At 37.3% G+C, this 128,894-nt stretch overlaps 1 protein-coding gene and 1 long non-coding RNA gene across 3 annotated transcripts; both read right to left on the reverse strand.

Moving 5' to 3' along the window:
- Nucleotides 1-43,359: 43,359 nt before the first annotated feature.
- gabra2b (gamma-aminobutyric acid type A receptor subunit alpha2b) lies at nt 43,360-109,815 on the reverse strand. 2 transcript variants are annotated; one of them, XM_084134088.1, is made up of 10 exons: nt 109,494-109,815; nt 109,024-109,100; nt 104,851-104,966; nt 91,988-92,055; nt 76,845-77,065; nt 74,107-74,189; nt 73,838-73,981; nt 63,987-64,139; nt 55,421-55,623; nt 43,360-46,148 (listed from the first exon to the last, which is right to left on the reverse strand). In XM_084134088.1, the coding sequence occupies exons 2-10, from the start codon at nt 109,083-109,085 to the stop codon at nt 45,843-45,845; spliced, it is 1,356 nt and encodes a 451-aa protein (XP_083990214.1). In that variant the 5' UTR covers nt 109,086-109,100; nt 109,494-109,815; the 3' UTR covers nt 43,360-45,842. The 2 variants fall into 2 exon arrangements, with proteins under 2 accessions (XP_083990214.1, XP_083990215.1); XM_084134089.1 differs by having other exon boundaries at nt 109,328-109,510.
- Nucleotides 109,816-112,514: 2,699 nt separating this feature from the next.
- On the reverse strand, nt 112,515-117,101 carry LOC311095422. The gene is made up of 3 exons (XR_014608829.1): nt 116,926-117,101; nt 116,196-116,352; nt 112,515-112,663 (listed from the first exon to the last, which is right to left on the reverse strand). It is a non-coding gene; the product is annotated as an uncharacterized lncRNA (long non-coding RNA).
- Between the last annotated feature and the right edge of the window lie 11,793 nt (nt 117,102-128,894).

Below are 128,894 nucleotides of genomic sequence, written 5' to 3' on the forward strand. Positions count from 1 at the left end.
TGTTTTTTTTTATCACTGAATATTTTATTTAAAAATAAACATATATTTATTTAAAAACACTGTATATATATTTTTTAAATCACTGTGTATTTTAAATCATTGCCTTCCTGTAGCTCAAACAGTAAAGCGTTGGCGCTTGCAACGCCAAGGTCATGAGTTTGATTTTAAGGGTTTGAATTTTTTTCAAGGCAACAGGTTTCCTCAATTTAAACGTACAGTATGGGATTTTTTCTCCACTAGGGGTCGCTAACCTATTTACAATAACAATATACAGTGAATATACAGTAAAGTGTAATTTATTCCTGTGATCAAAGCTGAATTTTCAGCATCATTACTCCAGTCTTCAGTGTCACATGATCCTTCAGAAATCACTCTAATATGATGATTTGATGATCAAAAACATTCATTATTATTATCAATGTTGAAAAAAGTTGTGTACAAATTATTTTCAAAATTCTTTGATGAATAGAAAGTTCAAAAGAACAGCATTTATCTGAAATCTAAAGCTTTTGTAACATTAAGCACTACCGTTCAAAAGTTTGGGGTCAGTAATAATTTTAATTTTATTTTTGGATATTTATTGATAAATCAATACTTTTATTCATCAATGATGAGTTAAACTGATCAAAAGTTACAGTAAAGACATTTATAATGTTAGAAAATATTCTATTTTAAATAAATGCTGTTCTTTTGAACTTTCTATTCATTTATTTTATAATTTTGAAAATTTGTATACAACTGTTTTCAACATTGATAATAATAATGAATGTTTCTTGAGCATCAAATCATAATATAAAAATGATTTCTGAAGGATCATGTGACACTGAAGACTGGAGTAATGATGCTGAAAATTCAGCTTTGATCACAGGAATAAATTAATAATAATAATAATAATAATAATAATTTATATTTATATAGCGCCTTTCACGGGACCCAAGGACACTTTACACATAACTGCAGAGACAAATAAAAGTCATTCAAGGTTAAACGCCTGGGTTTAGGTGGGTTTTTAGAAGTTTTTTGAAAGTGTCCAGCGAAGGGGCATTTCGGATGTCTGAGGGGATGGAATTCCAGAGGGTGGGGGCTGCGACGCTGAATGCTCTGTCCCCAAAAGCCCGCAGTCTGGTGTGGGGGACAGAGAGCAGGCCCTTGTCAATGGACCGTAGATTCCGTGAGGGGATGTAGGGATGGAGAAGGTCCAGAAGGTACTGGGGGGCAGTGGCATGGAGAGATTTATAGGTGAAGATTAAAAATTACAGTTTAAAATATATTAAAATAGAAAACAGTCATTTTAAATTGTCATAATATTTCACAATATTACTGTTTTTTTAAATAATTTTTTTATCAAATAAATGCAGCCTTGGTGAGCAGAAGATACTTCTTTTAAAAACATTAAAAATCTTACTGACCCCAAACTTTTGAACGGAAGTGTATACATATAATATAATATAATATATATATATATATATATATATATATATATATATATATATATATATATATATATATATATATTACAAACAGACTTCCAGCATTTCTTTTCTTTTATTCCATAGCTGGTGTGTGCAGTTTATTTAGCTTGCTTAAAAAAGTTTTCTCTTGTTTAGTAAACATTTTTTTGATTGCAGTCTTTTTCTGATTCCATTGTTTTCCTTGGATCTGCTTCTCAGTTCCATGCAATTTTAGCTTTTCTTGGTTCATTCCATGTTTTATAGGCAACCTCTGTCATGCTAATTCAGATTAGCACGGTTGGTTTTAAATTAATCTGGTTTATTTTAGTTCAGGACTCCATAGTCCAGGTGTAACTAATCCGTACTTAATCTGTATTACAGAAAGCCATTTTTTAAGGCACGATTAACTATTCTAGATTAAGGCCTACTCCTGGCTTAATTTAAACCCTGTCCGGGAAACCGCCCCTAAAGGTATAGCGGAGGATTTTTTACTTCCAGGGTGGATCACCTATACTATTGGTCCTCCTAATTGTCAATCATTCTGGTGAATCAATCAAACTTATTCAAAAAGTGGAGAGGGTGGGTCTTATCTAAAATTCGGAAAGATCTTCCACTATACCTTTAAGTTCGTTTACTTAATAATTTTAAGGCAACATGTTTCTTCACTTTTTTCAAGTTAAGTCAACTGATTACTATTTACAGTGCAGTCTACCCTCCAAATGACAAAACGCTTAACCTGAAAAATGCTTAGCATGATTAATGTAGCAAGACAGTGTTGCTAAAAGACTAAATTCAGTATAAAACTTATTTTCTAATAGTTGTTGATTGAAGGTAGATCCTCTTGTTTCCCACAAGGTGTCACTCTAAACACAATCTATTAAGTAGCGGGAATAAGTGGGAAGAAAATCATTACCATGGCAACATAACAGCCCACTCATAGTGAGTAGGTCCCTCTGAATATTGCTTCAGTAAGAAATCAAATGAGAGACGCTTTCCTGGTTCTGATGGCTGACGGCCGCCGGTTGAGATTCATCATTGTCAGGCCTCTCTGCGGCTTTGTGTTTGCACCTGTCAGTTTCACAACATCAATGCTGCGGATGAAAGTCTTATTTTATTTCATGATCTGATGCCTTTACATATGATATTTATAGAACACTACTCATGTTATGTTATGAAAAGTGTTTGCAGCTGTGAGAGTGGTTATGTGAAATTGCAGTGTGAAGTGTTTAAGTACGTATGCATGTATGAATTAGCCTAATCATGAAGTGTTTAATGTATCTATATATGATTTTATAATTATGTGTTTATTGTGGATGACTGTGTAAACGTCTGATATGCTATAAATTAATCTGCATTTTAGATGTACTCTAAAACACTGCTTGATAAAGACGTCTCGTCTTTGTTGAGTTAATAAAATGAGGCTTGCAACATTTCAGCACTGAATTGAAGCAGAGAAACGGTGAGGCCATTTATTTTCCTGATATCTGAGCACTGTATTCATCATGTTTGATTTATTTCTCTTCAGATGTAAAGGTACAAAAGAAAAAGCTGGAAGCAAACGGGATGTGATGGAACCGCGGTACAGGTTTAGTCACCATCATTAGCATGTTTCCTCTTCCCATTGACCTCTCACACTGCCTGATGGATGTTTGCTGTAGGCCTCAGCCCCATAATAATGATGTACGACTGTGTTCAACATCACTTTGATAGCCTGTGATAATCTGTCCCTTCTATAATGGCAGTTAGTAAAGTGTCGCTCATTAAATCCGTGCTCCTCTGCCGTGCTGATCAGATCCTGAAATAAGCCCTGGACCCACGCATTCTCCTTAGTATGATTGTGCCACCCACATCCAGCCCAGCGTTCGCTCCTTTCTCAGAGAAATCAGTGTGTTCTGCTGAGGCTGGTCCACTGAGAGCTGAGCATTTAAATATCACACAACATTTGACTCAAACATCAAACAGCAGGGTCACTTATCTACATGTCACATGACGGTCACCAAGCACAAATTTCAGATGAAAACAATATGCCACGACTTCAAAGTGCACCATTAAAATCAATGCACGAAAACAAAGTTTCACATCATATACGGCAAGCCAAATCTGGTGTTAAATTAGTGAATGAGCTCTGAGATTTCTTTTTCAACACTTTAATCTAGATTTTGATCTGTGTCTGAGACACTGATTTAACAGAATAATAGTAAGTCTAAAACATAGACATGCTTTGACAAGTATACAGTAATTAGGTTATAAGCCCAGGCTTCGCACAGTCAATGGCCCTAAAATTAGATGGGTGAATCACTGGCTGTACACCAATTTGCAAATTCTACTAAATATTAAAAGCATGGACATCATTGGCGATAGTACACACTTGTGAGTTTGTATTAAGACATGTGAATATTAAGACACAGTCCCAGTGTTTGTTATTGTTAACTAAAATAAAAATAAATGTTTTCAGAGTAATTGAAATAATGCTAAAATATATCTGAATTAGATGAAAGCCGTAAAGGGGTCCTATTGTGTTTTTTTACACATTCAACTTTTAGTGTGTTGCTGTTTCAGCATGAAAAAGGTCTGCAAAGTTACAAAGCACAAAGTCACTCCAGCGGGAGTTTTTCTCTAAATCAGTGTCACTGTTTCTGAACTCCCTGAAACGCCTCTATTGAGTTTTCTTCCATGAACGAACACGTCACAGTATTCCTCATTTAAATAATTCCCGCTCAAGGCATACGCAAAATAAAGGGACGGGGCCTGATTGAGTTAGCAGTGTGTTGAAAGTCATGGGGTGCTTCTCATTTCTTATTTGTGCATCCTCGTTTCCTTTCCTGGCGTCTCAGCTCCACCCCTGTAGGATACGAGGGAAGGACGCAAGGAAAGAAAAGGAGGACGGAGGAGTCGAATGAAAGCTTTTTTATACATTGGAATACTTGATCACTCGAGCGTCACTTCACAGCGTCATCAGCAGCGCTCAAATGATCTGCCCTTATGTTGTATTAGTTTGGTTATTTAAGAAATTCATAATAAATAATAATAAAGCAAGATACCCTGTTGAAATATGTGAGATGTGTGGTTTATTTACACTGCAAAGGTAAAGTATAAATTAAAATGATTGTGACAGATGTGAAGGGGGAGGAGAATTTATACATGCGTCTCACGTTTAGTCGATAAAACACTTCTGCAAAGGAGACACCTGTGTATCCTCGCTCATGACTCCTCTGGAAGCTGCTCACTCCTCGATCCTCAATGTCCTTCAAGATGGCTGAGCTCGATCGGTTTCCAGGTCATAGGTATGGTGACCTACCTTTGCGTTGTACTGCACAGTATTTTCACCCCTTGTCCCGCACGTCGCATATTGAGAAAATGTCCCGCATTTTCTTCAGTCTGTTGGTTTTTAATTATCATATTAAGAAAACATGCATGCGTTCTTTTGCCTTTGTAAGAAAGCATTTTATTTATTCTTTTTGCGGCGTAGTTTTTCATCTTTAACAGCGCTTCGTCAGAAGTACAAATACAGCAGCCGTTTTTAAATCCTATCCAATGGTTGAAAAGAAAGGAGTAAACACCGTCACTAGTAGGTTGTGATGGCTGTCAATCAAAATTTGAAGCGGTGATTCGTTCCATGTGTTCCCTGTCAGAAAACAAATGGATAATTTGGCAAATTAAAATTTTTCAAGGTGGCATAATGGCAACAAAAAAGAGAAAATGTTCCAAAATAGTTATCTGCATGATGCCTGCTGCCTTTGGGCTCAGTGATGGTGAATTTAAATGACATGTAAAATAAAGACATGTTATGTTACATTGTGACGTAATGGTGTTTTCTGAAAGGGACTAAAGAACAAAGTGTTTTTATCAGCTGAAAGGCAGAATACAAATGTTTTTATCAAGTTAGATAGACATTATATAACAGTTTCAGGTTATGTTTTAGTGTTGGTAACATGTCCCACATTGTCCCACACAAACGTAGTAATCATCCCACATTTGGTTTGTTTGATGGTGGTCACCCTAGTCATTGGATGGAGGAGCGAGGAAATGAGTAGGGGTATTGAGAAGCACCCATGGTTATAGTAAGGGGCGGGACAATTCCCGGTCGACCAATCACAACGCACTGGTCCAGTCAACCAATCAGAGCACATTGCACTTTTCAGAAGGAGGGGCTTCATAGAGACAGGAACTAATCAGGGGTGCGTTTCCCGAAAGCATCGTTAGCCAACTATGGTCGCAAGTTCCCTCGTTACCAATAGAGTTCAATGGACATTGCGATGAACTTGCGACCATAGTTGGCCAACGATGCTTTCAGGAAACGCACCCCAGAGCGTTACTGACAGACTGGAAAGAAATGGAGAATATGTACAAAGTAATGCTTTTTTTGCATATTCAAACATGAAAACCTAGAGCCCCTAAAAATGATGTAATTAATAATACTCATGCATAGGAAAATATGCACATTATGATGCAGTGGACATCTGTACTCATCTGGAGCGGTAGTGATCAGGGAATCAATGAGAGAAATCATAATAATCATTGTGCTAATCTAAATAAGTATTGCACTTAGCAGTGTTTCAATATATCCATGCAGAAATATATACAGTAATACCTGCAGTAGTTCACATATAATAAAAGAAAGTCTATGTCAAAGTCGAGATTGTTTTGGGATCATAATGTCAGGCTATGAAACATAGGGGCAGTCAAGGACTAGTGGTTAGGGAGTTGGACTGGTAACCCAAAGGTTGCTGGTTCGATTCCAGAACCGGTGGGAAATGACTGAGGTGCCCTTGAGCAAGGCACCTAACCCCTAATCGCTCCCCGGGCGCCACACAAAGGCTGCCCGCTGCTCTGGGTGTGTGTATCCACGTTTGCAGTGTGTGTGTGTTAACTACTCGCTACTCTGCTCCTAATGTGTGTGCATTAACTTGGATGGGTTAAATGCAGAGGTCAAATTCCAAGTATGGGTTACCATACTTGGCCGTCACGTGTCACTTTCACTTTTCACTTTTTTTTTTTATAAGCTAAGAAAGAAACCTTTCTAGTCAATTTCACAGGAGAAAACAATTTGTCTTCCGAGGGTCCAAACACTCCCCAAAAGCATGTATTTTATATTCTGTGCTATTTCAAGTCATTTCGTTGCAATTGTTTTTCTCAGGATGCCAAATGGCCTCATTTGAAATCAACTCCTTGTTTCAATATCACTTCATTTCTGCAGCCTCTGAATACAGACCAGCTTCAGTTTCCATCTGACCGTGCCACACAAAGGTTAAAGAGGAAAAGTGGGATTGTGGTGGTGGCGAGTCATTGTGAAGAAAAAGAGGTCCTGACAATCCTCTCCTCGGCACCGGCACGGAGCCTGGGGAACGACTGAAAGGAACGAGTGGGTGGACAGGAGGCAAAAGCTTTGAAATTACACCACATTTGGCTTCTGTAGAGACAAACATATAGCTGAACGCCCTGCACCCAATTATGTCATTGTTTTGTAGAGCCAAATGAAATCATAACACATTTTGTTTGTGACGTGATCATTGGAGAACACTAAATGCATCAGCCAATGAGTGACTTTACATGCTATTCACAGTATAAACAGCCTCTTCTTTAAGCCTATATAAAAATGATTTAATTAAAATGGTAAACAAATTATTAAACTGTTAACGTCGGGATGAAATGGAAGTTGCAATAGTCTTTTCTTCCCTATTGTGACGTATATCTTCACAAGATGAAGTGAAGCTTCTTCTCTCAGAACAAATGTAGGGTGGGACTTGATTTTGTCTGTGGGGAATTGATTGGATGGTGGTGGTTTGCTATTGGTGGATCTCATGTGAGTGACAGGTTGCTCCGCCCTCACGCCAGTAAACACATCATCAGAGAAGAGAAGAGATGTTGCAGCAAGAGGGAGGGGAAGTTGTTTTGATTACGGATAAATAAATCATTTATGATAAATATTGCAATTTTCCATAACGAACAAGAATTGTCAATTTTGATTTAAACGGCATTGAAATATTATTTTATTAAACAAATTCATTATAAATCCTTCCACTAGAAGAAAATAGTTCCTGAAATGTAAGCTAAGTTAATTGTTGTCTTTCATGAGGCCTTGTTGACAATAGCTGGTAAGCAGCTGTTTGTCCGTTACTATTTCAGGAGTTTACATGCACATATAATCAGTAGGCATATTTGGCCCGATGATTGGCTGGATTATCTGAACATGCTCCTCCCAAACTTGTTAAATAAACTTCATACTGTGCATTTTGGCACAGCTGGAATGCTGTATTAGTACGGCACACTAATCCAAACTGAAATCAAAATCTAGTCACACACTCAGTGGGCATGTAAATGGCCCTTTAGACCATTTGCGAAAACATTGCAAACACCAATTAAAGCAGAAATGTGTGATGAGCAACATCCTTGTGTATGAATCACTAACCACTAATCAGCAAACACATATTTTCTATTTATATGGAGACATCTATATATCAGAAGTTTCAAAAACTTTATTTGCAGCAAAATTGCATTTTAATTTGTGGCAATGTTTGGCAAGAATTTGCTGATACACTATCCTTGTGTAAGGGCTGCATTGGCACCATCCTCGCAAGAACTATTACTTTGTGGAAAACATGCAATTCATCTGTGACAGTGTTTGCCAAGAGTTTGCTGTAATACTGGATTCTTGTATAGGTTGGGTTAGGTAGTGAATACCAAACTCCTGTGGCAAACTACTGGCTACACTCTTAAAAGAAAAGGTTCCATGTAGAACCTTATAGGTTCTATATACTGTAGGTTCCATAGAGGTTCTGTCAGGCGCATCATAAATAGAACCTTTTAGAGGTTCCATTATGGGATAATTTTATGGATTAAGTTTTATTTAATTCATTTAGTTTTAATTTTTAATTCAGTTTTACCAATTAAAAAGCTTGTAAACATACTCCCTATATATAAACTTTTTGGCATAAAGGGTTCTTTAAAATTCAGTCAAGAACCCTAGAGTTCTATAGATCTTTTGTAGTGCCGTTCCTTTTCAGCGCTGCACTTATTGTGTTCTGTCTTCCAGTTTGTACTTCCACAGCATGAAGGTAAGATCTTACGGATTTATGAAGAAACCGCTCGTTTTAAAATCTTTTTAACACATTTGTTAATGACATCCGCTTCAAACATTACAGTGCTCATGATAACTTTCGTTAACTCTACAATAAGTAAATCCACTTCACCAGATAATTACTCTTCGACAGCACTGCCATATAAATATACAAAGCTACCACAAAAAACGGAAGTTCAAACACAAAATTCTAAAGATTGCTGAGCGGGTGGTTGCAGGAAGGCAGGTGAAGATGAAGAATAAAGTGCCAATGCGAAGTTTAATGAGGATAATACTGGAAATACATAGGACAGGAAGGGCAACACACTAAGGCCACATTTACATATAGCCGGGTATTTAGAGAAACGAATATTTCCCTCTCTCCGTTTTCAATAATAACATCATGCACAACATCGTTTTCAAAAAAGTTGTTATTTAACCCGCATAAATATGCCGTCGAGCGCCATCATAACTATGCCAAACCTATGGGCGGCAGTGTAGGGAGAAGGATAAAGCCATGCAAGCCAATCAGAATACAACGAATAACACGAGCGACTTCCTAGGGCGCTCACATGACGTTAAGCATTTTTTGGCGAATAATGCGACGTTTGAGAACCTAAAATCACGTTTCTCCCAGTTGACACGGCAACACATAACCGGTGTTATCAGAAATCTCCACTTTGGCCGGAGTTTTCGGTGATAAAAACGGGGTTTTCATGTAAATGAGAGGCCAAACCGCAGGGAATTATCTGCGTCTTCCCTTCATGTAAACGGGGCCTAAATGCAACGTAGCTCAAATCAGGGCTGCGTTCAGCCCCGACAAAACGTTGCACAACGTTTTTTAAACAGAAACGGTGATGCGTTGAACACACTGTTCTGATGACGCAAGAGTTGCAACTATGGAAGCTGAGAAGGCCATTCTTTGTGTTCTTTGTGAATAATTTTCTGAGCCTGACGAAGTCGGTATAAATATGTGTTTAATACTACAAAATATGCCCAATGTTACAGTTACTGCACTTGCCGCCCAGAACAAAAGAGAACAGCCCAATCGAGATTGCTGAAACTGAAATGGAAATCTTACCTAATTCATACTAAAACACATCTATTTAGCCTCACATACTGACTTTATTTGTAGTTCATACTGTTTTAATACCCTGTATTTTCTTTCTCATTTTTAGGAAAATCACTTAATTACCATTGTTTATTTCTATACCAAATGTCATACACTTGCAATGAAGCTAAAAATATAAACAACTACATCATTATGTTTATATCCTATATTTTTACAATAAAACTTACGACAAACATGTCTTCTAATATCCTCAGTTATTGTGTACCGAGCTGCATCGAACTAAATTAAATGTAAATTACTTTCCTTGAACCCATTGTGCGAGTTCACTTTAATACCGCGTGCTTTATATACATGTTGCTGCTGATTGGACTGCAGTTCTGACACACCCACCAAACAAGAGAAAACGTATCTCAAACCCCGTTGCACACCGGTGCACGCCGTTTCCAGGAAACATGACGTTCAACCCGGAAACCGTAGCAAAACGTTGTGCATCGTTTTGAACTTGAACGTGCCCCAGGAGTGCAGGAGAAGGAAAAACTTAACTAGTGAACACAAATGAGGATGATTAATTACACACAGCTGACACCTATGAACTAATAATGACAGTGACTGAGGAGACAGATGAGTGAATCTGAACAAGGAAACACATGACAATGAACAAACTGAAAGTCCATGATGAAGTCCATAAACATAATGGTGACAGGCGCATAATGTCTGAACCTTTTTTTTCTATTCCTTTTAATGATTTTGGTTCCTTAGCAGTCTCATTAACAACATTTGTTAGAACATTAAAGAAAAATTCAATCAATTGGCAAAGTTTTTTTAATAATAAACAAATTCTCAAAAAAGTGTTATCAAAAAACTTCAGTCTTTTTTGGCTTGCTTTTAAATAAATAATAAAAAAAAACTATAATTGGCATTATCTGTGAAACAATGCTACAAAGACAACAGTTCATTCATTAATTTTTTATAAAGTCTACATACTGACAAAATGCATGATATCTTTAACTACATGTTGTCATATGAAAAAGCAGTCTACTCTACTCCACTGATGCGAGTCTAATTAGTTGAAAGCTGTACATCTTTGATTCGCTAATAATTACCGGCTCATTAGAGTCATTTGTTTGTGAGCCTTACATCACTGGTTGAGCTGTAGATTTTTGATTTATTTAAAAAAATAAAAAGAACCTGAATAAGAACTGGCTCTCAGTTTCTAATCGACTGCCATTTCCACAATTTTAGCAGCAAGGTTCACCTGACTCTACACAGGAGAATGGAAGGGTTTGTAGAAACTGTTTTCTGCTTGATTTGAAACTTTATCCACCATGCTTAGAGGATTTTAACGATCTAATCGATTTATCTTGTAATTGGTTTTGTAAATAAATGCATCTGCCAAGAGTTTAATTGCAAACGTACATTAATTTACCATGATAAAGCAACTCTCTTGCACAACCTTTGCCAACTAATTATCAAAAAGCATTTGACAGTTCGTCTTTTTCTACTTTTCACAATGTGCTTCCTTACCGGCATGATGTGTTTCCTGCCAATATGCATCTTATGCCTAGTTTATTTTGGAAAGTAAAGGTAAAGGTTGGTTCTTTTCTGTTGCCTCTTGTCCCTCTTTCTGGAGCAGTTCCCTGGGGCAATTACAAAAGAAGCCAGCAGAGGGGCTTTGTCATATTGAATTTGCAATGAAATCAGTCAATTTAAAAAGGTGCCTGTTGTCTTAAAAAGGCTTTGCTCTTTTCTCTGCTTTTACTCCCAATTACCTGAGCAGCATTCCACAGCATGAGTAATGGGATGCAAAGTGGTCCGTCTGCCTCGGACACACACACACACACACGGACACACACACACACACACACACGCACACACACACAAACCCATTCATGCCTGAAAAAACAAACAAATAAATACACAGTGCATCATGTATTCCTCTCTTGCTTTTTTAAAAGTGAATTTCCATGTCTTGATGTAATCAGCCGATGTTGCACAAACACTGCCAAAGCTCTTTGATTACTGCAGTACATTTTGTTTTAGCTGACTGATTAAATGCCCGTATATCCTGACTTTGCTCCACAGCCTCTGGGAGTTTTTCAGGATTAACAGGGTCATTCCTTTTATGCAGCACCTTCAGAACTTTGTAAATAAAAATGCTTGTGTTGTTTTTTACGGATGTATAGTATCTGGTCAAGCTCAGACACTTGAACTTTATCAATCAGAACTTGATTTATCATACATCAGCAATCATGTTTTCGAATGTTTATCTCCTCTAATGACTATTCCCTATACTGCCAGATGGAAACCTCAGGAAGTAGACACGGATACGGATACGGATACGGATGTGACCCCCTGGGTCGGTCTTATATCAGACGCACGGAGGTCATTCATCACACCTTGCTCCTCATCATAACGCTTATCAGCCGATGCCACCCGCAATGCAATATCCTGCTCTGCTGATATTATCCAGCTCAGTGCTGCATACGTGTATTCATTTCAAGAGAGTTATGCTGTCTTTATGACGGGAACAAGCCATGTGGAGTTTTAATAACAGGCAAGTATGCACATATGCACTCATTACTACTTTTTTCTTTGAATAAAATTTCCATTTCTTCATCTTGGGCAGAAATTAAACTGTTTTCTTTTGTTCTTTTTTCAAAGATCACGTTGCCATTGACTGTCTTTCTACACAGTGCATGGATATAAATAGACTCTGTAAATGAGGATTGTTTCATAAATTGTTCATGCTTTCCCAGATTCATGTTGGTTCTCCAGTCATTTGGTCCACCAGCTGATTGTCTCCATGTCTCAGATCTTACCTGCTATAATTAGAACAATGCCAGAATGCTTGAATCAACATCTGGCCACAGCTGTCACTGATCTCAGATCAGAGGAACTTCAGACTTTGTGAAATGCTAACTAAACGGAGTCCTGCTAAAGCCTGCAGTAATTTGGCTCCGTGCCTGTGTGTGAAGGATCTATAGCTGCTTTCTGCTGCTCTCTTCTGTCTGGACACAAAGCACAAATTATACACATGTATTCACTATTCACTTATCTTGCAATGTGGAAGTAGACTAAGCTATTTTCTGTAAATGTGCAAAACTTCCGATTCATTAGCTGTTATATAGATAAATACTATAGAAAAAAACTATTTGTGCTACAACCACATTTGCACATTCAAGTTACAAATCCCCCTTTCCTGCTTTTATGTTGCAAATAAGGTGGATAGCATAGGCCTATTTTTCACAATTATGGCCATAACACGCTCCTTTTAGCACTGATCTATAGAAATCTAATTTATTAATATGATCAGTGCTTTTTAGTGTGATGTTGCTTTTATACAGAAGCTCAATTGATAAGTAGGCTATGTAAAAAAGCCAATGATTTTTTTCAAAAGACTTCTGTGCATGGAAGAATACTTTCTTATGGTACAGCAGTGCATGTACCGCTATTCTGCTCATTTTGAGGACGAAATCCAGTCGTTTCAATGGGAATCCATGGAAATGGGGATTTGGCATTGGGTTCAGTTGGTCATGTGAAAACGCCATCATCTAGATCACCAACAGAAAGCTGCTTTGTTTGAAAGTGACCGTTAGCTGTACTTCATACATTGCAAAACTAAGACAATTTAGCTTTTTTGCCCGTGAACTTTCAGTAATGAGACCGCATCTTTACGCAGCGGATTCATGATTTAGGATATAAAATTGTGCGATAGGCCTATTGCTTTTAAGTTTAACACTAGGTGACTAAGGTTATTGCAAGTTACTTCGTTTTGCTCCGTTAACGAAAGTAGTCACAAACAAAACCACAGCAGAACCATGCAGTTGTTTTTCCGTCCTGAAAGATTGTTGTTTGAGTGAATAATTCATTCATTAATACAGTAACTTGTTTTCTTGCTGAATGAATCCTTGTTTTTGAACGAATCGGTTGAGTGAATGATTAAATGACTCACTCATAAAAGACAGTCGCCTGTTTCGTTCCTGAATGAATCCTCGTTTTTTAAAGAATCGTTTGAATGAATGATTAATAATTGAGTCATAAAAGCGTTCATTTGCCGCAACATACTGGTGTGAGGTTGTAAAAAGCCTCAGTGCTGATGAACTGTTATATAAGCACTTTGAACATTGGTTAACCTGCAAGGAAATAATTACAAATTATATTTAAAGAAAACAATTTTAAGACCATTAAGAATTTTGCATTGTGATATTATTTATGAAAGTTAACTGACATCATAATTTTATCCCAACTAGTTTTAATACACATACGGTAAACAAAATATATTTTCATTGCCACAACATGAAAAAACAAATTTTCATCCGCCCATCTGTTCTTCCCAAATACTTATCTCCCATTTAATGATGTATGACAGAAATGTTGCCATATTGCACTACATGAACCATGAAATATCCCATTAGGTCAGTGTTTTGTAAACTAAAACTGGATTTATTAAATCCTTCATGAATTGTTCTCTAATGACCACAGCAGTGTGATTATCTTCTGGTCTGAAAGGCCACAGGAAGACTAAATGTCCTACTCACCTGCTTGGCTCTCTAAAAGCTGCATGTGGGTTCGATTTGATTCCTGCCAACTGAACCATGAACTAATCTAACCCTTCCTGACAGGTTCAGTATGGGCAAACACAATCTCATTGGTTAGTAAAGTGTGTGTGCGTGTATTTTTGTGCTTTCACACATGAATGCTTGCATGCATGAATATTTCCAGGGGTGTTCGTCTATGTTTGTCAATTATCTCTAGTTGAATTTTGTTACCCTTTCATTGCTCAGTAGATGACTTTGTCTCGGATGATTCTACAATTTCTTAAGTGAAAAAGGCAACTGAGACAACTGTTGACATACAGTAAGATTAAATGTAGAACTATAAAATTTATGTGTAAACACTATAAAAAATAAATGTTCTTTTTTAGCATTGATGGTTCCATAAAAAAAAGAAATAAAAAAAAAAAGAATATATATATATATATATATATATATATATTAAAGGGGTGGTTGATTATGATTTCACTTTTCAAACTTTAGTTGGTGTGTAATGTTGCTGTTTGAGCATAAACAACATCTGCAAAGTTACAATGCTCAAAGTTCAAAGCAAAGGGAGAAATTTGCTTTTAAAGAAATTGCTTTTTAAGGACTACAACAAACGGCTGGTAGGGACATCACCAACCCTAAAATTTACATAAACCCCGCCCCCGGAACACGAATTATAGATGATCAAGATAGAATATGCTAATCAATGACTAGAAGATAACTACACGTAAGCTACATAAATTCATCAACTAAACATTCAGAAATGTTGTCTACATGTTGTCACTTCTTTTTGAGTTTCTCCATCATTCTGACTCATGTTTGAACATAAAAGGCTAAACGTTTTTTTAATTTTCAATGCATGTCTGTGTGAGTGCAAGCTGTTGTAGCTCCGCCCTCTGTGACGGGAACAGCAGTTCATTTGCATTTAAAGGGACAGACACAAAAACGGTGCGTTTTTGCTCACCCTCAAAAATTGACAACTTTAACATGCAATATAAAAATATCTGTGGGGTATTTTGAGCTAAAACTTCACATACACACTCTGGGGACATCAGAGATTTATTTTACATCTTGTGAAAAGGGCATTATACCACCCCTGAAAGATTAAATGGAAAATGGTTCTGAGGCATCACTATGAAAACCCCCTTTTGGACCCTTTATTTTTTCATTGTGAACTTTTTATTTATTTTTTAAATGGGCTCACAATCGCAGACACAGAAACAGGGAAATATTTCTGTCAGGTACGAGCTGTCTACACGTCTGTGTATCGGTGGTTAATCAGTTTCGGCATGAGAGCAGCAAACAGCGGTTGGTCCCCACGTTTATTTTGACTCAATCAAAACTAATCAGCTTTCATGCTATCTCCTCCAGTTTCATATTCCTCTGCTTTGACAGTTAGGTGATAACTTCCCAATAGTTTATGCTGGTGTGTGGGTGTGTTAATCTATTTTTGTTTATTTGGATTCCCCAACAGCTGTCAGAGCTGTGGACGCTTGACTTCTTGCTGTGTGTGTGTGTGTGTGTCCCTGTCTGTTTTCATTTTGTATTTTTGCTCATGGGATTCCTTCGGCCATCTTGTCTGGCTCTCGCTGACAGTTCTAAAAAGAGGGAGGCAGGAATCCCTCATCCATGATTTTAACATCTGTTCCTGATTCTGTGCCACCCTGCACAGGTTACACACAAATCTGCTTTCCAGGCTGCAAGGCTTCTCCAACTCCTTGTCAGTTTTACAGCTGACTGTCTCATTAAACATAAAAAAAATTTTTGGTTTGAGGATTTGGTTATTAATTATTTTAATTTGGAATAGTAACTAAAGCTGCAATCCACACGAGGCAACGAGTCTCGGTGACTTCACTATGGTTGAAATCCAAATTGGTTGCATTTACTTTCTTCAAGCATGTTCTTGTGCATGATTAATCAGTGCACATTATTCAAAATAATTAAAATGCGTGTTTGTAATCTTTCATCAAAATGTAGTAATTAGCTTTGCCTCTGAAATGATTTACCTTTTGGCTGTCATCACAACATGCCTTTTTTAATTCCACCCTTCGAGTAAATGAAACACTCGCTTTTCACAATACAATCATTACAATACAAATTATTATATTTATAAATGTATTAATATAATAATTTATGCAAGTACAGCTTGTTAAAGACCCCCTGTGGTGAAAATCAAGTTTTTAATGTTGTATTTGCTTTTTTTTTTTTTTTTTTTAAGACAAAACATGTGCAACATGTATATTATGATAAATGCTTTGATTGTTACATATACATGCAACATTTCAGACATTAATTATAAATGTTAGCTAGATTATGTTCAGTAGGCCTACCTGTCTAACAATTTATGTTTATGCTGAAATATAATTAAATAACGTTTTGTTTTTGTTTTTTTCAAAACATCTAATCGCGTGTTATGATGTGTATTGAGCTGGCTCACATGATTTATGTTTCATGTTTCAGAACTTCCGTTGAGGGAACATTGTGAGCATCATTGTTGCCTGGTTTTCACAGTGCAGTCTGGGACTTTCAGTTCACTTGAAGGCTGCGTGTACTTACATGTACTTCCCTAAGGACTTCCCCTAAGGGGAACCATCACCGCCATTTTGAAGTGCATTCGACTTCATTAAGTGGGCAAGGGAAACTTTATTTGGACAGACCCTCGACCCCTTGATTCTGACAGAGGGAGCGAGTCTACTCATTATGTACACTTTGGCAGATCCATAGACCACAATGCAACATGACTGTGATGTCACAGCAGATCAAGCTCAATTTACCCCCCCACACACAACTTTATAAGAACAAATAATAAATCAGCTCCAATGTGTTCCGCTGGTAGTGGACACTCGTGCAGCGTAAGCAATGACGTACATCTGAGTGCACGTGACGGAGGGAAGTTAGCGAGGGTAGGGCATAAAAAATACTTAAACGCAGCCGAAGGATTTTGCGATTAAGACAGCCCAACCTGATCTTACGGCAATTTGTATGTATTTTACGAGGTGGCTAATCCGTATGAATTTGTATGACCTCACTTGATTGAGCAAAAATCGTATGTATTTTATGAGTTGCCCAATTCGTACAAATTGGTCGTGAGATTGATCGTGTTGGACTGTCCTTAAAATGGCTGATTCCCTTATCAGTGCTCTACTGAACTAGGGAGGTGATTGAGAAAATGTAACCAATTTCCATTTCTGTGTAATGTTTACTAAAGTTGACCAAGTGGATCAGGTAGTGGTGTGAGTGTATGTGAGTAGAGGCGGGGACTAATTTGCATATTCAGAACTCATTTGCATTCTTCAGCATATATTAAATGAAACAAGAGTAGAGAGTAACATTCAAGCTATTTTAAGGCATGAAGAAATTATTTCCACAGGAAAAATATATATTTAGTTTTATATTTTATACTAAAATATTATTTTAGTTTTAAGGGATACAATTAAGACTCTTAAAGGACAAGTTCGGTATTTTACACTTAAAGCCCTGTTTACAGATCGTTGCCCTGTACAAAGACGTGAAACTCACCGAGTGGTCAGGGGTGTTCACTGATATGATCACACAAAAATCGCTGCAAAAGATGCTTTCTAACAGGATTTATCGTAGTTTTTGTCCAACTCCATTGACTTGTTTTGGATGTGCTGTGAGGTACGGTATTACTCCGCCGCCGGAAACTGGACTGGAGTGTCTATTATTCAAGCTCTCAACGGAAGAATGTACGGGTGTGAGGCGTTTGGAAAAATAGGTCCACAGTTTTACAACGAATGGTAAAACACCTGTTGAAAAGCATATTTTGCAGCGATTTTTGTGTGAGCATATCAGTGAACACCCCTGACCACTCGGTGAGTTTCACGTCTTTGTAAACGAAAGTTTAATGCGTTTTAGGAAGGATTGTTCCAGTGCCCATAGGCAGCCATTCTGTAGGTGGGGGGGGAAAGCGAAAGAAACCTAAAATTCTCGGGACAGCAGCATGTGTCCAAATTTAAATCTTAACCATTCTATTTCATCAGAAACGATCTGTAAACAAGGCTTTAAGTGTAAAATACCGAACTTGTCCTTTAAGGTTATAGGATGGATTCGATTGTTGTAATTTTATTTCCAGTTTGAAATATGTAAATTGTGCTTCTTTAAACTAACTAACAAAAAAATAATAATTAACAAGTAACTCAATAAAACAAACCAACCAACCAACAAACAAATAAATAAATATCATGTCATTATACTTTGTATTATTGCATAAAGTTATAGGAATTTGAACAATGCTACGTATGAGCAGTAATAATAGGTATGCATGCCTTAACAAGTCACCTCTAAACCACTCTTCTACCAAATAATACAGATCATTATTCCAACAATAGACTGTGTTTACATGCAGTTGCCAGGCAACATAGTCACATGTCTTTACATGTTGGTTATCACTTGGCTTGTGCATTCAGATGTTGTTTTATAAATATACTTTCTATGTTTAGAACAATAAATATAGAAACCATATGGCTGGATGCAATTACACTTCATTAATTATATTTACAGATTATATTGGTGAAAAGCCACTGCACTCACTGACCCCGTCACGTTCCTCTCAGATCTGCTGTCTTCCCGCATTGAGATGTGGGCACTTTAGCTCTGGTGTTGGCATGGCAACTGCTTGGCTTGTCAGAATGATAAGCTTTTTATAACCACAAGTTTACCAACTACTGCTCTTTTATCTCTCGAGACCATCGTGAAGAGAATACTTACACACTGGGAAAACAATTCAAGCTCATGTCGAACCTTGAGTGCTTTTCATGCGAATAGGAGCATCCTTCAAGTTTTAGAGCAACAAGTTAAGAAATAAACAATAACTGAAGTGGCAAGTCTAACTTAAAAAAGTTTAATTTATTTATTTAAAAAAAAATTATTTTAGAGTTTGGTGGTGCATGCTGAGGCATATACATCTTTAGCCCTATTCGCACGGGATTAGTATTACCTAGGGACCTCCGGTAATTTGTAATAATCGCAGAGGTCGTCTGTGATTTTTATCCCGTGCGAATCTGCCATGTCTGTAAAAATGTCTGTAAAATTTCCCCCAAAAATTACCTACCGTATTTCGGCCAACACAGGGGTCCTCTGATAATACCAGTCCCGTGCGAATCCCCATGTCTGTGATTTGGGCTGTTTTTCTGTGAGCCTATCGTTTTCTAAAGAACGTAATAACCATTATGGGCCGTTTAACAGTCCATTTTACGTCTGTATTAAAACTATATTAACAATAAAATCTCTCGATATGCTCTACTCCAATCCGATTATAGTTTTTCTCCAATAAAAACTATGAAGTGCTGCAAAAGAGAAAACAAACTACTACTACGGACGTGATCCGGAAGCTCAACTCGGACCGTTGTCATGGAAACGTCAAATTAGGTATTTTGGCGCAACATGGAAGCTCTTTTGGAAAGTTTGGACGTTTTTTGTGGTAGTGTAACTTCTGTATCGTGGAGCATTTCTTTGTCTCACACGGCCTCTAAAGACGTCCATCCTGTAAGTATCTCAAGAAATCAAAGTGTGAAAGAGTAAAAATGATATAAAATGAAATAAACCAAATAAAATGAATAGAAAAACAAGCCTATCGCGACGTTTCGGTATTCATAATACCTTCTTCAGGCAGGCTTGTTGTAAATATGGACAAAGAATAAAAGAAAAAGAAGATATATATTTATACAATAATATGATATTCTATAATATATATATAATATATTTCTCTAATAAATTGGTTTTAAATAAGTTATTTTTTTGAATTGCAATACTGCAGCGCGATCTTCGTTTCAGCACGTTCAGCTAGTGAAGTGTGAATGGGTGGGCGCACGCTGTAAAGTCCGTAAACTCGAGGGAATTACGAACATTTATTTGCTCGTGTGAATGAGCCACCAAAAACACAGACGTCAGGGGGTAATTTCTTAATTACAGAGGTCCAGGGGTAATACTAATCCCGTGCGAATAGGGCTTTTAATACCTTTTCTCATTCTGTACATATACCTCATGCAGCCTGCCAAGAAAAGGTTAAAAGTGCAGTAAGCGATCTCTGAGAACACTGTTGATATTTGACATCAACCCAAACAAACACGCCCCTCCCTTCATTGCTCCGCCCCAAAAGTACATGAACATGCAACGCAAGAGTAGATGTCTCTTTATCATAGCTGAAGCAAAGCAATATAACACTTCACAAAAAAATAAAGTGGAGATGAGCAACTGACAGTGAAAACCAAAAATGAACATACAGTACACAAGCGTATACAAGCGAGAGTTGGCAGCACACCATATTCCTCTGACCTTTTTTATTTTGTAATGTCTCTCAGCCATCCCTCTTTCTACAGTCTTCAAATCTCCCTATTGCTCACTCACTCTCTCTCCTCCCCCATCATGAGTGGACACGCCCCTTACTGCTGATTGGCACCTTTAAAGGTGCTGTATGTAAGAATGACACCTAGTGGTAGAAATAGGTACTGCAGTCCAAATTCAAAATATCAGAGACCGTTTCACCCCCTCCTCCTCCTCTTCCTCCTCATCCTCCTCCTCCTCAGACTCGACGTTCACATGGGTTGCCAGTTTGAGGACATGCAACAGGAGCGAGCGCAATTGACAACGAAAACCGAGGAGACAGACTGTAAGTTAATAAGTTGATTTATCTGCGTTGTAATATGCTCTCGTTCATAGAGATTTTTAGATGGGTACCGATGCTTTTTAGGTTGTGTGGAATCTGCAATCTCTGACCAGTTTGTTTGCTCGTTTCCATGGCTGCAAAACACTGTGTTTCCTGCCAACTGGCATCCCAGGGTGTCGAAATACTATTGGGTGAACTGGCAGTGGGCAAGATCACACAGACCAAAACAAAACCCGACTGACAACACGGAACGTGTAAAATACTAAGTAAAATAACTGGCTGTAGAAATGTTTTTCAGAGAAACGAGTATGTGAACTTAGTATTTTTATGCTTTAGTAGAGTAAAAAAGTTACGTACAGCACCTTTAAGTGATCAAAATGATCGAATTTTCTTTCTTCTGAATATATTCATTATACTGAATATAAAAGTTATTAAATTGATGTCCATTTTAAATGATATATTGGCATGACATTGAGACTCAAACACTTTTATTCCTTGTTTTGCGGTGTGTACTTTGACCTTAACACCTTTAACCTTATTATTTCTTATTAGGTTCTAATCTTCTTGATTGACGTAAGAGTTGTAACTTTCCCAAGATCCTTCTCAAGGCCTTAGGTGCATGCTGTACGCCAAGCTGTCCTTAAACTCCAGCAAACTCAACCATGACACACACACATTTCTGTGTACTGGAAGTACAGTTTCGCTCTAATGGGTAGGGACACACACATACTATACATAATTAACTACTGTACATCTCTGCCCACACAGTATAAGGCATTTCTTAGAAACAAACAATAAACAACAACATTGTAAGCAATGTATTATATTCAATACAGGGTAGTTGCTGTTTCTTGATATTATACAACAACATATAGCATCCTTAAATGTTTCCAGCCTGAAGTGCTCTTTAAAGCTCACAAAAAGCCTTTATACATCATCTTTCAACAGTGGCATATTTTCTGTGTATGGAGAATGCTGTATGGACACAGAAGCTGGGGGCGTCTGTCCTGCCAGGCCCCGTGATACAGCTCCATATGCCACTGCGCCAGATGCCAAGAACAAAGTCATGGCAGCCCGAGCGCGCTCTAATGCTCTTGTCTGAGGCGGCCTGGTGCCAGAGAGAGGACGAGACAGCTAGAACTAATGAAAAACTAACAAGGACTGAGACTAAACCGTCTAACCGAGAAGCTGAGCTCTGCATGTGTCCTGGAGTCACGTTCTAAAACCGACAACTCACCCCAGTTTCAGCAGAACGTCACAAACAAGACAATAATCTTTCCCTGCATGTGTAAAAAAGCGAAATAAATAAATAAATAAAAATGAAAAATTGTTTACATTTGAAGTTGAGATGTAAATCAAACCAAATTCATGACTTCATAATTGTTCATAATTGTTAATTGCTGTTATTAATAATATCGTTTCCCAGCGCCTCCAAATCCGAGGCCATGGTTCTCAGTCGGAAAAGGGTGGTTTGCCCACTTCAGGTTGGTGGAGAGTTCCTGCCTCAAGTGGAGGAGTTCAAGTATCTCGAGGTCTTGTTCACGAGTGAGGGAAGGATGGAACGGGAGATTGACGGATCGGTGCAGCTTCTGCAGTAATGCGGTCGATGTACCGGTTGTGATGGTGAAGAAGGAGCTGAGCCGTAAGGCGGAGCTCTCGATTTACCGGTCGATCTACGTTCCTACTCTCACCTATGGTCATGAGCTGTGGGCCGAAAGGACAAGATCCCGGATACAGGCGACCGAAAGGACAAGATCCCGGATACAGGCGGCCGAAATGAGCTTTCTCCACAGGGTGGCTGGGCGATCCCTTAGAGATAGGGTGAGAAGCTCGGTCACTCGGGAGGAGCTCAGAGAAGAGCCGCTGCTCCTCCACATCGAGAGGGGTCAGCTGAGGTGGCTCGGGCATCTGTTCCGGATGCCTCCTGGACGCCTTCCCGGGGAGGTGTTCCGGGCGCGTCCCATCGGGAGGAGACCCCGGGGAAGACCTAGGACACGCTGGAGGGATTATGTGTCCCGGCTGGCCTGGGAATGCCTCGGTATCCTCCTGGAAGAGCTAGAGGAAGTGTCTAGGGAGAGGGAAGTCTGGCCTTCTCTGCTTAGACTGCTGCCCCCACGACCCGGCCCCGGATAAGCGGAAGATGATGATGATGATGATGCTATTAATAATAATAAAGCAACAATAATTAAATAAACAATTAGTTATTATTATTAAAAACAACACAGCAACAACATATTTTCGGTTATCTTTGAATTTATTTATTTGAACATAATTGTATTAATTTTAACTTATTTGACTTGCTATACTATAATGATATATGTGTGAGAGAAAATAATCTGAATAAACAGCTGAATGGCTGGCAAAGGAGAAAGATGCTTTTTAGGATTATTTTCTTTTTATGATTTATAATTGGCTTAATAATAATAATAATAATAATAATAATAATAATAATTATAATTATTATTATTAAATGTATTTTGAATTGTCAGAATATATGGGTATTTTTGAAAGGCCGGTGAAAGAGAAATATGCTTTAAGTCAGAAGGTGTAGTTACATCATCTGGCAGGATTGCCTATTTGAACAGTGCAAGATGGTGACTGAAGTATAGTGCTGGAAACCTGTTTGGAAACAATCATTAATTCGGTCACACTTTAGGGGCTAATACTTACTTACTTACTTACTTACTAACAACTAACAACTAACAACTACAACTTTTGCCTCAAACTCCTAGTTACTGCTTATAATAGTTAGTAAGGTAATTGTTAAGTTTAGGTATTGGGTGGATTAAGGGGTGTAGAATATGGTCATGCAGAATAAGCCATTAATATGTGCTTTTATAATTACTAATAAACAGCCAAACTCTTAGTGATATGCATGCTAATAAGGAACTAGTTAATAGTGAGAATTGGGCCCTAAACTAAAGTGTTACCATTAATTCTATTTATTGCCACCAGCCACATCATCACTTAGTAAATCAAACACTGTCAGCATCTTCTCTGACTCTCCAGCATCGTACGTGCTTATTCAAGCATTGCTCCCATTGAAAGTGACGCCAATGCACAACCAAAAATAAGACATGACTGAGCCACTTGAACACACCAGGTTTCCTAGCAACAGCAATTAAAGTAGTGCCATTATGTCCGTGGCTTTTTAACTTGCTTTTAAAATACCAGCGTTTGCCAAGACTCCCACCGAAATATCAGCCTCACCGTGGTAGATGACGATATGACCCCTGAAGGATAAAAGCAGCACTTAGAAGCGGGTGGCCTTAAAAGCAATGCCCCACTCATGTTGTTGTCTTTCTTCACTTTGCTCCTGTCACGGGAAGCTTAGCTGCACAAACCAGAAAATCCCCTCTTTCTACCGTTACCAAGGAAACTATTTACTGAGACCCCCCAACCCCCCCACCCACAGTATTCATTCTCGGTTTCCGAATCAAGAAAAGTACTTACGTTTCGGCTTCTACTCTGCGCATAATAAGTCTATTACAAGCACAATGTGTTATCTTTCCTGAAATGCCATGGGGATCGCAGGCCTGTGAGGACTTACCACAAACTGACGCTTTCTTATTGTGTTCCCCGTCCAACTCTCAATTGATTGTAATTGCTGATGTCTAGGATGTGTATTAGCAAAGTCTGTCATGGTTTGAAAAGGTTTAAAGGATTATTGTGAAAAAGCAGCATGAGCTCTAAATGACTGCATTTATTATTTCACCAACAATGAAGCCGTATAATAGTAGTGAATCAACATTTATGAGTACACGCGACTTGTGAATCTATCTGGGTCAGTGCTCAAATCAAGGAAAATGGGTCAAGAGACATCAGAGAGACACACATAGTATATTTATTTGTGCCATGTCCATCATCAGAATGGTGATAACAATAAGAACTGAAAACACACATACTAAATACTAAACACAGACAGAATTAAAGTGTAAAAATGACATAATGATTTAATCTAATCTTATCTCAATAGGATATTTTTGTTAAATACCATAACTAAAGCTTCTGTTCTGATTGTGCTGCGTTCATACCGGATGTAGGCTATGGGTATTTCTGGTTAAAATAACAATTAGTGCTGGAATTCATCTGATGTAAAAAGAAATTAAAAACAACATCGAGGAGTCCGATCTCAGAAACCACTCAGAGTGACCTTTGATATTATATAAATATCAACAAATATTAAATCACAGATGGAACCCATCGTGGAGGACAGAAAAAAAAATCAAACATGCTGCATCCGAAATCGCATACTTCCCCACTAAAATCTTACAAACCCCAAACTTTAGAAGCACAGTGTGTGTGTTGTGTGTAATATACAGTATATATGTATTTAAAGATTTACTCTAAAGGTTAATTCATGACACATATATTTTGAATAGGCATGAAGTGAGAGCTCTACACCAGAAGAATAAAGTGTGCCCACATTTGTCTATGCTCTGCTTTGCTGTCCATAAATAATGTTTTAAATGTGTGCATTCACTCAAGCACCCGCTCGCCTGTGTGTTTGTGTGCAATCTTGCATGATGAGCTGATGTGTATGTGTGACTGTAAGCATGCATGTGCTCACTGCTGCTGCTGTGTGTGTGTTTTATAAATGTATGTGAGGTCAGTGTTATGCACCGAAACTAGACAAGGACACAGGAATCCCATGATCCCCTGCAGGGCCCTTGTCACGCTTGGCTAATGCCTGCAATCGACTGAGCAACCTCCAAACAGCATCTAAGCAACATCTGAACAATGTCCCAGCTGATCTCTCCTCAGGGGCTGAAGTCTGTGCTCACCTCTCCTGTCACTCTGTTTCACTAAGACAATAAACACACCTCGCACAGTATGCTGAACACAACCAAAGGCAAGAGGAAACGTTTCTGCCTCTCAGAAACAAGGGACACAATGAGACATCTGCCTGATGGAAGAGGCTGATGAACTTGAGAAAAACTTTATGAATTATGCATTTACTTCTTGTACTGCACGTGGATGTGTTGTAATTTTTCTTCTGCATGCTGGAAGCTTGTTCCCCACCTTTAGGTAACTGAATTTATATCTCAATATTTCTTACTTTAAACATTCACAATTTATTTATTTTTTTGCTCTAAGGTGTAAACATGCTGGAGAAAAACTTCTTAAAGGTGTCATAAAGACAACACTTATTAAAGATCCTAAATAGAGGCTCAGAATAATGTAAAAAAATACAACTCCAACTTAGGCTACAAGCTTTTATAAGACCAACACACATGACCACTAGACAATTGAACTAAATGCAATACTACACTGATCACTGAATACAGATAATGTACAGCTATACCAGTGAGGCAGATGAACAACTTAATGTAGAAAGTTCCAACTGTAAAAAGACTTTAATCCTAGAATAAATTCAACATATTGACATGACAGCATCACACAGTTGTGAATCTCCCGTTCCACCACATCCTAAAGATGCTCTACTGGACTGAGATCTGGAGACTGTGGAGGCCATTTGAGTGTAGTGAACTCACTGTCATGTTCAAGAAACCAGTTTGAGATGATTTGAGCTTTGCGACATGGTGCATTATCCTGCTGGAAGAAACCATCATAAGATGGGTACACTGTGGTCATAAAGGGATGGATATGGTCAGCAACAATACTCAGGTCGGCTGTGGCGTTTAAACAATGATCAATTGGTCCTAAGAGGCTCAAAGTGTGCCAAGAAAATATCTCCACACCATTACACTACCAGCAGCCTGACCCACTGATACAAGGCAGGATCCATGATTTAGTGTTGTTTATGCCAAATTCTGACCCGACCATCTGAATGCTGAAGCAGAGATGGAGACTCATCAGACCAGGCAACGCTTTTCCAATCTTCTATTGTCTAATGTTGGTGAGCCCGTGTGAATCGCAGCCTCAGTTTGCTGTAGCTCTTCTGCTTCAAGCTTCAACATGTTGTGTGTTCAGAGATGCTCTTCTGCAGACTTCGGTTGTAGCGCGTGGTTTTTTGAGTCACTGTTGCCTTTATCAGCTGAACCAGTCTGATCATTCTCCTCTGACCTTAACAAGTCATTTTCACACAGAACTGCCGCTCACTGGATATTTTCTGTTTTTCTGGCCATTTTCTGTAAACCCTAGAAATGATTGTGTGTGAAAATCTCAGTAGATCAGCAGTTTCTGAATCACTCAGACCAGCCCGTCTGGCGCCAACAACCATGTCATGTTCAAAGTCACTTAAATCAACTTTCTTCCCCATTCTGATGCTCAGTTTGAACTTCAGCAGATCATCTTGATCATGTCTATATGCATGAGTGCACTGAGTTGCTGCAATGTGATTGGTTGATTAGATTTTTGCATTAATGAGCAATTGAACAAGGTGTACCTAATAAACTGGCCATATTACAAGATGCATATTTATGGACAAAATGGGAGAAAAAACGGTGTAAAATGTAAGTTACTTAATATTACTTAATATTATTATGCCACTCATGATCATGCTTCTGTTCTGAATATGAGTCAGGCTTGTGTGAGAGTCCTACTTTATAAAGTTGCTGAGAGCACAAATGCACTAACGTGGCTTTCACTTGTATCAATGCTTCCTTGAAAAAACCCAATCACTGCTTCACCTCCACAGTAATGGCAAACAGACAAGTTCTTTAATGTTACCTCTCATCAACTGAGGCTCATTTCTGACCGTCTGACCTCTGGTCTCCTCCTGCACTCCTCTCTGATGAAACCTGTTATGATGTGCAGAGAGATTACAGTTCTCAGTCTCCAGTCAATAAATGAGTCTCTGTTGCTTATAATGTGATGTGATGATTCATTATTGTTCCCTAAGCTCATCTGGAAGATGCATCTTCAGATATCAGTTCTAATGATATTGAGAACAGCGCTTTCTTGCTGCCATGAGGGGTCACTAATAAAAGCAGCAATGCAAATGAACCAGACGTGGTCCTGACCATCAGCATGATGGCGATAACACAAAAGATTGAAACAAAGAATATGGGTGTTTTCTTGATGCGTGGATGTTTTCTCATTACCGCAAATTTAGACAAACTAGCTCATTTAAGAGTTTTAGTATTTCAGCAGAAATAATCTTGTTTCTTAACCGAAAATATGGTTGGTTTAACTTAAAACAGTAAGTTACTTGAAATTAAAAAAATGTGTTAATACAATGAAGGAGATTGGTTTAATCAACAGAAGCTCAAAATATTATGTTATCTGAACCACATAAATTATCTAAGTTGACTTGACAAAAGAAAACATGTGATAACAAATCATTAATATATATATATATATATATATTTTTTTTTTTACAGTGAGAAAGCAGAGAATCATACAAAAAAATGTTTCACACAGATTATATGTCTGGTTTTACTTTGACCCCAGTGATACTAGTGTTTCTCTTGCCAAATATGACAGGGAATTGTAAGAGACTTGAATTAAAACTACTCAGTTTGTAGATAGATTTTTAAAGTGTCTCACAGTACTATAAAATAGAAATACACTTCCTATAGAAACAGACCTTCTGAAGCAACTTGATTTAATAACATTGTAATTTTTTCACTTATTATTTTATATGAATATAAATTTGCTTGGTCATTCAACCACTTGAAGACCTCAATAAACGATTATAAAGTTCACCACAGCTCTTTAGAGAATCAGGCAACTTCAAATCCAACAACTCCTCTAAAGTCAGTCAGGTCCTACAACCTACAGTGACTAACGACCAAAGATCGCTCAATAAATCTACCTGTGACGTTAATGTCTTTTCTCCTCATGACTTCTCGCAGAAGATACTTCATCATTGCACTGTAACAGTCTCCCATATGCACTCTGAGCCGTTATAATTGTGAAATTAGCTCTGTGATTATGCCTCAGGTGCACCCGAGGCATGTCGTGGGTTCTGTCGGGAATGTATTACTCCCATAGTGCTCTCAGCTATATGGAAGTTTGAAGGTGAAAGTTTTATTTCAGATTGCATTATAGCTTATAATGACAAGTGGATTCTAGGGGGATAGGAAGTTTAGGAGAACTTTAAAAAAAAATTTGATGCACTGAAAATTGTCTTCGCAGGTATTAATACGCTATTTTATTACTAAAAACCAGTGGGCTTAGAGCCCAGATTTTACACTGGACACCAAAGTTGCAATTAAATAGTACCAAAATTGTTTATCAAGATAAGTCTCACCAAGCCTGCATTTATTTAATCAAAAACACAGTAAAAACAGTACAAATTATTACAATTTAAAAGATTTGTTTTCTATTTGAATATATTTTACATTTATTCCTGTGATCAAAGCTGAATTGTCAGCATCATCACTCCAGTCTTCAGTCACATGATCCTTCAGAAATCATTGTAATATGATGATTTGCTGCTCAAGAAACATTTCTGATTATTATCAATGCTGAAAACAGTTGTGCTGCTGTGGTTTTGCTGAAACCGCAATACATTTGTTTCAGGCTTCTTTAATGAATAGCAAGTTGAAATGAACAGTATTTATTTGAAATATAAATCTTTAGTAAAAATTGTAATGTCTTTACTGTCCTTTTTGATCAATTGAATGTGCCCTTGCTGAATAAAATCATTCATTTTTACTGACCATAAACTTCTGAATGGTATATGTTAATGGTATTGAATGGTATATTTCAAAAAAATTATTTTATATTTTAAAATGTGTTTGTGGGGGAACAAATGTAATGTTTTCAGGAACCATATTTGTGGTTATGGCTAAAATCAATTTCTGTCAGCATTTTTTGGCCATCTTTTTGCAGAATATGTATTATATATCAGAAGCTTTCCCAAGGTAAACTAAAACAAAACAATGACCCGACCTCCAGAAAGTCAGTTTTCAGTTTCTGTGTGCAGAACACCCGATCTGTGCCGTCAACGAACATCACGGACTCTGTTTCCTCATAATAGTCAGGCCACTGCCCCAGCAGAAGAGCTCTCAGAAACGCGTATCTGGTGAGACATCAAGACATTATTTTATGGCTGTCTTGAGGTATGTCACAGGTTGTGGTATGAGCGAGGAGCTGGCATGTTTGCAGTAGAAGGATTAGTACTATCAAGACAAGTGCAGCACCTACACACACAAACACATGACACACACACACGAGACCGCAGCTGTACATGTCACACCGCAGAATTATGTCACACCAGTGCTGCAGATGAGATGGATAGAATCATTTATCTGTCAAATGAGAAGAGGCAGACGGGGAGGAGAGAGAGGCCAGAGAAAAGACAGATGTCAGATGTGTGTGTGTGTGTAAAAGAGAAAATAATATATAGAGTGCAGCAGTGGTTCGGTGACACTGAGGTACATTTTCTGTCAGTTATGGAGAGCTGTGGAGTCTGGTGTCTCGTCTTCTTTTCATGATGTGTTTGGAGTCCATCAGATCCGATCTGAGCGCTGACAGATTCCTTACAGCCGGTGAACACTGACTATACAAACTTTCTATTCATTCTGAAGAGGGCTATCTTGGTCTGTCAGGGGCCTCCAAAACCACACGTCCAGGGGTCTGATCCCATACAAATGATGGATTTAACAGGGTGCTAACCTTAGTTACATTTATACTAGCACTGTTTAGAATGTTAAAATAAAACTAACTTTAATTTTAAAAGCTTGTTTTCTATCCAAATTTCTTCATTTACTTGGCATTTCATCTTTCTGACATCATATTTAAGAAAAAGACATCATACGACATATTTTTGACCATGTGGTTCACTGTTATGGGAACAAACATATTATATATGGTCAATATGGTCAATGTTTTATATTAAAACATAAATATTCATTTTCTGTTATAAATTTGAAAGTGGAAAATATTATTGTTATATTATCATACTGATCATGTTTTTACAGAAAATATGAATTTTCTTTTTAAAATATGAAAATCCCCTAAAGGGACATGGTGATGGAAAAATGAATGTCAATGCATGCCAATTATATGTCAATTATTTTGTGTTCTCTCGCAAAATGTTTGCTTTCTCCAGAACCTTGTGAGTTTTGCAAGCAAACGCAAAGTTTCTCGGAGGAATGCAAACATTTTTGTTAGTGAACGCAAAGTTTATCAGGAGAACGCAAAAACATTGGCATTTTTTTCCTCCCATTTTTTCCACCATCATCATATGCCTTTGGGGGCTGAAATTGGGAAAATGTTATTGTTAAATTATCAGCAGTAATTCTTCAAATAAAAAAATAAAGTTAAAACATTTTATTTATTTAGCAAAAATTGCACCATTACCTGAAAATGACCCACTTACTTTACCCAGAATGCTGCACTCAGCTGTGTTTCTAATGGACAAGTGCAGTAATTTATGTTGCACATCATCTCCATTATCAAACCGCATTATAAACCACACACACACACATTGTGTTCTGGCCTTCAGTCAGCGCTGAAGGATTAGTTTCCTCTCCAAGCGCTGATTGATTTGTCGAAGCTCAAACAAAACTCTTTTTTTCTGCTATTATGGTAACAGAAACAATTTAGCAACCCAACAATCTTAGAGGCAACTGCAGCCTCAATCTGTTGGGGTGTGTTTTTTGAAGAGCGCGTTTCAATCATAGCAAAGCACACAACAATATGGTTTTCTCTACAGTGTCACTGGGTTCATGTTTTATATTCCTTACAAATTAACCTTTTGCTACACCGGCCAACTGGCGAGTAACTTTGTTTTATTTACTCACAGGTTTTTGTTCCGTGGTGAAAGTAATTTTGGACTAGGCATTATCCAGAGAATCTTCGAAAAAGACATTCATGCAGTTGAGTTTAAAGGCCTCTCGTTCTCTGAGATGTTAAAGGTAAAGAATATGTGGAGTGTTTCCCTGTCTTGCATAGGTTTCTGGACCGATCAGAACTGAATTATATTGATTTAAAGGGGTGGTATAATGCCCTTTTCACAAGATGTAAAATAAATCTCTGATGCCCCAGAGTGTGAAGATTTAGTTCAAAATACCCCACATATATTTTTATATAGCATGGTAAAATTGTCAATTTTTGAGGGTGAGCAAAAATGCACCATTTTGTGTCTGTTCCTTTAAATGCAAGTGAGCTGCTGCTCTCGGCACAGAGGGCGGAGCTTCAACAGCTTGCGTCCTTTTACCTCACACAGACATGCACTGAAAATTTCAAAAACGTTTAGCCTTTTATGTTCAAACTAGAGTCAGACAATGATGGAGAGACTCAAGAAGAAGTGACAACATGTAGAATGCAACAGGACGTTTCTGAATGGTTAGTTGATGAATTTATGTAGCTATTTATGTAGCTTATGTGTAGTTATCTTCTAGTCATTGATTACCATATTCTGTCTTGATAATCTATAAATCGTGTTCCGGGGGCAGGGTTTATGTAAATTTCAGGGTTGGTGATGTCACTAACCCTGGAGGAATGTAGAGGTAGTCCCTACCAGCCGTTTGTTGTAGTCCTTAAAAAGCAATTTATTTAAAAGAAAATATCTCCCTTTGCTTTGAACTTTGAGCACTGTAACTTTGCAGATGTTGTTTATGCTCAAACAGCAACATTACACACTAACTAAAGTTAAAAAAGTGAAATCATAATCGGCCACCCCTTTAAATTTGGCAGCACATTCAAATCCATCATCCCCTGACAAGTTAAATCCAATTTTCAGCCTCTCCATGTCTGTCACTATTGCTTTCTGTGAAGTTGGACATATAAACACTGATAGGTTCTCTACTCACCGGAGAGCTTGTAGTTTCAGCAACAGTGTAAAATAGTTACTGGACTGCTGGGCCACACTTTGTCAAATCACTTTGAGTGATTGTAAAGACCCTTTTAAAGGGGTCATGAAATGGACTTGTACACGATGGAAAATGGACACATGGGTTACTCTACAACAGTGGTGTAAAGTACTTGAGTAAATGTATCTTTTTGCCTACTTTGTAGTTTTACTGAGTATCAAAGATATATAAGCAACTTTTACTCTCTACTTGGCTACAAAATAAACATGTGATGGCTCTCCTCATAAATCAAGTGTTTCTTGTTTTTCACTGGCACGTCTCTTAGGTGTTGAGGACAAGTGCATCTTTGAGCCTACATTCAGTATGAGTAAAATACTTAAGTACTGTTAAAATCAGATACTTTTACTCAAGTCGCATTGGAATTGGTGACTTGCAACTTGTAATGGAGTCATTTTTGCTGAAAGGTATCTACACTCACCTAAAGGATTATTAGGAACACCATACTAATACTGTGTTTGACCCCGTTTCGCCTTCAGAACTGCCTTAATTCTACGTGGCATTGATTCAACAAGGTGCTGAAAGCATTCTTTAGAAATGTTGGCCAATATTGATAGGATAGCATCTTGCAGTTGATGGAGATTTGTGGGATGCACATCCAGGGCACGAAGCTCCCGTTTCACCACATCCCAAAGATGCTCTATTGGGTTGAGATCTGGTGACTGTGGGGGCCATTTTAGTACAGTGAACTCATTGTCATGTTCAAGAAACCAATTTGAAATGATTCGAGCTTTGTGACATGGTGCATTATCCTGCTGGAAGTAGCCATCAGAGGATGGGTACATGGTGGTCATAAAGGGATGGACATGGTCAGAAACAATGCTCAGGTAGGCCGTGGCATTTAAACGATGCCCATTTGGCACTAAGGGGCCTAAAGAGTGCCAAGAAAACATCCCCCACACCATTACACCACCACCACCACCAGCCTGCACAGTGGTAACAAGGCATAATGGATCCATGTTCTCATTCTGTTTACGCCAAATTCTGACTCTACCATCTGAATGTCTCAACAGAAATCGAGACTCATCAGACCAGGCAACATTTTTCCAGTCTTCAACTGTCCAATTTTGGTGAGCTTGTGCAAATTGTAGCCTCTTTTTCCTATTTGTAGTGGAGATGAGTGGTACCCGGTGGGGTCTTCTGCTGTTGTAGCCCATCCGCCTCAAGGTTGTGCGTGTTGTGGCTTCACAAATGCTTTGCTGCATACCTCGGTTGTAACGAGTGGTTATTTCAGTCAAAGTTGCTCTTCTATCAGCTTGAATCAGTCGGCCCATTCTCCTCTGACCTCTAGCATCAACAAGGCATTTTCGCCCACAGGACTGCCGCATACTGGATGTTTTTCCCTTTTCACACCATTCTTTGTAAACCCTAGAAATGGTTGTGCGTGAAAATCCCAGTAACTGAGCAGACTGTGAAATACTCAGACCGGCCCGTCTGGCACCAACAACCATGCCACGCTCAAAATTGCTTAAATCACCTTTCTTTCCCATTCTGACATTCAGTTTGGAGTTCAGGAGATTGTCTTGACCAGGACCACACCCCTAAATGCATTGAAGCAACTGCCATGTGATTGGTTGATTAGATAATTGCATTAATGAGAAATTGAACAGGTGTTCCTAATAATCCTTTAGGTGAGTGTATATGGTTTTCAGGTACTCTTTAAACATATGAACACATATGAACAAACATATAGCAAGTTTCATACCTTAAAGCTAACTCCCTAGTTTAAAAAATGACTTTTTTTGTTTTCTATCAATCATAAACGGCAGGATTTGAAATCAACCCTTTTGTGATATCACAATTTTCCTCTACATGCCTCTGAAAGAAAGTCACCATGAAATCAATTTTTTTTAATGATATCTTGCAGTACTTATTATAAATTATTTATTTGTGAACATTATTATTCTGTGCACATCATTTACCTCATAATCTTTAATCAAAATATCTTCCTCTCCCTCTTGCAGCTCATCTCTTCTCTTCTCTGATGATGTGTTTACTGGTGTGAGGGCGGGGCAACCTGTCACTCACATGAGATCCACCAATAGCAAACCACAACCATCCAATCAATTTTGTATTATTCAAAAAGCTGTTTCACTCGAATAAACGTCACAATAGGGAAGAAAAGACTATAGGTGTGTTCGACATTATTCCATCCATCCATCCATCCATCCATCCATCCATCCATCCATCCATCCATCCATCCATCCGCAATCACTGGCAGTTATTGTGCAGTTAACAAATAACCTCATTAGATATTATCAATTGTATATTCCATTAGTGAGATCTGCATCAGAATCATTCAGAGCAAAAATATCAGTAAAACTTGCTATTCTGCATCTATGAAAAGCAAAGTTTAACAACACTGGAGTTGCATCCGTCTACGTGCATTTCTCCAACAATGCAGATAAAAGAGTAATTCATGAGTCAGGCCTTCAAAGTCTGTTGGTTTGAAAGGAGATACGCAAACACACACTCTGAAGACGTGACCATGGAGTGTGTGTGTTCTCGCTTCACAGATGTTGTTCTATTCACTTTCACTCTTCATGGCTGAGCAAATAATTAACGAGAAACAGGATGAGTTTTGCTTTTCGTGACGCGCACAAACACATTCAACTCCTCCTCTCCTAACACGACCTAGATTTGAAGAGCTCATCTGGACAATTTGCATGCAAATGACGCGTCATTTTTCTTTTGATATTTATCACTTACAGTGTCTCTGCATTTGCAAGTCTGTATTAAAAATCTCAGTGTGGAGCAAACAATTATGTGAGGCGAAGCAGGAATGATTATTCTGAGATGCTGTGAAACGGCGTTGTTATTATGTGTGTTCATAGACCTTTTCTCTTTACTGATGAGGATTTCGCATAATGCCTGATTGGAAGAGTTGGGAAGCTAAGATGCTGGATAACTTGAGACTTCATAAATCACTACATGGTTTTGCTGGGCTGAACCATTCACTATGGAATCGGGCCTGTTTTCACAAAGTAGCCTAACCACAACTAACTAATAAATCCTCATTTAACTGCAACATGGTAATTTTGCCTCGTTAGCAGATAGTGCATTAATCCTAATTTACTTATAATTTATAACTAGATACAACCGCGCTTACAACTGACCTTTACATTTCATTGTTAAAGATGTTGCTTGCTTATATTTGAATATTTAATCAGATCTCTCAGGTATAAAAATAGACCACCGGTCACATTGGCAATTAAACTGATACTTGAGCTAATCAGCCTAGCCGACACTACTGGAAAAGCTCAGTTAATTGAGCTTGGGAAATTCTAATCATAGTTTCATTCTAGTGGCGTTAACGCCAAGTAAACTGCCACACATTAATTTGGCTTTATTTTCATTAGCTTGCTTGATAGCGGAGCAGAAACAGTAGCCTTTCCATTTCACTTAGCTTTCCATTAAATCAACAAATTAAAATGGCAGGGTGATGATCAGTCAAGCTGTTGGTTTAGCTGCATAGCTGGTTAAATGGAACTTTAATGTGGTCTTTTAAACAAGCAAAACCATTGTAGCACTGATTTGCTCACTGCTAATTGACAAAAAAAACATTCTGTTGATCGGTCATGGAGATCCATCTCACAGTCCCTCAATCCCCAAAAGCATTCGATAACAAATCTAACCAAGCCAAAGGAAAAAAGAAACAAGAAAAGCAATCATTTATTTGAAGCGCAGTGCATTCGCCAAAAAGGCCACAGAGCAGCAGATAGCGTCGACAGCAACACAAAAACATTTGAGCGCCTTTTTAAAGGCAGACGTGTGGATCTGTTATACTGCTGACATCTTAACCGTCAGGCATCCATCACATCCGTGGAAATGGCTCTCCTATTTGCAAGCACCAGCTGACGCACAAAGACAACAATCTGTTTAGTGCGGCTCTCGCGGGGTGTGTGGCGGGTCGCTGCTTTGTCATAGTGACAGTGGTGGATGAAGTACACAAATTGAGCACTTGAGTAAAAGTACAGATACTAGAGCTATGCGATTAATCGTATTTCGATTTTTGGCTTCCACATTACGTCTAGCGCACTTTCCTTCCTTCACGGCACTTTCGTTCCTCCCTAAGCCAAACTTAACATCCAATTCAGCTGAATAAGTGAGTGATGTAGGCTAAAATACATTCTACTGTTGCTAAACTGCGGATCGTGCCTGATATTAAACAGTGTTATTGAAAGCGCATTAAGCCGCGAAAGAGATACTGTTCCCTAGGCGGCCTCCTGTGCACATGCCGGGAGAAACGCACATACATTTCATAACAGTCAGTTGTGTCTTAAGTGAATGTAAACATTTGAGAAAGTGTGTTTAAAATGCGTGTCACAATATATTGAATCCGTGCAGCTGAAAAAAAGCGCATCACCGTTTCCACAAAAATTTGAAGCAGAACAACTGTTTTCAACATTGATAATTGATCTTAAACAGCAAATCAGCATATTTAAATGATTTCTGAAGGATCATGTGACACTGAAGACTGGAGTAATGATGCTGAAAATTCAGCTTTGCATCACTGGAATAAACTACATTTTAAAATATACTCTAATAAAAAGCAGATATTTTAAATAGTTACAATTTTTCACAATATTACTGTTTCAAATAAAACCCATTGTGCCTGAAAAATGACAAAGAGCTTAACTTGGCGTAACTTGACAAATTATGATTTATGAGCTTTAAGTCCGTAAATTTGGATTTGTGGAGTCTGAAATCTCATCTTTAACTCCCTCTTCGTGGTGACATTTTCAAAAATGTCACAAGTGAGAATCATATGAAGTCCCTAATGTGAGCAAACCAAAGCCACACTGCAATAACAACAGCAGCTTCTGTTCCATCTCAAGGGTGAGGAAAATCTCCACAAGCACAGTTACATAATTGCTTTTTTGGACCTATTTGACCCACTGAAATTCAGGACAATCACATATTTCTGTAAAGGAGGACAGAAAATCTCCCCAAAACTCTCTTTAAATTCTTAATGCCAGCAGCACTTTTGCTGGTAAGAGTTGTTTCTTATACAGTATGTATTCCATTCCTCACAGGCTTCTAACACATCAGTCTCAGTCAACAAGTTCAAATGCTAGTTTAGCTTTGGCAAGATATTAAGATTCGGTGTCTGGGATTTTTGTAGATGATGGGACTTTTAAAGATTTAACCAGCCATTGGCAGATCTAGCAGCACTGTACATGTGGCCTTTGGCATGAATAATTCACAAGGTGTCCTGATGAACTTCATGCTGAAATGTATTTAGTTTAGGCTTAAATAACCTGCTAAAATTTTAAAAGTGTGCAGCTAGACAAAGTCAAAACATAAATTCTCTCTATCCTGTCTCTTTCTTGAAATGTCATTCTGTAACGTCAGGCAATTTTGACTTATATGCTGTTGAATGATTGATGCTCACGTTTGCTTACTTGTGCGTACAAAACTTCTATCCGCTCCTTTTCAATTTGCATTGTTGAAAATACTAAAACTTGCTAAAACATATAATACTTCAAACTTGAATACATTAACTCATCCATGAAAAGGATTTTTTTTTTGCCCGAGTCCTGTCGGATTGCTTTCCATCGGCTTTGGAGGTGAAGACGACAACTCCTATAATTCCACGCTCATTCACGACGTCATCAAGCTTTGTTGTTGTTTTGAATAAGCGCCATCTAGCGGCGAAACTTACATACTGTGCCTTTAAATAAAAATGTCTTAGTGTGAAGAACATTTAAAACAAATCTAAATATTCTTTGCAAATGTTACATGGATGTTAAAGGTTTTTCATAGAACCATAAATGCCAATAAAGAACCTTTATTTTTAAGAGTCTACCCTAAATGAAGTGCCATAATCCTTGGTATTGTTAGACAGGAGCCATCATTCACGGTCGTCGGCCCTTCCTCTGCTGACTGATGAAGGATAACGACCTCTTCCTCTTCGCCCATTTTTAGAACTCCATTTAAGGGTTATTCTTTCATCAGTCAGAATGAACCGTCTGGTGCTGTGCGGGAAACCAGCAGCCCTGTCAGAAACGAGACCTCATCTGGATTCCCCTGCCCTCAATTTCATGTGTGACGCAAGGTCACGTATGAAAAAGCCAGGATGCCTTGTTCCACAATCTAGTTTGACAAACAATACAACAGGTTGTGCTTTGAAAATACTTGTTTTAAAATCCCATAAAAGGGATAAGCAAAGGCAGAACAAAAGATTAATAAAATTTCATCCCAAAATCAAAAGGAAAAAATTAAATAAATGGTGCATAAAGAAAATTAAGCCTTTTCTTCATAATTAAGCATATTTCAGATACACAGTTGCATTATATTATAGTAAAAAGCACTTATTTAAGAAATAACTAATACTAGGAGGTGGCAATCAAAAAATATTTAGGCCTAAATTGAAATGGTTATTTTATATTTTAAGATTTATTTATTTGAATTTCATAATAACATTTCCAACCATTTGCATTGCAGTTTTAACGTAAACTAATTTGATGTGATGCATATTTTTCAGTCATACATAATGTCAGCATGGGTTGCAAGCATACAAAAATAAAGAACTGGATCTAAACGCATACAGTGAAAGTTTAATGTTAACGAACTCAAAAATACACTTCTCAGGATAACTGGTACAAAGGCACCATGAACAGAACAACAAGAAACACAAGGCTTAAATAGACAGACAAACCAATCAATGAAAACAATCCACAGGTGAAACCGATAATCAAACATGTTACTAACTGAAAACACAGGAAACAGAATTAAACACCCACCTTAAACAGAAACAAACCAATCCCAGTGGAAACAGATACGATTTTTGTAATAGTACTAATAAACTGACTGTGTTAATAACAAGGTTTATATATTTATCACCAATAAATCCCATTTTTTTCAATCTCGTATTGCTTGTTCCACATTACTTGCAATGCCAAAAAAAGAAAAAAAGATGCATGTTATAAAACAAAATATAATTTCTTAAATCTTTCTTTTAATATGACCCAGGCAATGTTCTTGACAGGTTTGCTGTGCAGTTTGGACAAAGACTGAACACTTTATTAACTGAGGTCAAGGCAAAAGGATTAAATAAACTCAGACTCAAACCACTCTTGACCTAATTGATGCACTGGCTTAGAAATCGTTGGTCATTAACTTCCTGCCCTCAGTGTCTTGCTAATGGAATTGTCTCATGGATCTGACGGTGGATCTCAGAGCTTCGGAGTGTATGAGAGTTAAGCTGTGATATGGAGAGATGCCTCCTCCGCTAAAATCAATCTGAATGTGGAGTATCACATATCACACTCATAGTATTTAATACCTCTGACCCCACTGAAAAGTTTTGGAGGGAAATCCCTGTATCTGATGATGTAATTCCATGAGCTCATTTCCTGAGGAGTATGCTCTTGTTTTACACCGTAATGCTGAATGCATATTGTTAGATTTTTCCTAGAACTTTTTTAAATGCATTTTGAGACTGAAATTCACTGATGTTTTTCTTAGATATTTGGTAGGGTTGAGAGTCAAAAATTGAGGGTGTAAAAAAAAAAAAAAAAACTATGCAAAAAGCAATTCATTAAATAGACCTAACCATATAATAATGCATAGATAGGATAGCAAAATCTTATCAGGTTTTAAAGGGAAGGATACAACAGTACTTACTGCAAATCATTTGTTATTGATGTGTCTAATCAAACTCTATAGTATTTTAAAAGATGTCACAGAATTTGACCAGGATATTATTGTGGTTATAATGCAACTTGGCATGAAATAATGGCAAATTACAGCAAAAGAAATATACAGCAGCATGTGTTTAACAGTACTGAACAATGGAAAACAATATAACGCCCTAAAAATGTATGAATGAATCAGACTCAGAATGAATCATATATTTCTTCTTGTTGTTTATTTAGCAACAAGCTGTTGAAAGAGTAAGTAGAATGATGTTTGAAAGAGTGACCAATATTTCGAAAATGAGTCCCAGTTGTTGAAAGACTAAGTGGTTCAGTTGTTCTGGTCATGTGCCCAAATTCACATTTACATTATAGGAAACAACATACTCATTATATAGAAGGGAAACAGACATTAGTGAGAACTTAGCTGGTCTTGGTGATTAATTTGCAAAGATTTACAACTTGTTGATTCTTCTTCACATTCTCAATTAAAAGGAAAAGTTCATCCAAAATGAAAATACTGCTAATTAAGTTTCATTTACATGACAACGATTTACTAAAAACGGAAAGTTTTTCCTTTGCGGTTTTGAAAAATTTCACATACAGAAGACAATGTTGTCAAAACGGTCGCCATTCACACAGATCCACGAAAACGATTAAAAACGCTGTATTATGCTGCCAGGCCAGTAGTTGGCGATGTCACTTTGTAAAAGAAACACTACACACTAGCCCCATTGACTCCCTGTGCCAATGCATTGATGAAGTCAACAGTTGGATGTGCCAAAACCTTCTTCAGTTAAACAAAGACAAAACTTAAGTCATTGCATTTGAAAACAAAGATGAAATTCTCCAGGTGAATACATACCTTGACGCTAGGGGTCCAAAACAAAAAATCAAGTAAGGAATCTTGGTGTGATTGTAGGAGTCTGACCTTAGTTTTAGTAGTCATGTAGATCAAGTCAGTTAGAAATACCAAGGGTTCACTCACACTCACACTCAAGGGTTTTCACACTCCATTAAGGGGTGAAGAGATGCTGGAACTGGTCAAAGACAGACAGTGTAAAGTTTACACATTCCATTAAGGGGTGAAGAGACGCTGGAACTGGTCAAAGACAGACAGTGTAAAGTTTACACACTGCATTAGGGGTGAAGAGACGCTGGAACTGGTCAAAGACAGACAGTGTAAAGTTTACACACTGCATTAGGGGTGAAGAGACGCTGGAACTGGTCAAAGACAGACAGTGTAAAGTTTACACACTGCATTAGGGGTGAAGAGACGCTGGAACTGGTCAAAGACAGACAGTGTAAAGTTTACACACTGCATTAGGGGTGAAGAGACGCTGGAACTGGTCAAAGACAGACATTGTAAAGTTTAAACACACCATTAGGGGTGAAGAGATGCTGGAACTGGTCAAAGACAGACAGTGTAAAGTTTACACACTGCATTAGGGGTGAAGAGACGCTGGAACTGGTCAAAGACAGACAGTGTAAAGTTTACACACTGCATTAGGGGTGAAGAGACGCTGGAACTGGTCAAAGACAGACAGTGTAAAGTTTACACACTGCATTAGGGGTGAAGAGACGCTGGAACTGGTCAAAGACAGACAGTGTAAAGTTTACACACTGCATTAGGGGTGAAGAGACGATTTCCATTGTGTGAAGAGTGAATTTCCATTGTGTATGAAATGTTCTATTTAAATAAACTTGCCTTGCCACACCTATAGACTGAATATGACATGCACATGACGTCACCATTTTCACAAATTTATGTTTTTGAGCGTTGTTGTGTAAATGAATGGCCACAACGCATAAAAAGTTTTCTGTTTTAAGTTGAAAACAGTGTCATGTACACGCCAGCTTATACTCACCCTCATATTGTTCCAAATGCGTATGCTGGTATTTTTCTGAGAATGTCTGAAAAATCTTCATGCAGCTTCATAGTGACTATGTCTGTAAAGCTAAAAAAAAATAAAAAAAAATAAATAAAAAAATAACAGCATGCGTTTAGAACATCATGTAAGTGGGTTCAATTAGACAGAATTTTCATTTTTGGATGTAACTTTCCTTTAAATAATAATAATATCATTAAAAGCTCAGTCAGTTGTAACACCTAACAAGAAAAAAAAAACAAAAAACAAAAACACATTTATAATATTCAAACATTCTGTTCAGAACATCCCATCTGAGAACATGAACCACTGGGGCATGTTTCATATGGGATGTATGAGAGAGAGTGAGAGAGAGAGAATGAAAGAGAGCAAGAGCTATACATTCTGTGTGTGGAAAGCTCTTTTCCATGCCAGGAAGTTTACATTTCACCTCTTTTTTATTGCTCAAACAGTTTATGCATAACGAAGATGCAACCATCATTCAATACAATCAAAGCAATGTGAAAATTAAAGCAGAGCTCCAAACGATATTATACCACACAGAAAATAGATTTAATATGACAGCATGTCAAATAATACTCAGAAATAAATTAATATGTATATATTTCAATAAATATATAGTTAAATAAATATTTAGAAACATATTGACACTTTGATATGAGCTCTTAAACTTTAGAAAAGTATATTTTTTATAATGAATAAATTAACAATAATAAATAGTGCTAAATAATCATAACAACAATGAATACCATTCCCGAACAATTGTATCATTTTCTATAGAGCCAATGAGGCTGCAGCATGCTTAAATGAACATCATCTTTCCCTTAGAAATAACAGAAAACTGACTGAAAAAAAAAAAACAATCAAATAAGAAACTCTGCAATGCTTATTTTTTTGTGTATAAAACTGTACAAACAGTCAACATAAAACATTACACACACGTGTACAACAACACCAATATGAACAAATATTCCTTACATATATACAAAAAAAAAATGTTGTCAACTCTGTGACAGGCATTTTGGATTTGCAGAATTCAGTCAGTGACATTTCTACGGTTTTACTGCATCATATTTAGTACGCTAACTTTTAGGAATATTCAGCTTCATTTTGGAGGGTAAACAATTGTAGTAAACATGCAATAGTTGAAGCACTTCGGTCTTTTGGTCCAAAAAGAACTTTGTTTGTAAGAGTTCAATAAGAGGAATGCACAGTGGCAAAATGAGGAAATTACTGAACATGAAATCATCATGTTTTTATATATATATATATATATATATATATATATATATAAAAAAACGCATAAAAAAACAAAATAATATACATATGTATATTATGTATATTATTTTATTTTTTTCATGCGTTCACTAATTTCCTTAGATTCAGCACGAAAGATGAAGTGTGCCATTTCTACATCAGCGTCACCAATCAGATTGTTTCCAAACACTCTCCCAGCCTGCCATTGGTTGAAATACAAATAGCCCCGCCCACGGCAGGCTACTTAAAGGGGTCATCGGATGCAAAATTCACTTCTATATGGTGTTTGCACATAAATGTGTCTTTGCAGTGTGTGGACACAACCACCATACAATGAAAAAAAATCCATTCACTTTTTTTTAATCCTCAAAAAGCCTAAACACTCTCAATAATTAAGCTGTTTGGATTTTCTGAGCAATATGATGTCATATTGCTCATGCTCCGCCCACAACCGCTGACGGACTGTCCCGTATTAGCATATTTCCGCCCTCAGCCATTTCTGCCAAGGCAGCACTTTACATGTCTTGTGTCGACACGCCCCACGGAAGAGGGGTGGAGTGAGCAGTTGTTCATTATCTTTTAAAGAGACATGCACCGAAACGGGTCGCTGTGAACAGAGCTGTTTTTGATGAGGTAAAAAGGGTGTTGTTTTAGACAACCATTGAGGAATTTTAACCAAAGTATGTTACAAACTTTACATGACACTTTAGACCCTAAAGAATCATACCAACTTGTGGAAAACGGGCATCCGATGACCCCTTTGAAGTTCTGAAAGTGTCACAAAGCCACAGTGTTCACACTCGTTAAGAAGGCAACCTATAATTATATAGGTTATTAACAAAGTTTTATAATTGTGTCTGCACATTAAACCTGGACAAGGAGAAAGTACTTAAACTTGAGTGAAAAATATGACACACTTCACCTTTGAAGAAAGAGTGTGAGGAAAGCTCAACCTGCTGATATTTATTACCATAGACTGTAAAAAAAAAAAAAAGATGGATGACTGGTCTCCAGATCCTTCCATTGAAGAAAAATGAAGCCAAAATATCCGAGATACGATCATTGCCGATTATGTAATTCGAAGCCTGCGCAGTAGTGATCCTGAGGTGGAGCCGAGGCATCAAGGTCCCACACATACTCCCACAGACTCAATCACAAGCACAGCTGTCAATCATGACGTTACACCCCCATTTGTAGCATCAAATAACTAACTAAAACCAAACTTTCTGAAAAAATGAATACTTGAACATACATTAGCATGATAAGAACTACCAAAAAATGACAGAAACCATCTTTGAAAAAAACTAAAATTTAAATGGAAGTGGATTTTTTTAGTTTGGCTCGAGTCCCATTCGATAACATGAAAAGGGAACTATACTGTAGCCAGCCACCAGGGGGCGATCAAAATACTCTGGCTTCACTTTTCAGGACGTGTGCAGCACACTCGTTTATGCATTTCAAATAATAACTAACAAAACAAAAGTTCATTTTTTAACAATCATGACGCACCAAATCTAGTGGACTGAAAATGGACCCCATTTACTTTTTTAAGACTTATTCCCAATCTTTCACTAAAATATAATAATTTACTTGACTCTGAAACAAATCTCCTTGTTGGCTAAAAACTTGCTTTTAACAATGCAATAAATTCCTGATGGGTAAAATCAAATCCAAGCTTCCATTTTGTTGTTGTTGAGTAGTTTTACTCATAAATAGGGCATAATATGGGATGCAATTGCAGATTCTTGACTTCAAAGTTCAGGTTGCATGAGCTTCCCACACCACCCTGAATTATGCTGCTGCATTAGAGACCTTTATAAAGGGATATAGAATCAAAAAATTACAGTAAACGGATTGAAAACCATGTTGACATCATCCAAAATACTGTTAATAGAACATTCCTGGTTTAACAGAAGAAAATAAAATCACATACGGTAAAGATACAGCAATGTGTGTAAACGTTTTTTTTTGTGTATGGGCCCAGCACAAAATATCAGACCATAAGCACTAACGTGCATGGTCTTATAGATAAAAAAGGCTAGTCAAAAACAAGCACCATCACGAAAAATCATAACATTTACACCAAATAAATAAATAAATAAATAAATAAATAAATGGTAGCACTTTATTTTGATGGTTCCCTTAAGACATTGTTAACTACCAGTAATGTTGCACCTACATGTCAACTGACTTACAGTTAGTAGAATGTCAACAGTGGACTATCAAAATAAAGTGAAACCAAATAAATAAATAAATCACTATAATTTGCTAATCTATATCACAGAGAGAGGTCCAAAGTCAGATTCTCACAGAGCAAAACACGTCAAACCAAACGTAACATCATTTTCACTACGTACATATGTACAAAGGCAAATGTCATTTCAAAAGCACTGCTGAAAAAGCTGTAGAAAAGAGCGGCGAGAGATAGAGAGAGATAGAAAGGCATCTTGCAACAATCCACGACACGTCTGTCTGGAGCAGATGGGAAAGAGCTTCGGAGCGTGATTATATTCAGAGTCCCTGGGTGGTATTGGCCTAGTCTTTGGTCCTGCTTAGTGGAACCCGTCGCAGCCCTGGACGCCGTCTAATAAGAGGGCACCATGTCTTTGATCACGGGTTCTCTGTTCAAATACGTCGCCCAGTAAACCAGGTTGAATGTCCCGAAGAGAACTGGGAACATGATACGGGATATGCGGTCGATTTTACTCACGCTGTTGAAGGTTTTCTTCGCCTCGGCTGGTTTTCCGTCGGCTTTGGTCTTTCCCGGTTCGGCTACGTTCCCCTTGGCGATGGTGGGGAGGACCGTGTCCTTGGTGATGTTGGGGGCGTAGTTCGCCACAGCGACGGCGTAGGCGTTGTTCTTCTTGATGACTGAAGCTTTCTCCTTTTTCTGTGGGAAATTGAGAGTTTGCCATTTGTTAGAAGTAATTACTTTGGAATATGCTTGTCAGTCCTGTTTGGAGAGCTAATTGTAATTCTGGTTGGATAGTTTGGTCATGAAAGCGATTAAGAACAATATTTTATGACCGAAGCTAATGTATCAAAATTATTATTATTTTTTTGTTGCTAAAAAATTACAAAAGCATCTAACAAAATTACAAAAAAAACTTATTCTAAAATTAAAATAAAAAAATGTCTAGTTCAGTCATGAAACTAGAGGTTGCAGACTGATATGTCCTCTAAATGCAATCTGCAAACGATCACTTCATTACTGCATGGTAGAAGCTGATTGGCCTCTGCTGATCATGCAGCCAATGAGATTGCTTGCTCAACATTTAAATAGTCTGGTTGATTGTTTGCTGTAAGCTAGTCCTGCAGAGCGCTATCAGAGTTCCTCTGATACCCCTCCACCTCCCCAGCTCCACCTGCCCAGATCTGCTACGGGATTTATACATGTCTATTCATGAAGCAGCATATTCAATTACATGCTAAAACTATTCCAAGAGTTGTCATGATTGAACTGGAAAAATGAAATAAAGGCACAGCTGTGACTCAACTTCCAATGCCAAATCTATTTATACAATTTATACAGATAGTTAACATAAGATGATTGGCCAGTGTCCACACTGACAGTATTCAATCTGCTCCAGTTTCCAGGACAATTTGAGGATGTCAATCCCAAACATCATGGGAATGCAGCCTTTGTGTGTTATACATCATCCACTTGCCGGATAAAACTGCACTAGTTGTAAAACATGAGTGGTATTATGATGAGGAGTTGATGGGACAGCTGGAGGTGTCAAGGATGAGCAGACTCATGATGAAGAACAGGGAGGAAGATTCATGATTCAATAAGTTCTTGTCATAACAGCAGTGGAAAAATTCCGCTGTGCCGGCACCGCTTGAACACAGAAAAATAACAAGATCCCACACATGACAAACACTCATTAATAACAACTTTCTCTCTCCCTTGGCATGCCCACACACACAAATATCAAGATACACATGCAATTCACACATACAGTGGGGAGAACAAGTATTTGATACACTGCCGATTTTGGAGGTTTTCCTACATACAAAGCATGTAGAGGTCTTTAATTTTTATCATTGGTACACTTCAACTGTGAGTGACGGAATCTAGAAAATCACATTGTATGATTTTTAAATAATTAATTTGCATTTTATTGCATGACGTAAGTATTTGATCACCTACCAACCAGTAAGAATTCCGGCTCTCACAGACCTGTTAGTTTTTCTTTAAGAAGCCCTCCTGTTCTCCACTCATTACCTGCATTAATTGCACCTGTTTGAACTTGTGACCTGTATAAAAGACACCTGTCCACACACTCAATCAAACAGACTCCAACCTCTCCACAATTGCCAAGACCAGAGAGCTGTGTAAGCACATCAGGGATAAAATTGTAGACCTGCACAAGGCTGGGATGGGCTACAGGACAATAGGCAAGCTTGGTGAGAAGGCAACAACTGTTGGCGCAATTATTAGAACATGGAAGAAGTTCAAGATGACGGTCAATCTCCCTCAGTCTGGGGCACCATGCAAGATCTCACCTCGTGGGGCATCAATGATCATGAGGAAGGTGAGGGATCAGCCCAGAACTACACGGCAGGACCTGGTCAATGACCTGAAGAGAGCTGGGACCACAGTCTCAAAGAAAACCATTAGTAACACACTACGCCGTCATGGATTAAAATCCTGCAGCGTACGCAAGGTCCCCCTGCTCAAGCCAGCGCATGTCCAGGCCCGTCTGAAGTTTGCTAATGACCATCTGGATGATCCAGAGGAGGAATGGGAGAAGGTCATGTGGTCTGATGAGACAAAAATAGAGCTTTTTGGTCTAAACTCCACTCGCCGTGTTTGGAGGAAGAAGGATGAGTACAACCCCAAGAACACCATCCCAACCGTGAAGCATGGAGGTGGAAACATCATTCTTTGGGGATGCTTTTCTGCAAAGGGGACAGGACGACTGCACCGTATTGAGGGGAGGATGGATGGGGCCATGTATCGAGAGATCTTGGCCAACAACCTCCTTCCCTCAGTAAGAGCACTGAAGATGGGGGGTGGCTGGGTCTTCCAGCATGACAATGACCCGAAACACACAGCCAGGGCAACTAAGGAGTGGCTCCGTAAGAAGCATCTCAAGGTCCTGGAGTGGCCTAGCCAGTCTCCAGACCTGAACCCAATAGAAAATCTTTGGAGGGAGCTGAAAGTCCGTATTGCCCAGCGACAGCCCTGAGACCTGAAGGATCTGGAGAAGGTCTGTATGGAGGAGTGGGTCAAAATCCCTGCTGCAGTGTGTGCAAACCTGGTACAAAACTACAGGAAACGTATGATCTCAATTGCAAACAAAGGTTTCTGTACCAAATATTAAGTTCTGCTTTTCTGATGTATCAAATATTTATGTCATGCAATAAAATGCAAATTAATTACTTAAAAATCATACAACGTGATTTTCTGGATTTTTGTTTTAGATTCCGTCACTCACAGTTGAAGAGTACCTATGATAAAAATTACAGACCTCTACATGCTTTGTAAGTAGGAAAACCTGCAAAATCGGCAGTGTATCAAATACTTGTTCTCCCCACTGTATGGGCCTGGATAATATAGTTAAAAATGATGTGTGTTTGTGTGTATGTACATATTGTCGCTGTTGGGCAGAAACCTCATATCTTCAATATGTAATCATTTAATTTTTTTTTTTTTGTAAATCATTACTATTGGTCACCCTTTACGTATATGTCTGTGAGTTTTGCAAATATTTAACCAATGAAAAGTATTAAAAAGAGCTTGTGACTAAACCTCGTAACTCCACCCGATGGCGATGATATACACAAGACATATACACACAGACACCACCTTATAGACCACTTTTCACAATCCAATTTATTTTTCTCACCAAGCATCCTGTTTCAAATGGAAACACATCACCATGAAAGTAAAATGGGTTGTAAATGCCATTTCATGCTGACTTTGAAGGGAAAGTCCAGCTCTGAGTGATTCAAGATGACTCAGCAGTGAAACAGGACTGACTCGCACAGGTGTTTTGATGGTGAATGCGCCGAGCGTTCAGTCTGTTTCTCCAGCTGGGTTCTCGGCACATGCCCGCAGGCCCTGCTCTCATTCCGGGTGTTTCAAAAGGCCACAGACCTCCACCTCCCCCTCACCCCGAGAGCTGATGAATGCGCCCCGGGAAGCAGCGCTGCGGTAATTAAAGAGAGTGACAGGAACTATAGTAATGCATCAGTATAAACGCAGGATGGTTACTAAGAGAGGCCGTTTGCTACACTGTCAGCTCAAACACCACTGAAATTCAGATGAAGATGAAGAGCAAACCAGGACCGAAACAATGTATGATCACTGGAAATTAGTTTAACTACTTGCTACTCCTTAGAAGTCACTTGGAAGTCTTGAATCAAATCAGTGAAGATCTCCTAAAGGTTCTGAGCATCAGGTCAGAGTGTAATACGAGGTTTGATAGCATCTAAAATCAGCCTGAATACATGCCATGTTTAGCTGTGCATGTTAAAATGAACACTGACAATGTGAGCATATGCTGTCAAACAGCCCTGAGTGAAACAAATGAAATGACAATTTAAAATCCCACAGAGCCTATTTCATGCTTAAATAATTTATTTATATGTTTTTTTTTTTTTTAGAAAATTTATGTGGCAGACTCTAAATAAACAAATGAGACACAGTGCGCACAATGTGTTTTCTGTGCCACTATAAATGAATCTCACACAGTCTAAAAAGAAAATACAAGAAGTCATAAATCACCCCAAAATCAAAGATAAAAATGTTTACGTGTATGTATATATACATACACTATGCACACAATATATAGGCTATATATGCACACAAAATATATACATATGCAAACAATACATTATATATATATATTTTTTTTTTATACAGAAAATTAAGCCTATTTTTTGTTCAATTCAAATATTTTTGCAAGGCAATATTTTATTCACAATTATGCCATTAAATATTAAAAACAAGTCTGTTGGCACTGCAGTAATGAGAGCGAGATTGATTGATTGCATTATGGCAATGTGAATAAGGCTTCACCTTTTTTAATGAAACAAATTTGTTTTTCTTCCTTTTGCTTTTCGGAGTGAAAACATGACTTGGAATTAAGATTCACTGTAGTTGCACCCTATCTTTTAGATTGATTAGATCTATTTCTGGTGCATCAGACTCCTGAAAAACTTTAAACCAAGAAATGTAGGTCTACTTTCTGTGACTGTGACAAAGGAAGAGAGTGCTAAAATCTGCATAAACATACCAATTCTACAGGCTGTCATTTCTGATAGGCTGACTGACCTTTAGTGGGAAGAATGTGATTTGTGGAGAAGATTCGAAGGCTCATGAATAAGCAATGATCTTGTGCTACTGAGTCTAGAGAAGGAAGAGACCCTTATGAAACCGATATTAATCAATCTCAGATAATGAGAATAAGACTCCAGAATTGATTGTGTGGATGTCTGTCAGAGAGACCGGGTGACGGTAAATTTCAGGGTTGACCTCACTGGATTACAATAATTCATTGCACAGTACTAAAATCTCAATAGTCATTAAAATCATTTGACTGGAAAATAGCATATAATGCAGTTTTGCTTGGGCTTAATTTTAACTGACTGTACTGTTATAAGGCTTGTCTGCAAATAAATGTCTCTTGCTGTATATTCTGGTATATAAATCTTGGATCGTCTTTCCATCATTAATGGTTCATACTGTAAATGAGATTAAAAAAAAATCTCTTAGCCCAAGTATTAAACTTTTGAAACCATATTTGCACCATGAATCATATCTAGACTTTCCTCTGTAATAAATCAGTCCATATTGTTTGTATGAATAATCTCTAACTGATCTTTTTTTTTTTTTTTTTTTTTTTTTTTTAAATGCCATGCCAGCTTATCATGTTGTTCATGGTGGAAGCCAGGTAAGGTTATTCAAAAATAAAACCAAATATGTTTAAGATTACACCACCACCACCACCACCACTACCACGCTACACTAGCAAACATTACCGCTTATTCTTATCTTATCTTCCTCTCTGCCGAGAACCGTCTCTTTGGTCTTTTCGCTGGAACATCTGAAGAATGATCCATCGTCGCTTGTTCTTATAGCTAGCCGGCGTGGCTAATCGCATTGAGGGGGGCGTGTGTGTTAATGTCGAATTGCCGTAAAGCAGTTTGTGTTTCTTGCTCGTTCTCGCTTCTCACAAGACTTCCTATTTCCAACTTACCGGGATGTTAGTCCCCATGTTGCAAGGTTGGTTTTCCACCTGGGAATGCCAGGGGAAGCAGGGAATGTCACCATTCTCACCAGAAAAGGTTTTTTAACCATCCAAATGATTTCTAAACGGTTTTATTAAGTTGAAATAATTGCCAAGTTCCTTTATTGCCAAGTTTCCTTTAAGCACTGATCTCATTCCGATTGCCAGTTATTTTTAGTGTATGCATTTAATGTTGGTCTCAGATCTGTGAAAGGTATTTTACTGGTTCTGTAGATAACGTCTGCTTGCTCATTACCAGAGACTCCTGTGTGGCCAGCACAGCAGAAAATAATATTAAAATTGATGACAATTTGATTCAAATCTGCAATTCTTATTTGTGATCGGTTTTTATAGATTCCAATGCTTCAAGACATGATTTTGAACCAGTTATAAAAAAAATCCTGTTGAGAAGATATCTCAATGAACTTCATTGCCAATAGAGCATTTGTCTCTGCAGTGAAAACTAAACTTTGGTCAGGGATGCGTATATCCTGATGCAGTTGATTCGTTGCAAAAGCTACTGCCACTTGATTTCCAGATTAAGATCCATCTGTGTATATTGGGGTATGTTGTGGAAACATTGCTCTCATGTCCAAAAATTGCAGGTGATAATCATTCAGATGAGTTGTAGATTTTTGGTTTCTTGTTAAATCCAGGCTTTTTGCGATGGAGATGGATGAATTCTGCAAAAATGTGTCTGTTTCAAAATGTTTAAATCCACTTTCAGATTCTCCAGATGGGTTTACATGCGTAGACCAAATGGACGGATCTAACTGCTGAATAGGCTGGATTTTCATTATTTGTTTTAAGTTTGATTACATATTTTAAATCCAACTTTATTCGTCTGATTTTCCAAGGACTGTTCACTGGCTTCCACTTATGGACTTTGGATTGATATTTTATATCCAACTTTATTCGTCTGATTTTCCAAGGACTGTTCACTGGCTTCCACTTATGGACTTTGGATTTATATTCTATAAGCTCCCAAAGCCAATCATATGCCTTGGTGGTGTAGAGTATCCAAAAGTCATATAAATGACTTCCTGGCCATAAATTATACTTTCAAAGTGAAGCTTTGAGCAAATCAAAGTTCTGTACAAATTCTTCTGAGTTTAACTGTCTGCTCCCCACATGGTTTAGGATAAAACCTTTAAAATGTTCATGGCTTTAAAACATTTCTTTTTAAGTAATTTAATGTGAGGAATAAAAGATTTCCTGTCAAAGGTGATCCCAAGAAACCTGGTCAACATTAATGGGGACTCCATCCATAAACAACTCTGGGTCATTGTACAATGAATGAACGAAGCTGACAGAAATGCATGAAGACAGTTTTTGTTTGTGAGAACTTGAAACCATTCTGTGTTGACTAAGATTGTATTTTATTAATCTTCTTTCCTTGTGTATTGCAATGATTACTGCCCCACATAAAGCTATGGCTATAAAAATCTCCCATTAGAATAAAGGGAGATGGGAGCTGAGCAACAAGGTTATCCAAGTCCATGTGTGTCAAATTTAAATCAGGAGGAATGTAAATAGAACAGCCTATAATGGTTTTCTGCAGCATCAGTCACCTGTAGATTGCTGATAATATTTATATGACTATGAATCACCTAATTTCTAATTAAAATGGCTGTACCACCAGAATCCCGCTTGTAATTAGGGCAGAATAGTCACATTTTTAAAAGAGAAAGGCCAATCAAATGGTAATTGTATCTCCTGAAGACATACAAAAAGAGGATTAATAACTACAGTTAAATGCAGCAACTCCGTAAAATTACTCCTCACACCACGACAGTTTTCATTGGATGATAACATTTTCCATTACCTATTAGGAAGAATAGGAACCATCCTAATTCTACCTTTAGGAGATGGGCTTCTACTATGGTGTTCACCCTCTTTCATTTCCACATCTTTAATTTGTCTCGTCTTTCAAGTTTCATCTTTTGATTGTGAAGAGCTTGCATTTCTGTTATTTTTATTTGCCTTTCGGTTCTCAGTTGTCGAACTGTGACTGAGATGAATGCCATTTGAAAGAGTTTTGCTCTGAATTCCTGTATTATTCATCCTTGAGAAAAGATTAGTTTAAGATTAGATATAGTTCTAAACAGTTTGAGGTTTCTCTTTATGCATCCAGGTGATACCTGTCTGGCAATCTATTGTTCTCACAGCTTTATTTTGACAGCAGAAGCAAACGTTTAAACAGATGCAGCGGCCACCATTTTCTTTGATTCAGGATAACCAATTGTCTTTGTACATCTGAACTTCTGTTTTTGCTGTTCTTTGATTACATGGAACACTGTTTTGATGCAGCTTAATGATCACCTGTGCAATTACAAAAATAAGATGTTTTTTTTTCCACAACTCTCCTTGTCATGGCCTTCCTCAACACAATTACAACAGATGTGTTTGTTGTTGCAGCCATTAGACCTGTGTTTGTACTTTTGACAATTGAAGTAATGGAAGCCAGAGCAAACCACATTTCTCAGAGACCAAGATCTCTTCCTCCGCAGACAAGGGTCACAACTCACAGCAAACGAGTCATCCCTTTTTGTTTTGTTTCTCATAACAGTATTGGGATAACAAGGATCTATGGCCATGTTTACACCTGGTATTAAGATAAGTAGACGACACTAACTACAGGCGTAAACGGGGTCTAAAACGTTTGAGCTTGTCCACTTTTAACCACTTTCAGTGGTAGTTGAAAACACATTCGCCCGGATTGATTTCGTACTGTAGACTCTCATGTGTTCGAACAGCCACAAAAGACGCCTACTCTCCGCCTACTGACCTAACGCGTGAACATTATGGGAAGAGCTCTAGCCAGACGGGATTTAAACTGTTGGCTGGAGACCCAAGTTTGGTTTGAAAACGAAAAACGTACCAAGCACAATGTTCTCTCGCCATTCCTGATTTCTAACACACACTCACAGCGTTCGGCTGGTCAGCACAAATGAAAGCTGCTGCTTTACGCGTGTTTTTCTGTTGTCTCCAGTCGCGTTCATATCTAAATTGGGTGAGCTTATTTTGTACATTAAATCGGAAGATCTGAAAAGCCCATACATTTACCCTCCCATAGACCCTTGAAAAATCAGGACAGAAGTGTGTAAACAGGAATGTGTCTCCCTCGTCTACTTGTGACCCGATCCACCGAAACGCATCTTAATACCAGGTGTAAACAGGGCCTATTATACTCTTTTATACTCTCTGAAATATGCAGTGGTCCATGATAAAATCATTATGGATTATTCTGTGGTTATCTCATTCTGACCTGCAGCAGAAATGCAGAGAGGCCCATATATCATAGACTATCAGCAAGGCTTTACAGTCAGGATATCAGTGAACATCAGTTCTTGTTCAGCATTTAAAATGAACGCCTATATATTTTACAGAGGTAAAACGTAATGAGACACATCGCTTTTTCTAAGGTGCACTAAACAGATGGAGAAGCATTGGATGTATACAACAACAAAACATAAAATGTTAAAAGAAAATAATGGATGATTTTATATAATCATTTAAGATGGATTTAACAAGAAATGTTTGAGTTCATATGTTGTGCACATGTGAGATCATTATGGCCTGTTTCTGAGGAGAAACAGGAAATTTCAGTAAAAGTCTCTGCTTAACCCTGTATGACATATGAAATAACTGTCAGCTTTTTCCCTCCGATTTTTTTTTACATGAAACATGGATTTGGCCATTTATATTCAAAATTGTATTCATAGACCCAAACAAAGCAGAAATATGCAATTTTGTGCAGTTACTTCCAGGCTTGAATTTCCTGTCAGTCACTTAATTTGTCACCTGAGACGTCACATTACTCAAAAACTGAACACACTGTCACCAAGTTAATCAATCCGATCCATACACCGCCCCACCCGAACAACACAAAGCATGCTGGGAGATGATTAATGATCATTACCTTGTCATTGACCACGCTCTTGCCATCCCAAGCCCAGCCGCGCTTGGTGAAGTAGTTGACGGTAGCAAACTCTATCAGGGCGGAGAAGACAAAGGCGTAACACACGGCGATGAACCAGTCCATGGCTGTGGCGTAGGCGACTTTCGGCAGGGAGTTACGAGCGCTGATACTCAAAGTGGTCATAGTCAGTACAGTGGTCACACCTGAGAAGAATATAAACAAAAACAATGCAATGCAAATTACTATAATAAACCAATGCAGAGCTCAATTCAAACTTAGAACTTCTTGAAGTTAGTCTTTCAACTTAAACTCATGCTGAAATACAACTCAAAAGTTTTCGCCAAGATGCAGTTGTATGGCATCTCACGAACATGGCAGAAATCAATTCCAACAAACGGTTTAGCAAACGTAGACACACACAAATTTGTTTTGTATTGCACAGCATTATTTATGGAATAAAACATAATTTAAAACACTTAACAACTGAATTAAAAATAAAAAGTTATAAATAAATATTTTTAAACAAACTTCAGCAGGTCAAAATTGTTCCCAAAAACACATCTTCCATTGGTTGGGTAATACAGATAAATAAAAAAAAACAAAAAAAATTAAAAAGTGACAAATACATAAAAAAACAAAAAAAAAAACAATACAACAATAAATAAATAGATAAAACAAATGATCAAAACTGCTCCCAAAAACACTCTATATCTTCCATTGGTTGGACAAGGCAAGGCAAGGCAAGTTTGACGGACAATACTGATAAATAAATAAATAAATAAAACAATAAATAAAAGAATACAACAGTAAATACATATATAAAGTAATGAATAAAAACTGGTCAGAATTGTTCCAAAAAATAAAAATATACATCTTCCATTGGTTGAACGATCCTGATAAAAAAAATACAATGATAAATAAATATATAAAATAATTAATAAAAACTGGTCAAACTGGTCAGAATTGTTCCAAAAAACACTCTACATCTTTCATTGGTTAGACAATACAGAGGATGGATGGATGGATGGATGGATGGATGGATGTCATGGAACATAACCCAAGGTCTTCATGAGCGCAAGAGCTCTTTATACATGTGGAGCAACACACCATCCTTCGTGTCACAGGAGAAAGTATTTTAACATCACAAAAATGACATACTTCACTTCAATGACTAAACCTCTCTAAAGCTTGAGTCTGTAGGGATGTCCCTGTTGTTATATCTTTGGTATGCCACATACTTGCCAGTCTTCGGGCTTCTAATCGACCAAAAACACTTTGGCCTCTAAATGCCTGAATCGCTCTCATTCTTTCGCATTTCTGTCCCTTTCTTAGAACTCTGCTGTGTTTACTGCAAAATGAAAGTATTTTTAGAAAGCGACCTGTGAGTTACAAGGAAGGGCTTGAATAATTCTGTTTTTGAGGGAATAATACAACAAGATGACAGCCTTCTCTGGTCGGGGACCGGAGAGACAATAACCTTAATGAGAATCCTCGGGCACTTTCACGACTTTTAGTGTGCGATGCTCTGAACGCTCCCAGCTGAGACTCAGTGACATCGTAAAGGGATTCTGGAGAGGAACCTGTTCCTGACTCCTGCTTGATCCGGGTCTGCAATGACAGATCCACCTGACAGACGGCAAGCTTGGGGACTCCGACTGTGACCATGCACGTAAACAAATGCCTCCAATTAATTTCCATCGCCGTCAAACTCTTCAGTATTCAGTCCCGGGTGGGATGAGCATGACAGCAGCCAGCGGACGTTGGTTTGAAACGGTTTGACAACCAGAGAGCCACAGACGAGGAGTTTTGGATGGATCACCTTACCTGACTATCAGAAATCTTGAGGCAAAATGCAGATATCCATCCACTGATAAAGCAGTGACAACACATCAGTCATAAAAAAAGACACCACAGTGAAAGCGAAGAGCGAAAGAGGTCAGTAACCACACACAAAGGATGCTTTTTTAAATGGCCATTTTAAATAATATTCCAAATCATAAGAAGTGTATTTGTTCAATATGCAAACCGCATATAGAACAAGTTTACACAGGAACTGGAGATATTTACCCATTAATCTCATTAGGCCTTCAACTCAAAAGTATGGCTAAAATAAGTGGTTACTAGACAAGTGTACTAGTTTAAAGTGCCACAGTGGTTGGTAAATAATAAAATAATATATAATACAAATTGACATATATTATTATATATAACATCACAACAGTCATTAATCATTTAATTTAGGGTTTAAATAAATACAAGTTTAAAGTGCAACACTTATGTGATTATAATTGTAATAAATTAAACAATATTTATATAATAAAATTTGATATTTTTTGTCATTTGTTTATATTAAACATCACAACAGTCATTAATCATTTAATTTAGGGTTTAAATACATAAATAAATAAATAAATAAATAAATAAATACAAGTTTAAAGTGCAACACTTATGTGATTATAATTTTAATAAATAAAACAATGTTTATATAATAGCATTTGACATTTTTGTCATTTGTTTATATTAAACATCACAACAATCACTGATCACTTAATGTATGGTTTCAATAAATAAATACATGTTTACTAGACAAGTGTACTAGTTAAAAGTACAGCAGTTATATGATTATAATTTTAATAAATAATACAATAATATTTATATATTAAAAATGGCAGTAAAAAGACATACCTTTTTATTTTAAACACCACAACAGTCAATAATCATTTAGTTTAGGGTTTAAATAAATAACTAAAAGTGTGCTAGTTATGTGATTTATGTAATTTTAATAAATTAAACACTATTTATATAATACATTTTTTTGTCATTTGTTTATATTAAACATCACAACAGTTATTGATCACTAAATGTAAGGTATAAATAAATAAATAAATAAATGTGTACTCATTTAAAGTAGAATATAAATGAAGACATGGAAGATTAAAATTGATTTAATATTGACTGTATTATACAGCTGTATAGGGAGCAGTAAAGAAGCGTGGAGAGCCTGATCGCCTGGGTAGCAGGTGATTTGCTTTCTGAAGAGTTCAAATGTTTAATCATCTCATTCGTAGAGACGCTGTCAGACACTAGACTGCATGATGGAAAAGGATCAGTTATGGCATGGAGAGAAATGTAATCGAACACACTTGAACACTTCAGGGAAATGAAAGGAGCTCCATACTGCCTGTCTGCCTCCAACGACTTCAAATGCTTCTGTTGTCACTTTAAAGAAAGCAAAACACCATCTGAAAAACCATCATCCTAAATTTAGGTTATAAAATGGAATGGTGAGCACCAGAATTCTATTTAATTATTTTTCAGTTTCCATCAAGTATCATAATCGACTGAGCTGCAAACAAACCTATAGCTGATACCATTCATCACACATGGTGAGACAGTCACTTTCTTCTCCGCTGTCAAGTTAAGATGCTTTCATTTTCTAACAAAAATGAACATTCCATTTCATTCACTTACACTCGCACTCAAAACCGTAATACTTTTTTTTTCTTTTGCGGAGCACAAAATATGTTTTTTCCATCCAACAAAAGTAAATGTGTATGAACGTGCTGTCAATCTAAAAAAAAATCAATAAGAACAAACAATGTACCACTGCATTAATCCACATGACTCATGCACTATATTCCAAGTCCTCTGAAGTCACATGATAGCTTTGAGTGAGGAACAGACTAAAATTTAAGTCATTTATTCACAAAAATAAAAAAAAATCGTGCCATTTTGACACCCATTTATTCAAAATTGCCAATCATTCACAACATGTGAAAAACCAAGGGATTTGGCATCACTGTCATCAAACCTGGTGCAATGCGTTTTTAACACACCATATTTGAGCTGGAGATTTGAGAGTTGTCGCCGATGGCAAGATTTTCCTCAAACTACGTAACTTTGCCGTGTTCCTCACACAAAGCTATTGCATCACATCAGAGGACTAGGGAATATAATGCATGAGTCATACCGACTGCTTTTATGGTGCTTTTTTTGTTATTTTTGGAGCTCAAAAGCCCCAGTCCCCATTTCGAAAAGCACTCTGGGCGTTCGGCAGTGTAACTGCCTTTGTGTTTCACGGAAGAAAGAAACTCTTCTGGGTTTGCAACAACACGAGGGTGAGCAAATGATAGCATTTTCATTTTCGGTTGGACTAATCCTTTATTACTTTAGTAATGCAACACACTGAAGAACACAGTGTACAGCGTACGTACAAGCGTCATAATAAAGTATACATTAGATAACACTCCGTAGCCATTTAGCCCAGAGCAAGTTTTCAATTATGCAGCTCTCGACCGCCGTCATGCACATCTGAGCTCCATTTTAATGCCATTCTCTCTATTTCAACTTTAATATCTTGACACATCATTTAACTATAATAAGCTATACACAACATGCTAACGATTCATGTGATGCTCTACAATTAACGTGAGGCATTAATGTACTGACGTTTTAGCGTTATTGTTTAGCAATACAATATCTCTTTTGGGAACGCTAGCTCTGAACATGTGCCTTATGGAAGGTTGTTTAAAAGGCTGTATAATAGACGGACAGAGCGAGAAAGATAAGAGGCAGAAAGAGGCCGGGACAGCTGAAGAACTGCCAGAAAGACTCCAGGGACAGAGAGAGAAACCGACGGGTAGAATAAAGACAAAGACAAAAAGAGAGACAGACGGTAGAGGCAGAAAGACATCTGAACCTCTGCCAGGAGGGCTCATCTCCTCAACATTACCTGCTTAGCAACACAGAGCTCAGGGAATCTCCACAGTAACCGAATTTTTCCGTACCTGAGCTCCATAAATCCTCACAGAAATGCCCAGAAAGGACCGGCTTCCCCGTTAAAGTCTCTAATCTGGGGCAGAAGACTCTGGAGCCAAAGGCTCCCAGGGCTCCTTGTGAATTTTATGGCTTGAAGGTCAATTCAGCTTCTTCAGCTACAGTAGTGTTTCTCACAGTCCTGATCCTGGAGTACACCGGCAATGCACATTTTTGTATGATTTCAATACTTAAAGTTAGAGTTAACCGGTTTTGCTGATTAATCTGCACAGATTACCGATTACTGGAACATTCTGTTATCGGTAAAAATCCATACCGACTGTTTTACAGGGGTTGCGTTTGTTTGCTGGAGCGGCTGAGAAGGGTCCACTGTCATTAAACAGTACGAGAGCGGCCTCTAGAGGTCAAATAAAACCATCAGTGATGCCTCGTGGAGTTTGTTTTGACACAGAGCGGACACTTCAGATGCAGATTTAAAACAGACAATTAAAACGGTATGTATACAGTACATGTTTTCATATCATTATAAAGTAATTAATTTGTTGACTAGATGCTGTATTAGTGAAGAACAGCAGTATGTTTGCCTGAGTAACCAGAGAGGACGCTAACTAATACCTCAAGCGGTGACAAAAACACGTGCAAGCCGACCCAAATGTTTAATGTCACGCTTGTTACCTTTTATTTGCATTAGTTTGTATCCAGCTGGTCACTTTTATGCATTCGTTAGCCAGCGAAGTTGTATATTTAAAGCTAGTGACATGAGAAAGAAAACTGTATCTTCATGCATACAGCCGATAGAAACGCATTCGATTTCAGTTCTTTTTTCATTGTCACAGTAATACATATTTTGTTATTTTTATTAGATAATCATTAATAGTTTTAAAATAGTAACAAATAAGGTGTGAGAGTATACAAATGTGTGTCTAATTTCAATGCTATGGTGTTTGTGTAGATATTTAAAGATGGCCATCTGCAAGCATGACTGTTTGGGTTTGTATGAAATTGTAACACTTTACAATAAAGTCAATTTGTAACATCAACTAAGGTTAATAAAAGTATTGTTCATTGTTAATTTTGATATTTACTAATACATTTTTACATTTTAAAGTTGTGTCTCTTAACATTAGTAAATGCAATTTGAACTAACACAAATTATCAAGATATAATTAATGTAAGAATATTTTTTAGATTTAAAAAGTTTTCATGGTTCAGTGCTGTTTTTAAATTTTTGTAATATTGTTCAGCAGTATTTTATGTGTCATGCTGGTTTCATTCAGTATCCATTTTAAAAAAACTAACGGTTGATTAATCGGTTATCGGCCAGGGGTGCGTTTCCCAAAAGCATCGTTAGCCAACTATGTTCGCAAGTTCCGTCGTTATCAGCATAGTTCAACGAGTCGGTGTTTCCCGAAACCACTACGACTTTTAGTTTGTCAAGAGATTTAAAGCACCGTTTTTGAAGAGTGCGCATGTGCAAACGTGCTCTACTATGTAAGAACGAGCCTATGATTGAATCTGGAAATAAAGCAAAATAACAAAAAAAAAAGAGAAATAGTCCTCAGATGTCATGTCTGTAATTTATAGCAAAACATCTAGGCTTAATTCGATCTCAAACAGATTCATTAAAAGAAGTTATTACTCCACCACGTGCGTGACGTCATAAACCAACGTGGTTTAACGACCGCTTTGCGACAATACGGTTTAGGGAAACAGTCGTGACTAGCTAGTTGATTTCTTCAACGATGCATCGTACTATGGTAGTTAAGCAGCGAGTTACGTCGTTTTTCGGGAAACGCACCCAAGCGTGGTCCAACCTAGTTATCGCTATCGGTAAAATCCACTATTGGTCGACCTCTACTTAAAATAACCAATTTAGGTCATAGAGGCTCAACTAATTAACTACAATCAGGTGTACTGGTACTGTATATTGGAAAACATGCTCCAGTTTCTAGAATAAAAAAAGTCATACTTTCGTATTTCATGGCCATGGCTGTACCATGGGTGGCTGTACCCACCATTGAGGTCCGGACCCCTGTATTTTTCTGGGGTTGTGAAATAATTGCCTAATATTAACAGTACATTGGTGCTGCAAAGATATTAGACAATGCCAAGATAACGGACTTTCTCATCTGAGCTGATCATACATAAAGTCTGGGATTCAGAGTGTAAAGTCTTTGCTGATTTATTTATTTTTTATTCTAGAAAAGATCTTAGACATCTCTAAGATAGTCAAAAAACTGTTGTAAACTTCACTTTAATTTCCTCCTGAATGGGTAACTATGACAACACATACAGTACGTACATCTATTGTTAGAATTGTAAATCTAGACTCAATCACAGCCATGTCAATTTTAATCTAAAATCAAACCTTCATTCAGCTCAGTGTGACCTTTGTCCTATTAATCTGTCACAGTAAATTAATTTATGCAGATTTTCTCCATCAGTTTGGCTGGAGGACAACAGTGTGTCATAAACCCAGCAGAAGTCAGAATATCAGTTTGACAACAGCGAATGTGTAGAAAGATTTGAAATGTAATCAATCATTTCATTGAAACCTCAACATATTACACGATAAACACATCACTGATCATTACGTTCCATTTATGATATTAACTCTTTCCCCTCCATTGACGAAAATTTCCGTCATTTATGAGACAATGCTTCCCCGCCATTGATGGAAATTCCCGGCGTTCCATGTTTTCACTGTTATTCTGTAGGGGGCGCTATGACACATCTTCTGAAAGAGTACTGAATCTCCAGATCAAAAGACACGTGAAGATGATGCAGAAACAAGCGATAGTGTACATAAGCAGATGAATATGTAAAATAACGCGATCATCAACATTAAACTGCATATAAATCAAAACTGCCTAATGTTACTGAATGAAATGTCGACCCAGGACGAGCTACAGGACTGTGAAGCTTTAGGGGTGTTGAAGGACTCGATCTACTCCATCTGTGTTTTGATCATCATTCTGAATCCCATCCAGACGTAGTCTTTGACAAAATGCAAATGTTGCTTTTTGTGAAACATATTCAAGTGTTGATTAAAAAAAGGAATGCATTAATCTAGAATATTTATTTATTTATTTTTTTTAAAGCAGAGGGTCTGTTCGAGCATTCTTTTGATATATTGCATATTCAGATATTAATACAACGACATATTGTAGGGGGCCATGTAAGTTTTGCGAAAATGATCAAAAATGCTGGCAGTGGCTGAGAGAGTTAAAACACCTCACATTTGAATTGCAAGCAACAATACACCATACAAGTATGCATCAAGAAACCAAAAAGAATGTGTTTGTATTTTCATCCAGATAAAATCAAAGAGGAACTGCATGCTCATTGAGTTCCCTTTCGAGAGCGGTAACTCTACATTGCATATCTACACTGTGGGAACTCCTCCCTTCTCCACTTTTGTTGAAATCTTATGAGCTAATGCCAGCTTGGAACAGCTGGCCAATTTTCGCAAAGTATGCAAATACTGACAGGCTCGCGGGCGGTGTAAAATGCATGGGCGCGACAATTGCGTCAGAATCACAACTGAACGCTTGCACAGCTGATCAAACAACGAACACGGCGGCTGACGCAATGTCTCGTTCCCACCTCTCAGGGTTTTATTTTCCACCTCTCAGGGTCTCTATGAGTTTTATTTTCTTTGCAGTTGTATTATTATAGTGCCATATGTCACGTCTCCGAAGTAGCGTCCAAAGTTTGAAATATTCCCAAAAACCCAGAGCAATCTGAAGTTTGTGAGTAAATTGGAGATTCACTCAGAGATTAAACTCACCAAATACAGTTCGGGCCGGAACAGACTCTCGGTTCAGCCAGAAGGACACCTGGGACAGGATGACGGTCATGATGCACGGCAGGTACGTCTGAATCACAAAATAACCAATCTTCCTCTTCAGGTGGAAGTGGGCCGTCATCACAGTGTACTCACCTGTGGGGGGAAAAGAGAGACTTATGGGAACCAGTCCAAAATAAGATTCAAATTGGCTTTGTTGAGTAAATACAAAAAAACACTGGAGGGTATCAGATTCACAACATAATATATGAATCTTAAATACTAAGAGATGTGAGCGATTAAAATCAGACATACAAGTGGTAACTTGAAAAAAGCTCAGTGACTGTCACATTCAAAATTCATTCATCAAATGTTTATCAGGGAAACCAGAAGTTTTTCTACAAAAATAAACTGGATAAATTTACATGCAGATATTTGTTAAAAAAAATATCGTCCTCTTAAATACTAGATTTATGTAGTCAAAGGATTGGCAATTATTTAACTCCTATACAGTTTCAAAGCTTCGTAAACAAGGATAAAAGGATTTAACAAATATGAAGATCATGATGGATCTCAATTTTAAGTTTCACAGAGAAACTTGCTAATGCATGATACCGCAAAGCGCCAAATATGCAAGGGACAAAAAAAGTTTCATGATCAGTAAGAAATATTTATGGCTGATAAAATTCCCCAATTCAGGTCACCATCAGCAAGTGTTACACAATAATTTGATAGTCCACTTTAGACATTGTATTAACTATAAGTAACTTTGCAACTACATGTCAACTAATTCTCATTAGAGTATTAGACTGTTAGGTTCAGGTTGGTATAAATAGTTGACTTATACAAAGTGACTTATAGTCAGTGTAATGTCTGTTGGGGAGCATCAAAATAAAGAGTTAGCAGATATTAAGCAGACAGTCTACTAATACTCTAATGAGAGTAAGTTGACATGTAGTTGCAAAGTTACTTATAGAATGTCTAAAGAGGACAATCAAAAGAAAGTGTTAGCAAATCTAATTTTGGATCCTGATGGGAAATCATAAGAAAAGATTAAGTAAAAAGGGGCCAGGTGAAGAAGCGGCACTCTGTAAATAGGACATCAAAGAACAAATTATGAAACGCATATTACGATGCATATTATATATTCTGAAAGGGCTGAAGCAGGGCAGGGAAAGATGCATATAATTATAAGCCGGAAGCAATTTGAGGGAAGCCAGAATTACACCTCATTTCATGAAGCTCCGGATCAAACGATCAGGTCAGTGTAAACCGACTCTACGGAGACAGATTGTTACCAAGCAAAATGACATAAAGAAAGAAAATCTCCTCGACATCATCATGAGGTTTTTAACCTCATTATCACAGAGCATTATTCCAACCACTCGCAGAGACACACAGAAACGTGGCAAACCGCCTGGAAACGGAGAATCTCCGCCGGCAAGTGGCCCACGAGACAGAGAGAAAGAGAAAGAGAGGGAAGGCATAACCCAAGGATGGAGGAAGACTTTGGTTGCCCATGGCAACAGAAGAGAGAAATCTATCTGGTGCCTTTGGATGTTGGTGGAGGATGCCGAGCTGGTGCCATTTGGCAGAGGGGGGAGACTCCTTGTCCTTTCTGCAGAGGAAGCACTGACGGATTTGAGCCAGCTCTAATCCTGTAAATCTCATTCTTTCCTTTCCTTTCCTTGTTGAACTGCACACGGCATCCTCTCGGACACGGTTCCTCCTTTCACCAGCACCGGTTATCTCAGCACAGAGCTGCGCTGGGGAAAATAAGCACGGATGAGGATGAGCAGTGTCTGCTTTCATTTAATTAATAGCAGTCCACTAGAAAAAAACAGCAAGAGGAAATGTAAATGTGCACAGTTCAGGCGTGTGTGTGTGTGAGAATGTGTCTCCACTGAATAAAAAGATTTAAAAGGGAAATAAGACTGTGTCTCTACTGTGGAGAAAGACGACAGCTCTCTTTCAAAACCTAGCGTGCTGCCTATACCTTGGCTGGATTATAAAGCAGCATCATGTTTGTTCATTGAAATAAAGCTGAAATAAAATAAAATATAAATATTAGATGGAAAAACTTTTTTAAAGGAAATTATAAATGTTGCCTTGGCAACTAACTGAAATGAGCTTAAGCTGAAGCACTAAAAATGTCGGGAAAATAAATAAAACTGAAAAAAATAATAATAACTGGAAATAAATAAAAACAAAAACTGAACTAAAACTGAAACTAAACCTAAATTAAACCTCTCTCTCTCTCTCTCTCTCTCTATATATATATATATATATAATATACATATACATACATATATATGTATATTTGTCAAACGTTTTTAATTTGCGTTTAACGCTTTTCATCTAATATTTATATATATATTATTAAAATTTTTCATTTTAATTTAATTTTAGCTTTTGGTCATTTTTTTATGTAAAATTTATTTATATATATATATATATATATTTATGATTATGATCTTTTTCAAGATTATGAAAAAATGTGTCAGTCTAATTAAAACTGCACTATTTGTGCTAGGCATTATGCTTATTAGTGTTTGTTGTTAGTTTAGCAACATGCTAATGTCAATATCTATCGGAATTGTGAGTTCAAATAAGTAGCACTATTTGTGTTTAACCAAATCAGTTGTTTATGAAGTTTTATTGTAGTTAGGAATTTGCCTTTAAAGATAGCAGCCTATTTTACAGTAGGCAGTAGTGGACAGCAAGACAGCTCACACTAGGTTTTGGCACAGAGCTAACGTGTGTGTGCGTGTGTGTGTGTTAGTAGCCACTCAGAGCTGCCGCCTGTGCACCGTGAAGATGTTAATTAAAGCGTGAAGATGACGATCAGTCACAGGAGATGCCGTGATTCTCTCTGGAAAGCAGAGATTCCAGAACACACACTGGCTCGATTCCAAACCCCAGTGAGCTGCTGTGCCGTCTACTGTCTACACACACTTTATAAAGCAGCGTCGTAATCGAAATCAAACCCCAAGAGTGGCTGAACTAAACTGCTCTACAAATACAGCAAGTCCATTAATGCTCACACAAATAGAGTGAAGTTGAATAGAATAGAATAGAATAGAATAGAATAGAATAGAATAGAATAGAATAGAATAGAATAGAATAGAACAAAATAGAAGAGTTGGGCATGATGTCTAAAAATGTTGTCTAGGAAGGCAGCTGGAACGGAGCTGATATATATTACAGCAACACTACACTTGACACAGAGATTCTCATTAAGGAGCCTGACCTCATCCTGACCTGAAGACCAATGCAGGTAATAACAGGAGAAAGACTATCGTTTTTTCACACATCATTTAATGAAGGCAAAGAAATAGCCCTCTGAGACACAACTTTATTTCAGGGTCTTCTGAAAAGAGGCATGATGCAGCAATAAAACTTCATTTAAACTGCTGAAACCGGCCTTCAGCCGCGCACAATGCTATCTTCTGAAAAGCCTCTTACACAAACTGCATGTAATGAATAAGACATGCACTGTAAAAAAAATAAATAAAAATAAATAAAAATATTACGACATAGTATTTTTGTCTGCTTTTACAAATTGCATTGAGAAGATTACTTAAGATATTAATGTTTTCTGAAAAAAAAAAAAAAAATCAAACTTAAGTGAGTTTGTGCTTAAGTGAGGTTGGGGTTAGAAAAACAAATCTTATTAGGGCCCGAGCACCGATGGTGAGAGGACCCTATTGTTTTTGCTCCGTTTCTTCTTCTTCTTCTTCTTCTTCTTCTTCTTCTTCTTCTTCTTCTTCTTCTTCTTCTTCTCCAAAGTGAATCGCTTTTTAGAGGGCCTTAACATGCTCGAAAACTCATGAAACTTTGCACACGCTTCAGAAGTGGTGAAAATTTACGTGCGATATGGTCAAATTCGTTAAATTATTGCCCCCACATTTTGCCCTGGCTCTAGGTTTCACGTACAGGTATGAAATTTGGTACATACATGTAATGACCCAATACCTACAAAAAAGTCTCTTGGAGCATAGCCCTAAACACAACAGGAAGTCAGCTATTTTGAACTTCCTCCTAGATTTTGTGCATTTTTCGTAATATCCTGATGTTGTACTTTAACGAACTCCTCCTACAGTTTTGATCTGATCCTCTTCAAATTTGGTGAGTGTAATCTTAAGGCCTTTACTAAAGGCGCTGGGTGGCGGTGGCAGGGGTGTTAGGGCCCTTTTCATCGCTGCTTGCAGCTTTAATTTTATTTGTATTACTTCACTGAGATATATTTTCATGTTTTTAGGCATAAACTCAATTTAGATATTTTTATTTTTCATAGAGCAAGATTGAATGTCTTAAGACATTGTGTTTCTCAAGTAAATCTCGATGTTTTAATGTTTTGATATTTGCACAGCGAAAAACAAGACAAAAATACTGAGATTTACAGTAAACAATTGAAAGCTGAATGAAGACCCGAGTCAATTATTTGCCTGAAAGAATACCGATAATATATGAAGCGCTTGGCAAAAGCATATTGTCATCTATATAGAAGCTCTTCTTCTAAGAGTGTGGAGTCCAGAGGGTTAAAACAAAATGATCTGTGATTGGTCACTTTTACCAAGCAATCTCTTCATGTTTAAGTGTGTGTTTATTGGGCCAGAATAAGCTGCGATGAGGACTAGACTTTATGCTGATAGTCAAATGTCTGGTTACGCCGGTCTACACACACATCCAAGCGCTGCAAACGATGACAGATCTGCACCGCTAATTACCACCAGCGAGTGTGTATCGCCCTCTCCCACTACAAGCGTGACGCTGATCGCCATGGTGATGTTTCAACTTCTACGCATGATGTCACTGACAGAATGCCAGCATCATTTGATCTTTCCTGTTCTCTCTCTCTACATGTCTCTCGTTTTCCATCTTTCGCAGGGGAAACCCGGCCTCTATCGTCAACAAGCATGTTCGCCAGTAATGATCTCACAAAAACAGACAGATCTCAGTGTGTCAACGTCATGACGGACAGAAAAGGGGTGAATAGAACTGAGAGAGGGGTAATTTTGCGATAAAAGCAATAGTTCACCCAAAAATAAGAAGAAAGAAATCTGTCACTTTCTTACCACCATGTCGCTCTAAATCCGTACCACTTTCTGTGGTGCTTGTGTGTCATGTTGTACATTCGTCTACATTTTACCATAAAGATTTTAAAGGACATTAGGCTGAGTAAAGTAATAAAATAATTAGCATTATTGGGTGAACTAGTCCTTTAACAATTGCTGTGTGCAGGTGAATCTAATGAAAAGGTCATGGTCACATTTAAACCCAAAAATACATTTAAATAAACCAATGAATTAATAAATATTTTAATATAAATATATATATATATATATATATATATATATATATATATATATATATATATATATATATATATATATATATATATATATATATATATATATATAAATTCTTTAGTTCTTCTGGGGAACATAAAAGAAAAGTAAAATAAAGTAAATGGGGTCCAAAAGATTTAACCCTATCGACTTTTTAAAAATATATTTTTTGTGTGTATGTGTGTGTGTTCCACAGGAGAACTAAAATCATGCATTTTGACATTATTTTCACGATAATTAAGCACATTTCCCCCTCATTATTCTCATTACTGTAATGCGTCCGCACAATGTGTTGTGTTTGTGTGTGTAATTCTCATTATTCTCAATGGTGCTTCTCATTAGATTCTCATTAATGTAATACACAAAAATCTTAATGGTCCTAAAAATAGGCTTCATGTTCTTTAAGGAAAATACCATTTCAAATTTCTCTTTCTTGTGATTTCTTTGGGGTGATATATGGTCAGGAAAGAAAATTTGCACACTGATGTATTGACTCTGAGTGTGTATCTGTTATCTTAAAGCCATTATCACAGCACTGATAAGCCAGAATAACACATGGGCGTCACGTATCCTGGCATCGTGTTTAAGTGCTCAGCTGACACTGCGCCTCTCAACTACACTTGGTTTTTGTAAACACACCCCTTCATTGCATCATTAATCAATGTAAACACACACACACACACACACACACACACACGCACAGATAGACAAACCTGAAGTGGCTTTACTCTAAGTGGTTTCCGACCCTGTGGCCTCAAGGAAGAAAGGTATTAAAAAAATCCTTCAGATATTGCGAACACTCAAGTGTGCAAAATGTAGTGCGCACTCAAGTGTGGCAGCTGACCCAATTTCCCTCAGACGGCATGTTCACGCTGTTGTAATGAATGATTAATATCACTTTACATGATGCAGACTTACAAGAGCCCCGGGAGAAAAGGTCCAAAGGCTCATGCATGTGAGTTTTAATGCACACGTTTGTGTGTGTTTGTGTGAGTGAGCCGCCGGTACCAGTTTGAGTACACTTAGTATGGGTGATGCAAACAGCACTTAACAAATGGGTCTGAACAGAAGACACGAATCCCGCAGGACATGGCACAGCAAATTGGGAATTCTGTCTTAGGAAATGAAATGGAAACAATTAACAAGTATATTTCAGGCTACTGAATAGAGAATACTCCTCTCATTACCTTCATGTCCTCACAACTTCAGAAAGGGTGATGATTTGATTAAATTAAATTCCGATTTATATGTGCAACCACTTTTACAATGCAATTCATTCTCGAGCAGCTTTACATTGAAGGTCCCGAAATATTCAGTCAAGGCAAAGTTCTTTTTCGTTCTTCGTTCAGGCTTAAAATAAATTCAGAATAGCTTTTGCAGCGATATATTGTGAGCGGATATCCCGACTGCTGAGAGCTGTGTTTAGATGAATATGTAAATATGTGACCCTGGACCACAAAACCAGTCATAAGTCGCACGGGTATATTTGTGGCAATAGCCAACAATACATTGTATGGGTCAAAATTATCGATTTTTCTTTTATGCCAAAAAATTATTAGGATATTAAGTAAAGATCATGTTCCATGAATCTTGTAAGTTTCCTACCTTAAATATATCAAAAATGTATTTTTGTGAGTGAATGCAGCACAATCGCGAACATAAATGGACAACTTTAAAGGAGATTTTCTCAATATTTCGATATTTCGAAACCCTCAGATTCCAGATTTTCTAATCGTTGTATCTCGGCCAAATATTGTCCTTTCCTAACAAACCATACATCAATGGAAAGCTTATTTATTCAGCTTTCAGGTAATGAATACATCTCAATTTTTAAAATTTAAAAATACCCATAAGACTGGTTTTGTGGTCCAGGGTCACATATGTGTTGCGCACTGCGACAGCAGTGAGAAAACTTCAGTTTTTACTCTAAAGCAGCTCTCCAGTGTGTTCAAGTTTTTATCCGCGTCTGACCTCGACGGACTGAACAGAAGAAATGAACCTGAGAAGATTTCCATGTCAAAGGAGCTGAGCCAAAAAAGCTACAACTACTTATTACGTAATTGCCACAGACCAATGGTAGTTCAAATCTGTTTACCAGCCGGAGCGAACTTTTACGGGACTGCAAACAAACCTTGTTTTGCCATGATGTTATCATGATTGGAAATTATGTCACACTAGTTTATTCTTCAATTTCACCTTACATATACCAAGTCTTTTAAAATCTCCAGTGAGATTGCAAGGGAAAAGGACATCTCAGATAATTTGAGATTTACACAAGAAACATACACTTTTTTTTCTACAAATAAAGACGTGAATGCTTTATCAGTAAACTGTAAACAAACCTTAGCAATCAAGTAAGCAATAGTTTCCTTCAAATGTCTGTGATATTACACCAGATATGCTATAATTCAGGTGATTCTAAACATATCAATAGTTGAACTAATTTAACTTGTTCAAGCTTCTCTACAGCTGTATTTTTGATTAAATAAATGCAACCTTAATGAGTAGAAGAGAGTCCTTTCAAAAAATAAGTCTTACTGACCACAAACTTCTGAACAGTAGTGTATTATATACAGTACGTCCCAACTTCCATATTCAGTTATTAGTATCCATATCATCTTTTAATAAGCCTGTATTGGTTGATTGCTACTGTTGTGCATGAATAAAAGTCCAGAATGTCTTTAATTTCTTTGCAAGTTGTGACCATTTGCAAAGATAAGGTACGCAAATATGACAGTTTGTGTGTCTTCTGTGTGTTGTTGTTGTTGTTGTTGTTGTTGTTGTACAGTCCCTCTGGTTTCTCTGTGCTCAACTGAAGTGGAATATCTTGTATGCGCTGTGGCCTCAGTCTCACCCCACGTCAAAAATATGTTCGCTTTACTGAGCTACCAAATGCCAACACGCAAGAAATGTCACAGCAACCCAAAGATTTGCATGAGAGAGAGAGAGAGAGAGAGAGAGAGAGAGAGAAAGAGAAAGAGAGAAAGAGAAAGAGAGAAAGAGAGAGAGACAACCAGAGGAAGAGACAGACAGGGTTTGTTGAGTCTTGCCTAGAGATCGTGTTAAAGCACATAGAAGATGAAGCAGGACAGAACGAATGTGCACTTGGTAAACTATGATAGAATGAAGGAAAAATCTGCCGTGACATCCGACAATCCTTCAAAATCATCTTCATTTATCCAACATGTCGGTTCAGTGTAACTTCTGTCATCATTTACTCACTGTCATGTTGTTTCAAATCCATATTATTGACTTTGGAAGAATTAACCTTATAACAGATAAATCATTGACAGCCCAAATAGCCAATCAAATCGCTGCGCTGAGAAGCCTTGTTGTCATCCGATTCCTTTGACTAGACGCTGTTATGGCACTTGTAATTCCAATACTAGGTATCCAGAGTGGCTATTTAATGGAGTTTTGTTTGTTCTGGTCCCGAATTCAGCCAGTAATCTCGAAAAATGCAAGCCTGGGATAAGACTTGTCATTCTTTATGACACTGAACTTCGTTAATTTTACACTTGCGTGATTCTGTGACGTTTTCTCCATTAAATAGAAAGATTATACAGATGAAGCTTGTGTGTTTGGACAGTTTTCATTAACAAGATCCAATTTGGAGTTTTATATGGCAGTGAGCTTCATCTTCAGAAAAACTGAGCAGTAAATTTGGTCCATTTCCTCCATATATTTATATCTACTGTTAAAAGTGAACATCTGTATTCTGAATGCACATAGCCTTCATTCAAGATAGTTGTGCCTCTGTGGATTTCATCTTATATGTGGATTATTTGGTAAAATTTGAAAAACAGAAGCATGCTGAATGGACTCTGGTGTGACTCTCCGGTTTCAACAGCTCTGAAATGTAATAAATGAGGTGACATGCAGCCCAAATTTAACTACTATTTTAAGAAAAACACACAAAACACATTGCAAATTGTCCGTAACACATTTTTCTTGTGTTAATGTCAATGTTATGACATGTGGACTGTCTGCATTCTTGCACAGATTTTCCCTTGTATTTTACTGTTTCCTCTTCTTCTACTGTAATATTTAGTCTCAACATAACAACCTGATTTTGGGGACGCGATTTATGCATCTTCCGAGTACAGAATCTCTGAATCAAAGCACAGGCAAAAAAGGAGCAGATACAAGCTATAAAATCATTGCTTATGCATGTTGTAGTCTTTGAAAAAAAAGCTTTTTGTTCGAAATGTTGATTTTTTTAATGAAACTTACCCACATTCAAGTGTTGATGAAAAAGAATGCATGAAGCTAGAATAAAATGTTTTTTAAAGGCTCTGTTCTTTTTTTTATATACCGGTATTGCATGTTCAGATATCCATACAGCAAAATATTGTGGGGGCAATGAAAATTGTGTGAAAATTATCAAAAATGCTGGCAACTTTTTTAGAAAGCTCTTCAACTTCTTGAAGAATCTCTGCTTTTTCCCAAATAATGTAACCATATTGTGACTAGTAAATCTTAATGTCTAAGTTTCGGACTCACCAGTGCTGGATCTGATGGTTTCGTTTCCCACAGTTTGTCCCAGTAGGTCATACTGGTTCAGTCTAGAGCTCTCCTCTTCCACCACCACAGAGTTGGACGCGTTCTTCGTCCAAGTGTACGTCACTTCTGTCGTTGTGTAAGCATCTGTAGGAACAATTTCAGTGGGGCCACAATTAAGACTTTGCAGATGACTGTCTGAAATGTTAAATCAGTCAGTACAAGAAAGACACTCGATGATGCTTTGGTAAACAAATCCAGCTGTTACTCACAGCTGCCGAATTTAAGCGGACAGGAGTGGAAGTCCATGGGGAAATCTTCAAGATGCATCGGACACTCAGCATGCACCGTCAATCTGTGACAATGCACAAACACAACAAAAGGAGAAATTTAATACCATTATCGTTACTAGCAGGATTTAGAGGTCTACTTCCAGACCCGATCCCAACGCTACCCGAAGAACTTGCAGGTTTCGACACGGATTCGGGTTAATGTTTTATGAATATCTTCGGGTTCGATTTTGGGTTTGTCATGAAGAAAAAACATAATGCACATAAAATAACATTATAATACCAATTTATAATAGTACATTGAGTTGAATTGATTGACATTGAACTTTTAATGTGTTTAAAATGATAGTTTCATCTTTACGTCAGCGAATAAATATGTTGATATATAATATACAGTATCTCTTATTTAACACAAACGAAAATAAAAAAAGAATACTATGCTAGTCAACTAGAGATGCCTTCTTTAGATACATCCGTGCTGCGAGATTTTTTAAACAATATCGGCCCAGGCAAAAAGTGGTGGTGACGTCCCACCCGCAAATTATACCTATGCTTATCGCTTTCTCACTTCTGAAACTAGTATAATGACAGGCTCTTTAGCAAATTTAATGGCCAAATAAAAATAGCATTGAGACTGTGATATTCAAAATGCTGCTTAATTGTATATTCTCAATATTATTGTGATTATTAAATATGTCAGCCATCCTAATTACTTGTAGTCCTGTAAATGTAAGTTCTGGATATCCATTTTCACATTCATTTCCTCTATTTCACTGCTTCTTTCTCCTTCTCAGTCTCTCTCTCAGTTTGTCTCCTTTTTTCTTCCTGCGCTTCACGGCTGAGTCAGGCTCTCATTGATTTGGCATCAGAGAGGAGCATTTGTGCTCACAAAAAGTGCTGGGAGCGAGAGAGCGATTTAGAAGAGAGAAAAAGCAAGAGAAAATTGAGAGAGTACATGTTGGAGAGTGTCATGATGTTTTCTGGAGCAGCGTCGGGATGAACAGAGGCGAGAGTCATTATGAAAGGCCATGTTGTTTGGGGTTTGTGTACATGACACACAGCAATATATCACGGCTTCTGCTCTTCCCATTTCATCTGCAGGTAATTAGGGAGATTGATGATGATGTTTGCGGACTCTTGAATATGTCAATTATAATGACAACTGTGCTTTACTACGAAGTCGTCACTGGTTTTAACAAAATCAGCTCTTATAAAAGTGAGTGTCACATTTCTGAAAAGAGATGAAACGTCTTAATTAGTGGCTGAATCGATACAGCCGGCTGCATGAGGACTGTGGGAGTCAGTGAGGGATGAATTATTCAAATTTGCGGGAATACAAGGTGATTCAGGGATTTACATGAGGAATGACTCCATTAGCCACCCACAATATGAGCTAAATAGATCATTCACCAAAAATATAAATTCTGATAACATTATGAGAGAATCAGATTAACAAAATTAAAGCCATTTTTCACTGGAAATTAACTGGAGGGCAGGATTTCTTACACAAAACGATCCAAGACTTCAGAAGACTTGGATTATAGTTCACAAGATCATGCTTGATAGCCCAGATATGTTTTTTGAAGGTGTAAACAGACAATATGATCAAAAATCTGATATTTTTAAGTCCAATTCAATGATTGTCAGACTTAAAAAAGCCAGATTTACAGTCATATTTTTTGTTCACATCATGAAGCATTAAGCTTTTATTGAAAAGGTTTGTTTTTAATTCAATGAAAAGGGTTTGCTTTAAGTAAACCTATTTAAATTAATAAAGAAAGAAAGGTCTGCACACACAAATACTGCTGTAAATTCAATCACAATCTATTCTAAAGCAGTGGTTCTCAACTGGTTTGGCCATGGGACCCACATTTTATTCTTTAAAATACCTTCAAAAATGCTAAAAACTTTTATATTATGGTCAGGAGAAATAAAATAAGGTGGAGTCATCTTGCCCCCGGATGCATCTTACCCCACGTCACCCTACTTTTTGGTGATTTCATGATTTACTAATTGACAACATAACTATGACGTTGCATGCTTGTAATTTGACAGGACAAGAAAACTATTTTTTCGGAACAAGTTATGAAAATAACGTTAGAATAATAACAATGACATATAGCTAGACAACATCTCATCTGACTGCAGAATCAAGACAATGCGTTTTTGTCAGACGAGTCAACAGCTTTCACGCACATCTTTCAAAATAAAAGTCTCGCATCTGAAAAACAGAATTAAATTTGTGGTTGTTTTTTTGACTACTCACAAACCAACTGTTCCAGAGCATTAAACATTTTTAAAGCATTATTTTTGCATGCAGTCCTTTCATTATTATTAATTTGATTAATTTAACACACAATCTAAAAGGGTGTAGAGCGATGTGTTTAAATTCACTTAATCTGTTATTGATTTAATAAATTGTGTGCCTTTTGTCAGAAAAATGTGTAAATTAACAAACTAGTACATCAGTAAGGAGCCCTTAAAGGGACATGGTGGTGGGAGGAAAAAATATATTTCAAAACTTTTGCATTGCCCAGAGAAATTACATTCGCTCGCCAAGAACTCAAAGGTTTTGCGAGCGAACACAAAGTTTCTCCAAACATCTGCGAGAGAACGCAAGTGCGTTGACATTTAGTTTTTCCTCCTGTCTCATATTTTTTCCTCCATCACAATGTCCCTTTAGGGGCTCTGTTCGTTAGTAGAATTAGCACCTTGTTTACCTCATGGTGTACAGCAGGGTGCCGTCATCTTGGATACGCAACAGTTTGTTGGGCATGGTCATGTTGTGTGCGACAGATTTCTTCCCGTTGTGAAAGAATGTGTCTGGAGTCCAGATCTTACTGGCCATCAGGTTGTTCAAACGCAGAATGTTCATTGGTCCCTCGAACTTCAGCCGTTCATCCTTCCAGCTCTGCCTGAAGAACACGTCGATGGTGTACTCCTGCCAAAAGATGAAATCACAGCACAGTTTAGAATATACAAGGTTCTGTTAGATGATTTTTGTCGCTAAGGACTTGGACGGTGTTTTGTTTGTGATAATTGGATGCACAATACGCTCTTATACTGATTGACTGGCAGTGAATTCGCTGTATACTCACAATTGTAACAAACCAGTCAATCGGATGAGCTTATAAAAGTCTGCATCAGGGTTTGTGTTCCTCTTGAATTGCATGCAATTCAAATTCAAGCATTTTCTTGTCCACAAAAGACTCAGTGTCTCTAGTGTAACATTTTCTTTATCCACTTATTGTCGCAGTGGTGGATAAACACAGTTTGCCAAATGATTTGCAAATGGAGTTTACTGCATTTGAGACTCAAACCCTGCTGAGGAGAGTCAATCGCTCAAACCTTTAACTAGGGCTGAGGATGATCAGATCCCACTCTCGGCTCCAAGAGAGACTTGTGCTGCCCAGAGATATCATTACAAGCTCATCACGGATGGTAGAACAGGGAAAACTTTTAAAATACTTTAAAGAAAGATTAGGAGTTGCTTTTGAAAAGGGGAAAAGGCGATAGAGTTCGAACTAACAACCAACAAGTTTCCAGTGACAAGCGGTTTGGATACAGTAAACACGAAGCTGTGACGTGACAAAATCACAGCCAACCAGAACGTACAGTAGTTGATGTTGAATATATTGCTATGTGGAGTGGAATTTTGCACCAATAAGATTTCGCAGTGGGCGGGGCTACAAAACACTTCAACACTATAAGCTGATCTGGCAGGTAAAACTGTGATTATAGTTAACTAAAACCATAAAACATAAATAAGCATTAAAAAAAAAAAATAATAATAATAATAATTTTTTTCAGCTCATTGCCAATTAGAGATGCACGGTTGGTGGTTACAGCCACGGACTCCGCGGAAAAACTGTGGATCCGGCGGATGACGTGATGAAAAATAATATTTTAATTAAATTCGGGCGGGTGGCGGGCGGTTGAACCAAGTCATCAGCATCGCCAATCAGCGGATGGCGGGCAGATGCGGTTTTGAAAATTGTTCAAAAACGTTGGTGCGGATGGATGACGGATGGATGATGAGTTTTGTGATGCGGTTGCGGATGAAATAATAGCCCATCCGCGCATCTCTATTGCCAATGCAACATTTCTCATTTTAGTTTAACTTGACAATTAACCATGTGAAATAAACACATTCTTAAAGGCCACGTCTGTAGTACAATACTTAAAACAAACAAAATAAAAACTATATAGACATAAAAAAAAAACCCAATAAAACTGAGAAAAACATGCAACAAGACTTTAATTAAAATGAAACCAGAAAATTAAAAAAAAAAATATGAATCAAAACTATAATAGTATCTTAATGACGCTAAAATAACACTGTTCTAGACTACAAGCAAATCTGGTCAGAACGCAGATCGAGACCAGAAACAATTCTAAACTGATAGCAGTTATTCAAAACACAGTAGACCACAAAACACTTAAGGGACCATTATCACAGAAAGCGTTTTTTAAAAGTTAAACTTCTTTTAACATAAGCAACGCTTTTGTAGAATGACGTCATGCGAGACACGCTGCAAAAGACATGTCCGTCTAGCGCATGTTTGCATAGAAAAACAATGGAAAACCATGAAGATGCAAAAACACGTTCTGTGTGAACGGACTCTGAGACTATAAAGCAGATCTAGCAGTTAAAGCAATTCAAGAATAACAGAAACCGCAGACTGAAAACAGTTCTAAAATGAGTAAATGTAGACTGGAAGTGGTTCTAGGCCATGTTTACACCTGGTATTAAGATGCGTTTTGGTCATTTGGATCACAAGTAGACGAGGAAGACACATTCCTGTTCACCTGGTGTCTCTTTTGTCCACTTTAAACCACTTCTGTCCTGATTTCTTCGAGGGGAGGGTCTATGAGCGGGTAATTGTATGGGTTTTTTCAGATGCAATTTACATATGAACGCAACCGGAGACAATGGAAAAACACAATGACAGCAGCAGCTTTAGTTTCTGCTCTGACAGCCACAAGACCAGCCGAACGCCGTGAGCGTGTGTTAGAAATCAGGAATGGTGAGAGAACATTGTGTTTGGTACATTTTTGTCTTCAAACCAAACTTGGGTCTTCAGCCGACAGTTTAAATTCCGTCTGGCTAGAGCTCTTCTCATAATGTTCACGCGTTAGGTCAGTAGGCGGAGAGTAGAACTTTTGTGGAACGCATTCGACCACACTATGAAATCAATCCGGTCGAATGCGTTTTCGACTACCTCTGGAAGCGCTCGAAGGTGGACAAGCTCAAAACGTTTTAGACCCCGTTTACACCTGTATTTAGCGTCGTCCACTTGTTATCTGATCAACCAAAACGCATCTTAATACCAGGTATAAACACGGCAGACTGAAAACAACTCTAGAATAAAAGCCATTTAAAATGACAGAATTTCAAGAATAAAAGCAGCTTGACTGTAATCAGTTCCTGATTTAAAAGCAGTGCTAGACTAACTTAAATCAATTCTCCATTGAAAGTTCCAGACTGAAGTGCCTCACTGCAAGCGGTTAGACAGAGGCACTGTGCCAGAAGTTTTATTACTGCTCCGACAGTGTCAGAACAACGCAGTGACTCCCGCCGCTGCAGATGCTGGTTTTGATGGATGTACAGCTCGTCCTCTGGCACGTCTCTCAGATCGGGACGTTTCGTCCACTCAGCATTCTGAGATGGTTATGACGGTCTAATTTCAGTCAAGAGGCTTGTATTGTCCCGGCTGAGGAGGATTGATATGAACATCCATTAACAAGAGATGAACCACGAAACCCCAGCACCACACGAACCCTGCACTCGCATTATTACAGATACTCCCACAACATACATGCACGCACACACACATATCACTGAGTAAGGGAAATAAAGATAAGTAGGTGGTGAGGTCAGGAATGAGTGTTTATGAGATTGCCTCACAGGTGCTGAGTATGCATTTACATTGTATTATTCATAGATGCATCATTTATGAGAGTGCGTGTGTGTACAATACTGTTTATTAGTTTGGGGTCTGTAAGATTTTCTAATGTTTTCTAATGTTTTTTGAAAGAAGTCTCTACTGCTCACCCAGGCTGCATTTATTTGATCAAAAATACAGTAAAAATAGTAATATCGTGAAATATTATTTCAATTTAGAATAGATGTTTTGTATTTTAATATATTTTAAAAAGCTGAAATCCTTCAGGAATCATTATAATATGCTGATTTGCTGCTCAAGAAACATTTATTATAATTATCAATGTTGAAAACAGATGTGCTCAGGAAGGAATGAAAGCAGTTCTTGACAAAAAAAATAATATATATATTAATATAAATATATTTAATAATATAAACTAAATTTTTTTTTTTTTAAGAATTAAAGCAGCATCACTAGAAACCATTCTAGGTTAAAAAAAATAAAATAAAAAATCAGTGATGGTGTTCTGGACTAAGAGTTCTAGTGCCAAAGCAATTATAGACAAAAGCACTGCGACACAATCCCAAAGTTTTATTACAGCTCAGACACCATCAAAACACTGCAGTGACTGTATCCAGATTCATTAAAGATGTGTTGTCTATTCGTTGTCTTTGTATTATTTAGCAGTGCACAGTCTTCCTGTAAAGTCTAAACCCATTCAATTAAGACTCCAAACTCACAGCTCATGGAAAGCATTCATTACTTTGCTGTGGCGCTACTGAATCTACCACTGAGTATGTCAGTACTGTCTTCTAACCGCATCGGGGGAAAATGCAGATGCCCAAGATCCCTTAAAGGTGCTGTATGTAATTTCTTTTGACTGAAGTATAAAGATACCATAATATGTTTGCAGAGATTTAGGAAACACACTATATATGTTCAAATACTTGTTTCTCTGAAAAACAATGTGTGATGGATTTTTTAATTAATCATAACTAACATTTATTTTTCTTGCAGGAACAACATTCATTTGCTTTTGAATCTTAAATGTCTCCAAAACCCTTTGGTCTAAAACTCGTGACTCTGAGTTTGTGAGTGTATAATTCACAAATGAAATTAAACTAGACATATGTCTAGGTTTGAAAACTTGTGATTAACAATGAAGAAATCAAGAAAACAGAGTTGGCTTCTACCTAGTAACAGAAGGGTTTGCCTATGAAGAACCAATCAAATTGTAGGGAAATTAGGTCAAAAATTTAATTTTCGCCATTCTCCTATTCTATAAAAACTGTTGTATTCCTTTCGCGGGGGGGATTCTCTCTGAAATTTGTCTGAGATCCTACAGCCGTGATTAAAGCATATTCAAAGGCATTGTCTGATGTCTGTTTATTATTGCTGTGCAGCAAGTTAGAGTTAGGGGACTCAGCCGACGCCGATGAGGAGACGCGCTAGAGTATAAATATTATAAGAAACTGACGTCGACTGTAGACGTTCGGGGACGTCGATTGTAGACGAGACCCAGGTAGACTTAGGTCAGGTGTGAAATAAGAAAAATCTACTACAAATGTTACAGCCATGTTTTTCTACTTATCTGTTTTTTTATCTGTGTGGTCCTGCCCACTGTCAATTTATCCAAAAGTATTTTGACACCCCATGTTGCCAGTTGGCGGAAAACACAGAGCAGCCACGGAAGCCAGCAATCGAACTGGGTCAGAGATGGCAAGGCTCGTCGCTTCCCATTGCGCTCGTTCCTGTTGCGTGTCCTCAATCTGGTATGTGGAATAGTCTGAGGAGGAGGAGGAGGAGGAGGAGGAGGAGGAGGAGGAGGAGGGGGGGGGGGGGGGGGGTTGGGGGGGAGCTCTCTCCAATATTTAGAATTTAGACTGCAGTACCTATTTCAACCGCTAGTTGTCAACATCACATACTGTACCTTTAAGTCAAGTGTACAATTTTATTCCTCTCCAGACTTCACGAGGTAATGTGATTGAGTTAGTAAAAGAATATAAATATCTTGGCATCATTATCGATGATAAATTATCTTTTGGGTCTCACATAACTCATTTAAAGAAAAAACTGAAAATAAAGCTTGGGTTTTATTTTAGAAACAAGTTTTGTTTTTCATTTAATGTAAGAAAGAGGTTAGTTTCTGCTACTTTCTTGCCTGTACTTGATTACGGTGATGCGGTGTATCAGTTTGCTTCCTCTCAACTTCTTTCTTCTTTGGATGCTGTTTATCACAGCGCTTTAAGATTTATATCAGATTGTAAACCTTTAACTCATCATTGTATATTGTATAATAGAGTAGCCTGGCCATCTTTGTCTATTAGAAGGAAAATTCATTATTACCTAATTATTTATAAAACTATTCTGGGGTTGTTGCCTTTGTATCTGGTCTAATTCAAAAGAAAAGTGTTGGGAAATATTCCCTCCGGTCTGATAATTGTTTTACTCTCTCTGTTCCATTTGTAAGACCTGAACTGAGAAAAAGGGCTTTTATGTACGCAGATCCATTTGAATGGAATTTACTCCAAACGAAATTGAAATGACAAACTCTGGTGACTATGGAACATTTTAAATCTATTATTCGGTCACTTGAAGAAGACTCATTGATGTGCAATTGTTTTTAAGTGTTTTAATTGTATATTTGTTGTTTGTATAATGCTTACAATACATATAATTTCAATGCAGCTTTACAGTACTGTTATGTCTATAATGTCTAAGTTTTAGGGTTTAGTTATGACGATATAAAAAGATGATACAAGAGGTCCTAGATCTAGCTATATTGTATTAATAGTGTTGTCTAACACATTTATCAGCGCCGCAGAAACTCAGGCACATGAAAAATCTTTAACGTGATAAAAAAAAAAAATATATATATATATCTAAAAAAAGGATTCTCAACCTTAAATGTGGGTGCATTTGTAAGGGTAGCGTGGCAGCAGATATCAGTTTATCTGAATGCCGGCTGTCCTCGTCTCACCCCAGCTGTGTACAGAGGCTCCTGGGGCCGTAGGGCAGCACAGGGGCCCAACAAATACTGCTTCATCTCTAACCCCTATCTCCGCTTTCCTAGTTGTCTTTCCATCTCATTCGCCTCTTATTCCATACCATCTGCTCTGTGGCTCAGAGGCACACTGCATTAATAGACAGGATGACCTTCTGCGCTGTTGTGTGTATGTATGTGTGTGTGTGTGTGTGTGTGCTTGTGTATCTTGGCTTTGCTTAGGCCAGATAAAGCAGCACCGGAGGCTCTGTGCAGGGCGGGTTTATCAGGATACAGAACCTCCCGTGTTCACCCTCATCCATCACGGCAGGACATCCCGCATGAGGATGATGTTGGTTTGAGATTCCCAGTGCTACCCACAAGTCATATCTGTCACCGCACCTGCTGACAGAAGCTCATGATTAAGAGAAGGAGGCATGATAGAAAAAGAGAGCGATTATGGATCCCATAAGAAAGAGAAATCACAAATTAAATCTCTTAACCCTATAAAGCCTACTGTGTCATATTTGATACTCAAATTTATAAGGCCTCTAAATGATCAACATAATCAAAACTTTGCTGAAAAACCTGTTGCACACGATCTACTACATGTCTTCTGCTGTCTGAGTTTATACCTTTATTTATACTTTGTAGGTAGTTTATACCTACAAAGTATAAATTTAGCAAAGTATTTTAGCTTTTTTTAGCAAGTAAAAGTACTTTTAGTATAATTGTAAAAACATACCGTTTCAGGTCATGTGTCTTTTTGCGGTTAGTGTTAGGTTAGATTTTTATAAAGTGAACATTCAAGTAACTATTATCTTGTTAGTAATATTTCAAGATTCGATATTCAAGATTTTCAACTTAGGTTTACTTGATTATCCATTAGGGGTGTAACGGTACATGTATTCGTCCTGAACCATCACAGTACGGATATCATGGAGTATGGACGGCATACAGTCAGACGATGAAAATAGACAGTCACAGGCGGTCCACACTCCGATCCAGAAGGGGGCGTACGCGGTAATGCCACGTTGTTCGCTAACCGCCACAACAGGGAAAAAAAAGCAGAAGAAGAGATGGGATCTATGCACGGGTGCTTCTCATTTCTAATTTGTGCATCCTCGTTTCCTTTGCTCACTTCCTTTCCTCACGTCTCAACTCCACCCCCCCCACCCTCCACCTCCACATTTTCATTACATATAAAATAAATGTTAACAGAAAAATTAAAATTAAAAATAGTATAACTTGATCTACTAAAACTGAAATAAAAATGAACTAATAAAAATAAAACACAACTTTAACTAAAATTTAAGTGTAAAAGAATTATATATATAATGTAATTTTAATGATACTAACACTGCCATACGTTGACACTATGTTGTCTATTTAAATATTTAGTAGAAGTACGTACAGTAGATGTAAGAAAAGCATCTCAGACAATGTATACTTGAAAGAAAAATCTATCTAAACATCAATTAACTCTCCGAAAGCAACCTTTAAACATTACCATTTTCCTCTGGGAATAGGTGGTTTACTGATGCCACCAGAAAAACCGTGATGTGCAGTTGACTCTGTGAATGCTATTTGTGTCACCCACAATTTAAACAGAATCACCCTGGTACTGCTTCACATATTCTAATAAACCCTGTCTAACCGAAGTCAACCTGACTGCAAACATGCTAATGCTCAGCAGCCACACCTCCCCGACCTCTTCAGCTCATTACCCATGAGTCTCTTCACTCAGCTGTTTACCTGAGTGTCACACGGTTCCCAACAGGGTCAGCTCTAATGATGAGGGTTAGCATGGCCACAGGGCATAGAGAGAGGGAGAGAGAGAGAGAGAGAGAGAGAGAGAGAGAGAGAGAGAGAGGCATTCATTGTAAACCCACAGTGCAGAAAACTAAATCCACAGGCTTTTCTAAACAGCTCAAAGCTCTTGACAATAACAATATGACCTCTGACTTTAAGCGAAATTGCAAAACAACAAGCAAATGACATTGTCACTTGTTTACCAGCTATTTACAAACTAAAGAATCAAATTTACATGTTTTAGAGTATGCTGCACTCCAGTGCTGGGCCTGCATCGTCCTGAAAGTGAAAACACGAAAGAGAACTCGATTCGCTCAGGAATCTGCGTCTCAGACAGCACGTGAAAACTGAATTGAAGTGAAGTCTTCTTGCGCTTGAACAGACATATTCAAACAAAATTGTCAAAATGCCCATCTTGGCAAGTATCCTCACACTCAAAAAAATGAACTAGGAAGGTTGTGCACTTTACATAATATATTTATATTTAGTTTACTTATAATAATTGTGTTTGTTGACTTGAAATGTTTTTTTCTATTAAGGTCCACGTAATTATGTCTCAACTTAACAGTACAAAATCCTAATGCGTTGTCTAAACACAAACCATTTATGTTAAGTAAATAATTCTTACATCCAGATGGTGGCAGTATAGTGCGACGCCAACTGCCATTTTGCCCTAACTTAATTTGATTGTGTTCAATCTGCTTATATATGAAAAATTTAAGTTTATTTAATCCGTTTGTGTTGTCATTACTTGAATGATTTGTGTTGCATCAACTGAAACTTGGCAGTGCTTGTTAGTTCCCAGCATGCTTTGCATATGTTTGAATTAAGAGAGAATAAATGTTAAAATTAAGTGTTATTTTATGGTTTTTGAGAAAATGAGAAAAGGGGAAGACTCGATAGTGTGTAATTGTGTTTAATGTTCAATTACATTGGAATTATTAGATCCATTTAAATTACAGTGGGTTACCATTGTGGAGAAGAGTGGAGCATTTTGTTTGGCTGTGGACTGATTCAGATACTTTCAAATGCTTTGGTTAAAGGAATATGTAAATCTTACCATTTAAGATGCTAATATGTGTTACTGCTGGCTGATAGCTATCTATAGTCTGTCAATTTAAATATGTGTCACTTAAATGAATGGAATATTAAATAAGTTGGATTCACAAATTTTGTTAGTACATATAACTTAACTGACTTTAGTTAGTTAAACTCAAATGTCTCTTGTTGAGCAAAAATGATTGATAATAGTTGGCTTGAGTCAAAAATATTATTTATCCCTAAAACAACCACATTAAGTTAGATAAACTTAATTATTTGTTTTCAACTTTCATAATTAAATTAAGTGGAACCTGTTGACAAGAAAAAATCAATTAAAGTCAAGGTTTCATTTTTTTGAGTGCATATACAGTCAGTTATGTCTTAAGTGAACGTAAACAATGGAGAAAGAAATGCATGTGTATCAGTATATTGGATCCGTGCAGGTCTTAAAGTGACAGTAGCCTAATATTCCTGCTGCTGTCTGTGTTTTTTATTTTAATCGAACAACAAAAGACAAAGAAAAATGACTCCCTGCTCTTGACTAAATAACATTTGTAACTTTAATAAGGATTAATCTAGTTGTTTCATGGATGATAAAAAATAGATATGGTCAGTAAATTTTCTTAACTCTCTGACCAGTGGAAGGTGTGGAAAAATGTTTGTTTCAGGCCCTGGCAACAACTGTGCATGCCATGATGAAAAATGCATTATTCACATGAAAAAGAAACATTGCAATACTCTAAAGGGGAAAGAAATACAATTTATTTAATTAAAACTAACAAATTATAATTAAAACTAAAATCATAATTCAAATACAATGTAATGATCAATGAATTTTATCAATACATTTTTGCCATGAATGAAATATACACTATCGTTCAAAGTTTTTTTTTTATATATATTTTTAAAAGAAGTCTTTGTTCTGCTCACCAAAAATGTATCAAATTATTTAAAATATCAAAAATACAGTAAAAAACAAATATTATTCAATTTAAAAGTTATTTTTTATTTGAGTGTGTTTTAAAATATAATTTATTCCTGTGATCAAAGCTGAATTTTCAGCATCATTATTTCAGTGTCACATGATCCTTCAGAAATCATTCTAATATGCTGATTTGCTGCTCAAGAAACATTTATGATTATTATTACTAACAATGTTGAAAACAGTTGTGCTGTTTAATATTTTTATGGAAACAGCGATGCATTTTTTTTCAGGATTCTTTGATGAATACAAAGTTCAAAAGAACACTGTTTATTGAAATAGAAATATTTTCTTTAAAATGTGAATTTTGGAATTGCCTTGTCTGGAATGGACTTTGCATTAAAATTCTGTCCAGGTAAGCAGGTCACTAGGTTTTGGAGCAGAGCTGACATTGACGCTGATATGTGTATTAGCATGTTGAATTCACAAAGAAAGCGTAATACGGAGAACAGCTATGATTCAGTGAGGCAAAATTAGTTCTTTTAAATAATTGATAGTGCAAAGATTTGTGAGCAGAATGAGGAAGGACTGTTAGTACATAGAGATGGAATCTATTTCAAAAGACGAGGAGAGAAAAAAATGGCCGTCAAATGTCAGAGCACTTGAAAAGAAAAAAGCGAGAAGGATGGTGTGGCAGCGGAGGATGATAAGCTCCGGGAAATGTGGAGAGGCAAAGAAATGGAACAATTTGTCTTTGAAAATGAAAAAAAATATATCAAAGACTTCGACATTCTCTCCCTCCTGCGAGACAAGGTCAGCATGCTAATGTGTGAAGGCAGAGTACAGACGTCGCTATACAATGGATAATGCCATGCATTGTATGTTTCAACACAGAAGAGCACCTACTATATGGTGGTACATTGACCCTGAACAACTCAAGAGCGGAGGGTGAGGGAAAAGAAGGAAGAGTGGATGAGCAGAAGGAGAAGCAGACAGAAAGTGAGAGATAGAGGAATGGAAAGAGGAACAGCAGTATTCTTTCTTGGGTCTGAGGAGCAGAAGGTGTAGCATCTGGGTGTAATCTCATAGACACAGGAGATTTGAGGGCTGAGACGCTCACACTGAGACACTGGTGAGTGGACACATGGACGAACAGCACACACACAAATGTCCCATGGTTACCATAGTTTCCAACAAAATATCACAGTTACTGCCGTCCTTAAAACAAGGAATTCAACAAAATGAGATAGCAAGCAATTTACACAGTTTGACAGAGAAGTCCTAAATTTCGAAGAAATGTCTTCATAAATACATTTAAAAGAATGAATTTAATGATTCTAAAAATGTCAAGCGGTGTTAAAAGTAAAAAAAAAAAAAAAAAATTGTACTTTTTATCTTTATCCGTGCACCTGTTTGCGCAGACATCACATCATCAGCGCATTTCGTGCTATGAGTTAGTCCACAACCGAAATATCAGCCACCTTTTACATTTCCTCCTGAACCAAAACAACCAGCTTATGCTGCGTTCACACCATAACTGTAATTTGGAAGAGATGGAAACCTGTGATATTACATGGTTTGTGACTCGAATTGATTGGTAAACTGGCCCAGTGTGTTGTGATTGGCAGTGTTCGGGAAATGTCCCGCCCCTCCATAACAGTGAGTTCTTCTCTAGTGTAAATATTGAGGATGCCATCAATTTCAAACCATTTTGAGCCCGATTCAGACCCTGACAATGTTAACGAACAAGAGGATCATGCAGAACGGATTTCATGCACAGACTTTGATTTTGATTTCACAGGATGTTTCAGAGTGGTATGTTTTTTTGTTTTTTTTTGTAATTTTAGAATACATTATAGATACGATATTATCCACCATTTAATTGTGATATCTGTCGGAAAACTAAGGTAATGCAAACAGTAATCGATCATCAGCCACCTTTTACAGTTTCTCTTGAACCAAAACAACCAGCTTATGCTGCGTTCACACCATAACTGTAATTTGGAAGAGATAGAAACCTGTGATATTACATGGTTTGTGACTCGAATTTATGCGTTTCAATGGCAAAACTATCAACGGCGAAATGAATCTGCAGCCGTCAGGTGATACAGGTCAGAGCTCTTTAAGTTATGTTCTTTATTATTGTAATGTTACATGCTTTGAGACACAAGGTAGTTTAACGCAGTCTCTCGCCTCATGATGCTTTGCAGGCTCTGCTGTGTGCGTTCTTGTGTTTTGGAGGAGTGTGGCTTTGGAGACGCTCTGAAGGGAGGGTGGGATCTCATGCTTTTAAAGCTAACTTGCTATTGCTAGCTGCTCCGAAAATTGCCTAGCCTACCTAATAACAAAAAATGAGCATTACATCACTGACCTAAACACCACTGTGATATTTTACAGGTACATTTCTGCAATGGACAGCATGAGCAACCTAAAACATGAAAGCCAAGCCAGACTAGTGCAGCTGCATGAGTTGATTGTTAATTTGCTTTGTTAGTTTGTTTGCAGCTGAATCAAAGGTTCATTTAATTTAATGGCTTTCGATTAAAGTTCATTTGAAGCTCCAGGGTGGGCTGTTAAGAATGCATGTAACGTACAATCACGTGCGAGAACAATCAGAGCGCATTGTTAGCACACAGCTAATGTGCTTCATATTCAATGCAGCTTACATGAGTCATATTTTCTCTTCTCAGAACAAAAACTCCATTAACAAGCTCTGAATCCACTGAGAAGTGTCAGAGCGACGGTGTGAGTCAGCAGAGTCACAGGCACTAATTCAGAGTCACGGATGCATTCAGGTGACAAAGCCTTTCATTTCCTGCCTTGGTTCCGTCGGATATGAAACTCATCCGGGTCACCATGGACCACTGGTTATTGAGCACTGACCGCTTCCCCACATGGATCCAAACAGAGCTCGCTGTCACAGATTGATATGTGTGGACATAAATGCATTAGCAGTGGCACTGTTCAAGAAACGACACCTGTACAGATGGCGCCCATCTGTAGGCAATAGTTAGATAAAAGAACGATCAGCTGTTGTGTTATTCATATAGATGTATTTGGCAGATGCTTTCATGCAAAGAGACTTGCATTGCATTCAAGGTGCATTCTCTGGAAATCAAACCCACGACCTGGCCATGCTCTACTACTGTTTGAGCTACATTATGAGTCATCGCTAGACATAAAGTAGACTAAACCTCAGATGGCTTCCCTATGGATGGTCTGATGCATACAGAAATAGCTCCAATCTCAGTGGCTGGCTTCTAATCATTTTATTAATTTATCATTATTATTTTTTTAATTGAATTACTAAATATAATTGCATGTTGTTCCAGCCAGACAACAGAATTTACTACATAGCAGAGCTAGTTTAAGGTTCTTTTCACTTTTTTCTAAATGGAAATTTGGACCACACGGTTCTGAGTTTACTCATTTTAACCATTTGAACGGACGATTGAGGTACACTACTTTTTATTAAGTAAGTATGCATTAAATTGCTCAGAAGTGACTGTGAAGACATTTATAATGTTACAAAAGTGTTATATTTCAAATAAATGCTGTTTCCTTTCTATTCATCAAAGAATCATGAAGAAATTTTCCAAATAGTTTCCAAATGAATATTAAGAAGCACAACTGTTTTTAAAGGGGTCCCATTATGTTATTTTACGAATTCTTGATTTTGTTTTTGGGGTGTACTATAATATGTTTTCATGCTTGATTGTTCAAAAAACGCATTATTGTTCACATATTTTACATTATTACAGCTCCTTTCTCCCCTATCTGGCTCGAACACACTGATTTCGATGATGCCCCTCCTTCCGAAATACGAAATGTGCTGTGATTGGTTAACTGGCCCAGTGTGTTGTGATTGGCAATGTTTGGCTTGTGTTCGGGGATTGTCCCACCCTTCCATAACAACGAGTTCTTCTCTAGTGTAAATATTGAGGATGCCGTCAATTTCAAACCATTTCGAGTCCGATTCAGACCCTGACAATGTTAACGAACAAGAGCATCATGCAGAACGGATTTCACGGGTTTCACAGGATGTTTCAAAATGGTATGTTTTTTGTTGTTGTAATTTTCGAATACATTATAGATACGATATTATCCACCATTTAATCATGATATTTGTCGGAAAACTAAGGTAATACAAACAGTAATCGATCACAAAATTGTGGTTAATTTTCATAAGGAGCAGTGAACAGTCTTACAAAAGCAACAGAAAACAAGCTGTTCTCCATAAAATGTGCAGTGTACAGATAAACGTTGGGGTTATAATGTTAAGGAACACTGTTTAAAATAAATTATAACCACTTTAAGTTCAACAGTCTTAGGAAGAATGAGTTTTGGAAATGTTGTGGAATAAACAGCGTCTCTTTAACATCGCGACAACACTGTCTTCTCTAGTGCAGCTCATCCAGGCCTCGCCTCCTTTTTTGCATATTCCGTGGACGGGGATTATTTAAATGAGTAACATTGTGACTTCATAAGTTCCAAAAAAAAAAATTGCGTTGTAGTCCAAACAAGTCGTTCATTGTAGTTCTTGAAAAGAGGATTCTGTTAAATAAAATATCTCCATTTGGAGTGGACTTTGAGCTTTGTAACCTTGCAGATCTTTTTTTATGCTCAAACAGCAACATTACACAAGTTGAAAAAGTGGAAAAAATTAAAGACAAATGTTACAAATCAAGCAAACACATAGGTTTTGCTGTACTTTAGTGGATATTTTTGGACCTTTTTAAATGTTTTACATTTATTTATTTACTTTATATATATATATATATATATATATTATATTACTATATATATATATATATATATTATATTACTATATATATATATATATATATATATGTATATATGTATTTTAAATCTGAATAATATTAAACTTTTACTGTATTTTTTGATGAAATAAATGCAGCTTTGGTGAGCAGAAGAGACTTTAGACTTTATCAAAAGCATTACAAAATCTTTTTGACCCCAAACATTTGAACGCTAGTGTATGTACTTAGTTGCACTCTAATCTTTTGTTGTACTGTAAATGATTTCAGATTCACAAGCCCCTATACAGGTAAACAATCTGTGGTTGGCCAGACGGTCTCTTTATGTCTAGGTGGGTGGTTCTTGGCTCGAAAAACATGCGAAGTGCTGGTCCAAAAGGCTGACAGTGATGCTATTCATCCGCTTCTGACAAACAAATGCAAAATAATGAATTCCACTCACCATATCAGTGTCTGAAACAGGGCCAAAACTGGTGACGTAGATGTCGGTCTTCACTGTGGTAACTCGATCTGGAGAAACATCAAAATGACCAGTGTTATTTTCCCAGAATGCAACAGCAACAGCCCTGTCTCATCTTCCTTGAAAGGGGCATCTTTATAAAACCGCAGAAATGAATGGTGAATTTCACATTTTCTTTACAGTTTCACAGCAGAAAGAGCATTTTTCTCTCTCCAGCCCTTTTGAGATGAAAGTGTCCATTAGGCAGGGGGTAAATGTGCTTGCATTTACTGGCCCGGTGTTAGGTTGGCTAGTAATCAAATCTGTCTGTTGCTGCTTCAATATATTCATATTTTGTCCTCCTTTATCTGAGATATGTTTTTTCTTTTCTCTCTTTCTGGCATTCAAAAGAGCTAGTGATATTTCCTCTGCTCGCTGCTTTATACAACACAGACACAAACTAAGTGCATTCAGTCAGATAGCGATGTATTATATACAGAACTACTACACAGACTATTCAAAACATTACACAGCCTTAGAAATACATGAATGCACACATAAACTATTGCATTTTTCACTGACTCAGATAACTGTTGTTTTACTAAGCAGAGCCCTAATAATTGATTTTGAACAACGATACAACAATAAAAATTCTGCTTTGATCTACTACAAAAAAAAAAAAAAAAAAAAAAGTTTCGAAGGCAAACAAATGCAGAACAGCACTTTGTCCTATATTCAGATAATATCAGAATGAATGATATATTGCAGATTCTCATAAATGAGCTCAATGAGATCAAAGCGAGAGCCCGGGGTTCTTCAGCGGTTCTTTAGTGCTTAAAAGCAGCGAGTGCTCTGTGCTTCGAGATGTGTTGTATTAATAGCTGTCTAATGTAGGGGTGGTTTATTCAGCTCTGAGCTGGAGGAAAGATGCTCTGAGATTCTTTCTGGGGTTTTTTGTTCACTTATTCTCCTGTTTTCACAAAATACAATACAACCTGAAGAAAATGCAGACTAATCACCCGATGACAACAGCAATCAAACAAACAAGAGGAAATTACTGCTCGTCTTAAAAACAATGTCACTCTCTTTCTCTCTGTCTGTCTCTCACGTCTCTAAAATTGCCCTAATTATACAATGTTGCATGCTCGTCTGGGCGCCATCCCAACGAGGATTAAAAAAAAGGGAAAATGCATTGATATTCATCTCTGACTAGATTTTGCATGCCATTTTTGCACAGAATCGATAGACTGCTGGAAACGTATAAAAATACATAGAAAAACAGAATTTTTATGCAAAACTAGAAGTTTTGAGAGTGCTGGTTGTCTGTATAAAACTTGCCCATCACAACAGTGTTGCAAAAGGTGGTTGCAATGGTGTTGCTATGCAGTTGTCGGGAGGGGTTTTAAGTGCATTGCTATGCAGAGTAATCAAAATAATATTGGAACACATTATGGCTTAGTCATTGCGAATATCAAACCACAAAGGCTGCGATTTCATTATAAACGAGCTGCCTGTCTCAGAGTGAAGCGCAAAACTGTGTTCATTTACGCGCAAGCAGCTCATGATCCATGATTTTTCAGTGTTTCGCCATTTCACCTTTCCTCCATATTTGTAATGAAAAGTGTTTATAAAATTTAAAGGCCTAACATAAAAGCTTGATGGTTTAAGGTTTGAATATGAAGAATTTAAGACATATAAGTATTGTATTATAATTTATAAAAATAAATATATATTTTACAGTGAAATCGTATTACAAGTAATATTTATTTTCCTCCAGGAAATTTTATTTAATAATAGTAATAATAATAATAAATAATTATAGCATAATAATAGTAATATTAATAATACAATCACACAATTTTTTAACCAAATTGTGCAGTCCTACAAAATAGCACAGCAAACCTGGAACTGTAAAAAATAATAAATAAATAAATGTTGCTTACTCAAATCTTTATGATATTCTGGTCTTGGTCACTCCTTCAGTTTAAGTTAAAGAGCTTGTCTTCATCCATTGACTAGCTAAAAAATTTTTTTTTAAATTAATAAAAAATTAACTGAGCAGTTTTAATAAAATACAAATTATAAGCAATAATAATACTGCTAGTCCAGTAATGCCACTAACAATTAAGTCTACACATCTTTAAAACAATGACTGTTTCACTCTCTACAATTGCCCTAATTACTCAATGCCACACGGCGCTTTCCCAACAAGGATAAAAAGGGGAAAAATGGAGAAATCTGTGACTGAGTTGAAAGACTGCTGGGAAGGCATACAATAAAGCTTTTATAAACCGCATCTTCTATTGTGCATGGCTATCAGATGCCATTATTCTGTGAGGTTAGACGGTTGTGTTGTTAGCGGTCTGAGTGAATGTAAAGTGGCTCAGCCGGTCTCAGAGGGACGGGGGAAGGGTCGAGAGTCTGTCTGAAATGAGACTGGGGGAGGTTTATAAAGAAGGGCTCTTATATACATGAGATTTTTCACATATGCAGCAGAGCGATTCGTCTGAGGGAATGCCATCTTTGTTTGACTTCACCTCACTCTCTCCTTCCTTCAGCTTTTCATTCATCCTGTGAGGCCAAAACCTAGTGAACTACCTTGGTGTCTACTCTCTACATAGGCAGCTGCCTTCTAAGGATGCATTCTTACTAAAAGGAGACCTAACGAATTGATTTAGAACGCTCTACATAGTTGGCACCTCCACACGTCAAATATGAAGTGCGCTGGAAACTCGACTCACAATTTATTTCAGTTTGGTGTTAGCATGTTGCTAAGCTAACAGTGTGATACCTTTTAAACACTAAGCTTTTAATCGTCTTGACCACAAATCATTGGTCAGGAAATTAGCTAAACCTAAGCAAATGCACTTGCACTACTTAAAAAGCCATTACTTCAGAGTGGTTCAGCAAAGTTGTGCGCAGTGATGAATCACAATGAAACACGAGTTGGTGATGCTCCAGAGAGGTGTCTAGAAGATCTGGTGATAAATATAATAATAAATGCATCTCTACCACAGTGAAGCACGGAGGAAGAGTGTCATTGTTAGCTGCTGGTATTGGTGAGCTACTTCACTGTGAAAAGTCATTTAATTCTTTGGAGAACAGGAAAATATTGCAGAATGGCTTGCAAAGGGAAAGGAAAGGGAAAGTTGTTATCTAGGAATGATCAGATGGTATTTCAAGATTATGTCAGATGTTAGATCAAGTCCATCAAACTCATGTTTTGACCTGAGTCCAGATTTGAACTTTATTGTGAATATTTGGTCTCATATTAAACTCAAACGAACTGCGAGACATTTTCCAACTACTAATAAACATTTTGAAGACATTAACATTGAGTGAACATTAACAACACTGACTCTTCTTCCTGTAAAGCGCTGTCTGCGAGTTTAAACATTTAAAGAAAACAAACGGAAAGGCTAATCCATGCTAAACTACTTTATCTACAGTATTCTTGCTAATTTCCTGACCAGTAATTTGTGATTAAAATGGTTAAGACCATTAAAAGACTCCAAAATATTTTGCCATTTTTGGCTTGGCTGTTTTTTTTCGGGTTTTTTTCTTTTCTTTTTTTTTCCCTTTTTTTCCAGGACTGTGTGTATGTAGGCTATATACATTGTGGGGACAATAGTAATTTTTTTTATTTATTTATTTTTTTATCTCAGACTATTTATCAATATTTGTTTCTGTACTGAATGAAATATGTTCTCTCAACTAATCCACCATTTTAGATGTGTGGAGTGCATTCTGGGATTGCATTCTCTGCAAAGGCTATATGTGATGCTAGCTTAGAAACCATCACAATTTGAGAGACATTTAAGAACCAGAACTGTCAAATTGTCATGTCGGCATGTAGGGCCAATACAGTTGGCCGTAGTGTGATCAATTAAGGACAAAAAAGATTTCTCCCCAATTATTATGACTATACAATAATAATAATAATAATAATAATAATAATAATAATAATAATAATAATAATAATACAAAAATACTATAATAATTAAGATATTATTGTCAGTTTATTTATATATTATTATTTCAATTAAAAAATGTAATTACATTTATTTTATTAAATCAATAAAGAAATATATTACTATTGCAATATTGTAAAGTAAAAAACAAACAAACAAAAAAACAGTATTTAATAATAATATTACAAAACAGTAAAATTATAATACTAATCTGTATGCTGTCCTTATTTTGTCTTGCTTTCAAACATTAAACCATATAGCTTTTATTTTGCCGTAAAACCGCTAAGAAACTTGAAGCTTCTCTTTTGTTGACAACAGATTTCGAAAAGATTCTCATTACAAATTTGTTTAGATGGTTTATGCTTGCATGTAAATGACACAGTGCAGCGCTTCACTCGTTATCGGTCAACTTGCGAGTATCACCGTTTTCATACACTTGGCGAATGTTAATTTTGGACCCTGGCTGCATACATCCACTAGATTACACCACATCCCTGAATATTTCATTTTGGATTTCACTGTTTTACTTTGTTATGATTAACATGTTTTTTGTACTGCATTGTGTATAATCAATTGATGACCAATAAAAAAATCTTGTCACTAAAGTAAAACCACAGTCTTACAAGACAGCATAAATATGATGCATTTTTGAAAAGTGCATCTATGATACCTTAAAATGCTGCCTATGTACAGTATGTAGGCAGCTCACTAGGTTTTGAAACTGAGCGTAAATATCTTTTGTTTACTGACCAGACAGTGAATGATTCAGTTGGATTCGTTTTGCGATGCTCTCTGTGATTGTTTGCAGCAGAAATCGAAAAAGACTACCTATTGCTTTTCAATCTTTATAAACCTTGAATCAGAAATAGCGAACATTCTAACAACATGTATGAAAACACTCGCAATGGCAATAACAACACCATAAATTCACCTTGAACTAAATCAATAACCTCTTGAGGACAAAATGATTATCCAAGTTTCGTTTATGCACCTTCTAAATGTTCCATTTATGTGATCATTATATCCTCATTCCAACAGCATTAAACACCTCTACACAACGCAAGAGATGCTCTTTGATTCGCTCACAAAAGTTAATAAGCCATAAACATGAATGGAATAACAACACATTCAGCCATTCTGAGATAGATTGACTGACTTCCGTATTGGATGGAGGAACAGGGGGGTTGTGGGAGTTTGGCCTGAGGAATGATTAGTAGCCTATATCGACCGCTCTGACTGTTTTCCCCTGAGTCTTGATGCTGTGAGCGGATGGGCGTAGCGGTGGAGAAAAAAAACACAAAAAACATTTACATAAACAAGCACATGTTTCACTGGATTAACCGTTGTACACAAAAACAAATCAGGTGATTTAAAAGATGACAAACATCAGTGGAGCAATTTAAAAAGAGACCATCACAACATTATTTTGATATATATATATATATATATATATATATATATATATATATATATATGTATATATATATATATATATATATATAAACACGAGTTGCCTGGTGACGCTATAACTATAACATTGGTAACACTATAACTATATTACTTAAAATGAACACATATTACTTAACATGAACTAACAATCATAAATATTTCGGAAACGCTTTACAATTTTTATTTGTTAACATTAGTTAATGCATGAGTAACATGAACTAACAATGAACAATATGTTTTTACAGCATTTATTAACATTTGCTAATGTTGTTAGTAAAAATGTTCGAGTGCATTAACCAACGTTAACATATGCAACATTTGGTCTTATAAATGTAAAAGTAAAGGCTGATATTACCAAATTTATTGATCATTGTTATTTATTTTCTATTTTTCTATTTCTTATTTATTTTATTATCCATTAACTAATGGAACCTTATTGTAAAGTGTTTTATATTATTTTCTCACATAAAGTAATTCATTAAAATTAAGAGAATTTGTTCAAATGATTTATTGAATGAACTGACTCAAACAAACAAATCACAAAATAATATCATATCAATAAGTCATGGCAACATGTTTTTCCATTACTTTTAACTCATCAAAATATTTTTACCAATTTCAAATAATTTTTTTAAGCTGTACAAGATTCAACTATGCAAGAAATAATACAAAAAAAGAAAAAAAAAGACACTTGTACAGCCAATTTGATTACTTAAATGTTAAGGCAGCAGCTGAACTTAAAGTGATATTTCACAGCTGGAAAGATGAATGTGTATTTAAATTGGGTCATTTATGTAGTAGAAATGTGAAATTATTTTAGAAGTTGGTGCCTTCTAGACTGAGAAAAGCCAGGAAATGTATTTTTGGCTCATGTGGATGAAAGACAACAACTCCCAGAATGCACTAGCTTCGCTGCCCTACGAGGACACTCCCAAGCCACGCCTACCGGTTACAGAGGGCAGTATCGGAAGAAATGATACAACTAGGCTACTAGTCGACTCAAAACTGAGAAGACGCCGTTTTATCGTGAGATCCCCCTATGGGCGGGTTGAAGACATGCGGGACGAGCTCCTCCTACTGGCTGTAGTCTCTCGCCTCTGGACAAAAAAGCCTCCGATGAGCTAAATGATGATTTTTGCGTCATCTGAGGTTGTTTTCCAGACACACAATACAGAAATCTCTCGTCTCAGGGGGACATGAGGGAGGGAAGCACGGTCATTCGATAATACTACCTGGTTTCTACTGATACAAAGCTTAAAGGGATAGTTCACTTTGAAATTAAATTTTGGTATGTTTTAGTTTACCTCAAGGGCATCCAAGATGTAGGTGTCTTTGTTTCCGCAGTAGTTTCAATTTTGATATTTTTAGGTCAAACCGTTCTTGTCTGTCAGTCATATAATGCAGGTCTATGGTCACTGTCTCAAAGAGCAAGCACAGAGTCCAAATTAAACAATTCCCCATCGTAAGTACACATTGATGGCCTAAGACACGAAACGAGCGGTTTGTGTGAGAAAACGAACAGTATTTATATCGTTTTTACCTCTTGTACACAACCACGTCCAAGTGATCTGAGGGCGCGCGCGCTTCCTGGTGTGTGAACTTCCGCACGTCTAAAACATACCAAAATTTAATTTCAAAGTGAACTATCCCTTTAATGCTAATCGGTGAAGTATCCCTTTAAGCATTTATGTTAAATTAGGGGGATTTTTTTTTTTACAGTGCCCTACAATCTGTTACTTTAACACCACTATAGTAGAGAGATGCTATCAAAATGTTCTGAGAAACCCTAAGGTTTGCAAAACATGTGACTAGCTAAAGTAATTTTGAAAAGTCATTGATTCGATTATTGACTTTTTGATGAAATGTTGACAGGATGCTGGTATAAACCTACACGACCGTGAAAGAATGACCTCTAGCATCGAGCGTCATCTCACTAATGACACAAGACTGTTCACCCGGTTCACATAAACAGACAACCCAGACCCAGCCTTTGATCCCAGGATTAATGAGCCGGTCTGGCAGAGCCTGGGGTGAAAGTTCATGGGTTAAAACCGAGCCGAGATGTGATAGGGAACGAGGCAGCCACAAGGAAATTCACACCAAGATGTAAACACGGGAGCGGTGTTGGCGTCCAAAAAGTGTTTATTAAAGCGGATGTGCAAATAAATATGGTTAAGATAAATAAAACAGGTTATAACAACAATCTAAATGTATTCTTATTAAAGCTTAAATTCTTATTATGTTCCATCAAGAACAGTGAGTGAATTCCTGTTTTTCTTTAGTTGTTTGATTCATATTAACAGCATATACAGCAATAGGTACAATATATTACATTGCTGTCACTTTAATATACACATGCAATTTCTTTCCCTGCTGTTTACGTTCACAGACATAACCGACTATGTTTATGTGTGTTTTTGATATAACCTTTTGTGTATTTGACAATAGAGAAATTATTTTTAATGTATCACATGTGTGTGCTCAGAAAACCATAAAAGTTTAAACTGATACGGCTTTAAAACGCATGAAAATAATAACTGAAAAATGATGACAAAGAACTGCAATGTCACATGTGTGTGATCGCGATAGAGATGATAATCAAAACCAAACAGATGCTTTGTTAGTATTTGGCAGAGTATCCCAGGCACGAGCTGTAAAGGCTCCGCCCTCTTCTGGAAATCGGGACGGGACCAGCAGATCATTTGCATTTAAAGACACATGCATGAAAACAGCATGTTTTTCCTTCCACTCAAAAATTGGCATTTACAACATGGTATGATAAATGTGACCCTGGATCACAAAACCAGTCACGAGTCGCACTGGTATATTTGTGGCAATAGCCATACATTGTATGGGTCAAAATTATTATTATTATTTCCTACCGTAAATATTTAAAACATTTATTTTTGTGAGTGAATGCAGCACAATCGCTAACATAAATGGAGAACTTTAAAGGAGATTTTTTCAATGTTTCGATTTTTTTGCACCCTCAGATTCCAGATTTTCAAATAGTTGTATTTCGGACCAATATTGCCCTATCCCAGGGGTGCCCAATCCTGCTCCTGCCGATCGACTGTCCTGCAGAGTTCATCTCCAACCCTAATCAAACACACCTGAAGCAACCAATTAAGGTCTTCAGGATCACTTGAAAATTAAAGGCAGGTGTGTTTGATTAGGGTTGGAGATGAACTGTGCAGTACAGTCGATCGGCAGGAGCAGGATTGGGCACCCCTGCCCTATCCTAACAAACCACACATCAATGAAAAGCTTTTCAGATGATGCATAAATCTCAATTTCAAAAAATGTACCCATGTGACTGGTTTTATGGTCCAGGGTCACAAATGATCTGTAGGGTATTTTGAGCTGAAACTTCACAGACACATTCTGAGGACACCTGAGACTTATATTACATCTTGTCAGAGGTGGACAGTAACAAACTAGATTTACTTGAGTACTATACTTAAGTACACTTTTTGAGTATCTGAACTTTACTTGAGTATTATTTTTTCTGGAAACTTTTTACTTTTTACTTTTTACTCCACTACATTTCTGTCAAGGTCCTTGAGTAGAAAGTAGTAACATCAGTCAGGGGATGATTTTGGTTGGAAATGAAAGTTGGGTTGATGTCAGAACCCGAACGTCAGATTGACGTCGGACAGACGTCGGACGACTGATGTTGGTTTCTGATGTTAACCCGATTTTCATTTTCATCCACAATACAGCGTCTGTCCAACGTTGGAGATCAACGTCAATCTGACGTTGGATTCTGACATCAACCTGATTTTCATTTTCAACGTTGGGTTTGGTCTTCTAAATGCAAATTCTATCATTGTTTTGGTGCACACTAGCTTATAGATAACAGTAAAACTAACATATTCATACTAAAAGCCAAAAAACTTTAAATAGGACACTATTTGAGGAAACAGCCATTTGGGTGTCCGAAACCATTGTGGACGTTATTGAGTGCACTTTAATCTCACATTCAATCCCATTACTGGAACTGTGTTCTAGAAATACATGTGATATTGATATGAGGGAAGGCATAGATTCAGAGGCATAAGGTACTGTAAGAAACTTACCCGCAATGCACTGACATTTACTTTTTACTTTTGATACTTAAGTACTTAAGTAGATGTAAAACGAGTACATCTGTACTTTTACTTTAGTAAAAATCAGTCTTTACACTGACAATTTAATATTTGACCAGTAGTATCTCTACTTTCACTCAAGTAAGGAAGTTGTGTACTTTGTCCACCTCTGCATCTTGTAAAACAGGCATAATAGGTCCCCTAAAAACACATTTTCCTGCATACTAATTGGAGCATACCATAAAAAAAATAAAAAAATCTTGCTTCACCATGATAAATAAATACTGTACACAAGATGATTAAGAGTAAGAATTAAAACAAGTCAATAAATACAATAAATAAGACAGATAAAACCAACACATACATTTGAACACACATTTCCATAAATAGCTCAAATGAGCGCTCCCATACAGTTTGTGTTTTCTTTACGGCCATGCCCACTCAGCTAAAACAGCGAAAATAAAAAAGATAGTAAACCCCACATAAATATTATGAAATGCCTAGGAACAGTAAGAACACTTATATACACTTATATAAGAATACAGTGACGGAGAACAACTTCCAGGTCTCTCCATCGCACGAGAGAGCAGAGCTGAGAAGAGCAGAAGAGAATTGAGATTCAACACGTGTCGAGTATAAACCGCTCATTCGGCCGTGTCGTTAAAAACGGTTCAAAGGATGTGAAGAGATGAAAAGATTCAGCCCTCCACGATCCTGAAAATATGCTCCTTGTCTTTGAGCGGCTGAAATTTTTATTACTTATTCATTCTGCTTTGTCTTTTCAAGCTCTCGTATCATCACTAAAGTGTCCACGGCGGGTAAGTTTTATAGCAGCCGGATCTGTAATATGCTAAGAGCAGCGTGAACTTCCTTTCAGCTCTAATCATAAAACCGAGAAGAACCGTACCTGCCTGGAAGAACACTTTATTGCTCAGAAGTTGCTCTTTATAGCTCATGACATTTAATGGCATTCTCAGCTATGCTTCATTTAGGAATCAACAGTGTTGGGGAAGACTAAAATTATTAATGCTACTAAACTATATTTTTCAGTAGTTTGGCAGTAATTGAACACACATTCTCAAAACTGTCTCCTCTCGCCCGGAGAAGTTGTGGCATTAAAAATGTCTAGTTTTATTAGTTGAACGAATCATTTTGGTGAACCAAATCAAATGATTCAAATGAATAAAGTAGGCTCATTTGAGATACCAAATGCCAAAAATAGACGAGTGCTTTGTTGTAGTGCTTTGTTGTGATATACTGAATATAATTTAAAATTCTGTTGCTTTTATATGAAAATAAATATGATAAACAAGACACCCAAAGTACCAGTTATTTAACTTCCCCCTATAAAGACATGTTTTCCATCCATTTTCAGTTTAATAAAGACATGTATTTTTTTTTTTTTTTTTATGTCAATAATCATCTGTCCCATATAGAAATTACACTGTCGGTGTTTAAATCAAACCTTTTAGAAGAGAATAAAACATCACTGTTGATTAAACCAATGAGCATTAAGCTGTGTCGTCAGAAAGTCGTTTCCCATCATGCCTTTTGTCAGCGCAGTGGGGGGAAAGCATATGCGCCCGACTGCGCCATCTGGCACATTTGTTTTGCATACGTCAGTATGACATCAGAGCAAGTTGGACCACACTTGGACGCATTTCTAACCAGCATGCATCTTTTGGTGATCACCGGAATTGGTTTTGAACCGATTTTGCTCATTTCGAATGGGCCTAGTGATTCAAATGAATCAAATGATTCAAATAAATGAACTGATTTCAATTAACCTAACTACTGGGATGAATCAGAATCCCTACCACTAGTAAATGTATCTGTTCAAGAAGGTGGATAGTATCTCAGATCATTTAGACTTGGAAGAATTTGATGAGAAATGTTTGAGTTCATAATGAGACCTCTGACCTTTGACAGCAGACTTTGGTCACATGCAGTTTGACATCTCTTCTAAAACCCTAGATCAGGCAATAGTGAGATTACTGGGGTGTTTTTCTCAGGGAAAAAAAACAAGCTTCACTAATTGTTTAATTTCACTAATGTCTAGATATTTAAATGGTGGACCATTTTACCGTTTTCTACAGTTTAAAGTGAGCAGCGCGTCCAAAGAACGGAGCAGTTCACACCACAAGCACTCCGGGTCATTTATAGTATAGTATTTATCCTTCTCTCACACTAAGATGTAAAGCGTCACATTAAGAGCTGCAGATGACGTGGTTATTTTAACAACAGTAGCAGAAACACGGTGAGCAGCAAAACAGATACTTTTGCTAAAACACTGAAAAAAAAGAGAATGCAGCAATTACAATTATTTTTATCGTCATACTGTTGACTCTCGTCTTAGTAGTTTATTACTTTGTGCAAAATATTAAAATGGTCCATACTTTTCATAAGAGGTAAACCCTGCACCCCCAGTATGTTTTATCAGTCCCAAGGCCTTCTATGTGCCATACACAAGATGTCTAAATGTAAAATAAATAAAAATCCTTATAAAACATCTGATATTACCTTTTTATATGAATATCCAGTTGAGAGAAATATTTGCTTTTTTTGGTAAATATTGGTGAAAATTCTTCGACATCACTGCTGTGGCTCTCGGGGCCCAAGATTCTCATCTTTGATGACTATTTTGAGTGTTTCAGATTTTTTTTCTTTCACAAAGTACTCCGGCTTCCCCAATGGAGATGTAACTGTTCCATAAAAAGTACCTCTGGTCTAGGAGAAACTACTGAGATACTTTTCTTTTCTGTGATGGTGAGCTCACGGTCCTTCTACGCCTATTAAAGGATGAACAACTACAGCGACAGACAAATCCATAAGGTTCACTGAAATCCTGCATGCCAATACAGCCTTTGTTAGCTAAACTAATCTGCTAATGGAAAAATGTCAGTGACACTTAAGCAGTGACAAAACATTTGAAAAATGTATTTTATGTCAGCCAATGGAGAGCTGCTTCATAATAGCACAGCGTACGTTACCACACAAATCAATAAAAACAGGTGCTCGGTATCTCTCTTTAATCCGGGCTAATGTATTTCTGTTGTCACCGTAAGCACCATAATGTGCTCCTGGCTTCATCATCATAACTTCAGACAAAAACTAACTACACTGATGAAACTGCTAGAGATATACTACTGTAGATGCAAATGCACTTAAGGGTAAAGAGTTAGTGCCAAGCTTTGTTCAAATCCATTACTCTACAGACATAGCGATGCTTGTGGAAAGATAAACTCGACTCTGGAGAAGAGCAAGGATAATTTCAGCCTTCATATCAGGAGCTTATGGCATCTTTCATCTTTAACTGGATATCAAAATCAAGCCGTTTAATTCAGACACTGTAGCTCACCTCCGAGTCCGGGTCTCAGCCGGTTGTCGTAGCCGTCCAGCAGGCGGTCCAGGATGCGTGTGAAGAGTGTGATGTTGTTTTTGAAGGCATCTGTTGTGGCATCTGCAGACACTGACCTACACGACAAAAGCAGAAACGTCAAGAGTACGTGGGAACTTGATGGTCTCATCATGAACAGGATGGGAAAGACTTTAAAGATATGGAAAAATGAAGGCGATGAAACTACTGGCTGGCTGATTTGAGGAATTACCTGATCTTCGAAATGCTCCTGACGTCTTTTAGGACTGTAATTATCCTAGTTTCACATGCTGCAAGTTACAGCTAAGATGTTCTGAGAATCATTATACTGGATTCAAATTAAATTTTAAATCATAGAGGCAGACTTGGGAAAGCTATTTGAAGACAGCATTATGCTTAAGCTAGACTTTAAAAAGTAGTAAGCTGCAGTACAATTTATTTAAAGAAGCAATATAGATAACAATCAGGTTGTATAATGAAACATGATATTATATATATCAAATTGACATAATTTTTGGCCATGGCTGTCATACAAAGAAATTATGAACATGCAAAAACAAGAGAAAACCTTCTCTTATATATTCTTCTTATATGATCTCTTATATAAACCTTCTTAATATAAAAATAAATAATAATAACATTTTTTTTTATATATATATGGTTTAATCAAACTTGTAGGGTCATTAAAAACAAGTATTCCCTCCAGACAACAATTTTGGTCACTACTGTACATACTGTACATACATACATAAAATGACAGGCAGGAAGGCAATCTTGTATGTGATGACAATATTCTTATAGAACTGCTTTGAACTGACACATCTAAACAAACAGTATTGCTGATATGAATAGGTCTTTTAAATGCATGACAGAAAGCGAACTATTCTAGGAGATTGCTTTGAACACTGCCTTGGTTTGCTTGCACAATACAATGAAACATAAAATAGCAAGTGTTCTGTCAGACAACATTGCTACTTTCTGGAAAAGGTAGTGTTGTAACACCCCAACACCACTCTGATGCGTTTAGATCTTTCACTCTGTTCCACATGTTCTACTTACAGGAAAGTTTATGTGAAACGCAGCCCGGGAATATAATTAACATACTTAAGCATAATTGGCTTAATTAGCATAAGCAATCATGCATGCATTATGAGCGGCAACTTGATTTGTTTTCTAGCTGATGGTTAAACCCCTATAAATGTAAGAACACACTCTCTCTGTTCCAAAGCCTATAGGTATGTAGGTAGTGAGTATTACTTGCCATTTTTTGTGAAATTCACTAGCAATTTTTACACCATTTCTACACTTTCCAAGTATATAATGCCGCGTTCAAGCTATGTCGCGATTACCGTTAATTCGATATGACAACACGTCACTTTCTACTCGGGGCTGTTCACATCCTCAGACTATGCGTTTTCTATGGCAACACTATTAACACCTAAATGAATATGCAGTGGTCAGGTGGTACACTGGTCACGTGGTACAAGTCAGAGCTCTAAGAAAATTCCCAGTTTTCAAGTTGAAATCTCGTTATTACAGTAATTACGACATGGCAACGCCGCCACGCTTCCACGCCATTGACAGAACTTTTCGGCTTTCCATGTTTTCACTGTTATTCAGTAGGTGGCGCTATTAGGCATCTTCTGAAAGAGTACAACATCTCCTGATAAAACACATGCAAAGAAGATGCAGAAACATGGGATCTCATATGTAATCATATGCATATGCAAAATAACGTGATCACCAACATTAAACAGCATATAAATCAAAACTGCTTAATGTTACTGAATGAAATGTCTTCCCAGGACGAGCTACAGGACTGTGAAGCTTTAGGGGTGTTGATGGACTCGATCTAATCCATCTGTGTTTTGATCATCATTTTGAATCTGATCTGGATGTAGTCTTTAACAAAAACGCGTTTTTCTCCGCTTTTTGCTCAAAATGTTGCTTTTATTTATTAAACTTACCCACATTCAAGTGTTGATCAAAAAATAATACATGAAGCTAGAATAAAACTTTTTTTATATATATATATTGCATGTTCAGATATTCATACAACAAAATATTCTCTTGGCCATGAAATTTTTGTGAAAATTCTCAAAAATACAGGCAGTGGCTGGGAACTTAAAAAAAAAAAAAAAAAAAAATGCTGGTGGGGAAAGAGTTAAAATTGACAATTTCATGCTTTTTAGAGTATCTCATCTTTTAGATTAAAAACATCCTAATGTCAAACTCTACTGGAATCAACCATGACTCGTGGGTCGAGCTGTCGAGCTAATGAAGTTGTTGTCTATGTAGGCAGCAGCGAGGAAGCTCACTAGGTTTTGGAACAGAGCCATAGATTGTAAACCGACATGACTGTGCAAGTTGCTCTAAACGTGATATCAGTCCAAAACGCTCCAAAGTAGTTCAGCTGGTAAATCACCATATGTATAATTCTGTTCTCTGCCACGGGGTGATACCTCAGCTCATTATAGGGCACATTTGTAGCTAATTCCTATACAAGCCTAACATACATCAAAAGTATTTAAAATGAGCTAATTACATGGCTTTGAAGCCGGTCATAATCTTAGCATTTGAGTGAGCATAAAGCACAAGAAACCTGAAGGGATTTCAATATAATACCAACTCTTAAGGTTCCTCATCGGTTGGAGGGCAAACCTCCCCTTTGTGCTCCTTTCGCAGGGCACATCAGGCGTGACCCAGATTAGGGGGAGGTTTATCTGATCCCGTCCCGATTCCACAGTTATTCACTGCTCGTGGAACCCAGTGAAGCATATTTCATGGATCGACTTTATGACACAAGCAGGAGGATGGGATTGCTTATCACATACATTATCTAGATTTATATGATATTGGTTTATTGATTGGTATGGCATGATGTGACCGTGTTCACTCCCAGGAGAGGGGTCTGTTTCAATGTTTTAATATGAATAAAAAGATAACAGGACATCATAATAAGTTCAAATTAAATTGATAATGAAGCTGAGCTGAATGTGTACAGAATGATCAGAGTAATTATAATCCATGTGGTCCCCATTTAATCATGGGTTTGCAACAAAATCAAGGTTAATTATTGTTTGATTATTAGGATCAAAACAAGCAACATTTAGACCAAAAACACTCACTGGCGGCCCCAAAACACACACATGCTGCTGTTATACACTCAAAGGGAGATACTACAGGTGTAAATGACTGTTCTGGTTGGGTTTTACAATATTGATTTTCCATTTTTGATTTTGAACAATGTCAAACTTTCCAAAACATCGGGAATGTCAGACAATCTATAACATTTCCAATGTTTTATGCCATGTTAGCATCAGAAAAGGCAATTTTCTTGCTATAAGAGAGCCCTAATTTATGAAATTGCATGTTTGACATTTTCCATTATTATGAAAAGGCCAGAAATGAGGGATCAGAGATTAATGATTAGTCTATTAAGTGTAGTTCACAAACAAAACACATTACTATACAATATTAGGAAATAACTTTATTTTTGAACATAAAATATTACAAAAAAAAATATTTTATTAAATATTTTGTTAAATAAACAACCTTTTGACAGATGGATATGGCTATTAGCAACCACTGGGATCACGATTACAAAAACAAATGACGTTTAAGATGTTTAATATTAATAGGATTAGGCATAATTAGAATGTAAACGTTTGACTGGGTAAATGCTTTTATCTTGTAAAGCTAATTAAAATTTTTTTTAAAAAATAAATAAATAAATAAATCAGCCTATGCACCTGTAGTTCGTCCCCAGAATGGGAAAGCGCTCCTCGCGGTTCCACACACGCTGTTTTGCACCACCTAGAGGATTCATCCACGACCATGTACACAATTCGATGATTTCACGAAGGCTTTCCAACAACCAAACCTAGCTGCATGAATTAAACTTGCATTAATTAATGTCTCATCAGACAAACATGTCTTTGTCAGTCTTTGTTAGAGGAGCGCTTTCTTTTGGTGACCACCGGAGTCGTGCGCTGCGTAAAAGTCTCCAGTTACGCACGGACACAAGAGGCTTCGAGTCAATCCCATTTACCAGAAACGTGATCAAGCGAAGGATATAGACATTATTTTGATGTATTATAAAGCACAACATCCCCGAGCCCATTTACAGAGCGAAACCTAGACTGTCAGTCCTACCTGGTGTGCCAAAACAGCGTCAACACGAAGATGAGAAGATGAAGCGCGAACCTCTCCCTCATTTCTGCCACTCAAACCTGTGTATAAGAAGACAAAAGACTGAATCCATAAATCAGTGAAAAAACTGAGGTTTGTTTCAGTAAAATACTGCCGATCACACAAACTAAAATGACGGGTTAAGTTGGTCCATAAGCGCACACATGTCCATACGATCCACCTGCTGAGCTTAGATGATGGATCCCAATCATTTCATTAATATTTACAGCGTGTAACAATTCATGATATGAATATCAATATATCTTACAAACATTTCAATTCACAAGATGAGAAAACCACGACCAAGTGACCACGACTCGCGCTGTGGTGATGATGACCTCCATGTAAATGGCAACATATGGTTAATAATTTCCACACATGGCCAGAAACACAAAATCCAGAACGGTGAAGTACTCTATGGAAAGGACACCCACCTGTGATCCACCAGATCTGTTCTGTCCTTATGAATAAACGCTGATAAATAAAAACCGAGAAGTGAAAGTTTATTACCAGCCGATGAAACCGGATCACGAGTGTTATTTAAAAGCGCGCACGTGGATCGGGAACGAGCCTTAATGAGTTCCCATAATAATTCACTATAATATCAGATGCGAATGAGGGGTCTCTGATCCTCCACCGCGCCTCTCTCTCTCTTTCTCCCTCTCTATCTCACTCACTCTCTCTCTCTCTTTAACTAACGCACCGACGCGCCTCGACGCCCCGTGATCTCAGATCTTCTTTACTGAATCTCATACTGCTCACTATTTTTTTTTTTCTCTTGAAAGAAAGAAAAGGGGGGATAACTAAAGAAAGAGACAGACAAAGAACTGGGTCCTAAAGCCAGTAATATTAGGGTGCTGATTGCTGCGCTCGCTCTCGTGCACACATACATCACAAAGCCCAAATATCACACATGCTGTGTAATGGTGTATATTTATTTGTAGTATTCAGTTTTTGCATAATACAAATGCTATAATTATTTACTCGCACTCATGTTGTTCCAAACCTTTAAACTGGTAGCCTATTTCTGTCTGTGAAAAATAAGAAATAGTAAAGAATCTATACACAGTTGTAAGAAAAAATGGTTCAGTAGGGTTCTATATAGCTCTAGGGTTCTTGACTCAATTTTTAAAGAACACTTTATCCCAAAAAAGTTCTATATGAAGAGAAATGTCCCATATTTGACCCAAATTTGGGTTAAAACAACCCAGCATTTTAGTGCATGAACAGTTTAAGTCATAAAATGTAATTAAAATGAACAATAAATTAAACCAACATTAACTAATTAAAATTATATCCATAAAATGATCCCATGATGGGAACCCCTAAAAGGTTCTATATATGAAGCGCCTGACAGAAGCCTTTAAGATTCTATATTGAACCTTTTCTTCTAAGAGTGTGGAACAAGATAACCCAGAATTATGTTAAACAGGGTTAAAAATGACCCCTCAAAATTGCATGAAAAACTCATATTGAGAGATTATATATATATTAAAAAAATCTAGATTTTAATTTTAAATTCATCAGCACTGCAAGATGTGGTTGGATTCTAAAAATGTGAAGTCACTTTCCATCTGTCTGTTAAACAGGGGTCTAAGATCAGATCTTTTAGTTATGCATTATTAATGGTGAATAAAATGATTTCCACATGAAAAATCAAGCTCTCTCTCCCTTTCCTAGGAATATTTGATGTCCCACTGTGATATCAATAGCAGGGGGTATCGCAGTAAAAATGTGTGTGTGTGTGTGTGTGTGTGTGTGTGTGTGTGGACGCATGCTGAATCACATAACCAGACACAAACTTTATCTTAATCTAGCAAATATGTATTAAACATCATGCTGTTCAATAATATTCTATGACCCTATCTGCCTCGCAATATTTATTTATGCCGGGGTGGCATTCATATATAAACCAACAGACACAATGAGATCCTGCAATGCTAATATAAAAATAGGAGACAGCCAATAACTTTTCCCAGAAACTTCTAGACGTCTATAGCATCTTTTGAATAAAAAACAAATCTCACTATTATACTGTACCAGTCCAAATATCCAGTCAATTTAATTGCAAATGACTGTATTCTGCACTAATTGCGTCTGTCTGATGACTCTAAACAGGCAAGTATGTAACTTATCTTAAAAAATAATTTTATTTAGTAACCTGTATTAGATATTGATTAGGTCCAGATGATGAATTTGTAATTGCCCCTTGTCCCCTCCAGATTCTGCATAAATATTTAAAGCAAAAAGGCAGCCGTGTTGGCCAGCGGCCCCAAGAAGACAGATGAGAGTGCAATGCTACACGCCAAAGCAATTGCCAATGCAAATACACATTCTGCGGTAGCGTTTGATGCAACATTGTGTTGCTATGAAAAATGGTGTTTCTAAGCATTTCAGATGCTTTGTCAAAGGCATGGGTTTTATTTCAGCCCAGAATTTGAAATATCATTTTATTGACTCTTTTTTTTTTTTTTTTAACCAGGCTGGTGAGAGTTAAAGACTAATGTTTCAAATATTCGTCACTGCATATTGCAAATTATTTTTGCATATTAAAGGCAGGGTAGGTGATTTGTTCCAGAAACATTTTTGTTATACTGGTTGAAAATCTCTTCACATCCTGATCGCAATCATTAAGATAAGTGGTTTAAATGTATGTATGTATATATGTGTGTGTGACGTTATACTCGGAGCAGTTCGTGACTCAAATTTATGTTTCAATGGCGAAATTATCAATGCCGAAATGAATCTGCAGCAGTCAGAAGGTACAGGTCGGATCTCTTTATGTTCATTATTATTGTAATGTTATGTGCTTTGAGACATGAGGTAGTTTAACGCCATCTCTCATGCTGCTTTTGTTTGCTCCCTGCTGTGTGAGTTCATGTTTAACATGTTAACATTACTGGAAGAAAGTTTGTTCATAACTTTGAGTCAGTTATCTGGTATTTAATACTGTTCTCAAAACATTTTGTACATAGTTCATGTTAAGTTTTTATAAGTTACTACTTTGTTAAGCAAACATTCAAAACGATTTATAAAATTGAATGTTACCCTTAACGTTCTCACAAAAAAAAGTGTTTTTGAAACATGAAATAAAAATTAATGGAGAACATTCAAAATAACTTTTTCAGAACTTAATGTGAATATTAGCTATAAATGTTCTTAGAACATATTGTTAGCTTGGTTTAGTGTGTGAGGCTTCCGGTGTCGTTCGCTTCCAGTTATTTTAGCTTTACAAAAACACTCCGTTATGCTGCCAATATGCTTGATTTGTTATCATAGTACTTTAATCTGATATCATATTCATAACCATAAACACATTTTTAGTGCCAACTGTCTTACAGTTTTCTGCACTTATTTATTCTTCTAGGCATTTCCCAATAGGGCGGCAAATGAAGTATCGCACGTTCACAGAAAATAAATGCGATCTGCCCCTCCTGTGAGCGCGCGTCCCATCACGCCATCAGGCCTGGCACGAGCACTCAGGTGTTCAGTTTCACACAGTTATGCACATGTCATCGCTGGCACCGAGTGTCCAACACACAGAGTCAGACTGACTCCAGCAGAGCCGCTCACGGGCCGCACTCGACCGATGAGATAGAGGTGTCTGGAACACAGGAACAGTTTCATTTGAATTATGCTTGTTTGGATCCTTTACTTTTGCAACACGGCTTAGGTTGGTAGGAGATGCTTTGTCTTAGCGCACACAGAGACACATTAGGCTATATAAAAAGTGCAATGAGTCACAGTTAGTAGCCTAACAACCAGTCTGAGATCCATGATTTCAAAAGGAACAACTCCATTAAAAAAATAAAAAAAATAATAATAATCATAATTTAATCAGCCTCATGTCCTTCAAAACTCAATATGGATCTTTTTTCTTCTGTGGAAAACAAAGTTTTGCAGAATGTTATTATTCTCTCCAAATTGTAAAATGAGACACGAGAGCTACAACTAAAACATTTATCAGAGAATAATTACTTAAATTTAGTTTTTCCCCCACATGAAGCAATCATATGACTTCATAAGACTCAGACCACACTGCATGTGTCTATATGTTCACAAGTTTTGTGGTGCTTTTTAGGGGCTTGATTGCTTGTTGTCATTATATGCTTTCATAAGAACTGTATGGACATCTTTAAAATATCCTTTTAAAAGTAATACAATTTTGGAATGACTTGAGCATGAGTACATTTGGATGAACTACTCCTAGCATTTTTTTTTAAAAGAAATTAATGATTTTATTCAATGAGAATGCAATAAACTGTTCAAAAGTGACAGTAAAGAAAGACATATATTAAAAATATATATTTTTAATAAATGCTGTTCTCTCAAACTTTCTATTCATCAAAGAATCCTGAAAATGTATCATGGTTTCCACAGAAATATGAATTGTTTTTATCATTGATAATAAGAAATGTTTCATGAGCATTAAATCATCATATTAGAATGATTTCTGAAGGATCATGTGACACTGAAGACTGGAGTGATGATGCTGAAAATTCAGCTTTGATCACAGGAATAAATTACATTTTAAAAGATATTAAAATAGAAAACATTCATTTTAAATTGTAATAATATTTCACAACATTCCTGTTTTTACTGTATTTTTGATCAAATAAATGCAGCCTTGGTGAGCATTACCGACCCTAAGCGTTTGAACAAATACCTCGGAAATGACAGACACTAGCTGGGAATCCACGTTCCATGTGGGTGAACAATATCTGTTTAAATCTAGTCATGTTTAAAATGCATTAGCTCTGAGCACTGCACATCTAGCACACCTTTCTGCTGTAGTGAGCAGTGATATTATATGGAGTAAGGACACATGCCATCAAACCAGTGGAACCCCAGAGGAATATTTCATGCTATCTTGACAATACTAAGTACATATGTCAGTTTTTAAATCTGATATACCTTTACGACCATATGGACACATTTGTTCATGCCTCATAAGATTTGTTTGAGATGATTTACTGCAACCCAACTGAGAGCGTGTTCGGTGCGTGTCTTCATCTTATATTTCAGCTTAAATCCCACAGGAGGTGTTTCTCTGTGCGACTCGATGTGAACATACGTCTGCCTCTGAAGTACGATAACACACGTGCTCCTTGGTTCCTGCGAGGAACGTGGGCGTCCAAACATAATTTCCTGGGCTAATAAATAAGGTTTTCCTTTCCTCAAGCTCAGCTGCAATTTTGATCTTTCTCTAATTGCGTTTTCAGATTTCCCCCCATCTCTCCCTAAGCAATACCTCTTATCGGCAAAATCTGGAGACTATAAGAAATCTTTTATTGGTTTCTGTCTCACGTAACGGTTTGAAATCAGAAAATTTCAATGCCAGCACAGTTTTGGACTGATAAGATATAGATAATAAGATAAGTCACATGCAAACACAGGTCAAAGGGTTCTTTGTGTTGTTGTGGAGCTCATGTATGTAGGCGGGTCATTTTAGAGGTTAAAAGAAAAGCTTGACAAATGGCAAACTAATCATAACACTAATGATTTACTAGCATCACTATTGATATTGCTCATGTTAAAGGTTAAAGACAAACAAACCAATTAAATTCTAAGTATTAAACTTCAGAACGCAGTGTTCTTTTAGTATTATTTATTTAATATAGTATTTATTTTATAGTATATATTAGCTTTTATTTTAATTTTAGTTTGTCATTTTGTTATGTGCTTATGTCATTTGTATTATTTTTGTTTTTGTTAATGGCACATACACTGTAAAAAAATATTGTTGGTTTAACTTAAAATATAAGTAACCTGGTTGCCTTAAAAAAGTGAGTTAACACAATGAAAGAGATTGGTTTAATCAATAGAAACTCAAAATATTATGTTATCTGAACCACATAAATTATCTAAGTTGATTTGACAAAAGAAAACAAAAACAGTGATTTCTTTCCTTTTTTTTTTTTTTTTTTTTTTTACAGTGAACTATATAGGGGATAAGGAACGAATGAAAGGGCATGCATAGCAATGGGCTAAAACCCTTCTTAACGAACACAGCAACACTGGGCAAACACACAAGCATTGAACTAAAAAATCTATTTTAACGTTAGTTCTCTGAAAAAAAAAATCTGATTACTTATTCTTTTAGAGCAAAAATCCTGCAGCCACTCTGAAGGGGAAAATCCATTTGGTCCCTTAAAAATATGAAGCATTTAGCATATGCAAGGGCACAATCAATTAAATGTGTTTTTCAATAAGTGGACAGGGAGAGACAGAAATCGAAGCAGGGGAAAATAAATGGTGTCTTGTAGGTGCCAGGATTAACCCAGAACTCCTTCAGTCCAATCAATGAATCAACGACCCTGTTTACACACGTTATTAAAATGTGTTTTGGTTGATCGGATCACAAGTGGATGACGCTAAATACAGGTGTAAATGGGGTCCAAAACATTTTGAGTTGATCCACTTTCGACCACTTCCAGTCGAAAACACATTCGCCCCGGATTGATTTCGTAGTGTAGACGCTCATGTGGTCGAATGTGTTCGAACAGCCACAAAAGACGTCTACTCTCTGCCTACTGACCTAACGCGTGAACATTATGAGAAGAGCTCTAGCCAGACGGGATTTAAAAAAAAACATAAAAAACATACCAAGCACAATGTTCTCTCACCATTCCTGATTTCTAACACACACTCACGGCGTTTGGCTGGTCTTGCGGCTGTCAAAGTGGAAATGAAATCTCTGCTTAAGTTCCGTGTGTTTTTCAGTAGTCTTCTGTGCGTTCATATGTAAATTGCGTGAACTTATTTCGTCCATTAGATCGAAAGATCTGAAAAAGCCGATACATTTCCCCTCCCATAGATCCTCCCCTCGAAGAAATGACGACAGAAGTGGTTAAACCTGGACTAAAGAGACGGATTAAACAGGGTCAATAACGGCCAGGACACACACACTGCAGTCACTCCTCAGGACTTTGAAGACTTAAGTGTCACACTCTTTAACTCTATATCTATTTATCTGTCTGTTTTTATCATTTTAACCAATCAAACTTCTTTCTTTGTGAAATGTTTGGCTTAAAAAGTGTTGCACATGGTTGGAGTGACATTCAAAACACTATTGGGGCCACTGCACTGATTATCCTGGTCCGGGTTATGTAGTGTGTGTGTGTGTGTTGCTTTACCTGAAGGCTGTCTGTACCCTCAGGATGGGCCGCACCGACCCCAGGAACCTTCATTCCAAATGCTGTCAGTCACAATTCAATCAGTTCTCATGCTCCACTTCATCAGTTCTGAGTTCAGCCTGACCACTAAATCTCACAATTACACCCTCTTTCATCCCTGTGTGACATGAGCAGCAAAACATAAAACAAATAAATAAAACATGGACCCATAGCAAATGGGAATGTTATTCGTGCATTCTTATCAGCTGAATGTCAAGAACAGTCTGAGTCATAAAAAAAACAAAACAAAAAACAAATAAATAAAATATAGCATAAAAACTATTTTGGGGCAATTAAGATTTTGTTGTATTTGGACTATGTCTTCAACACCCAATCATATATATATATATATATATATATATATATATATATATATATATATATATATATTAATAATATAATAATATAATATAATATTATATTATATTATATTATATTATATTATATTATATTATATTATATTATATTATATTATATTATATTATATTAAGTAAATAAATAAATGTAAAAACTGAAAAAAAGGTCCAAAAATATCCACTAAAGTACAGCAAAACCTATTTGTCTTTAATTTTTTACTGTTTTAGATGTGTCATATTCCCGCTCTGTTGCACAAATGTCAAAAGACTACACAAGCAAACAATAAACATGAAATGATCAATTATGTATGAAATGTTCTAATCTATCCAATTACCTTAATTCGCAGTGAGATGGGCTGTTTGACATCACTCAAGCTTTCTGCTGCTGTAAACGGGAACACCAGTGTTTTCGGGTCTAACCCCCCCCCCCACCTGAGAGCCAAGGGCCCCTGCTGAGCGCATACGCCACCTGAATGCAAACTCTTCGTTTGTGATCATAACAGTTCAGCGCTTTACGCTGAGCCAAATTACATCACCATCTGCACCACTAAACACACCTGTTTGGAATGATAATGTAGAGACTATAAATACTTTGTTACAGTGTAGCACATCACAGCAGTATGGCGACGAGGGTCACCTCTGAGATAATGGCACACATTTCTCATTTGAGTTTCATGCACTGAACCATTTCATGCAAATGACTAAATCACACAGCAAGCTCCTCTGCCGGTGCAACTACCAGCTATTAGGAGACAGTGACCTCTAGTGGTTGCATTCATAAGTACACATTACAAACAGGCAGGCCAGAACACCAGAACACCAGAACAGAGGCAATTGATAAAGTACATTACTATTGCACATATACTTTACCTGATGGCCCATAAAATAGATGAACAAATCCCATAGACTTAGACAAAATTAAAAAACTTAATTGTGGCAATTATTTATAATTACAACTCAAAATGTTGCATTGTTTGTTGAGATGACACAAAATTCCAAGTCGATTAAACTTACAAAAAAAACCCAAAACACCTAGCAACAATCTAATAACCACCCCAAACATCCTAACAACCACCCAGTAACCTAACAACTACCCAAGACACCCTAACAACCACCCCAAACATTCTAACAACCACCCAGTAACCATCCAGAACACCCTAGCAACAATCTAACATAGGGTGACCATACATCCTGTTTAACCAGGACATGTCTGGCCAGGATTTCGAGATCGCCCAAAATGCCCGGGATTCGGCTTTTGCTTTCTACAGTCACCATTCATTATGTTTACATTATTACATTATTTGACACTGGCACGTACGTGCCAGCTTTGCAGGTCATGCATTCTACTTCACACGGATCCCGATCGAGACGAAAACACAGGAATTTTCTTAGCAATGCTAAAACGCACATCAACTGATCACTTGTTTAGCGTTCATGTAAACACTACATTCAGATTCACCAATTGGAATTAATTCAGTCTTATTGAATCAAAAGGTGTGCATGTAAACAAAATTAATGGTCAACGAGAAAGCAAAAGCCGAATCCCGGATATTTTGGGCGATCTCGAAATCCCGGCCGGACAAAGTGTCTAACAACCACCCCAAACATCCTAACAACCACCCAGTAACCAGCCAGAACACCCTAGCAACAATCTAACAACTACCCAAGACACCCTAACAACCACCTAGTTATCAGCCAGAACACCCTGGCCTATAGCAACAATCAAACTACCTAAGACACCCTAAAAACCACCTAGCAACCAGCCAGAACACCCTAGCAAGAATCTAAAAACCACCTAGCAACCATCCAGAATATCCTAGCAGTCCTACATCAGTCTAACATTGTGGTGAGTTTCGCACAAACACCCCTCACTTTTTTTACACATGTAAATGGTTTGTTTCTGTTTCAGTGATGGTTTTGACAGGCTGCCACATACACTATAGTATACATGCACAGAGATTGATGGACTACATTATCGACTTCATTTGATCTGTGTCCTGAGCAGCAACAGTATAAAACACTGAAAACCAAGCTAACATTTAATAGAGACCTTTTGTAGTCCCACTCCTTTTCATCGCTGCGCTTGTTGTGTTCGGTCTTCCGGTTCGTATTTCCTCAGCATGAAGGTAAGATCTTACGGGTTTATGAAGGAACCGCTCGTTTTAAAATCTTCCCGGTCTACTGACATTTATTAAACGGTTAGTTCACCCAAAAATGAAAATTCTGTCAGTATTTACTCACCCTCATGTTGTTCCAACCCCGTAAGACCTTCGGAACACAAATTAAGATATTTTTGATTAAATCTGAGAGCTGGATCACTCCTCCATAGGCTTCTAAGACATTATAACTTGCTGGCCTAGAAAATGCATTAAAGACATCGTTAATATAGTCCAAGTGACTACAGTGGCTCAATCTTAAGTTTATAAAGCGACGAGAATAATTTTTGTGCGCAAAAACCCCCCAAAATAACGACTTTATTCCACTATTCATTTCCTTCTCTCTGGGCCTCGAGTTTTTTCATGCAGTGTAATAGCGCAGCGCGTCTGTGTTGCACGTCTGAAAATTTTGTTGGGCACTGTTGCACTCTATTTCTCTTAGACACTTGTTTACACTTGTTGCGCACTTGTTTATCTGGCGCATAAGGTTTAAAGACATGTTTTGCATTTAAAAAAAGAACTGCAACATCATAGACCCTTCAGAGTGTCAACAAAAGTGTATTTATCATTTTATGAAGAATACAGTGTGTCCTGGTTTTCAAATGCTCATCACATGCTCATGTGAACAGCATGGCAATCAGCTGATCTCTGGTACGGATGCTGCTGTTTCCAGCTCTGTTGCCTGGGTAACAGCATCACTCACTCAGAGTGACGGAGGAGGGGAGCAGAGAGAGAGAGAGAGAGAGAGAGAGAGAGAGAGAGAGAGAGAGAGAGAGAGAGGGGGAATCACTCATCCATAATCTCCCATTAAACTACAACATTAGATAAACTATACTACCATCAAATAACCATAAATGTCCTTCTGCTCAGACCCGAGCACTTAACTAAAGCTATAAATCATCATTATTCAATATACATGTGTACTTGGTCATTTTTAATACATTACATAAAGGAACAAAAGGTAATGATAAAATGGAGCAGAGCATCTTGGTTAGTCGTTGTAGAGATAAAGGAAGTTAGGAGGAGACTGGGGCTAGTTGTCACAAGGACATTTTGAGTCAAATGACAATAACAACAAATGATTTCTAGTTCAAAACATTATTTTATTTCATTTCATTTCATTTCATTCCATTACTTTACTTTTTATTTTTAATGATTTGCTTTACTAAGAATCCCTCTCCAGACCATTGCACTCATTTACACTTAACAAACTCACTATAACACACGCACGCACGCACGCACACACACACACACACACACACAGGCTACTAACTTTTATGTTAGATGCGACTGATCGTGATTTGACAGAAATAAATGACACTAAAATCACTTTCTTTACTTAAATCAACAACAAGCATCTTAAAATTAATACTCTGGTAAGCTTCAGTGGTCTCTTTGACCATAATATTTCCAAAAAAGAAGCTTTGCTGTGATTTTAATACACACATAACCCTAATATTAAACTACAGATCAACTCATCCTGAAGCACTTGTGGCGAACATGAATGATCCGTCAGATTCTTTCTAAGCAATCAGAATTATGATTTTTGCACGTTGGATGATAAAGTGGGTAAAAAAAAAAAAAAGGGTTTGAAAAATTGTTTCAAAGTAAATCCTACACCAGTTTTTATTCCCCCCAGTGTAATCTTCATATACAACATTTTGACATACATATAATAAGAACATTACATACTGTACAAAACAACCTGGTATAACAAATAAAAACAAGGGAAACATAAAATTATTCCTACATCAAGAACAATGGTGGTTCATTGTTCCGAATGACAGAACAAATCCTCTTTGTTTGCTAATAAAAGCCACATCCAACCACACACACAATACGCAGACATTCCTATTCACCAGCTTCACCGACGGGGGTTTCTCAGCACTTTTAATTGCTAATTCACTTCAAAATGTAGTTTCCAGGGGAACAGTTACTATGGACTGTCTGTGACTGTCAGAGTTTATCAAGCTTTGCCACGTGTTGCATCACACGATAGCAACAGACCGTCAGAAAGCAACATGCTCACATACAGTAGTACAACATTAGAGTATCGCGCAAATGACAGTTTCAGACAGATCTTCTGTTGTATTACATATCTTACTGAAATATGCATTATATTATGGATGAATGTGGTTTCATGCATATGCATAAGCGTTGTCATGGAGACGCAATTCAACTAAATGAGTAGAAACGAGATATATGAGTCTTCTGTGTGGGTAGTTCTGATGACTGTGTGTGTGTGTGTGTGTGTGTGTGTGTGTGGGGTTATCCTGAAATCCACAAGAATATGAGTGTATGTGGGGGCAGAATGTGATGTGAGAATGTGAGAACATGTGCTCGAACGTGTGTGTGCGTGTTATTCATGCACTTGTGCAAGAAGGCACGGCAAACATTTCCCTCATAGAGCATAATTACCGTAAGTGAGTTGAGATTCAGACACAATCTGAAGTGCGGCCAACCTGCGCCTACTCTTGACAGCTCAGCATATGATCTAACAGAGGCAAACGCCCACCGCTCTCCTCTCCCTCAGATGCCTGAACCAAGAGCATTTAAAGTACAAAAATAACCTTCACAGCTGTATGCCAGGAGCCCTTTAACTTCCAAATGTACAGCTTGATTGCTGTCATGGCCAATAGGAATACATGGATTTAACTTTAGCCTGTACTGTCATGGTTATATATATATATATATATATATATATATATATATATATATATATATATATATATATATGAATATGGTGTTTTATTTTTATTGTAATATATCAGCGGCAGCGGATCCAAACACGTACAACACTGTATGCTACTGTATGACCGCACACGCACTCAACTCTAACACTTAATTCATATGTCTGGCACTATATCTAATAGCTATAGAGTAGATTTTATAATAAAAGCAGAAAAGGCAATACTTCTTATTATAAAAGCACAGAACAAGTACAGTAATGTAATGCTAAATTTATGCTGGTAAGAAATCATGGTAAAAATCATTGTTGGGTAAGTCATAATTATGACATAAAAGTTCATAAAGATGACAAATTGAAATCATAAGTTTTCATGTCATAATTTCAACTTTTAACGTCACAATTATCATAATTATGATTATTATGATTTACCAAAGCATTATTGTTTTTCTTTTGTGGCAGAAATAGGCTTCCATAGTTTGGTTTACTATTGTAGGGCCCAGTCGGCCAAACGACGGTTTCCAATAGAGCGGGTGAAGGTTTACTGCACGTTCGGTCTTTTCAGCATCACATTTGAATCCAATTAAACTTTTATCTGACTCCATTTTATCACGTCCTAGCCTGGAAATCCAGACCCAAATCTGAAAGATTAATGGTCTGACATCGAGTAATGAAAATCGGCCAGCTCGAGGGGCGGCACCAAGCATGCATTTGAAAATCTCACTGCACGCAATTGGATAACACTACGACCAATCACAACAAGCCCCATACGCTACCAGCGGAGCTAACTGGTAGATTAGACTCTTGCCGGCAAAACAGCAAAAACGCCCTTATTGCAAAGGAATGATTCGAGCGCCGTCTTCTGTTCCTCTTTTAGATAAAAAGCCAAGTCTAACTCGTTCATTGTAGCGGCCAAAGCTGTTTCAAACAACTGGTGTTCATCCATAGCCATCTTGCAATGTTTCCTAATGACTTTGACGTCACAGCGCTGTCGTCATCTGTTCAGCTCGCCTCTGGCCCGCCTATATCAGATAACCCGATGTGATTGGTGCAGCTCGGATCGAGGGGCATATTTAATGAGCATCATTACTCGACACCAGAGTAACTCGCTGAGCAAATTCAACTTGTGCTTTCGTGAGAATTTAGGTTAGAATGCCAATTGAATATTTTGTCATGTGTATGATAGTTTAGCTACGCATTCGATTATTCTATTTAACTCTTTATTGAAATTACACTCATTCATCCGGATTCCTACCATGGAAATCCAGAGTTCTCGCGAGAGCACAATTTGAATTTGCTCAGCAAGTTACTCTGGCATTGAGTAATGATGCTCATTAACTATGCCCTTGTAACCGAGCTGCACCAATCACATCGGGTTATCTGAAATAGGCGGGCCAGAGGCGAGCTAAACAGATGACGACAGCGCTAGTGACAGCGCAAGCATGACAGTGATTGGTCATAGTGTTATCCAATTCATACTTTGCACGTGACGTCACAAGTACTGGCTGGCGGGCAAGAACGTCATTCTCCAGCAACGAAACCCAGTAAACTAATCAAGGATCTTGCCAGGATGTCGCCAGTTTTACTATACAAAAGTTGGTGTTTTGAGTTGTAAACGACATGCCATATAGTTGTTGTGCGATTGGATGCACTAACCGCAGATGAGATAAGCAACCTTCACAGTATACACGCCTGTGCAGTGATCATTCCATCACTCCATCAAAGGTAATTTCAACATTTGTTTGAATACAATGGGTGTATGATCATGTAATTAATCGTGTCTTTAAGTTACCCTGTAGTTTCATCAATCAACACCACCAGCTGGTTCGGCGAGTCAGCTGTTTGTGTTATGAAGCTAAGGCTAACTGTACGTTCACACCGCCGCCGGCGAGAGCGGCAAAATACATTGAAAATGAATGACTTCTGGGCACTTTGACGCTCTCGCCGGTGGCGGTGTGAACGCACAGTAACAGCTGTCGTATTTTGCTAACAACAACAAACGTGTGTGATAGGTTGTTTTGAGGTTTGTGATATCTATGGTTTTCAATGAGAACCAGAGATGACCCAACAGTAGAGCTAGATTATTTACGGAGGAATTATTACTGCTCGATTATCTTAAAAAACCTTGTCTGCTTTACACAATTTAGCTAACTGTTACCTTGGAGTTAATCCTAGTCCATAGTTATGCAGCTAGCTCGCTAACAGACTTGATAGCTACTAGAAAGACCTGGAACTACAGGACTCTACGTTGAAAATACCCGTTTGTTGCCCACCAGGTATCCATGGTAGTCACGTGACTGCAAAGTATGAATTGCGTGCAGTGAGATTTTCAAATGCATGCTTGGTGCCGCCCCTCGAGTTGGGCGATTTTCATTACTCGATGCCAGACCATTAATCTTTCAGATTTGGGTCTGGATTTCCAGGCTACCGGATTCCTATAACACTTGGAGTCTCGCACCAGCCGGGTATACAATCTCATAATCACAAACTCGTCAGTCTTGCTCATTAGACAGAGGCGATTGACTAATATCCTAGATGGCCATACTCTACTTACTCATTCTAGAATATATTATTAGTCTCTATAGATCTGTACACACTTAATTAAGGTAAGATTATATATCTAACCAGAGGTCATGGTCATTACCACAGAACCAAGCTGACCAACTTAACTTCTTCTAATGGTAACTTTGTATAATCATGCCATGGTTTCCCACGTACACTTAGTTAGAATAATATTACAATAATCAGAGGTTGAGGCTCACCCCTATTTAGATTGGTCTAACAACACACTGTTGCTCTAAACGGAAAACCCATTATTAGCCTCTACAGTCTAAACATGACTAATGCCAATGTGTTAGTCGGAGGGGAGTGCTCCTCTGCTTCACCTAAACTGTATTTTAGTCCGTTACTAACCTGAGTGTAAATCTGTGGTGCTATGGATTTAACGTAATCTACTAAAGTTAATAATTTCAGAGTAAATCAGAATAAATCCAAATGTAACCATTTATTAATAGTCAAATGTATCATGCCAATTATATAATCAATTCAAAGATAACCAGTACAAAACATCAAATGCTCTGGAATAAAGAATAAAAGATGCATACCTGACATTAGAAAAAATACATGATGCCGAGTGTCTGAGGATTCTTCAGATTGCATTCATCAAGTCTCCAGACTGTGTGTGTGTGTGTGTGTGTGTGTGTGTGTGTGTGTGTGTGTTTTCAAGTAGCAACAGAGTTTCTCAAAAATTGCTTACTGTACCTTTAAACAAGCCCTTTAGTGTGTTTTTTATTCACAACCTTCTTGTATCTTATTGCTTAAGTCATGCATAGCCTAGTTTGTGTCAGTTTAGTAAGTAGGGGAGAGCGGGGCACAAAGTAACGCTTTTTGACTTTCTCAGTTTGTGTAAATCTACTTATGGTTCAGAGTATTTATTTTTTCCCACATTAATTTCCCACATGTCTACTACAATTCTGTGTTTTTGTTTTATTAATACAGTATATGCTTTTTTTATTGATATACCCCGAAAGAATGGAAGTGAAATGTGACAACATGCCCCATAGGTGGGGTACATTGTAACATGTGTGGGGCACACTGTAACATAACATATGACAGCTTAAAATGTTATCTGATCTAATAAAAAAAAAAAAAAAAAAAAAACTAAAATATTTTCTAAATAAAATACAATTAAAAACCTTTTTCATATAAAATAATGCCAATTTTTAATAATTAAATATAAACTCATTTTTGAGTTTTGACTACGAACACATGAAAACACAGCTATACAACATAGTTCAAAACAAATAAATAATTAGTAATTTCTGAACATTGACTCTCAGTCTTTATTCACCCTTTTCTCACGTTTTCTCAATAAAATTAATAAAAGTATAGAATATAATAGCATAGAGATGAAAAATTAACTTAAGAAATTTACTTTTGCTATGGTTTAATAAATGTCTATGGATATCTTCCAAAAAAAAAAAGATTTTTTTTTTTTCTATATAGTGTTGATATGGCAACTAGTAAATACACAAAGTTTCGTCATCCAAGCATGTGCGGAAGTATTTAAAACAAGCGTGTTACAACTAGCCCCGCGTTAGGTTGTGCCCCGCGCTCCCCTACATACAAAGCAATAGATAATTCTTTTGATTGTCTATCTTGAGAGAATTATTGTTGTTGCAATACCAACTTTGACCAGTAGAGCTCTCACTTCTGTGATGTAAATTGCAAAGCAATGTGGTCCGATCTCTATCGGGCAGGTTGCAACACCAAACACAATATTCTCCTAGGTAACACATTCATTAAACAGAAAAAAAGTTAAAAGTTAAAACAGTAAAACTCACAAAGTATACAGCCAATACTCAAGTGCATTGACGTGTAGCGCTGATGCTGAGCTGTTGTTGCATTTAGTTCATTATTAAAGAGAGAGAGAGAGAGAGAGAGAGAGAGAGAGAGAGAGAGAGAGAGAGAGAGAGAGAGAGAGAGAAATGAACACAAGAAATACCCTGCAGTGCGTGTATGTGTGTGTCCAGTCCTCCACTGGCCAAATCTGAGGCCAAATCTTATTATCAGAGAATAATTGCTTGGCTTAAAATTGCCTCCCGCAAACTGCCCATTCAAAACAGTCACAATAAAAGCTATTTACTGTTATTACTTTGAAGCAGCTGTTGCCATGGCAGCAGCGGTTATTTTTGGAGGGAGGCTGACTGTAATAAAGAGGCCAGATTTGCCTGAGAATATTTTTTAATGTGATAATGCTTCTTGTGGAATCATGATAGATGCTGAATGTTTGATTAACGTCTCTTTATGGAGGTGAGGCGGCTTCTGTCGAAAGCTTGATGCTCTGAACGTGTACGTCTGGTTTTATCAGATAAAATGGTTCGCCTCTCTACATGAACTTTAATTTGTCAAGTTCCTGTCTTATTTTCTTGTCATAACTCCCCAGGGGCATGTTTTTGTTGCTCGGAGGTCGCTCTTTCATGTCTCAGTAGGCTTAATGGAGTTCATAGTTAAGTTTCCGTGAAGTTGCAAGATGTTGTTTCTTCTAAAACTCCTTTGGATGAATAAAAATAGTCTCAAACCAGACAATTAGGTTTAGGGTAGGTCTACTTCATGCGGACAGCAGCTTAGATCATTTAGTCGTGGATGAATTTAATGAGAAACTCTTGAGATCGCATTGAAATCTCTTTCTTCTGACTGTGGTAAAGTTGAGACTTTGCTGAGATTCTCTAGAGAATATACAGTAGTGGCCAAAAGTGATGTCTGGAGGGGAAATTTGTTTTAAATGACCCTACAAGTTTGAATAAAACATCAAAATATGAGGAAAAAATTGTAGGCTTATATATCTTAAATGTTTTAAATATGAGGAAAGACTTGGTTAAAGGGTTAGTTCACCTAAAAATGAAAAAAAATTGTCATTAATTAGGCCTACTCACTTTCATGTCGTTCAAAACTGGTAAGACTTTTGTTCATCTTCAGAACACAAATAATAATCTTGTCCCTCCATTGACAGCTACCCAACTACCACTTTGACACTTCAAAAAGTTCATAAAGAGATCATAAAATGAATCCATATAACTGACCAGGGGTGCGTTTCCCAAAAGCATCGTTAGTCAACTATGTTCGCAAGTTCCGTCATTATCAGCATAGTTCAACGAGTCGGTGTTTCCCGAAACCATTGTTCTAACGAACATTCGCAAACAGCATCGCAAAGTTGTGTAATTGGAACGACGTAGCTCTCGACCTGTGGTTAGAAGCATAGTTTGTTTGCATGACATGTGGACTAAATAAATCCTTATCTTGAGCAAAATAAGCAAGCTAGAATACATACAAATGTCATTTATGTTTGACATTTACGTCATTTATTTTGTCAAGAGATTTAAAGCACCGTTTTTGAAGAGTGCGCATGTGCGAACGTGCTTGACTATGTAAGAACGAGCCTATGATTGAATCTGGAAATAAAGCAAAATAACTGAGAAAAATGAGAAATAGTCCTCAGATGTCATGTCTGTAATTTATAGCAAAACATCTAGCAATAATTTGATCTCAAACAGATTCATTAAAATAAGTTATTACTCCACCACGTGCGTGACGTCATAAACCAACGTGGTTGAACGACCACTTTGCGACAATACGGTTTCGTGACTAGCTAGTTGATTTCTTCAACGATGCATCGTAGGGGAGAGTGGGGTATGTTGTCACACTTTTCACACTGTCTAACATTTACTGAGCACCATACATCAAAATGGTATAAATCTCATACCAAATGAAAGAAGGAAGTCTTGGGCACATGTTGTATTCATAACATCTTCATATCTTATCTCATTACAGAGTTGTAGACTGTTGAATAGCGAGTGTGCACTTGTGACAATTTGCCCCATCGGCGGGTAAGTTGTCACACTAGGGAGGGTAAGTTGTCACACTAGATTATCTAAAAATAAGAACACAACAACTTAATTGTGAATATTGATTTTAATTTTTAAACCCAAAACAGAACTGGAAATATAAACATCCGTGCCTGGAGAATCTGGAAAAACAATTATTTCAAACCAAATAATGCACATTTCAATTAAGTGGCAAGACCACTTTACTTTGAACTTTAAACTCAAACGTTCTATGGCTTGCACATAGATCGTGATAACTGAATGGAATGCTGCAGATAACCTGCTTAACTTAACCTCTGAACAAAACAGATGCCCTGTATCTGACTAATCGGACTCATCTCCAGAGTCACAATTCTGACACATAAATTGCCTGGCCTGAGGTGCAAGCATCATGGGCCCAATTGTTGCATTTTACACATTTTACGCATATGCTACTCTGAACAATGCCTGAACTTCGTATTTTGAGCACTTCTTGTGTTGTTGTTTTTTGCCTCTTCACAATGACTTGCTTAATTTAGTCCTAATTTGTAAGTCGCTTTGGACAAAAGCGTCTGCTAAATGACTAAATGTAAATGTAGCTGCCTTTTTTTTAATTGGTCCAGATTTCTGCTTCCCTTTCTTTTGAAACAGCTTTTTGCTAGATTGAGACTTATTCTTTTCTATTTCTAGTTGCTGCTTCACTGGCGTGTCAGTAAGTATTGCTGATTTGCGTCGTTTTCTTCCTTTGCTGGCTGGTTTTCGGGGACCATCTTTTGGATATGGCCGGATGTCCACTGGAGTTGGTAGCCCACTGTCAGCAATAGCATTGCTGGGTAAGGGTGAGCTGGTGATAGCAGAAGCATAACTGGGCGTGCTAGGCAGGGCAGGGTTGGTGCTGGGGCTGTGTTTATTTGTACAGGGGCAAGTTGTCACATGTGACGACTTGCCCCAAAGTCATTGAGACAACTTGCCCCATATTGACATGTGAGCTAATATTGATTAAATCTCAACTTTAGCTCAACATATCACTTTAGCTAAAGTACCAAAAGACACGTTACTGTCTCCTCTATTTTGTGCAAAATAATAATTTTAAACATTCA

Source organism: Abramis brama (genome assembly GCF_963993115.1).
Source record: "Abramis brama genome assembly, chromosome: 13".
NCBI classification, from domain to species: Eukaryota; Metazoa; Chordata; class Actinopteri; order Cypriniformes; family Leuciscidae; genus Abramis; species Abramis brama.

Bases quoted from the DNA above. Each gene is read 5' to 3' on its own strand.
- gabra2b (XM_084134088.1), bottom strand. From the start codon at position 109,085: ATGAGGGAGAGGTTCGCGCTTCATCTTCTCATCTTCGTGTTGACGCTG. The intron at 92,056-104,850 runs GTGAGCTACAGT...ATGTTTCTCCAG, and splicing joins GCTGAGACCCGGACTCGGAG to ATCGAGTTACCACAGTGAAG. The intron at 55,624-63,986 runs GTGAGTTTAATC...TATTCTTCTCAG, and splicing joins TCCGGCCCGAACTGTATTTG to GTGTGACCACTGTACTGACT.